This window comes from Megalops cyprinoides, chromosome 13 (genome assembly GCF_013368585.1).
Source record: "Megalops cyprinoides isolate fMegCyp1 chromosome 13, fMegCyp1.pri, whole genome shotgun sequence".
In the NCBI taxonomy this organism is placed as follows: Eukaryota; Metazoa; Chordata; class Actinopteri; order Elopiformes; family Megalopidae; genus Megalops; species Megalops cyprinoides.
The window spans coordinates 5995001-6110000 of record NC_050595.1 but is presented as its reverse complement, the minus strand read 5'-3'; the positions used below and the strand labels follow the sequence as shown (position 1 = coordinate 6110000).

At 41.7% G+C, this 115000-nt stretch overlaps 1 protein-coding gene across 2 annotated transcripts; it reads right to left on the bottom strand.

Annotated features, from left to right (window-relative positions):
• Positions 1–4577: 4577 nt before the first annotated feature.
• cdh8 (cadherin 8) lies at positions 4578–82238 on the bottom strand. Of its 2 annotated transcripts, none has more exons than XM_036543512.1 (12): positions 81852–82238; positions 78287–78765; positions 51288–51582; positions 32319–32438; positions 28962–29129; positions 28324–28511; positions 24475–24728; positions 15763–15899; positions 13254–13375; positions 12568–12685; positions 6972–7223; positions 4578–6635 (listed from the first exon to the last, which is right to left on the bottom strand). In XM_036543512.1, exons 2-12 carry the CDS (start codon positions 78536–78538, stop codon positions 6142–6144), a joined length of 2400 nt encoding a protein of 799 aa, XP_036399405.1. In that variant the 5' UTR covers positions 78539–78765; positions 81852–82238; the 3' UTR covers positions 4578–6141. The 2 variants fall into 2 exon arrangements, with proteins under 2 accessions (XP_036399405.1, XP_036399406.1); XM_036543513.1 differs by lacking the exon at positions 81852–82238 and adding an exon at positions 80872–80924.
• Between the last annotated feature and the right edge of the window lie 32762 nt (positions 82239–115000).

The window sequence follows — 115000 nt, the reverse complement described above, 5'->3', positions numbered from 1 at the left end:
AGATACAAACTGACATAAAATAAAGTCTATATCAAGTGAAACTGAGGTACAAAGTTAGAATGTTCTATTATTGATTCACAGTAGGTGATAGAATGCAGCTCAAGTCTCCGAAACACAGTACTATATGTCCAGTCCTGGCGGAAAGGCTTATTATGCATAGTGCAATATATTTTCTATTGGATGATACATTTAAGCACTCTGGCTGGTCATGCTATCTAAACTGTGCATCCAGAAGGAAATTCATGTCCTGTTGTGAAAATACAAATGTCACTCACTTTCACATCATGCGCTCAGATTCTCAACCTTGATTCATGAAAGAAGCTCCCCCAAGGTGGACAGGCGAAAGAATGGCTTGGATAAGCCCTGGAAATATACTAACCTGGAGGTGAATGAACATGGGGTGATATTGTGGATCAATCCACAATCACCATTAATATACTAATATTCAAATGAGATAACATGAGCATGAACAAAAGCAGTTTTAATATGGGAGCAACTTCTAAACCTATTAATTGTGTGCATTTATAAAAAATAATTTATAAAATCTGAAACATAATGAGATTCTGAAATATGACTATCATGGAAATGATCAACATTTTTCTGTACACATTAATAATTACAATAAGCAAAGTGTTTTAAAAGGAATTGGCACAAGGCATCATAGAATTACTCTTGCTGGTGAGTGCTAAAAATCCATACAAGGGGTTATTGTAGGAATGAAGACTTCCTTTACAATGTTGCCGAGTTTACTCTACTTTACTGTGCAACCCTCTCACAGAAGTAAGCCTATACTTATAGTATAGCAAGTGCATGGTACAAACACTGAGATACCAACAGAACAGTGTGTGTGTGTGTGAGTGTGTGTGCACGCACTCGTCTGTGTATGTGTTACAGAAGATATATAAATAAGCTCAGCAGTGTGTGTTAAATGACAAGATCAAGAGGTTTTGTTATTCATGAAAAGGCAATAATATCAGATAAGAGAGAAGTAAAATTCTTATCTCTTAGCAGGATTAACACAAAGAGTAGCTGTGGCTAAAGGAGATAAGATCACTCTTTTGAAAGATGTGAGCAAAAACGAATTTCTCTAAGCCTCCTCTTTGTTTGGTAACAAGGTGAGGGACAGATTTAAAACACCATCAGAATCTACTGCACAAAAGATCTGTGAAGAATCAAATGTTTTCTCATGAAAGACATTTCCCCTTTTGTTAATATCCACATTAAAAAAAAAACACTTTATACAGGATTATTTACCTGCATACAGTAATTAACAAGTAATAAATGTGTAACTGCGTTGTAGAAAGATCATCTTACATAGCAGATAGTTTACATATGATATTTTATATCTGGTCCTAACCGAAACCTTAAACTTAACTCAACATGGATGTATAGATCTTCTTACATGGATGAGAATCACAGCAGAACTGTCAGCATGAGCAAGGAAAACCACAGAGTGAAATTACTTTTGCTGCTCAGTTTTCCAGGTATGGCATCCAATGCATAATCAGCTAGTACAGAGACACATCATCTGTGATTGACAAACCCAGGATCTAAAGACCAGCTGTGTAGGAAGGATGAGCAACGCTTGAGGATCATATCTGAAAGAAGACAAACCTTAAATTGACAATAGAACTGAAGGCTCATGTGTGGTTACTCATCCATTTTATTCTTGAAATCAGGACTTTGTGTCTGTGTGTGTGTGTGTGTGTTACTTATTTAAAAATAGAAACCAGTGGAAAGTCATGAAATAATGTGAATCTGTCAGATAACATCAATTAGAGAAGAAAATAAATAATATATTTTATTTATGGCAGTTTGGTATTTTTTGATAATTCGACACTGCTCATTTTGAATCTTTTTGTTGTGTCCTACATGACATCTGCTTTATGAAGCTTACGAAAATGTAATTGACACATGCTTGTTGACTGGATACTTTCAAAATCTAAATTGAATCATAACAAGTACATTTTTTAACTGACAGAAAAATAATTACAATAATTTATAACAACATTCTTCGAGAGAGAGAGCTGAAATAAGAAGACAATTAAAAAAAACATTATGAAGTTTAAGTCCCGCTGTAATTTTTTAGACAGAGTTTAAAAGACTGTATTTTTTCTGTAATGAATGAGTGCCAGGGAGTAAATGCAGGGAAATGTTATGGATATTTACTCCTTACAAATTTAGACACCCAATACACTGTAGTAAAAGTAAGATTGGGCGCAGTTAACCTCCAGGTCTAAGTCAACAACCCAGTGTTTATGCTGGTCAAAATCAAACCAGAGATATACATCTCAACCTTTAAGTATCATCCGTTCATTCATTTTGCTGCCTGTATTTACTGCAATGGAATGGCGTGTCCTCGAGGTAAACTTTGTCCTATCAGATCAGATCTGCACAGAGTGAGGTGTCAGCATTGATGCGCCCCAGTTCCAGAATGCCAAACCGATAAAGCTCCGGCTTGTTTTGACAGCGTTGGGGTGGGAACAATGGCAGCATATTGTACGCCCAAAAAGTCATCCCTTTCGTCATCCCCGGCACTTGCCAGATTTATCTTAAAAGGTGGGAGAAAACCAATCAGCGTCTGACATTTCCCGCTTTTCTGCCAGGCGCTTCACATTCGGGTTAACGTCCGATAATCTTTGTGGTAAAACACTTGCATCTTAAGCACTCCGTTGTCCCCACTGTGGCTGCCTCTGATGAGGAGTGGAACGCGCTGGTGGAATTTGAGTGAGGAAATGCCATTTATCTAATGTTCTGGAATGCGGTTTGCGACGGAGTCAGCCAAGGCCCGGCCGTCCTCTGATCCCACGTCGCCTGGCGGTCTATCTCTGCAGCTGACAACAAGATGGAGGTTGGCAGGTTTCAAGGATGGGTGGGCGGTGGGTTTAGCCTGAAGGGTAACACTGATTTCCTGTCCCGAGTTCCTTCATGTTTGACCGCTGGATTCAAAAAGTCAATTACGCAGGAGAGATAAGAATAATCGTAGTGAAGGTCGCACCGGTAGTCAATGACAAAGGACATAAGAAAGGGCAAACACTTGACATATAGCTATTGTATCGTGCTGACCATTCCGGGTGTTTCCAAGCTGCAAGAAAAGAGAAAATCCGGTTTTGGCAGCCAGCGAGGCCCCCCTGGTAGCCACTCAAATAAATTTCTACATGGCATTCATGCACATGTTTTTGTCTGAAGAAATAAACCCAACATACAGTATCTCACAATCTTTACTTAAGAGGAACTCTGGTTTAGATTGATTGCTGTTGCTCCGATGATAATCTTTTTCTCTACATATTTCTGACACTGTAGGCAAATTTTATTGAATGTTAGGGAAGGAAAATGCAAATGTATGGTTTAGTCCTCCAGTAAAAAATCTCAGCAAATGTCTGTATCTATCTATTGATCTGTCATTTTCATGCCTACAATAATCCACAGCATTGACAAATCATGTACTCTATGTTTTGCAGGCCTGTAAAAAATGGTTCTAGCATATGCGAATGAACATTCATCTATACCGATCTCTAATCTATCTATCTTCGATCCATCTGCCTGACCATCTGATAACATCTGCAGTCATGAATCTTCCAAGTGTTGAAGGACAGTTGAAAATAAAGTACTTAAATGTCTTGGTATATTTATACCATGCAGGTCTGCCATGATGGAATTTGCACACCATTATGGCAAGATGTTCTTTTATGGCAAAACATTATCACGGTGACAGACAATTAAGTTTAATTGTACTACTGAGCAAAGTTCTTCTTTGGGCAGACTAAGCATGTAACCTGAAAAAAAAACAAGGGGAACAGAATAGAAAATATACAGTGTCACTGCAGTTTTCAAAGTTTTAGATGGAATTATAACAAAGTCTGAATTGTACATAAGTTCATGAACAAGATGGGAGTATTTGAGCTAACCTGGAATTCTAAGGGAGGCCTAAGCTATGTAATATAGGTGATCGACTCTGTTGGTAGAAAAGAACACTGAAAGTAATACTGCCATCGGTATGGCATATGGATAGAAAGTCAGAATGGTAATCATAAGGTTTCAGATTTGATTCACGTATTAACGCCGTTGATGAAGTAGGGGATTTATATCTACTGATTCAGTGTATATGCTTGTAAAATGTTAATTGACAGTTGCCTTGTCTGGGTGTGCCGGCAATGCAAATAAATTTTGCCATCGTTTGGATTAACTGAGAGTTTGTGTGAATTTTGCTCATTGACAGGAGTGGAAAGAAAACAGGTTATTAGCAGGTGAGGTTTGCTGTTCAATGCATTTTTCATTCAATCACATGACCACAAATCTTGGATGAAGGGATCCGGTGAGTTCATAACTAAGGGAATGTTAAAGGTTTGGGCATGTCTGGAATTTAATGGCTGAAGACACTCAAGCACATCAATATATCTACATCCTCGGGGTATACAGAGTTGATCATTCGTCATAATAACAGGCATATGGAGGTGACAGAGATCAGGTGACTGTTACCTAGGCGAACATCTTAACCCTGCCCTCATTGCCAAAGAAGACAACTCCCAGCAGTATTTATAAAAATATATTTCACAAAGTAGGAAACAATACAGGGGTATCTTTGAGTACAATACATAGAGTAAATAATGAAACATACATAAGTTTATAAGCGTCAAAAGCACGGTAGAAAATATGAATTGCGGATAAGACTATCTTATATATACCGTTGAGTCTACGGAGAACTGCCATATACGGTATCAGTACAAATTGAGTATGCACGCAGCTGAAGTGCCTGTTCAGATTCTCATGTGCAATAGCCTACGTGCATAGACAAACCTAATGCCTAAAAGAAAAGCTAAGAAAGTTAGCATTAATCCTATGTACATGTATTTTGTCTAATATTACACTGTATAGCACAATAAGCAAGGTTTGTATCTGTATTTTTTTTCATGGGTTAAGATTACCAGCTTTATAATTGTGTTTACTTGCATGTCCAGCGGTCCTGTATACACACAGATTTGAATCTTCCAGCTGTTGTGCTTCAATGATCATTCGAGAAATATATACACAGTGTATGTGTGGTTAAATACCGAACACCTCTACCCCCTCGTCACTTAAAAGAGACTTATTTTTCATAATTTAATAAAGCTTCACTTTTCTGCATGACAGTATTCATTACATCTTCAGGACATCCGATTTAGATTCAGTATATCAGCTTGTCTGGTGAAAAAAATAAATTAATTGAAAAAGAAATTTGCAAAATTAATCAAGATAATCAAATCACACCCATTTCATACCTGTTGCACAAAACCAGCCAGTGACATTATAAAAATTATACTAACTACAATGAAGAAACAGCATGATCGTATAAGAAAAGACACAGAGTACAACTGTATTCGATGCTTACTTTTGTAAAAAGGCCTCGTTATTACCTAGAATTGTCTTTTACATCTCTATAGTCTGTTATAGGCTAATTATCTTTGAGTGCGTACCACACTTAGAACAGGTGAATATAAAGAGTTGTACAAAGCAGGCCAATAGGCTCCTCCGGTTTATATAATAAATGTAGCCACCGGGTATCAAAGAGTATCGTAACTAACGCTTCTTAAAGCCAATGGTCGATGGTTTTTGTCTTTTTGTTTTCATACGTACATTCAACACTTTAATGAAAACCATATATTGCTTTTTCACGTTGGTTTAGTTGATCATTTTTGTTTAGTATTTTGTTCCTGATTGGCTGGGCGACAGGTAAACGGTTGAAAACCAAGACTACTCCTGACCGCAGCCCCCGATGCCCACGCAGCCCCAACGAGTGGTGTTGTGTTCGACGTATCCTCCATCTTGGCTCTCTTCGCGCGACTACCGAGAATCCAGGTCTTGATGCTTCTGGTGGTCACAGTGAACGACAAAATACCTCAAACACTGCTAGACACTCGACAGATTCTAATGCACACTCCACAAGTATCATAGACCTCCTAATATAGACATTGTTTAGTTTGGCTCAACATTACAATGCGTTTGATGCAGTAAGATGACGAACGCTATGCTTTCCTCTAAGAATTTTTTTTTAAAAAATAGGTTTCTTCCCTTTTTTTAAACAGCTGTCTCTAACATCTGGCAACCCTAGCGTAATACACAAGTATGCGGACGATATCGAAAGGGGTCCCTTTAAATCCGTGGTCAGGTTTCCTTGTCGCTCTCGCCCACTGAGTACAGCTCCCCCAGTCTTCTGAAACGTGGGCCCCACTCTCTGAGGTAGTCGAAGTTCTGGTCCGACTCCGAGGACGCTGTCTCCAGGGAGCTGAGCGAGCCGGCGACGGAGCCCCGCCCCTCGTAGCCGTAGATCTGGATGGAGTCGTAGGGGGGCGCCGTGGGGTCGTTGTCTGCCTCGTGGAGTCGCACATTGATGAACTCGTCCACGTCCACACCGTTGGGGCCCGAGTTCTGGCCCTGCCGCGGCATGAACTGCAGGTCGGGCTTGATGTCCTTGCGCGGCAGGAAGCCGTTGATCCCGTCGGGGTTCTGCAGCGTGGCGATGTCAAAGGCCTCCGTGTCCTCCTCGCCGCCACCCTCGTCGTCGTAGCGGATGATGTTCTCCCGCACGTCCTCGTCATCCTTGATTATCAGCGGCTCATTTTTGTGCCTCCGCAGCGTCACAAACAGCACGACGATGACTACACAGGAAGGAAACGTCACAGTCATGGTGTTAGGCTCTACCATATCGCAGAAGCACATGTCACTAGCAGTGATAAATATAGCATCAAGGTTCAAGTAAAAAAGGTTAAAATTAAAACTGTAATAATGAAATGTACAATGAGTCATAATTATATTCCTAAAAATCTGTTTTGCAAGGTTACAATTTTTGTGATTCTGCATTAGTGTGCTGTTTACGTAACTCTAATAGACCTGGTGCAAACAGTTACAAAAATAGCCCTTTAAAAGGAGTTTAAAAGGCACCACTTGACATTCATGGTTGCGATGGGAGGTGGATAAGTTGCGAGGAGGCGTACCTAAGAGTAAGATTATACAGGCCAGAATAGCAATCAGGGCACCCATGCTGAGTCCAATCGGCAGGACGTAGGCCTCCACGTTGCAGGACTGGACGACGCCCTCCTTGCTACAGCCGCACACCTGGATGGTCAGGGTGTTGGTGCTGCTCATGGGAGGGTTCCCGTTGTCCGTGACGACGATGGGCAGGAAGTACATCTCCTGCTTCTGCCTCCGGAAGGAGTCGTGCTTGGCCAGGATGCTGATGGAGTTGTCTGCGGAGAGAATGGCATAAGCGGTGAAACAGGAAGTGGTGGCAGAGACAGGAAGCGGTGGGACACTGTCACTGAAAGAGTCCAGGCTGCCCAGAGTTCTCTTTGGCATGCCACACTGAGGATGGATTTGCTATGTAATCTGTTCAGGTTGGACAACTACAGACCACAAATTTAAAAAGTACAGTTAAAAGCTGCGCCTTGTTGGTATCGATCACATACATTCACTCTATGCACTACTTTCACATCACAAACAACCAGTTGTGGGAGCACACAAGGTAGACAGTGACTCAGCGCAAGTTTAAAATGACAAATGTGTCAGTGATGGCTTCATATCTAAAGTCTCTTGTTGGCATCTTTGTAGTGCATTGCTTCCAGCACTGTTTTAAAATTGAGTTAACCTCCTGCCTTGGATGGCAGAATATTAGTTTGGAAGAGGGGCAACAACCTACATTTATTATTATATGCCGCTCACATTTCCCTGTCCAGATGTTCACAATACAGAGACCAAAAAAAATAAATAAAAAACAACTAAAGGCTACTCATCGACCACTGCCAGGTCCTTTTTGCGTCAATATTCTCTTAAAAAATAAATAAATGTGTTTAATCGTTATTCCCACTGCAACCCTTCAATACCGCCTCTGGGGATTCTATTGATCTCAATGGTTATCTTTACTTTTGAATTGTTCTCACAAAAGCCCATCAGTAATGCTATTGGCCTGTATTATCCATTTAGATAAAGCAGAATATGACTCATGCTTGTCACTATCAGCAAAATAAATCCGCTAAGTCCGCCATATGCTCTGGGCTACAACTCATAAACGAAAAGCAATTTAGATTTTAGAAATTGCACACACTGTTTTAATAGAGTAAAATGTTTGAAACAACATTGTTCTTGCCAGCAATCAAAAAGGAAAAAAGACAAAAAAAAAAGTGCTGTGCTGTGACAATGCTTTGGTATGAATCTGATTTCATATTCTACATCAGTTTGCAGAGCCACCAATTGAAATGGGAAGCCCAATTCAGTACACACTTTGAGTACATTTCAAGAAAACAAATGCATAAATAAATAAATTTATTAGTCTCTGATTCTCTGGTAACTAGTCAGGACAGACTGGGATGGCTGGGGCTCCATTGAAAATGACAGCCCATTGATTCATTGCATCCTCTGCTTGAGAGAGTGGGGCTTCGCAACTGTTGTTCATGTCCCTTAACTTGCATACACTCTTAATTTTTCCTAGGCAGACACGAGCCACAGTATAACTGTGATCACAAGCAATGTTATATGACAAGATATAAAACTCCAGAGATGCACTGTGGCATTTTTATAAATGTAACAGTAGGAATCCACCGTCTCCTGAAGAAAAAAAGAAAAAAGAAACAGGCCAGCCGGTAAAGTGCCACAGGCTTGGAAATGCCACTTATAAGACGGTCTGTGTTCATTATCCTGCTCCTTGTACCCACTTCTCGACACACTTTTAAACTTCAGAATCCCACATGGTTCGGTATGGCTGACAAATGGGAACTTAATTTGGAAATACGTTTCTAAAAACCTTGATCTTTGCCTTGGTGTACACCACCCCTCTCCGTTTGAGAACTGCGTTGGGAGGGAGGAGAGAAGGAGGAGGAGGAGAAGGCACGAGTGAAGCTATTAACCCGAAAGGAGTCAAGTCGGACGCCGGTAAAGTGGATAATTGGGTAAAGGTAATTTTAATACACAAGTGAGAGACACAGAATGTCTCATGTGCCCTCCAACCAAATGTCGTTTTTTACAGCCCATAAATGTTGATTAGAATGAGTGAACTCACTCTAATCTGGGAAAGAGCGAAGTGGAAAATGGATATTTTACAGGGGCAAGGATCAAGAAGAAATTATGGCAGGGCATTTATTTGTGTTCATACAATAAACATCCTAATGAAACATGTACACATTTCCAGGACCACAGAGCAATTATTTGCTTTACGCCTTGAGCTGATTTATTGTAATAATTAAAGTCCCATTTTTGATATTATATGCTATTAACAATTGAGGATGTGCATTGCCTATGAAAGCGTAGCAACTAAATATTAAAGAAATACCATCGCATGGGGATCCAGAGAAGCAGAGAAGAGAGCGTCCTGTGTGCCTGTTTCAACTTAACAAGCCCTTAGAACAGTTGGTTTAACTGTCAAAAGATTCAAACAAAAAATTTAACCCCCGAAGGAGCTGTATATTGGAGGGAGGCAGAGAAAGGGAGGTGGAGGAGTGAAAAAAAGGAGGGAGAGAGAGAGAGGTGTGCAGAGAATGAGAAAGCAACGGCTGGAAAAGTTTGGATCCCCTGTGCAGCTCAGAGCAATTCTTCGCAGCGCGGTGCCAGGTACCAGTGCTCCCTTTCCCCTTTGCCCGCAAAGCGAGCACAATTAGAGTCATCATCAAAAACAAACTGGCGCACGGCGGTCAGGAGGTCTGACTCGGCTCTCTGGAGTGGGTCTGCCTGCCGAGCAAACACTGAAATACTGAGAGCCGAAGTGGAGGCCTGGTTTTTTTCTGTAAAACATCACTGTGCCCTGCCCCCCTTTTAGATACAATTTTTGTAGGTTCATCTGAGGAAAGATCAGAGAGAAATTTCAGCCCCGTGATCAAAATCATTTCGGTGGATTTTTAAGATTTTAGGATTTTTAATAAGATTTTACTGCTTATTTCAGCCAAATGGGCCAAATGCTTTTCATGAAATGCAGAATATTAATATTTTTAAAGACCCAGAATAAATTATTTACATAGATGGCTAGCTCATGGAGAGAAAAAAAAAAACACAACATAGGGTGAATATCTAAACATATATAAATTAACAAGTGATTACAGCTGGAAATAAGCTATTCAGATACATTGATACTTTATTTTGCTAGTAAGGTATACATTACTTTTGCAAAACAAACTAAATGAGCCAGTGAAGATTTTGATAAACAGACATCCATTACTTATGTTTGAGCACATATGCCTGAAATAACCACAGTAAGTCTGCTACATTAGTAAGTAGCTGTAAAATATGTAACTCAAAGATTCAAAAATCTAATATTGCTCTAGTGTTAGCTACTGTAGCTTTATAACAAGCTAGCCCACTGGATACTGCATATTTGAATGTGTTGTATCATGTTTGTTCAAATATATGCTAAATAAAATATGTGTCAAGATTGTTCTGATGAAATTTTATTAGTGTTATGAACTGTGTATCTGTCAGTCCAATATGCATTGACAATGGTTTGGAAATAGCCCTGGATAAATTCCCACATGTTCAGACATGAGCAAGTTACTTTCAAACTCAGGGACAGTGCAGCTCAAAGGAAGACCATGTTCCACAATGGAACAATACAAGGCACTCCTACCCCAAACAAACTCAATTGGATTAATTGCAATAGCTGCCATATATTCAAGCTTCAGACTCCTGAATAGAGCTATGATATAACAATAGAAATCATATAATATTCAGACATTATTAGTATCTCATTGTTAATTGTTGGATGTTCTTTTTTTTCCAGAGGAATTACGGTTTTTGCACATTTTGAGTTTTCAAGCCTCTATTGTGGAAATGGGCTAAATGTGTGACAGGGGGAAAAAAAAAAAAGATTTATTTGCTGTCAGTGGAATGAATGTGCTGATCACAGAGCATTTCAAGCTGCATCTCTGTTAATTGAGATCTGTGTGTGTGTGTGTGTGTGTGTGTGTGTGTGTGTGTGCGTATGTGTACGTGAAACGTGTAATCTGAGCATGTTACACAATGGACAGGTAGTGGGGACAGAGCAGCTGAACAGAGCCATACAGAAGATTCTATCCACATGCTACTTGCCTATGCCTCAAAATCAAGGGTTTAGCAAAAGAACTGCTCCCACACTGAGCCCCCCATTAGTAATCTTATATGCAGATTCCACAGAAAAGATGCACTTTGCATTTTCTTGGCAGGTGGAGCAATTTGTGGAGCTCTCTTGCTTCATCTGAACAGCTCTGCGTTTCTAAGAATTAGCTGACAGCGTGGTCCTAATCATGTTCCCCAGTCCATCATCCTCCTCAAGAGCTGATGAGCATACCACTGCATTGCAGGAGATGGCAGGGGTGGAGGGGAGGGGAGGGTGTGGGGTGTGTGACGGGGTGGGGGTGGGGGTGGGGGATTGTCTGCCCTGCACTCCCCGGCTTACCAAAGAGCTATGTGTCTGTCGCAGCTGGAGGGGCCGCAGTCATGGACCCTTGGATTCAAAAATTGCCAAGGACAAACCAAGCCCCAAACACAGCGCTGCACAATGGAAGCCACCATGGGACACAAAGCCCATTTTCACTGGAAATAAATACATTGTTTCTGTGAGGTATGAAGTGAGGACTGCAAGAAACGCTGCTCACTGAGATCGATCTTAATTTTCCTCCTTCCCCTTACAGGATCCGTTATTTTTCCTCTGCGTATTTTTACCTGCAACTTTCTGTGAAACTTTTAAGGTTCCAAAGCCACGTCTTGATGAATCTGTGTTGTTCTTTGCCTTGGCTGGAAGAATGTGAGTGATGCGAATTATAGATTCCAGTAAAATGAGCATGATTTTTAAACCTAAGCAGCAATGCTCCTCACCCACATCTCTCATGTCGGAACAGACGGGACCAGATGATGCTTCTTCACCCCAAGCCCTTTGAAAACATTGCATAACATCAGGCTCTTCAGCAAGTGAGACTGTGGGAGGAGGAAGGGACCCCAGATAGCTCACTAAACCAATCATGGTATTTAGCAAACAAATTTAGAGCCATCTGCTTCACTGCAACAACTCAAGAAGTCGCCCTACCCTGAAGAGAGAGGTCATTTCCTGGAGAAAATAGATTTGCATCCTGTTCATTTGATTTCTTTCAAAATGCGCTTTGAAGAAAAGGGTAGTCGATGTCCAGACAGCTGCACATCTGCTTGCAGTGACCATCACAAGCTCCTCAGCCTTGTTACTTAATTTGACAAAAAAGCCTCCAGACTACATTTGACATGACACTTTGCATTTCAAGATGTCTGTTTTCTCTACAGTACAAGTCAAACATTTGGACACACCTACGCATGAAAGGGTTTTTCTTTACTTTTACTATTTTTCAAGTTTTAGAATAATAGTAAAGACATCAAAGCTATGAAAATATATCCAAAAATATTATTTAAAGAAAGAAATTCATACATAAGCACTGGGCTATTTATATTTGTCTGAGAAACAAATTTCAAGCATTTAAGTGTAAGTCTTTACATCAAAATGTCTGAATGCATTTCCCGTTATCTTAATCAGGTGAGTCCAGACTTTTGACTGGTACTGTATTAATCTGCTGACCTTGGTGGTACACCACCTCACAGTCTAAACCTTACCTCTGTTGTTTTTAATGGTGAAATTTGGATTGTTCAACATTTCTGGCACCAGGCTATAGACAAAAGTGTGTCCATTTTGTGGGTCGTCCTTGTCGACGGCACTGACGGTCTGAATCACCTTAGGAGGGAGACAGAAACAAAGACACAGTCACCAAGGGAAAGGCCTATTCATTACCTTGTTTTTGCCGTCCTACACAAGCTTGTGGTGTCGATGCTGTCTATACAATGAAACCATTCACCATTCACTTCTGAAATTAAAAATTTTTATCCTTTGGGAGAGTCCTTTTCTGTTTTGTTTCCACCATTCACTTAAATATCCACCATCAAAGTACTTAGCTCTAATTTCGAACCGACGGGGAGGTCAAAGTTCTGATCCAGTAAACGGCGTTTAGACATTCTAGTTGCGACACATTTTCTGAATCAGCTGAATAGGACCGAGGAAATGTCTAAGCACATATTGAAGATGTTATTTAGAATATCATTGTTCCATCAGGGGGAGGGGGCGAGGGAGGTCTTGGAATTATGAATTACACTGATCAATTCTGGCTTTTTTCATTTTCTCTCTTTTGTGGAAGGAGAGTGTATCAGAAAAGGAGTCTGTCGGTGAAATAAACAGGCTATAATTCTCCATGGCTGATCATTACTGAGATGTGAAGTGCCACCAGCGGTTCTGATTGATTTCTCACCTGCCCTGGTTTTCCATTTTCACACAGGAAGGCCTCGTACTCCGTTGCAAACTCCGGGGCATTGTCGTTGACATCCAGAACTTGAATGGCCACGATCGCCCGGGAGATCTGGCTGTGATTTTCTAAAGAAAATAAATAAATAAATAAATAAATAAATAAAATCATGTCGCATGATCATGAAAAATGCAGTCCACACTTAGTTTTTCTATGTGGTTTCCCTTCGCTTGGCAGTGGATCAGGTGAGAAACCACTCCTTTTGTGGTTTTTATTAGGAATGCAATAGACAGCAGGTGTGTCACTAAAACAAAGGTATCGTGTTCTCCAAAGTATATAAATAAATGCTTCTTGATGTCTACAAGAACCTGAGGGGTGATTTCATAAGATTAGCGTTTATTGCTTAGTGTACTGTCCCCTGCAAATTACTATCTTTAATCAGTGCCACAGCCACCTGTATTTAGAAGCTATTATCTATTCATTTGTGTAAGGAGGTAATATGGTTCACTGCTGTTGACATTAGCAATTTGTATGTCTTGTCACTGTGTTATGAACGAAGTCCCGCCTTTTCAGAACAACCTCCTGCGATTAAGGAATGTATGCAAATAACACTTACGGTTGTAATTATCCTGTGAACTGTATTTACCTGTGGTGTTTTTGTTTTGGTCAAGTGATATGAAATAAAAAAAAAGAAACAAAGGGTGCTTGAGCTATGTGACAGTCTTTGTATTACATTGTACCTTCTAACAGATATAGCAGTATGTTTATTCCACCAGATAAACATAATAATATCCCCTCAAGTAATCTGGATTCTAGTCCAGTATTCAATCTAACTGCAATGACCTTTATCCTTAATCGTCTCCTTGTCTTGCTTTCCTCCCTCAATATTTTTCATTAATTTCAGCGACAGCCAACCTCATAATTCAAGACACGTGGACCAAGTATCATAGGCAGATTTTTTTTTTTCCTCAGACTGAAGGACAGAGTGCATTTTTGCTAGTTTAAATCTGAGTTTTACTGTGAACCAAATCAGGGCACCATGAATCTCAGGACACAAATTTAAAAGAAATAGTTCATTTGAGAAAGAAAGAAAAAAAAAAAAAACATATCACTGAATCAGTTGCTGAGGAAAAATAATTGAAAAGAGCTCTCTTCAAAATCTCTTGTCATTTCAACGTCTGGGTGGAATGATTTCAGTGTGGAAGGGAGGGGAGGGCTTGGGCCAAGATCAGTGTGCGCGCGTGTGTGTGTGTGTGTGTGTGTGTGTGTGTGTGTGTGTGTGTGTGTGCGTGTGCTTCAGAGAGAGCAGGTCTCAGAAGCACTGCATCCCTGACTCTCCAAACCTTTTGCAGACTGTGAAAAAAAGTGACTTCCTCTCTGCGGCAGCTTGGAAGTCAATCTGATTAGCCAGATGTCATCTGGGGCAAGCAGAGGAACACGTCTGTGTTTGGGTGGCAAATCATGATGGAGCGTTACGGGGGGAATACAATTCTTCCTCTTCACGGCAGAGAGCCTTTTTTTGTTCAATCTCCAAACCGGAGAGAACGGCAAACACGGCTGTATTTATTTTAGCAAATTTCTATTAGGTGTGCTGAGTGACGCCCCGCTATCGCGAGTCGCAGACACTTTGCCAAAGGGCATCAAAACAAAGCGGAGAGCACGCACAGGAATGTGACGTGACAAATATGATGTCGAGAGAGATGTTTGGTTTCGAACTGCGAGGGGTGAGCGTCTCTCCTTATCGACCCTGCCAGCTCTTTCAGCTGTATGGTTGACGCAAAGCTGACGCGCTGAAGGCTTCGAGCGTTTTTCTCTTTTGCTTTAATTGTACGCAGCCATGACGATACTTTTCTTTGATTTACAGCAAACAAGGGTAGCGATTTTCTTTTACGCACGCATTTGCTTAAACCGGTAATATTTGGCGTTATCCTCCTATACGGTCCTCGGAAACAATGAGAATGCAAATGGTATTTTTACATATCTATAGCATGCTCCAAAGATTATGTTCAAGCCATTCAGCTCCTTGGATCTTTTTATCTACTGTGAACACTAGAATTGCTGCAATTGACTGGTGTGGGTGTTTATTAGAGGCACATTAATGTACTTCAGTTCCACAAATTAAACTACTGAGCTGTTTAACTCAATTAAAATTCACCGGATTAATGTATTTTCCACACTGCACATTCAAACACTATTTGTTTGCACCACATAAAGCCTCAACTAAATGATTACTAAAGTGTATGGGCTGCAAGTGAAAAATGTGGATTTTATGACTGATTTCTGAAATGGCATTCCAAGTGATGAAAAAGCCCGTTTGCTTTTAAGATGAATAAAACCGGATGCAAAAAGCATCTTTAAATCACATCTCTGTCACAATCTGGTGAGTACAAGCGTAAGGAATGAAATGCCAATTAGCCAAAGCAAAGACGGCTTCAAAAACTAAGAAATCAAACACAAAACATAAACAAAACAAAACGACAAAACCAAATGCTGGTTACACTCTGGTTGCACTTACTGACTTCCGTGGCTGTCACTGTGATGTTGTGCCACATGTCTGTCTCTCTGTCAAGTGGCTTGGCCAGCGTAACCCTCCCGTCCTCAACATTTATGTTGAACTGCCTCTCAAGATCTGTGTGTCGATCGATGAAGTACCTGAAACAAACAGCGGAGAAAAAAAAAAAACAACAAAAAGAAGTCAGATTCCGAGCCTTTGGTGCATTGTGTATTCCATACACATCCGGCTCTTAAAAAACAATCCCTGAGGTCCTCCCCACAACTGCCTTATTCATCAAGTGCAGCCCGTGGACGAATATACGTTTAAAACAGCGAGAACTCAATAATTATCACCTAAGGATTAATTACCAGCTACAGATTAGTGGGGAAGGGCATTAAAGTGCCATCAGGTCCAAGAGACCCAATTTTTAAAAAGTGATGTAAATGGGAAGCTTGTGGAGTCTCTAAACAGTATCTCATTAATGGCCCCAGTCTCATCAATGAGGCACTCACCAACCGAGGAAAACGAGCAAGGCAACCAAGCAGCCACCTCCCACCTCACGCCCCCCCCCAACCCCACCCCTCTGAATCTCTGCTAGCACGCACATGCCTGTTCAGTCCCATCCTGCTCTCCACGGTCCCTCCCTAGACTATTTGTCTAACTATCCATCTGGTTGTCCCAATTCACAAATTCACACGGAACCGTAGAGCTCAGGGAGACGGATAACAGGCTAAATTGAAAAGAAATAAATTACTCATTGGCCTAGATTCTGAATGAGGAGGCATATTGAGCTCTGACATTTCTGAAGGAGCGAGAGAAGAAAAAAAAAAAGATGAAGAGGGAGAAGAAGAGTTTTGCTTCCAAGATGAGCTGACAGAAGCTAGCGTCAAAGAGTACATTGCAACGAGCAGGTTAGAGTCGCCCATCTGATAACCTGACGTTGGGCTGTGAGACAAATCCTAAAACATCCCATCATGTGTATACCAAAACTTCAAAAATTAACAGAAAAAGCAGTCTGAAAGACAACCACACAAAAAAACAGTAATTAAGTATCCTTTGGATGTTGTAAATTCTCACTGGCACACATTTTGTGTGTAGATTTATTAGCTCCAAATTAATGTCAGCAGAAGACATAATAAAACCACTCTGAGACACCCACTATAATATTAAGAGTACATGGGCAGATCATTCACAAACTGTTTTAAATATTTCCGTTGATTATGTAGAAAGAAACAACCTGTTCTCTTCAATAGCCCAGTGATTTTTTTCTTTCCCTCTTTCTATAATACATTTATAATCTGCCATGCAAAATATACCTTCACTATTCCTATCTGTTTCCTCTGACGTTTTGAATGAAGCTGAGAAACTATCATAAATGGAGCATGAAACAGTCTTTCGCGAAACATATCGGGGGCCCAGATGTATTGGCTGGTGGTACTATTTTCACATAAGACTGACGGAAATGGAACAGTGCAGCTCCAAACCTCTCAGCTAGTTTGTTTATTTTCAAGGGAATACGTCATCGCTGCTGCCTGGCAACATCGCAAACTCACAGGAGAAGACTCGGAACGATGGAAAGGACAGAAAAAAAAAAGTTATAGTGCGGGTATACTATAATGTGTGGAGCCACAAGAAGATCTCTGAATGAATATATAGAACTACATGTGGAATTTAGAGGCAAGGCCTAGGTCAACATGGATACTTGTGGAAAATGCAAGTGGGAGGTGATGTTGGTGTTGTGTTTTGAAGGTGACTTTTTTGACTTTCGTAGCCAGCGTGGCTCCAGGTGTAAGGGTGTTAATCCATAGGATTTGTGTTTTCCCAGGGCAAGTGCTTAGAAGACTGAAAAGGGTAAAAAACAGGCTAAAAAGGTAAAATAAATAAATAAAAATCTGTGTTTCCTTTAAAGACTGTGATGAGAATTTGTGAATGGCATGGCACTCAAAGACCCGGAGGGCTTGTGTGCCAGACACGGTTACAGCGTGCATGATCTGAAGGCGTTTATGCCATTGCACTGTGAGGGAAACGCCTAAGGACTGTGGTGGAGGGTAAACCAAGCTCTGCATTGGAAATTAACCAGGGGGATATCGGTCTGTGATGTAACTGAAGTTTATTTAACTGATGTGATCTGACTGTGGGAAGCAAAGCAAACTCACACACAAGGTCAAAAGAAACAATGTGCTTATTTACTGCTGAATATAACTGACTGCATGGAAAACTACTATAAACCTACAGAGTAGGAACAATCAGTGCCAGTCAAAAGTTTGGACAGGGTTTTTATTTTTACTATTTACCACATTTTAGAATAATAGCAAATGCATCAAAACTATGAAATAACACAAAATTATGGAAATTATGAAATTAACACAGAATTATGCAGTCACCATTTTTTTAATTCTTTTTTAAAATACATTCATACATAGACTTCAACTTCATTATAATTTTTGACTGGTACTGTATAATAATATGCTTATTCTCTGCAGCTATTGTGCAACCATGTGCAATCTACTCACAACATGTGCACACGTGCAGTAAGCTACTGGTGGGATGGACGTTAGAAGAATAACCGTGGTCGGCCAGCGAGGTGAGGAATAACAGGCCCGGTGATGAAACGTGTTGTTGTTTTACCTCCCGCGGTCTCTGATGGGGCCCCGCGTTTTCAGACACACACCTGCCTTTGATGTTCGTCCCCGCAGAACACAGGAGGCTCTCACTTCCCCTCCCGGAGCTGTTTCATGACGCAATGCTCCCGCGGAGAGGGCCGCAGTACACAGCTTGTGTTTTTTCAAAGTGTGACAGTGTGAGGGCACGACATGGAAAGGGCAACCATACCCTCCCTCAGTCGATGTGGCTGCCGGACGGCAGGGACTACGGAGGCTGCTGAGTGCTCTGTGATTGAATGGCCGAAGGCCAGCCGACTACACATGCGATGGAAAGCTGGAAAAAAAAAATAAATCGTTTGAGCGCATTTGCATGCCTCTGTGCAGGGGGTGCTAGCGGAGCAATCATGAGACGGAGGAATTGGAGCAGATGGTTCAATCTCATCCAACAAGTGAGAAGGATCAGAAGGCGCTGGCCTGGACTTGAGGAGATGCCCACTTGGAAAATGGACTGGGAGCACAAAGACATCTTGCCAGAGGCCTGTGGAGGGAGACTGTTTGTTGTCTCTTTCAGTGTATCAGGAAAAATTATTGTTGTTGTAAAAATGTAGTTTTTATACTCACAAATAAAATTGGGTTTAATTAAGCTACTGCATTGACTGGCATCTTGTACCCTTGGACCCTAAGGAAAGGTCTGCTTCCTCAAGAATAATGCTAAAGGATCTCGACCTTTGGACGACCTTACCTCTCTCCATCCCCCTCCTCCCCCGCCCCGACCCCTGGTTCCACCTCATTACCTAAGTTGCCTCTACACCTAAACGTTAACACGGCTTCATGCAGAAATAACACAGATCCTGTAATGTGACATTCACGCTACATATACACTGCAGACACCCGCATTTACAAGACCTTGTTATGCCACTTGCTGCATGTCAGCTGTCGTGATAAATGCATGTACACCGAGGTCTTCTATCAAAGGAGGTTAACCGTCAGCACCGTCACCCAGAAGAAGGCTGAATCTAAAAGCCCTGCTTCTGCCCTCAACTGAACAAAAGCAATGAGATCCTTGTAATGCCAAAAGTCATGCATGAATTGATTGCCCAAGCAGAAAGAACAGAGGATGCTGAAAGATTGTGCTGCATTATTGCGAGACTACCTGAAATCACTCTTGGCTGAGTGCGCAAAGTACAGCTAGAGGGCAGAGAGAGAAAGAGGGGTGAGAGGGAAGGAGGGATACAGCAGGGGGGTGGGGGGGGGGCGTGCAGAGAATGCGAATTAAAAGGCTGGGGACCGTGGAATGGAACCCTGTGTAAGACCGAAAACGATTCCTGTACGCGGAGAGCCAGGTACTAGTGCCCCCTTTCCCCTTTGCCCGCAGAGCAAGCGCAATTAGAGTCATCATCAAAAACAAACTGGCGCACGGCGGTCAGGAGGTCTGACTCGGCTCTCTGGAGTGGGTCTGCCTGCCGAGCAAACACTGAAATACTGAGAGCTGAAGTGGAGGCCTGGTTTTTTCTGTAAAACATTACCACACTCTTAGATATATATTGATTACACAGACTGGGGCCAAGGCTCATTTGATGAAGACCGAGTGCATTTTTTTTTCCCCTCTGTGCAAAAAGGACCACAGCTGGTGTATATATTTTTTCTTTTCAGTTCAAGTAGCTAAACTAAGAATCTAAAAGTATTCACACTATTCCTATGGACTGGAAACGCAAAATATTTAGGTCTTTGGCAAGTACAGTATGTTTTCAAAATCCCTGGCTACAGCTATGCCACTGATGTCTCTCTTCCAGATGTTTAATTCATACTTTGCTCTCCTCACCAGGGTTTCAGTGGATTTGACCAAAATACAGTTTTCAGTTATATTTTTAAAGTTTGTTCATTTTTTTGACATGGCAGTATTTTTGTGCCTTTTCCCCTTCTGCTTGTCATTACAGTAATAAAGGACAGTCTCACCTTTTAATTTTTCATTTCAATAGAAAAGCTTAATATGTGTTACCACGTCTTTAAGAAATGAGACAAAGCTATAATGTACAGTGACCTGGTGAATTAGCAGGTTACTGAGGCCAGGGGAAAAAATGCTGCAAGCTTTTACAGCCAATAATTTTGTAGCACAGGCAAGATACTGCTCATTATAAGTGTAAAAGAAGAAGAAAAAAAGAACAGGAAACAGGACAGCACCCTGTTAAATATCCCCCAAAAGGGGGGTTATTTCTGTGATGCTCTCTAAAACCGCTTTGTCAACCACCCAATTAACTCAAACACAGAAAGATTCAACTCAAGCTCGAAATTGACAAGATTTTGCTGCTGTTGTTGTTTTGTTTCCTCTACGTCAAACGCAATTTGGATATCGCACGGCGAAAATGACATGACAGTGTGTGCTTTTAAATGTCAGATCTGGCGCAGTAATCGTATTCAAGTGGGGGTAATGGATGCCCCCTTAAGAGGGAACACCGCATTCTGTGGTGGGACAATTTATCAGCGCTGGCAAACGGCACAAAATGGCAAGGAAATGTCAGGTCGCGTCAGGGCCGTTAGCTTCAAAGTCGCCACGTCCCGTAAGTGGCACGGCTCTGTCCGCTGGACACTCATTTCACTTGGCAGATATGGGGAGTAATGTGACATTAACCACTTTACTGCACGAAATCTGTTCCGCGTCCTGCTACTTTTTTCCTTTCTTAAAATGTCATTGTGAAAAGGAAAAAAAAATAAATCTCTCCGCTGCCTCTAAGTGGCCCCGCCGAAGCTTTAGCTAATGCGGTTTGCTCGTAAGCCCCGGCTGGCCCTACCGACATTGGAGGAACATCTTTGAGCATCAATTAATTTAGAACAATAATCAACCTCTTCCAAGAAATAAGAAAAATCTGGACAGGAGGAGATGTAATACATCGAGTCATATTATAATTTCTATATCGGAGAACATTGCAATTGCTTTATTTTTCACGTGTTCAACTTATTTTATATACCACAGTAATACATTTAGATGCATCCATAAGACTGATTGTTGGATCACAATGGTGATAGAGGCTACCTCCTTACATCAACCAAAATAATCACATAGAAGGTTGACTTTCAAGGTGTGGGAAGACACAGCTTGCAATGTCTAATAAAGGACACATACAGCATACAGGTCACTCGTGCCCTGCAACATGGTCAGATATACTGGAGGAGGCAAAAGTCCTCTTGCTGCAATGATATGCAGCGAGAATTGTACCAGCAAGAAACAGAGTAACCTTGCTTGATCCAACTGGAAAAAAGATTCTGCCAGGACTGCCAGTTATCCTAATACTGTATGCATATTGGTATTTGTGATATATGTCGACATGTATGGTATGAATGACATTTTTAGCTTTTAAAACAACCACCCTTTTAGGTTTTTTTACGACCAGAAAAATCCAGACTGTACCAGTCGCAGCCAATCTATGATTTCACTTTCTCCATGGCCCCTATATAATTACAGAACCTGTTGAGTGTTGTCCCTGGAATAGAGAGAGTCACAAGAGAATTAATGAAATGCCAGCGTGTATGGAGAAAAATTGCTGGTATAACCTATACTCAAGGTGCCCTTCTGATATTTTCTGGAACTAGTCATATTACCGAGATGCAGCTGAGGAAGCCAGGACTCTTATTATGTCTATATATATATATTTTTTTTTTCCTTTATTATTATTAAATCTAAATACCATGGCGAAATCAAACAGTGGGAATGACTGTCAGCATGAATTGAATGCTATCAGCGTCAGTTCATAAACTTTAATACATCAAAGTAAAACATTACTCCATTGTGATGAAAGCATTCTCAACTTTGTCTGGAAATACCTTTAATCAAAAATGCCATTGCTGGGAATGGTATCAAGACTTGTGATCTCACAGGGATAGCAATATATTCAATGGCATTAAATAATATGGTGACAAGGCTTCTTTGAGCTCCTACTTTGTGACACAGATCTTGAGTCAAGAAGAGGTGGTGAAGTTGATCGCAAATTGAAATCACTGTTGCCAGGCACCAAATTCAGTGGTTCAGTGGGCTGATGAGACCCAGACATGATGCCTTCCTTCACATCCTGGCAGATCAGCACCCTCCCTACCTAAATCATAAAATGTTGAGAAAAGGGGAACTTTTTTGGAGCAGATATTTTGGCAATACAACCTCCCCTTACTCAGGTAACGAGACAGGTCACCAGCCAGGTGAAAAAGCAAAAGTATTTTATTTCTAAATCATTTCCCTAGAAATTAAGTCTGTCCAGTGCCTGTATGCTGTGAATAACAGCTTGAATTTCTGCACATGTTGCAATTGTGCATGGCAAGAAGTCAGATGTAAAAAGGGTATATATACACTATAAATATACACGCATCTAGTGTTGTGATAATTGGATTTTATACTTATACAGTATATATATACATATATATATATATATATACATATATATATATATATATATATATATATATATATATATATATACACTATAATACATTCAAATGAGTATAATTTGCATCTCACTGTGGGAGACTTGTAATCTGTATCATGCTTGTATGACCCTAAATCGCATACAACAGTACCACTGTGTAGATAAACAGTGACATTCTGCCTTATGACATAACTAATAGTTTCCCTTTCTAGATAAAATAGATATCTTCAAAAAATAAGAATTTATTAATAACCTATCTTCCTGTGGTAGCTGGTACCTCCGAAGCCCCTGGACTGGATATGGGTTCTGTTAGTGTGGAAATGGAGGTAAATGTGGAACTCAGCAAAGCTGAATGCAAATTCATACATATTATCTAAAAAAGTAAGCTTTCACATATAAAATAACACAAGGGGGAATGAATATCACTCTGCATGAATATCACGTAATGTTTCCACATAAGGTCCATTTTCCCTAGATATCTGTAATCAACTGGAGCTACTTCAAAATAACACACGGGAGAATATCGAGGCTGAATGAATCTGAGACATCGCCTTGAAAAATAATTTATATTGTCACGTCTATTCAAAGTTTCAGCATGTATATACTTGGCTAGTTAGACACCTTTAAAATACAATTTAACAATATCGAACATTGTTGGGAAACATCCGCATGACAAATAACTTGCTAACTAGGGCTTGAGAATATATTTGTCAGTTTAGTCATGCAGTTATTCCTAAAATACCCACTGCACAACAAACCCTGTAACAACAAACATCAGTACCTGTAACTAGCTGACACATTCGCTGTCACAAATATTTAGCATGTAGGCAATTTACTCGACTACACAGTCTAATCATTAAGCTAGCTAGCTATAGCTATATGGTTTTCTGTATAGCAATGACAGCATTGTATTTATGTCCTACACTGTGACAAAAACCAAGGACATTTTCATAAATTTATACCAATCAGATTGATGCAATTGGCTTAAAATGCAATACTGAACTTATAATGATTGAAAGAGCAATTGCTGAACCCACAGCAAAATGAAGGTTTGATCTGCTTGTGGATACTTGAGGCTAGGTTTTCAAGTTCCATCTAGCATATCATTTTGTAATGGCAACTTGGCTATTGGGTGATTTTTACATTTTTATCACAATTCCAGCCTTCTGATTATAAAGGGGCTGAACTACATGGCTTTATCCATAGAGACATCTCTGTAGACCTGCACAGCAGTATATGTCTTTGTTTGGTAAGGTATTCAGTTGAAGCGTAGCTTGATTTATTTTCACTTTACACTGTGTTTTTTTTTTCCCTCCACATTGAAATAAAACAGCGCCTGAATTCCAACCTCCATGGATCAGCCTCCTCTGGTATTGTCCCTATAGGCACATTGTTTGTGGATAGTATATGTGCTGTTGTTCTCTGTGTGTTGCATATAATAGGGTGAGATGGAGAAAACATTGTGTGCCCACAATCACACAGTAAAGTACGTTGCCAGAACAAACCCCACTTCCACTACAGATGGGTTTCCATTAAAAACAGTTATGGCAATGCATCGGGCTGCGTTAGGCTTAAAAATATGTCATAAAATGCTCTATCAGTGGTAGGTGTAAACTAGTTACACTCTTTATACTGTCAGAAGAAGATAACCTACTGTACGTGAGGGGTCATAGTCCTTCAAAGAAGAACTGTGGGTAAAAAAAAAAGTCCCGTCCTACCTAACGAGGCTCCCGGTGGCGTCTGGGTCACGGGCAACCACCTGCCCAATGACGGTGTTGACGGTGGCGTTCTCGTGCACCTGCAGCAGGTAGGTGGACTGGGAGAAGACGGGCGGCTCGTCGGAGTCCTCCACCGTGATCTTCACCGTGGCCGTGTCCTTGAAGGGGCCGGTGGTGCTGAACTGCGGGTCAAAGCGGACGTTGGTCGCCTCCACTTTCAGAGTGTAGGATTTCCTGGTCTCGAAATCCAGGGGCTGTCGGGAGCGACGGAGACAAATGCCTTTCACTAATGACTGCAGCAGCAAAAGCACAGGGATGTGATGTTGACAGATGGTGGTCTGGAGGAGGTTTTTTTTTTTAGGATTCACTCTAACAGGGCCATCGGCCATGGTCCTACATTGCGCACCGCACACCAGAAATGACGGAGAAAAATAACTGCAATAACAGCAGACAAAAATAATTTAGTTATTTATTGGCAAATATCACAGTCTCACCTAAAGCGATCAATGAGTTATTAATTTGTACACACAGGAAACACCTGTTCTAGATGCAAACATTGATGTAATGTTAATCTAATGGCATCTCAGGAAATCTGCCGTAAACCCAAAGCGCAATCACCGAGAATTCCATCTGTGCATGCGTTCATTTTTGGAAATACAATTACGAGACGCATAATTCTGTTGCAATTTCATAATAAAGCAATTCATTCTGCAAATAATATAGAGAAAAGAAAATGCCAGCAAATGAGATGTGAATATTTCCTGTATCTGGATCTATCTACCGATATATATGTGTATATATATATATATATATACACACATATATATCTTGATCTAGATAGATAGATGGATATATAGATATATATAGAAAACCATTTCATTTGCTGTATCACTACAAACCATTGTAACTATGTGTAAACACTGCGTCCGGTAAAAAAAAAAAAAAAAAAAAAAAAAAAAACATCACCACTTTACTAAACTGGACCTCTATGGCTCTCCTGTGTGGATCAAGTTAAAACAAGGATTTATAAGTAAATCTACAGAAGCAAGGGAGATGGGGCAGAGGGATGAAATCAGATGAAGTCGTTTTGAAAATAAGGGCAAAAATACATAAATAATAAAAAAAAGCTTGTAGAGACCCACAGGGTCGGCCAAGCCAGAGCTCAGACATCAGGCCCAGCTGTGTCAGGGACGCAGCTGGGCAGTGGTACCGAAGTGGCACTTTGAAGTCCATGTGTCAGGGCACAGAGGTGGGTGGATGGGGGGGGACTTCTGACCATGCCTGCTGTGGTCCGGGAAGCTGCCTTCCCTTTTATTTATTTATTTATTTATTTATTTTTAAATTGCGTTAACCTCCTTGTGCCGAGAGGCCAGCGAACAGCTGGACGCTTGCGACGGACGCAGCTGAAGAACAGAAGAAACCTGGTTTTCTCGCTCGAGTAATGTGATAAAACGGGGTTTCTGAATGTACGGCGGTGGCAGCGCGGGCAGACATGCACAAGCCCATTGGGTTCTCTGACATGATTAAGTTAAGCGCCCCCCTCCCCGCCCCCACCCTCCCTCACCACTCACCCCCCCCACCCCATCCCCTGCCCATACAGCCGCAACCAAGAATCTAGCAGCACTCTGGAAACATCTCTTTAAAGCACTCTTCGGGTAAAGTGAAGTCATGCACTTCAAACTGATGCACATAAAAATATCTGCACCACCGTGCAGCTCCTTAACCTTTTTTTTTTTTAAAGATTTTTCAAAGGATTTCAGAATGGTCATTGTTTTATTTTCGGTCTGCTTTCACCCCAAAGTGTCTTCGTGTTCTGCCTCTAAGTGTCATTCAATGGTTTTAACAGCCACTTCTCCTCTGACCTGTATTTCCGCCCCTTAGAGCCATGCATGTAGAGGTAAGACACTTATTACCTCTCAACTAATTGCCATGAACTGGCCCACCACTGCTCCTCCCCATCCACCAGCCTGGGGTAAAAATAGAAGACTGTCGGGCTGCGTTTCACTGCCGTTTGGGGCAGGCCAGCCTGAGTGGCCCTTGACCCTTTTCAGTCCAGTGAGCCGCTGTTTGGTTAACGTATCTATGACGTGCATGCTAAGCGGAGGTTTTGGATCTTTCCGCTTCGGTCTCGGCGAATACGGTCTCGCCTACTCTGCAGAGGCCACTGCCGCTTTGCCTCAAAGAGCTGTTACCAAATGGATCCCTGTGTAAACACTTGGCTTCTCATAGATGGACACTGACTGGCACAGGAAGAGCGGCACGGACTGCCTGTGACAAGAACAGGAGCGCTGTTATTAGCCTTGCTGAAAACAGAGGCACGACTAGCTACCCCACTTGAAGTTTGTGTAGCTAGCTATAGGCTTAATCTACAGCCTGAAAAAAAAAAAAAGTTTGCTCCCATGAGAAAGGAACTTGTTGATAGAAGCCTGATTGAAAACAGACATGCTGATTGGAAATTCCTCTCTCATTAACTCATACACCTGTGGTGATGTTTTACTTAGGTAAGTCTGCCAACAGAATAACACCATTTAGTGATGAAATCAGTCTCTTGAAATGTTTGAATATATAAAAAAGAAACCCTGAGAGTGGTTCTTTCATGAAAGTAGGATGAGTGGCACCCCGCTTGCAGCTAAAGTCTATTCAGCATCAACTCCGACACGTAACAGTTCCAGAGCCCTTTCCAGAGAAATGCACATAATTTTCAAAATCAGTGCCGACAGACAGTGAGAGCCCTAAAATTTGGTCCAGATCTTCTAGTTGACACTTTGTTCACACCATACAACAGTGGAAACCCAAGAGAGGCTGTGGAGCCACAGACACACTGAAATGGTGTGTGTGTGTGTGTGTGTGTGTGTGTGTGTGTGTGCGTGTGCATGCATGTGCGTGCGCTTGAGCATGTGTGTGTCTGCGTGTGTGTGTGTGTGTGTGTGTGTGTGTGTGCATATATCAGTATGTTAGCATGTTTATACACTACCTCACATGGAAACTGGATATGTTGAGGGAAAGAAACAAACAAAAAAAAAAAAATCAAAACCACCTGTATTTGGTAACGAACCCCAGGGTGTGTAGGTGGATGTATTAAGCACATAAGACACAGCCTGCAGCCTGCTTTTCTTGGATTTCACATTCTCATGCAGCGCATCACCTAGGTGCCTTCATAAGTCACATGAAGTCTGAATGTGCCAGGGTCTCACACACATTTCAGCTTGGAAACGAGTCAGAGGTGACATAGACAATCAGGAAGAGATCAGAGCTGTTGATTTCACTCCTCTTGTACAATGCCTTCCATTGTGCTCCGGGAAATCATTTGAGGCAAATTGGATGCGACGGAGGTGTAAAACAGCAGTATGTGTGCACCAGCAGGAGGCAGTGTTCAGAGGTTCAGAGCATTCAGGAAATGTCATGATGAGATGTTGCTTTGCTCGAAAGATTGCATTTTTTATTAGGACATCCCTATCACTGCATTTGGCAGCAACGCAATACAAACTGACACCCAAAGAAGGAGGGCAACCCTAAACCTGCTGCAACGCAGTTAAAGTCATCTCAGTGTCATACATCTTCAGGTAAAATACGCTATTGCAACAACAGAAATCGGGCCTGGCAGACCTGAAGATGTCAACGTGTCATATCCTCAGGTACAGCAAATGCAAAACCCATCTCATCACAGTAACCGGCAAAAAAAATAAAAATCCAGCATTACCATTTCTTTACTCTGCTATTCCCAATGAGCATGTGTGTTCCTAGACTACCTTTTCAAAGCAGCTGTGGTCGTGGCGCGTGTGAAATTCAATAAGTAGTCGCTCAGAAAATAGAGACAGTGTCCCGGCCGGGGGCAGAGAAGAGACTCACCTTCTTCAGCCGAAGGATTCCTTCCTGTGTCTGGGGATCAGTGGTTATCTCGAAAAAATCCCTCTCGTTTCCGTCGATGATGCTGTACGTCGAGCGCGCGTTCTCTCCCAGATCCCTGTCATTGGCTTTCACTCTCCCTCCAGGTTTCCCGATGGCCAGGTCTTCCGGTACTGTGAATTCATACAGACCTGACAGACACAGGGGAGAAAAATTCACAGACTAGCACCCATCTTATCTCCGTAATGGTGATATTTAACAGCGCAGTCACACTAAGAGGCACGTCCTGGTATTTTTGGCTTGAGAACAGTTACATAATATACCATTTAGACAGACTCTGGCATTTTCAGATCTGATTTCATGCTGTGAACGCAACATTTGTTCTTTTTTAGATGCTTGATCGCTGGTTGTATCACTTCACTGTTTTAGATTTCATCTTAATTTCATCGATTTGATTTGATCTAAGCCTCTGTTGTGCTCAGGAAACAAAACAAGCCTTGTTCGGAGCTGATGTGTTCTCATGTTAAACAAGTGACAGACATTTTAATACAATGCAGTACTAGCTTTGGTAAACAATTCTGGTTTCCAATCATTGTAAAAAGAAAAGAAGACATGCATGAAGAGGAAAGTTCCCCACTTACTTTTTGAAAATTTTGGTGGGTTATCGTTGACGTCTGTTAGCGTGACTGTGACGGTTGTTGTCCCCGACAACCCTCCCATGTGACCTCCCATGTCCTTGGCTTGAATGACGACCAGGTATTCTTCCCTCATTTCCCGGTCCATCTCGTGCAGGGCGACCTTGATGACCGCTAGAATGATAGAACAAAATGTTCATCTTATCGTTTCATGTGCCAAATATGTATGGAAAATGACTGACAACACCATATCAATTCAGCAATGGCCAAGACAGTCTTCACCCTCATCAGTGGCAATGACATATCTCTATCCAATTCTGAAGACTAAATTCAATCGTTTAAAATCTCTAAATTGTGACCCTAGCTCTAGGACGAGACCTAACACTAATCCCAACTTCAACTCTACCAGGTAATCATAATCCAGGTCCCAAAGACTCAGCAATAACCTTTTTATGCAATTATACACGGCACGCACTTAACTATATAATTAGATGTTGCCTTGTGACCCGTTGATTCTAATTATGATAATAAACGAGTCCATCTCAAATGCAGGATTTATTCCATATCCACATCCAGCTAATTTCAGTAAGTATCCTGTCTGGATATGCTGCTTTGATTCGCACACACTGCAGAAATGGCCTCTGCCCAAAGAGCTGGCATGGGAAAGGCTGAACTGGCCTTTGAGAAACGGCAAATTGAGCCAGTTCTCTCTGTGTCTCTGTGTTGGGCAGAATCTCTGAATTGGACTGAATGAGAATTAATTCCTCCGTCGAATGGATGTGGATCTTTGGAACAAGAGTAGAAACATCCACAATTCCATCAGCCGCAAAGGTGTATTGATAACGTATTTAAAATACTTAAGTAAATGACTTGTATAAGCACAAGAAAATTGTCTACTTTCTATACGACGGTACCACACCAATTTTAAAATCATGTGACGATTTAATTAGATATGATCTTATATGAATGAAACACGATATAATGCTTTCACCAAAAAAAAAACAAAAAAACATCAGACGCACCGTAGGAGAGGACTGTGCCAGCTGCACAGCTCCACCACGCAAAGAAGCTTGTTTGTTTGCTGGATCACTGTAGCGGCGCCCAGAGTGGCTTGTGTTCTGATTGGACGTGAAAGATTCTGCCTGCCCGGCATTATCTTAAACACTGTTTGCAGAATGGGGTTTACTGACTGGAGTGCCACAGAATGGAATGCAAAGCTTGCCACCAGATGTGGATTATCCGCTCTGAATACAAAGAAGCCCGCAGGTTCACGGAGTAAATATGCAAGCTTTCTATATCGGGGGGGGGGGGGGGGGGTCAGCTGGGCACGGGAGAGATCCTCTTTAAAAGCCCCCGATTTCATTTACAGTATGGTGATGGCGCGACTGTATGAAACAGGCGCCATTACCAGGAGCTGAGCAGAAAAAAAGGAGTATTCTTGTGCGGAAAGAGCGCCGTTTTTTTACTCATTCATTCACATTCATTGAGCCGCTTCCGTTAACACAGCGTCCTCACCTCCAGGTCAGGCGCAGTATCAATAATTCACTTTGGACTGAACCCCGCAGTCTTCCTCTTTCGGCTCCCGACCCGGGTCTCGCGCACTCCCTTCCTCTGTTCATTTTAAAAGGTCTCTGTTGCCAGAGACACGTCGCCGTTGGTTTTTTTTGCGTTGAATCTTAATGAAAGAGGGCCTATGGCTGGTGAAGAGAAAGCCGAATGCGACGCCCCACCCCCCCCTCCACCACCACACGCCGTGCCCCCCCCCCCCCCCCGCCTGCCCTCCCCCGGGCGTCGCCTCTGAGACCCGCTCCGTCGGAGACGATTCGCCGCACTGCGCGAGTGAAATACTTAGCTCTGACGGGGAAAGCGGAGGGGGGGATTATCAGAGCGCAAGAACTGAGCACCGCCACCAAAGCGTTGCCAGGCCTGCTTTTGCAAACTCGGCCCTCGCTGCCGTGAATGCGAGATGAGGATTTGGACAGAATTATCGGCGTAATAACTCATGCGTCGCCACGCCCGGGGAAAATATAATCCGTCCGGTTTTTCCAAGGCATGCCACGGGAACAACAGCGCCCCCATTTAGATTCGCCTCTTCCTATTTTTTTGTTTGTTTTGATCGTACCAAATACGGAGGCCAGACAGTTTTGTTCTATAGATGTTCTGGAAAGCGTTCGCTCTTCATTAACCATGTGTTGAATCTGAGTTTGATGTTATTAACCGAACGTGGCTCGTATCCGACATGATGTCGGGAAGCATCACAGAGTCTAATGGCTGTTTTCCCCCCACCTTTTATCATTTATTACCATTCATTAAAACATCTGGCTTTCCCAAATGAGCCATCTGGTTATATTCAATAATCATGCAAAGTATGCACTCGGTTTTCCAAATTAGAGCTTGTTTTTATTCTTTCAGTTTTGTTTTTTTTTTCGTTTTTGTTTTTTCAAGTATTTACCCAAAAAAAAAAATCATTTAGATCCCTTTTCAGCCAATTTTATTGTCTCCTGCTTGCCGAGTCGTGAGCTTTTGATTTCCATCTCATTGCTTATTAATGTAATTTCACCATTATTTAATCACCCTGCTTACAGACACGCGGTTAACAAGTCTGCTGAAAATGCAATTAGAACGAAAGAAAGCCAAGGTTAAATAAAACAGATGACTGGCTGATGGAATTTCAAGATAATTGGTTCATTCGAGCTGATTGGGCTTACAAACGTGTTGTGGGATGCTATCCACTCTGTCCAAACATATGTACAAAACGCGACTAAAAGTGGGTCATGGAGACAGTGACCCCCCTGCACCTGAAGCTGTGTGCTTTCTGCTGTCTGTCTTTACACTGTCCTGTTCTTGACTGTAAGTACAATGCAGACTGTTTTTTTTTTTTTTATGTGAAGCACAGTGCGTATGCGGGTCCACTACAGACTCTCTTAAATGCAGGATTGGCAGTTGGATATTTGCAAGCTGTTGAATGCATTGAGCTTCCTGCATTGGTTGCCTGGAAGTGATGCTGTGCGGTTGCGGTTGTTACATGCTCAGTCGGAACACAACGGTGAGTTTAGTTCTGCCGCCCGACATTAGAACATCCTTGAAAAAGAGATCACTGTGCCTTTCTTTCCTCTGGTGAACAACTCTAACAAGGTAACAAGGGGTTTGTGCGAAAGAACCAACCTCTAAATCCACGTCTCGGTTTTCTCCAGAGCAGCATTCTGCAATGATGTACGGTTCCTTTAACACAGGCTTAATTCCCTTCAAATGTTGCAGGTAACAGACATGCCATGGTTTAACACCAGCCACAGCACATGTTTAGAAGCCAGTGCCCACCGCATGCATCGCTGTTTGGCTCGTCACCCCTGCGTACCCACTCACCAGTGTCCGGGTCGATGGAGAAGTAGGGCTGTCCTTCCAATATGCTGTAGACCAGCTTGGCACTGTTCCCGTACACGGGGTCATCGGCGTCCGTCGCCGTCACCTTCGTGACCGACGTGCCTGCAGGGTGGGAGGATGCAAAGGGAAACGTCAAACGAGTGCACCTCCTGCGGGCCTGGCTGGCTGCATCAACAAGCGCGCAAACGGGGAAACACGCCACACCCACCAGGCAAACAGACATCAAGAGCTGCATGAAACATCCTTTCAAAAATTCCCTTTGACTGCTCTTACTTATTTATTTATTTTTCTGATTGCTAAAAAGAAACGGAGTGGAATCCAGGAACGAGGATCCCAAATGGCTCAGAGCCGAACTGAGCGTGCAGCAGCACTGTGGCGACATTGGCCGCCTGCAACGATGCAGCTGAGGGTCCCGTCGTTGGCGCCGCATGCGAAACCGTAAACGAGGATCTGCGTTCGCACCTGCATGTGTCCGTGCTCGAAAGGCCCTCCTCAGCTGCGGGAGTTTCACCGTCCCGCGAGCGCGTTAGGAACCTCTGCGTTCCGGTCGGCCGGCACGAAACGGTACGGGATTCCCCTGACCTCGAAAGAGCGGGTCGGAGAACATTCTGCCCATGGTCGCACACCTCGTAACCACACTCTCATATTCGCCAAGGCTTTCCAGCTGCTCTTGGCTCAACCTCGGCTTTCTGGAACATCTCTTAAATCATGCCTTTGTGTCAGAACAAGACATTTTTTTACCTCAAATTGTTAAAACCTATAAATATTCCTCTTCCTGTTCATACACATTCTGGTGAAAATCTGTTAATTAGCTCTGTTAATAACTCCCTGGCTGGCATTCTGCTATATTACTAATCTATAATCTATTTTTAATATATGCATGTATATATAATATATGCATATATAATATATGTGTTATGGTCTCTTATATTTAACAGCAGTGAGCAGTTCCTTTATGTCAGGGGGACATTTCATATATTTTATTTCACAGTCATAAATCACACAAGGGAATAAATTACCCTGCCAATGCATTGCTTTTTGTAAAACAACACTGGATTATTCATTTGTTCATGTTGTTCTTTTTTTTTCCTCCTCCTTGATTGCCCTCCGGAAATATACGAAAATTTCTTCATAAATAAAGCCTGGTTAGAGTACGTTTGTTAGCAGGCACAGAGAAACAAATCACGTTCAAGCCACACGGCATCCGCTCAGCTTGAGACACACACACACACGCACGCGCACGCGCACACGCACACGCGCGCACACACACACACACACACACACACACACACACACACACACACACACACACACACACACACACACACACACACACACACACACACACACACTCTCAAAGATCCAGTTAGTCCTCTGTAGACTAATAACATCAGCATGCCAAAAAAGCAGGCATAGATTTCTGATCTTTGTAACTCCAGCTAATCAACCTGTGAGGAAGGAAAACAGTGAGAACAAAACAAAATTTAAAAAAATAATAAAAAAAAAAAACATAAAATAACATGATGAGTTGCGGGCCGGTGCAGTAATTGTTTATAAAGGAATCTGCTGTTTCACTGCTCATCTAAGGGCTCTGCAGTTGCAGGAAGCATCGGTGCTGGCAGCAGGTATGTGGGACCATCGATTACAGATCCACAAGACCTGGCATGCCATTGGCCGTTAGCTGATTTTTCACTGGACCGTGTCTGGCTCTTTGCTGTTCCGCCATTGGTCCTCCACTGGCCCATCGATGGCTCTCAGCAGGCCTGTCAGCAGTGGGCCCGGGCTTGAGCGGTTAGGTAGCCCCACCTGCGTGGACGCCGCTGCAGAGGACACGTTCCTCTCTGCTTACGCCCGCTTTCAAGCAACACAAGGAGTCAACACAAGTCTGTAATGTTTTGATGCAATGATTCCTGGTTTGGACACCGTGAAAGGCCAGGCTGTCTTTGTGTGGAAGGTGTCAATCACTGTTTAACTTGCGGCGCAAACAGTGCTTTGAAGGCTTGGATTTCACAAGCAAGGTACTTAACCTGAACTACTTCCGTACACACCTACCTGTGTAAGTAAACAACACGCAACATACAAGCTAGGGGAAAAAAAAGTGGAAAATAATCTATCTGCGATGCATTAAAAAGAGAAAATAAAGCTCTGTGAGATGTTAATATGTCCCATCTCTCAAAAATCACAGCTTTGCATGTTCCTCATTAAGCTTCATTGGCAGTGAGGGCAGCAGGTGCATGGGGTGAGCAAACTTCCTTTCCCTTATAGTCTGCAGTGCATGAACCATCAACACCTACTCGTTTACAACAAATGCAAGTGACAGCCGTGGATGAAAACTTCAACTCGCCTCAGAAGCAGATCATAGCAGCCTATATGCTATAGAGTGGCAGAGTGGTAAGGAGCTGGGCTCATAACCAGGTTGTCGGTTCTATTCCACGCTGGGGCACTGCTGCTGTACAACTGGGCAAGGTATTTATCCCAGAATTTCCTGAGTAAATATCCAACTGTCTGAATGGATAACATGTAAAAACTGTAACATATGGCAGTTGCTCTGGATAAGATTTTCTGCTAAATGACAATAACGTAAATGTACAGAAAACTCGATGGCTTTGCCTCTTCTGGCCGTGCGACTGAGCAAGGTGTGCGGGCCCTCCTTCCTGCCGAAGTGAATCCAGCAGTCGATAGCCCCCAGCAGTCGGCCAGGGTTTTGCTCATGTCCCTTAGTTGTGGTTTGCTCCCAAAGGCATTTTTTTCCCCAACACAATCTCCTCACGGGCCAAATAATGATCAATAGTTACCGCACCGTCTTCTCTCTCTCACACAACAGAAAACTCCCGTGCTGCTCACATTCCCACCGTATAAGCTGACAAACACTAAAGTGGTCTGACCCTGATATCTAGTTTAGCGCCAAAAGCTTATTATTTCTGACTGATAGACCCTCAAGTGGCCCTCGGAGATGTTTGTTTGTGAGTAATTCGTATGCCTGCAGTGTTCACAGAGACACCGCACCGTAGCCAGGGATCAGCGATGACTTCAGAACCATTTGTTGCATGGTGCAGAACGATTCCTGCAGCTATGGCGTGAATGATGTGTGTGTGAGAGAGAGAGAGTGTGTTGGGTGTTGGTGTGGGTGGTGCTTTTGTGTCCATTCCTACCATTCCAGAAGAGTCATGCAAAGACAAACTCCGTTGAGTGCTGGAGCCCTGGGAATCCACGCAATAGTTTCTTGCACCGTAAATCGACCACCTTCTGATTCAAGTAAATGTAGCCAACGCTTTCATGCGTTGTTGCAAGGAGCCCTTTCTCCCCTCTCTGTATGAACTAAGAGAACTTTTTTTTTTTTTTTCAAGGCTAGCCCAAGAGGAACACGATTTGAGTTTTTTTTTTTTTTTTTTTAAAAAAAAGGGATGTGTTTACTTTTACAGCCCTGGCAAATTGACTCACACTCGAAGACGCCGATAGACAGTGATGCATTGGACACTGTGCCTGAAAATAGCAGCATACACAGAAGCACTTTGCAGATTTGAAATTTGTTCTACCTGATAGAAGAAGGTCTTGAAGGCAATCTCAGGAGGGGATGCCAGGGCTCCAACAATGCCAGTTAAAATATTCTGCTGCCAAGGTGTTTATTCTTAAATCAATGTTTTACACTTGTATAATAGAGGTATTTACCTGCAAAATGCGACAACAGGGAGTTCTACAAGTTGCCTTGTAGATGGAAAATATCATCATTGATTATACCATTCAAAGGCTAAAAACGAATCCCTGAGCTAATCAAACTGCTGCCTTTAAGTATCTCTGAGCTGTGTACTTAACCTGAAATCCCTCGGTAAATATCAAAGCATATAAACAGATATGGATTGCCTTTATAATATGTAAAAGCTATGCAATTCAACTTGGATAAATAGTGACAAATCACTTTTACCTGAAATGAGGTAATGTTCTACTGAGGATTAATGATACCTCAGTGAAGCTGATTTCAGGTTCTTGTAAAACAACTGTTGTGGATTCTTTGCTTTTTATATATTTATCTATTTTTTCGCATTGTTTTTTTTTTTGACATGAACTCACAGAATGAACCTAAATTTAGAGCGCAAACAACCTAACACAAATGCTCACACTGCATGATTCAATTATTTAAACTGTGCGTCAGTCTCGTTATGGGGGACCCATTACGGTTTCACAAACCATTTGCCTCAGAGGGGGTCTCGCCTCCGAAGGCCGGCCTAACCACGGGACGGCATGTAAACAAAACAGAAACTGCCGGAGCGTGAAGCAACGCTAAGCCGGAAGAGGGGCGCAAATTAAGGGGGGGGGGGGGAGGGGAAAAGAAAAACGGTCCAGATATACTGCGTTCAGCTGGACTCCAGTGCGGAAGATGGGAGGGGGGACGTGACTTCAGCACATGGTGTCATGGTGTCTGAGGATATTTACACTTGAATGGGGTTTCACAACTCGCATCTTCTGAGCTGAAGGTATTAGGCAGCAAAATAAAAACTGATCACTGAGCTGCGATGACACTGCTTTTTGCTCATCATGAGAACCATGAAAGACAGAAAAAATATTTTTAAAAATGTTATTTATGTCATGTTACTTATGTACATTGCCTTTCTTCTAAAGATGTGCTTGTTCTAAAGGGTGAAACCTGGAAGAAATGGAGACGTGAACTTTTATGTACAAAAAAACATACTTTGAAAAAGCAGAAATCCGAGCTGTAAAATGGCACTGATGGTCTCTTACTACATGGGCGAAATATTTCCTCCTGACACGAGAAAGGGGGATTTCAGATGTTCCTCCATCCGGCAGAGCTTCATATCAGTAAAGATTAGCTTGGCCTCCCCCAATATTGTCCAGAGACCTCCCACATGTCTTGGCTGCAGGGTTGACGGAGCATTAAGGACCCCTGATGCAGTAGTCTGGGAAACGGCAGTGAACGAATATTGTTTTCGGCTTGATTTGGTGCTTTGTCGCACAGGGCCCAGTGGCGGCCTCATAGCAGCCTTAAGCTTAGTGAGGTGAGTGGGAAATGCGGTTTAAATGCCAGGGCTGAGGGAGATTTTGTGTCCGCTGCAAATGCCCGAGACATCACACAGTTAATTCAGTTGACCCGCGCGGTTCGCTTTGCTGACACCCATTCCCGGGTGAGTGGCACTTATGAGCGTCGGTTTCTGAGCACATCTGGGAAATGAGCGTTTCAGCGTATTACGTTCAACCCTAATGAGACTCGTCTTACAGATTCTCCATTCGGTTCAGTTCAGCTCAGTTCAAGGGGATCTGCCTCCCTCTTGTAAAAGCAGACTTCTGCCCAATAAAAATTAGTCAATAAAAGACCGCTGCCGATGTGCATCTGTTTCATTAACAAACAGATTTTAATCTGGAGAAAACAACACTTGAAAACTACCTGGATTCAATCAAAGGGGCCAGGCCAACATACAATAAAATGTCAGCCAGTTAAAAAAAAAAACACGTCATCGCCACCTGCTGCCATTTTCCAATAAAGTGACTTCTTTACAGATGGCTTCTCGTGTGGACTCATGACAGAGGTCGCTCTTTTGTCATGCAGTGTTGGATTAATCAGAGATTTTTTATCTTTGCTTGTTTGTTTTTGGATTGAATAGCAGTTTTCCTTAAGTCAGTTTGGCAGTTAATATTGAATCCAAGGATTAAAGCTAGCACTATTGTCGAAAACAATAGGGAAGTAAGAATGTGTGGGTCACAGTGAAAGATCAAAAGATAAAAAATGAAACTCTCTGTATGAATCTTTATGGCGATGCACTTCAAACAAATGATCTAGTCTGTCTGTCGTGAATGAAAACCCTGTGTTCTCATGAGCAGTCTCCTGCACATCCTTTGTTTCTTCAGACGTTACCAGAGAAATTGAAACAACATGGTGCTCAATTCATCTAATTGCAAAGAAAGAACAATTTTATTTACTGAGTACAGTCGTGCTGCAAGGTAAAAAAAATCGATAGAGAATTTTCCGGAGAACTTGAGTGGGCATGGGTAAGCATGGATGCCACAGCAGTGGATGTACACTGGCGTTTGGAGGCTTCAGGTAGAGCCCCACACTTTTCTTTCATTGTGTCATGTCCCTGTGCAGCTGACGCCTTTCTCCACACAGAAGGATCATGGGATCTCTAAACAGCACAAGGCAGAGAGAGAGAGAGAGAGAGAGAGAGAGAGAGAGAGGGAGGGGGGGAAGAAGACCAATCGAGAAAGAAAGAAATTGCCTGTGAGAGAGACAAAGAGGCTGAGCAGGAAAAAAGACAGAGAGGTGGGGAGAGACAGACAGAGGGAGAGAAAGAGGAAGACGGATTGAGAGGAGGAAAAACACAGAGAGAGGGAGAGAGTGTGTGAGCTCTCTATTACTGCAGACAGGGAGCTAAGGCATGGGGAAGCAGGAGTAAAGCGGCTCCTGTAAGAGCAAGGCTGCAGATGCACCTCTACCACACCTGTACAGTGAAATACACACAGCAATAATGTTGGAGAGGCACAGATCTGAGGTCCAGTATACAGTATTCTACGCAGTGGCTGGCCCCTAACATTCTCTTCACGTTGCGGAAAAAGTTTGGAAGATGTTACACGTTGGCTGAGCTCATAGCATATCCAGACACTAATGAAGAGATGTCCCAGTTCACTCAGCATGAAAGGGAAGGCAAGCACAGAAATGCCATCATAGCGTAACATCTGGCTTGCATGTGACACGAAAAATATTGCCTCATGTTCCCAAAATACGAGGGAGAAATGCCCCATAGGAAAACATCTGTGTGCTGCAAACATTATCTCCTCAATTTTGAGTGAGCTCGTGCTGGTCAGCCATCTTCCTCTGATCTAGGCCAGGTGTGGTTGGCAGAATCCCTTTGTCCACACCGTCCATTCGTTTTCAGATCACAGTCAGTTTTAGCCCCGCGGTCCAATGAGCATGTATGCCTTACAGTGCCAGCAGGGCTCATGTATTGATCATAATGAGACCTCAATTGCTGTGATCATTTCTGCCAGCAGGACCGTGCCTTCAGATAAACGGACTGGAACCAGCGATCGAAGAGAAAGAAAAAGGTGTGCGTTTGTGTGTCAGGGCACATGTATAGGGATTAAATGCATCGATCGCCAAACAGCAAGAGTCATTATGATGTGTTCTTATCAGTTTATTTACTTTTGAATAAGGATCTTAGGGAAATATGAAACATTGTCGCAAGACGTTCAGACAGCATAGTTTTGTGTTGAAAGCGGTTGTGAGAATGGACACCAGAATGTCAGTAATTACAAGGAACTTCTCAGCAGCTGTCAGCTGAGTAACAGAAAACATTCAGCATTCAGTGTGCATGCATAAGTGGACATGGCAGTTAACAAAAAGGGGAAAAAAAAGAGCAAAACTGAGGGAATCAAAAAGGTTTTTTGTTTCACAATGTCTATCAGAAAACATAATTGTCAAGCAATGCTTTCAACAGACTTCGATAATAATAAAGTTGTTTATAATAGCAGTAATAATAACAGTAACAATAATAATAATAATAATAATAATAATAAGCCTCCTTCTGCATGTCACATCTTAGGCACACTTTGTTAGGGATCTCAAAGTGAGGGAGCAGCAAGCCCCCCCAAAGACGCCACAGACACACTGCAGTGGCCAGCACATGGTGAAAAAGAAGTCAAACAGCACACGTGAGATGGGTGAAAAAAGCATTCCCATGACACACTCGGCGTCGACATGTAAATTGCTTCCATGAGCTGGTGATGGAGCGGGGACTTCAGCCTCCCAGAGTGCAAGGGAGCATCACAAAAGTGTCTGCGGTGTCACTTTTGTGGTGCAATTAATGGTCTTTGATAAGACAGAGGATGCCCAAGCTTGGATGAGGAACAAGAAGGGGGGGGTGGGCGGAGGGGGGCCTGCTTTGACGCACGACAAAGCCTTACATAAGGAAGAAGCGGGAGACCGCGAGCTTGACAAGCCTTTTACGGGAAACACGAAGCGAAACAATTAAACTTGTCTTTTATTCACTCCTGATGGCTTCCCGAGAAGCCGCCATTTCAAAGTGTTGTATCATTGATTCATTTTAATTAGTTCCCTGGCAACGTGTTGCTCCAGTAGTTCACTTGAGCAACTGCAGACCACGCGAAGGCACTTGGTGATCTTAAGTGCTTCCCTAACAGTTCTAGAAGACAGTCAAAAATGAATAGTGTTGGATATTACGCACTAATGGACATCCTTATAACATATATATTGAGTGTGTCATATTGCATGTGGACATCTCATTTAAGTATATTTTCATCTGAGCACAGCGGCAGTAACAGGGTTATTAAAGTGCACATATAGATTATGTCTGCTTTAATGTCAGCTTTACTGTGACGGAAACCTACCTATGCAAAGTCTTGTCCAAAGACAAGTTCAACTAAGAAATAGATGTCTCAACCAGAGAAAACATTGTACCACAAAAGCCAAGGCCACACATAAAAGGACTCACTAACTCACTACTTAATCATTATCAAGTAGATATTCTTGATATCCCACACCCTTCGCACAAGTACACCTTCACCTCACGGCTCAATATTTGTACCCAAAACAATTATCCCGGTCTTATAATTACTAAACGGCAATTTAAAGTTCTAAACTGGCGGCATTTGTACAATTATTCCACATCTGTGATCATGCTTCTCTCCTTTAACTTTGACCCAACCTCAGGTATGAATTTTTCCCTTTGATTACTGCATTTTGTAGCTATGAGGATGAAATGACCAGCTCATGAGGAGAAAAAATGAATAATGTATACACAGCAGTGAAGCTGGCTTCCAAGCCATAATTTTTTTTTTTTTGACTGCATGGAAATTTATGTGCAATATGAGAGCAACAGTGTAGCCAAGTGGTGAAGAGTTCAGCAGTGTAACCAGAGGGTCACAGTTTTAAAGCCCAGCTGAAGCATTACTGTTGATACGCACTGAGAATGGTGCAAATGTTGAATTGCTTTCGGTGGAAACACACAGCCGTATAAATGTATTATATATGTGCATAAAATGTAAGGTTTGCTCATCCTCATGGATTAGGATATTTGGCAAGTGAAAAAGGTGATGAATATCTACCTTTTTTTTGGAAATAAACCCAAGAGAGCTAAGCCAAGACTCCTACATATGCTGGTCCAATCAGTGAATGAATCCACAGCACAAAGTCCCCTGTTTGAGTGGTGGTGCAGAAAAGGAACTGCAGTCTCTGGGTACCGGGCAACACTCCTGCTACACAGAGAGCCTGGACTGGAAAGGGTTAACATGTTTCCCAAGGGAACCTGAATGGTAAAAGCAAACACACTGTACGTGACATGGGGACTAAACGTATCAGCTGGGCATATGGAGGCCTTCTAGCGCCTGTTGTCAAGCAATCCATCACTGGGAACACACACGCATGAGCACCCACGCAAATACACATACACGGATGTGTTGAGAAAGAGGGAGAGAGGAGGAGGAAGAGGAGGAGGAGGAAGATTAGACTTATCACCTGCACGTCTCTTTACACTCTTGACATGCGGCAGCGCAGACTTGATGTCCCCAAAGAGCCGTCTCCGTCCGCGAACCGCAGGTCAAAGGTCAAACTCAACCAATTACACGAAGGCCCCTGAGTGACGGGAGACTCTGGCTCTCTCCACTGACTGCTGGTGGGGAAATCTGGGCTGTGTGAGTGTGTATGTGTGTGTGTGTGTGTTGCAGTCCAGACACAGGGCCAATATATATCGCACTGCTGGGCTGAAGCCACAGCAGTCAATATTTCATGCGCAGCGCGACATTTATGAAGTACTGAGTCGCTGAAAAGCAGCTGTCAGGGAACAGAAAAGAACGCGGCTCTCACTTGGAACACTCCTGGAACAGGTTTAGCATAAAAATAATAATGGCAACACACACACAACCCCTTAATGTTACTAATAATCACTGTCACATAATTAGCACCTTCTCATAATTATTATCATAAAAACACTGTCGGCCTTGCAGTTGCTGTCACGGTAATAATGGATCGATGCGCTAAACATATTGTCAGAAACACAGGGATAACATTTCTCTGTTGTACCTGCACAGCAACTGCACTGTACAAAAGTTTCAGTTAATGAGACAGATATACACTGGGGCCAGAGGGCGCCAGTTAGAAGATATTTATCTTTAGATCTGGACGACATATCTGTGCTTCTTTCTCAAATGACCTTGCTTAATGGATTTTTATCCTTTCTTTTTCTTTACTGTAGGTGAAAGTATGCTCTCTACAGGTCTCTGCCTCTGTGATGAATGTTCCAAAGTGTCTACATCCACAATCCACCAGTGGTTCATGCGGTGAACATATCTTCTTTTTAGACCCTCTAGGACATGTTCTCTTAAAGCTGGGAATCTCTTAGTGATGCAAGCTCACTCAGTTCATTGTCACAAAATGAGCCCTATTGTGTGTGTGTTTTCCACAAAGAGCGCATGCATATTTTACTCAGTGATTTATTTTAAAATAGTTTCCCCCTTTCCAATTACTGTTTACTTTACCCAACCTCTTGTTAGAATACAGAATTTGAAAAAGACATTAAAAATAAATAAGACGGCGTTCGCCACTAGTAGCAATCAGTGCTTTTAATTTGGGATGGAGATTTTGAGCGCCTTTGGGGAGTACACAGCTATAGTGTGTAACTATTCCCATTAATAATGCAGCAGGAAGGGGAGGTTGGGTGCACAAATCTCAAGCACGCTGCAAACACCGCGACCGAGAGGCAGGCAAACAACTGAAAATGCGCATTATGAATGCACGTGCACACACACACACACACACACACACACACACACACACACACACACACACATTCTCTCTCTCTCTCTCTCACACACACACATACACACACACACACACACAGAGCTGTCTGTCTTTCTCAATCCTTGTCTATCTCTCTTTTGTGCTGGAAAGATGTAAAAGGAGATGAATTGAAAAAAAAAAAAAAAAAGACCTGACGCTACATTAAATATATACAACACTCTCCCTGCATGATGAAGGCCAATGAGAGAGCATCCAGACATCCTATCAGGTAAAAATAAGCTTTGGCTGTGCTGAAATACGAACTGGTGCACCTCTTGTGGAAGCCCGGCCGTCCTCTACTGCCCTGTCCCGTTCTGTGGATCTCTGCTAAATCGTCCTCACAGTGTTTAAGCCACGTGCTCCCTTCTTCATCAGTTCCTGATGTTATTATAATTTTTATAAAGGCATGATTTTTCATCTGTTATATTGTGACCGGTGGTGGTTGGCGGGCTTTAAATAGAGAGGGCAGAGAAGGCACTTTTGTTTGATAATTATGCTCAGCCTGTTCTCGAGTGTTTTGCACGATTAACAAGCATGTCCATTTGAATCAGGCTCACCCATTAGGTGCTGATTCTGTTCTTTATTTGATTGCCTAAAATGGGATAGCCTTACCTTCATGCACCCTCTCAGGAAATCATGTCTGTTATAACCGATTGGCTTTCCATCATGAGTTCAATCACATCTCTGATCTCTTTGTGTTGCATTAAAAATTTTATCATACCACCCCATCTCTTTCTGATTGTTAAAACTGTGGTTGCATGGCAGGGAATCTTGCACTGCATTTTTTTATCAAAGCATGTTCACACTAGATATCTCAGCACAGTTTGAGTCTGACGAATGTTCCAATGTGGGCAGTAGTGTTGAGTCTTTCATAGCACATTATTAGATGCTCTTTGTAAGTTACACTTGACAAGTGTCCGTTAAATGGTGAAATGTAAATATAACATGTAAATAAAACCATTTCATGTGAAGAGCAAGAACATGCTGTAATTGTATCATTTCCTATTCATAGACTGTACGTATTGCAGCCATCACGTCTTGTCACACAGCGGGAGAAAGCAATCTGCCGTTCATTTAGTTACCCGTGTTGTCTCGTGTCGTTTAGTTACCCGTGTTCTAGTTGTCAGGTTTACAGGTTAATTAAGATTCAGTAAAAACAGAAGAAATTAATAAATAAATTGTGCAAATGTCAGCAACAGCCTGGAGCGCAATATGAACTGTTCTGACGTTTACCAACATGCCAACTGGTACTCATTATGTCATCGTTATAAATCATGAGTGAGACAACATCTCGCTGAAGCTCGTGAGGGTCAAAAGCTTGTGTCACTAACTTGTGGGTCAAAAAGAATCAGTTCCTGTATCATGCATGTATCAGTGTATTTAACATTGCCCTCTCTCTTTGGTGAGAGGCAGATAATCTCTGCGCCCACCTCTGCATTGATTGTCCTGTCAGTAGACATCAGTCTCAGCATTCCAACAATCACTGTCTCTGGGGTCCATTAACAGGACTGGCCTATCTACGTGCTTTGGTCATATCTGCGAGAAGAAAGGGAGAATAAAAACAGCCCTTCTTCACCTGCCTTTTCTCTCCTGTCCACCACCTCCTCCAAGTGTTGTGTCTGGCATTATGTTAAGGCCTAACAATTGTCCCCAACATGCACACCAAATTTTCCTGTTTCATTTCCTACTTCTTCGAATGCTGATAAGCCGGGGTGTTGTGGAATGCAACACCTTCTTCTCTTGACTGTACCAGTTAAAAATTCTCATTATTAGTGGGCCTGCCCTGACCCCCGGATAGCTGTGGGTTCTATTGCCATCCTGGGTCAAAACAGCTTTAACAGCAAACCAAAAATGTTTTGAGTGACAGCCAAAGCATCCTGTCCTATAGAGCTGTTTTCCTCCACAGGAATAGCATTAGACTCCAACCTCAAGTGTCATCCAGCATGGGCACGGCTTTCTCCACAAAAGCACTTGTAGGGCATGACTGCACAAAGATTACATAAAATCAATGTTTTATTTCAATCCCTGAAGATGCATGTGTCATCATTGTCATAAGAGCTTTTTACAGTAGGAGACTTTTTTTCAGCTCACAGCAGTGTGCTCCTGAGTATTGACGCCCTATGATTTGTTCCTCACCATGAATAGAACTTAATTTCAGTATAGTACACCTACAGGAACAAGCGCAACCATTAATTGTATTTCTAATAATAACGATACACAGGGACCATGCCTGGACTATTTCTTTCAAAATCATTTTTCATTTTTTTTTTCAGAGCACATTAGGTATACCATACACACATGATGTATAAAGGTTCATTGAATGCTTGGTATACATACAGGTTTGCTGAATGGGTGTGATATACAGGTACAGAGGGTATATGAGGACATGAGTTAAAACCACCAAATGATACCGACTGGACAGCTGGACTCTTTGGTGTCACTGCAGACTTAAATTATCCCTGAAATGAGCTGACACATACACACACAGAGGGAAAATGAGGTGAGATTAAATAAAAAAAAGAAATACAGGAGAGGCCGGTTATTTAAAGCGAGGCCCAGCTTTACCGGAGGCACCACTTGCCCCCTCAGGTCCCAGTCACATCTAAGGTTTGGAGGGCTGAATTTTCTGGCTGGGACAGGGAGTTAGCAGCCATGACCCCTACGCTTCAGCTGGGGACATCAGCATGGCAGACAGACTTGGCTCCGCACTCCCCCCGTCCACGCAAAAACGTTAAAAGAGGTGTGCCTTCCGAGCCCCTTGATGTTTGGAGTCCATCCTGGTAGCAGTCAGGTTCTGACTAAACTGTCACATACCGCAGCCAACTTTCAAAGCCCATCTCTCAAAGAAACATTCTATAATTTGATGTAGCCACACTGAACAGCTAAAATATTTTGTCCTTACCCTTTGGAAATTATTTATTGACATAAAGTCCCAGTTTAGTTGCAAAAAATAAAATGTCATAAATTTGTGGAATTTGTGCAAAGCATGATGGTCTGACATGACATGAATATTAAATTATATTAAATTATCTTAATTAAATTATCTGTTATAACTCATAGACACTGAATATAGTGACCTGATACCCTTTTCCTGTTTTTTTTTTCCTTACAGGAATATTCAATTTTATGAATATGAAATATACACCTCGCACCCCCGCCCCCCCAATTAATTTGGGAGAATCCTGTGACCCATTCTACACTTGGATCTCTCACCCCTGATCAACACATCTGTCATTTCTTCTCATTAAAAAAGGGTGTATTAAAAATGTGTATGCATATTCCTCGTGTATTAAAAAAAGAACATTTTCAATTTATGTGAATGGAGCAGGCCTTCTCACCTTGGTGTTGTCACCAAAGCTCACGCAACTCACAAAATGCAAATTAACTACCTGGAGTTTATGGGCGTCATTTTGATTTTATATCAGTGCTCCAATTTAACAGATACTGCCACATTCCTGGCTCTTCCAGTTTCTTTTTTTTTCACGAGCGGGGCTTGCAAAGGGAATACTGGCTTGTAGAGGGGAGGCTGGTAAAACGACAAGCCATCTGTCTCTTCGCTGGTTTATCACCTGGCTCTGTAATGAAGCAGGCACATGAAGCGGGCCCCGGGGGCCTCACACTGGGGTTGGAGGCGGCAAACAACTTTTATTTTCAATTCTTCTGTGTAGCAATTATTGTCATTCACACCCCTTTTGAGTGGGGGTAGGGGGCGGGGGCGGGGGACAGGGGACGGGGGGGTTGTAGAGGGGCCTGATAGGTAACTCGGTACCAATTATACAAATCATAATCTCAGGCAGACTTACTTATTTCAACAACTTCGCAAATCCCCTCGTTGACGTTGGGAAGGCCGAAGTTATCTTCCCAACATATGGTTCGGCAAACCTGATAGGGGAAATTCTTGCTTGTCTTGGCCTTAAAGTCAAAGACCCCATTAGCAAGAAAACAGAGACAGTAATCCTATGGGATTTGTCCAATCCATGCAAATGATCCATAATTCCCTTTGTGCTTGAACCTAAGACTGCGAGTAACAAATTTAAATCAATTTCAGTGAAATGAATGTACAGAATAATCTCATGAATATATATAGCTAACACTTCTTTCCCAGAGTCAAGATTTAAATGACAAACAGGAAAAAATTCAATAATTTAAATGTTTGGAGGTCATAGTCACATTGCAAGACTAATTATGGAAATCTATATTTACAAGCTTAATGTGGATAAAACGGGATATTGGCTCCTTCATCCAGAGACTGAATAGAGGCTAATGTGATCAGCAATGATATACGGTATGCTTTACTCTCATGTTTCCCCAGACAGAGGCATCAAGTCGGTCCCGTACATTTACAGCGTACATTTTGTTTTTGGCATAGAAAGAAGTCATTCCATTGAAAGACTGGAGGACTGGAGGAAGTTCCAAAGGCAAATGGGGTGCCAACGTGAGAAATTTTAAAAAGCATGAAACAATAACAGGATCTATATAACAGTTGTATCATTAATGTGATGGCCAACAATTATATAAATTCCATTCTCTTATTGTGTTGTTAAAAGGAAAGCAACCCCCAAAGAGCGCTGAAAAAAATCCACCTAACCAAGTGGCTTATTTCAACACACATTTGTGCTTTTGGGGACTAGCATTTACACGTAGACAGAGACAGACAGACACACAGACAGACAGATGGACAGGTAATCAGACAGCCAATGATATAAACCAGAGAGCACAAACATTTTCATCTGGGTTGACATCAGACACGTTTTCACTGTGTCATCCGCGTTAACTTTGATCGCGAGTTTACTGAACGCTTTCCCTGGACGAAGCTGGGGACCTGCAGGATGTTAGAGACGAGAGAGTGTGCACTTGCCCTCCGGGCCACGAAAGGGCACACAAACAACCCCGGGCCTAACAAACGTTCCGATGCACCAATGCTAATGCCTTCCTGGACCTTTTCGTTTGAAGTGCAGGCCTGGCCCATAGCACAGGGGAGCGCCTGGTCCTGCCAGAGGAGAGTTAAGCAGATAAGAGCCCAGCTTGCCCTAAACAAACACGAACATCCACCCTCCCCTTGCCCCTTAAGACTCCAGACAGCATCTCCAGCGTTTGATTCTTTGCATCTGACCTTCACAGCTGCCCTCGGAGTGGATTCTCACAAAACCCCGCTGGATCACGTGATCCTCTTTTCCTCTTTTAACCCCAGGACATCCTATAGAAGTTGGACGCTTGCCTGGAGTCGGCTAATAGCAGCAGTCAGAGATCTGTGTGTACGTGTGTGTGTGTGTGTATGTGTGCGTGTGTGTGTGTGTGTGTGTGTGTGGTGGTGGGGGTGGTGGGGGGGTGGCTGGAGGTTTGCTGATAGCGAGAGTCTGGCAGAGCACACGCTCCATGCTTAACACCGAGCTCCTCATCACTGTACGCCATAATTAGGCGTAGGTGGCGTTCATCGGTATCACAGCGTCTGCCCTGACCTTGTATAAATCCTGATGAGTCAAAGAGAAGTAAGGGATCAAAAAAATGGCATCACTGGAGCTCAGTAGATAACTGTGGATAGAAGAGTCCCAGAAAATAGGCTTTTATTCCATAGACGAATGAGAGTTATGCTGTGCGGTGTGCTTAGTTATATTGAAAGGATGAAAAGCAAAAATGGTAGAAAACATCTTTCATCTGTTTCATGTGCATACTTCATTAAAGTACTTCACCTGAATTTCTTCAATATGCAGTTTTAATGAATAGTGTATAACCATGTAAGCTATCTTATCTCCCTAGATTAAAGAAACTGTCAAGCAATTATTATTATTGTTATCATCAACATCATCATTATCATCATCATCATCATCATCATCATCATCATCATCATCATCATCATCATCACTATGGTATGACTTTTAGCTGCCAGACTTATAATAATTTGTGCTAGACTGCATATTATTCTAATGTTGCCTTCATTTTTTCACAATTCTCTTTACAAAGCATCAGAAAAGCTGATTCTTCTTAACAGTTGGACTCCAGATATTTTAGTACCTAATCAACTTTCAGTTCCTCTCACATTTATAACAATATATTTTGCTTTCATTATGGCAGTCATTACTAGAATTACTTCCCCTTCTTGAAAATTCTGAGGAGAAAATGCATTTTGCTCATATTTTTAGTCCCCACTTCACTCCGATATGATTTAAACTTCGATGAAAGACCGCCGTGATTTGAGCATCATAAAAAGCATGTTTGTGTTTTGGTTTATTATTTCAAAGAGCTCTTGATTTCTACCATGGCTGTCTCCCACATCACATAAATACTTAACAAGATCAAAACAAGCCTCCTAGAATGTCTCTCAAACAAACAAGAGAACATCGCTTAATGTTTAATTAATCGGCAGCGACAAAAGAAAATAACGATCACAAAACCGACCGACTTCCATGAAAGAGAATAGACAAGATGGTATTCCCAGTGGCTAATCCCTGCCTGCCCTCCACGACCACTCACTATCTCAGCCCACTGCCAGCGATTTCCTTCACTTTGCTGTCAAAACCGTCAGATAAGTATTGTGAGCATTTCAATTCAGTTCACAATGCCAGGAAAAAAAGCCAAGCTTTTCCTTCTAACCACTGGAGGATAAAGATTTCAAACCTCTGTTGTATAATGGACTAAAGTGTTTCTAAATATTATTTCATAGCCGGTGCAGACTTCTCGCTTGCAGGGGATTGATCTCATGATGGAAGGAATACAAATGTGCATGCACAGACACAAACACAAACACAAACACACACACACACACACACACACACACACACACACACACACACACACACACACACACACAAGCTCAAAGAAACACATACATGCACAAATATGCACATCCATATGCACATACATGCCCATACATATACATATATAGGCGCAGATATACAAGCATGCACACAGACACTCACACGAACAGTCACATAAACATACAAAAATATGCAAGCACACACACATGTAAACACAGTTTGCTGTAAGGGAGTGTGTAATAAAACCCTCCATATGGCAGTGACCAGTGATGTGCTTTACAGCAGTCATCCTGTTAGAGTGACTGACAGCTGTACTCCCTTCTCTTAAAGGGTTACGTTCCCCTGTGATTTGAGTTATGTGTGTATTGCCCCCCCCCCCAATAACATGTCCACAGTGGTGCTCCTCGGCTGACGCAACTCCAAAAGGTCGTAACCTTTGAAAAGTATCTGCGCAAATGAAGGACCAGATCCTGCCGTTGTGTGAGCTGCATTTCAAACAAGCGGTCATACGCCACTCATTCGCATGCACGGGCTGAGAAACTGTGTGAGTGCATTAACGGACGGAGTAATGAGAATTATCCGCAGGTCGTTTTCATGATATTCGCGGCTGATAAAAATGTGAAACCTATTACTTAAAGAGAATTTTGAACGTGCCTCAACGTGGGGACATTGGCTGCACCAGAAATATGCATGGAGGGATTTAAGCAAGGCTGATGTTGGGATATATTTTCAACAGGGCATTGCTTTTCTCTTTCTTATTACTAGAAAGCACTCCACAATAACATATGCAATTCTGGCAATATTATGGTCCAACATTGTCAGAAGAGATACCTTAGGAATTCTTTCTTTACATTACAGCTATATTTCTTCTTCACAATAAGATATGTTAAAAAACAGTTTTCATATGGATTGGTTTACATGACTCTAGTTACAAGCCCTGATTTGCACATTGACAGTAGTCAATGTTGATTTGTTGATTATTGTAGCACTATTGTTGTGTACATTTTAAATATGACACTGAGTAACACGTTGGCACTAGTTCATATGCGGTCTGATATTCATAATATTCTTGTTCATAAAGATTTTACAAAACTATAGATACATCACAAGTACCACAAGTTCAAGATAAAAGTGGAACATGGCAATAAAGCAAAACAAATACCCACACACTGATATTCATACCCAGAAATAAGTGATTTTATAAGTGAAACAGACTCACTCAAATAAAATCACAGATTCTGGGAGCTATACATCAATGATCAAGAGTTTTCTTCCTTCTGTATGGTTTGTGTGGATGTACTGTACATGCATGTATGTACTGTCCGTAATTCACCCTGGATAAGGACCTCTGCGTGTGGTCAAACAGGGAGGGAAGAGCAGCTGAGGTTGCCTTACCCACTTGGGACATCTCCGGGACAGTGGCGTGGTAGGGTCCGTTGGTGAACTCGGGCGCGTTGTCGTTGATGTCCTGGACCTTGATGGTGAACTCCGAGGGGGGCTCCAGGGGCTCGTTGGTGTCCCGATTGATGACCTGCGCTGTGAGGGTGTATTCGGCCTTCTCCTCGCGGTCCAGCCTCTTCATGGCGTGAATGTCCCCCGTCCTCTCGTTGATGGCAAAGATCGTCCCCGCGCCCTCGCCCGCCAGCACGTACTTGACGTTTTTGTTGCCCACGTCCAAATCTGTGTGGAGCTAAAAAAAAAACAAAAAAACACACACACACACAAAACACACAGAGGGAAAAAGTCAACAGGCTGTCATCTGACTGTGACCGGATGCTGTCAGGACAAGGTGGCTGACCACGCTGGGCACAACCTAATGGCACCGCAGTGAAAAAGGGGCCTCAGTACACAACGCGGAGCGGAGGGTTCAATTTGGTGCAAGTCACACAAATAAAAGCCAGGCTTTTACTGCGACGACTAAATTGCTGGAGCTCGGAGACAAAAGCAAAGGACGGCGAGAAAGAGCAGAGGCCCCAGACAGCGCTTTGATTTCATGTCTCGCTCCTCTGTTATTTCGGCCTTAATCCATCGGAGGGCGGGAACCGAGGTGAATCTCCGCTCTGTGACTGTGTACTCTTGCCATTGATGGCTCAGCCGCAGTTATTCAGACATGGCTCTTGCTCTTTAAAGAGGTCACAATACTGGTGTGGGCTCTGGACTTGAGACAAGCCAATTTGATGGTGTCAAAAAGACCCACAGCCGGGGCCAACAGACGCACAGACAACAAAGCTTGCAAAATGGATGACTGCCATGCTAAAGTGGGTCAAGTCTACCAAATTCCCGAATCATGGGTCCCCAATGCATCGGCGTGCTACCGTCTTTTGACCGGCTTTCCAAGGAGGGACAGCAAAAATGGGGGGAAGGGTGGGGTTGGGTTTTAAGCGGCTCGTGCCAAATCGCAGCACGGATGCATCTCCCAAGAGAAAGGCCGACAGAAATAACAACGTCAAAACAACCCCCCTAAAAAAAAATAAATCGAGAAAAACGTCGAGATGATGTCTTTCAACTGACACAACTTGTTATTTCGGCACGTCTCCCCGCCAGAAGTCATTACCCCACTGACAAGCACGACGAATGTGCCGAGAGAAGTGAAAGGGACTGCCGTTGACTGTCACCTGTCATTGCCTCTCACACTGTCATACTTTTACATCAGTTACCCTCTGCCGAAGGTTTTCGGAAGGAGCTCTTGTCAAGCCAGAGTAGCGCATTGGGAAAAAAAAAAAAAGAAAAAAAAATCAGGACACTGGGAAGCGGCCTTATTTATCCATGTTATCCATCTATTTTGTAAACAGAGAAACTGGCAGCAAACCACTCTGAAAGGGCACCTCGGGCCACTCAAAGAGTTATCACTGACTCAGTTACCAGTTGTCAGCAGTGTGTCATTGGAGTTGTCATGCATGTTGCATTTCTCTAATTGGAGCTTGTGTGGACCCCCAGGGAAGGTGTTTAGTCGGCCATTCCAAGCACAGACAACCTCAAGTCAATGGCCCTTAGAAGTCACATACATAAATGCTGTGTTTTAAGTTCTCATAAAACAGATTTAAGTACTTTAAAATTAGCCACTCCATCCCTCAGGAAAGGGTCAAGGGAAGTAGGGAGAAATGACTTATTTAATATTTATTTTTATTGCCCTCAAAAGAGTCAATTCTTTTCAGCACTTTTGTGCTCTGCATTGCAATCAAAGAAACTCGTGGAATCTTGCTTTGGGAATCCAAGGCAAGGTGGGTATAAGCCTCTATCAGCAAGCTCAGACTCTTGGAAACATTAGGGCTGCTGCCCGCCATAGATGCTGAGGTTTATGCATATGCTGTCTCCAAGGTGCTGTTCCCAGACACTGACAAAGCACAGTCTCGTTAAATTGTCGCACCTTGCACTTTTGTTTTCCTAATTGTGCCATCATTTCACATGAAAGATGTACCTCATTAATATCACTATTTCACAACATCTACATTCCGTGAAACCCCTTAAATGAGCCCAAATTGATGATGTCGGTTTCAGCATACGGGTGTGTGTGTGTGTACACGAGCATGTGAGTGTGAGTGTTTCTCATCACTGTGACGTAATGCCAGACTGATTCTTACATTTCTTGTATTTTTTTTTTTGTGTATCACTTGAACATTTCATTTACAACCTGGCAGAAATGATCCATCATTTTTTTTAAAGCAGACAGTCACAGAATAGCCATCACAATGGACATAATTAGTTGAAAAATTAATTGCCTTTATCATTTATACAGCGTAGTAGTTGCATATTGCTTGTTGCTAAAAAAAAAACACAGGCATATACATCACTGTAAGAAGTAGTGGTGTCAGGCAAAGAATAGGAAGAACAGGGGGAGGACTGGGGTGGTTAGGACCTTCCTGGTTACCTGCTGTCCCTGCGGTTGCTAGGGTGACAAACCCCACAGGTTATCCGGGGTTATGAGGAAGGAATGTGCATGGATGTTTTATGTTCTCCCAATACTATGGTAGAAAATACTGAATAATGGCCTGCATTTCAGAACTTCAGAAAGGCAGCAGTGAATGTCAGAATACAAACAAGACAGAAGTGTACCATGAAAAATATGTACAAATACTCTTTTCAGCTGACTCGTGTAGTCTGGGGTATGGCAAAGCAATTGAAAGAATTTATTTCACACTATCAATGAGACAAACATTTTCCACAAGTCCTAACATAGAGAATTGATTTGTTCAGTTGAATTTATGTCAATTATAAAAACCGTGGAAAGTCTTTTAACGCTTCAGGATGCAAGGACAGAGCACTGCATGGTGTATGTTGGACTCTAAACATACATTCAGCATTTCCAGTCCTTTTATATCTAGCAAAACAACCACCAGTTTAATCTATCCAAGGTTGTCCCTCTTCTAAAAAAAAAAGTCTATTAAAACAATGATAATATAATAATCAAAACAAACGTTTGAAGACCCAAACTGGTAAGTTGAAACTGAGCACATCCATGTTTGTGCTTGAACTTTAGAATGGATCCAGAGATGGGCTTTCACTCTCCCGTACACAATTCCAGGGCCTGCACATTTCTTACACCCCAAATTTCTCTTTTCACCACAGCATGACTCCCTTTTTTTCCAGCCAATGGTATCACATTTCAAAGTTGCCTGATAATAGTTGCGAAATTCTCAGGCCGTATTGCCCAAGATTAGTGTTCGCCTTGTGAAAGGAAAGGAAAGGAAAAGTGGGGGCTCTTAACATCCCTGTGCACCTTCATCGCACGGCAGACCTTCCTCTGTGGAACAATATGTCAGTCTCTGCTCAAGACTAGCTGTCTCGACAGCCACAGGAACAATCAGTGTTTTCTTAATGAGAGCCGATCACTCTCTCAGCCGGAAGGCGAGCACTGTGGATCCGAACTAAGCCCTGTGCGGCAGAAGAATGTTTTTGCTCTTTGTCAGGGCAAAGTGTCAGAGAGAGAGAGAGAGAGAGAGAGGGAGAGAGAGAGAGAAAGAGAGAGAGAGAACAATGTCCTTTGCCTCAGCCAAAAGAGCGCCTGTCCACTTTCGCACTTTGGTGTCCCTTGACTCCCTTGAGAAGGATTTGTCCATGTGAGATGTCCATGCAAAGCAGTAAAGAAATATTAAAGGGGAAAAAAAGCAGTTTCAGTTTGTCGTTGTTTTTAAACCCATATCTAAGACCACGTGACCACCTACTGCAGACTCCAGCGTGTCCTTCCGGCATCTGTGTCAGGGCAGGAGAAGAGACAGAGAGGGCAGGCTGAGGGAGGGAGAGATGAAGGCTACTGTATGCCAGGCACTGATGAGAAAGATGAGTGCGAGATTAAACGGGAAATTAAACAAAGGAGGATGCCCGGGGAGGTGTCCTTCAGAGCGCCAGCCCTTGGGAGGTGGGGATTAAAACCAATTGCCAGTTCACTCACCGACAGTGTCGCAGAGTAACATAAATGTAACGATAACGGAAGCATTAAGGCAGACACTCAACACGCCTTTCACAGCCTCGTGTCCTTCAGATCGCCGTGACACAAAAAAGATAATACGCCCATATTAGACATTATAAGCACACATTATAAGACATGCCATCTGTCCATGCATTTGCACTTTGTAGACGTGAGGGGCAAACTGAGCATAGTGTCTTTTTTTATGAAATCCGAACCTACATGTTATTTTTTTAGGAACTTTTAAACATTTCACTCTGTTGGTGTTGTCAACCGACAGAGGTGGTCACTGGGCCGGACGAGCTGCGTCTCTGCACTGTGTTGATGTAACTGCTTAACTTGCAAACATTGCTGGTAATTTAATCAAACACAAAAACAACCCGTCTTGAAAGTGCTCTTTTTTGTCAACTGTGGCTTGCAACAAATCCATTTCCAGATAAGTATTTCACTAGGTAATATAACGCCTCGTAATAGCTAATACAACACCTTGTGTTATTCTACATTATGCAATAATAGTTTGAACGCGCAGGGCAGATGGCGCTTTGCATGACACGCGATATTCTCTGCTATTCTTGGAAGCAGAATGTTCCTTCCAGATCATCCACTGAGAACACAATTTCACCGGCCGATGTATGGTTTAGGTTTCATGTCCCTGCATTTTATCTCTTCATTATAAATGCATCAGCAATCTGCAGAAAGGAGGAAAAAAAAAAGGAGGGAAGACTTTCACCGATGAGTCCCTGCTATTGAGTCAAACATTCTCCGTCTGTGCTAGGATCCTCGGGATCACAGCGGATCTGGCTGCCTTTAGCAAACGCATGATGACGGCATCAGACTTGACAAGGCATGTGAGACACAGACCTGCCTGGCCCGAATTTACTAGCCTTCCTCTTTAAAGTCACAGATGTGCATGTGTGTGTGCATATGCGTCCATCTGTTTTTTTTTTTTTTTAGAAAAAAAAGCCCATAGAGACTCAAATATACCAAATCGTGACACACTTATGTCACAATCTCTTACATATTTCTAATCCCAGTTAATAGGCTCTCCATATGATCAATTCCTCTCTTCCAAAGCACCAAAGAGAGGGCTGTAAGTTAAAGCTAAAAAATCCTCTTTTACGAGAACTGCTGAGATAAACACAAGGAAAATAATATGCTTTGTCCAAATCTGAAAAGGAGAGGGATACATTTTAACCTCACCGGTATAATGATTACCCTACCCTATCAAATTCTTTATGTAATGTATATTTAACATGCAGTGGGGGTCACAGAACTACCATAATTAAAGAACAGAATACTATTCACACAGCAGACCTAATCAAATCCAAATGAGATTGTTTTTCATGGAGCGCAGATGGAACCTGTATTACCTCTAATTTGATGCTGGATTCTGTTATGATGGAGCGTTATCTTAGACCAGATGGCACGGCCTCGATTTATGATTCATATTTTGGTTTTCTTTTTTTTTTGAACAACTGAACGACTGAACAGCAAAGGAAAATGAGATTCCTTCTCTCCTGTAAGATGGCAGCAGAATAGAGTGACAAAAGTCAGAAGAACAAACTGCACATTGAAGTACTACTGGTTTAGATGTGGAGCATTCGTGTAATGGAACCTGATAACATAAAACTAGACGTCTGTCTTCAAATCCCAGCTAGTATCCTGCATGAGGCACATAGCCTGCATTGCTCCTGTAAAAAAAGTAATAAATAAATGGATAACATGTGCAATGTAAGCTGTGTATATTGTAGGCTGCTACACTCTTATGTTGAGGTGGTCAAGGTGTTTGCTGTGCAGCTCAACAGCAGATGCAGTCCCCTTTATCAGTACACAGGGAACTGTTCCTACCATATAACGTCAACTTTCCTATTACAGCAAAATTTTATATTTATGAGTCAATCTGAGGCCAGTCCACATGCAATTGTATAAGCATTATATACACACACATAATACCTTCAGTCACACCTGCGCTACCATTGTAAGGGGTAGAGCAGGTGTGACTGAAGGTATTATGAGAAACGTGATCACAATTTAAAATGACTTGGCATCAGTTATACAAACGCAGACATTTTGCTAATATGGAAATTGGCTGTTAGTGCAGACTTGGGCATTTCACACTTCAGAATGTTCACACTTCACAATGGCTGATATCAGAGCAATTTACTGCAAACTTATTTTGAATACATGTGGTATATCACTGTTAGCTGTCATGCTAACCACAAGCAAATGCCACTCAATGAACAAAGCACTCCACCGAGGAGAACTTCATAGCAAATCCATCCACCATCTACAAATGTGCACTGCCTTGGCATAACAGCACATATCTCTGAATGTAGACAATCTTACAGTCTTCCACTGTGTTGGGATTTAATCCAAGGGTATTAGAGAGTGATCCGTCTACAGGCACGACAAACAGCACAAGCAAAGGACGGCTGCATCCGGTCATGTGCATGTTTAACGTCTGCATTTATTTCGCTCCCCTGAAGATTCTCCATTTTTTTTTTTCCCCGTGTCATTAGGCATGCAAATAAATGCTCCATCTTGCGTCCGCTCCGACAGCCGGCGAAAGCCAGGCAACGCCGGGGTTAGAAATAATTAAGCCGTGTTTTTGTGCCGCTGCTGGCAGCTCCGCTCTCGTGCTGCACTCAGCGCCAGGAGGAAAGTCAAAGGTCCGTAATGTAGCCGTGCCTCCGACGCCGGCGTCTCCTCCGATGCGGAATCACAGAGAGTGCCGTTTTTAAGCTGTCAAACTCCCACGGCCGCGGGCGGCGCCTGAATCGGAGGTGTACATTATACAAGTCACTCTCATACAAAGCAAAAAAGAGAACATTAAAAAAAGCACAACAAAGGACTCAATTATTATAATGGAATGCTTTTTTATGTCTTCATTGGTCCCTGCTAGAACTGCTGTTATGCTGAACCCCTTGTCTACCCGCTGATAGAAATCGCAGAGACTCTTGAGTCTTTAGTCTTTCGACTTTTTGCCATTTGTTATGGCATTGTCACCCGCGTAGCCCTGCCTGATCGATCATAGTGTTTGTGAATGTAATTGATGTAGCCACAAACCTGTAAATCACCCTGGATCAACTAAAGTAAGTAAAATCCATTTGACTGTGATCTCACCCACAACAACACAGAAATCTGGCACATAGAGTTCCATTATATGAGGAAGAGACACAGTTTTCATAAAGACCACATTATATGCACTGTAGATGTCCTTACTGGGGGACTTTTTTAAAGTAGTGAGTGGTACATGAACAAGGTTGCAATACTAAATGAAAAATACCAGAAAACAGTGAACTATAGTGATCTGATGAAGCAGTGTCTATTGCCACTGAGCTATATTCTATTTAATATACCCCATCTGCACCTTGACCGTAACTTTGAGTACCACAATTTAGTTGATGTTTCCTTTTTTCATTTGACACACAACAGAATGTGCTCAGCACTTGCTGAAATTAATTAATTTTGTTATGTAATAAATTAAAAAAAGGAGACGGTGCTTGCTTAAATGCCCTCAAATGTAACAACAAAGCACATTGTGGTTACAGAATCCGGGCCTTGAGAATTGCACACACTGAGAATTATACTGTGATTCTGGTCTCCTTGAGGGCTCTGTTTGCTTCCTGGCTATGGATGTACGCTATTTACTCTGCGTTCATTTAGTTACTTTAGAAATGAGTCACGGCTAGGAAAAGGCAAATCGTCGACCAAAACATACTGCATGTTCCATGCACTTGGAGTAAAATATCTACAAAAACCAAAAAAACACAATCACAAACTAACGTGCATGCAAGCCTGAAATGCACATGACCTTGTGACTTGTGGTGATTTGTGTTCTTTATATTTAGGACAACGATTCGCTGTTTGGAAATGAAACACAAAATGCCTCCTCAAATGTATTATGTATGCTGAGGGAACACTCGGGAAGAGAGTCACAGGAGCAGAGTAATCTGTATAGTCCTTTTCCCTATCAGATCTGAATAAAATCTCAGTCTGTTAAAAAGAAAACAGGTTAGGCCTTGGGGGTATTGTAAATGTGAAGACAAGCTGAGGAATTAGGATTCCTTTTTTCTCAGCAAACTAGCAAGAGAATACCAGCCATGCATCTTCATAAGAGGGGAGAAAGTCGACTCTGACTTTTCTGTGGCTGGCGTTTCGGTCACCTTTTTTTTTTTTCGTGAAATTGCCCGTCGCTAAGGCAAAGAGAGATTTCACGGCACGCTGCAACCGCATCAGCTGGGGAGTCAACAGATTTCCCCGGCCCGTGATTTTCCAAACGAGGGTTTTCATGGCAGGACCAGCGAGAAGGCTCCGGGTGCAGAGAGCTGTCTCTTTTTATGGTGCCCTGTCACAGATGACGTGACAGCCCTCGCAACGCTGGGCCCGATAATGGTGCATGACTGCGTTTACGACACGGGGTTTACCTGTCATCATCTCATATCCCTTTAATGATGCAAATATATGGCAGAATGTACCGGCCTATGAAACAAAGGGCCGGTTTTATACCTGCGATATAAACCCCGTAGGTAACCAAGCCGCTGTAAAGCGGTGTAACGAGGGCTTGATTCTCAGCGGTGCTTAACGCGAAAGCTGCATCAGGGGGCTTGTTACGGTAGCGTGCAAAGACATCCTTCAATGTCACTGTAAATTATGCCCACATATTTTCTTCCATCTTGGAGCAAAACAAAGTCACAGGCTCAGACGTATGTCAGTCTCCTCCCTTGCCTGTTTGGCCATCATTGGATCCCAGCCCCCCCCCCCCCCCCCCCCCCCAAACCACACACACACACAGAAGATGGAGGAGGATGCCATCATGTGCCTGTGTCAGTCCTGCCACCTCTGACACAGGGATGGATGCTCACTGTCACACCTGCCTTCTCTCGCTCTTGCGGGATATGGCCAGGGTCACAGGGACTGCCCCCAAAACCATCACCAATCCCAACCCTGGGCTAATGTCTACTGTGCACTAGGATAAAGGGCAGAACAGGACAACTGATGAAAACCTCTGTGAAGGGGGGTTGGGGGGGGGGGGTGAATAATCAATTTATTATATATACAAATAATTACAAAAAAATATTTTGACATCACAGGCCTCAGTAATACAATCCAAAACACAATGACACATAGCGACTTATAAGACACTATTTATTGTCCTTTTTTGGTAACAAATATTTTTTATTTATTTATTTTAATATATTACATTTACAACAGAATGCAGAGGACAAACCATTTCATACCACTATACTGGTGTACTGAATCCCATCAGAGCCATAAACCCCCAAATCCACAATCTCTTTCCCTGTCTAGTAATTTCTGGGGCTGAAACAGAGTAGTACAAACTCAAACCCTGGATCTTATTGTTTGTGGGATATCAAAGAAATCATCACAGCATGTTTTTCTCCATCAGACATATTGTGCAGGCTCTACGGAATGCAGTAGCTTTTTAGATTCCCTCAGAGCAGACATACTTTGATGTCATCAGTCACACTGCGCTGTTTCTGGGTTGACCTATCAGAGCACAGTGTGTGACAACAGCTTCAAAACTTCATGAAGGTAACTTCCGTGACCTTGTGTTCTTTGCCTTAATGGGTCAATAGCCACATCTTCAGTGGCCTCTCATTGGACATCGTTTGAAAAGAAAAAAAAAAAAAAATACAGAAACAAGTCCAATGGAAAAATGTTGCAGGAAACAAACTTGAAACCAGGGACAGGGGATAGTTTCTTACTCACTTCAGTGAAAAAGCCCTCTAAAACTCTTTTACAATCAATGATGAGTTGAACTGAATTATACAATTGTTGTTGTCTTTTTAATTGAACTCAAATATGACTGGAAAATGCACAATATGATTGAAATCCCCACACACCTGCACTCCCAAGCCAAGTGTTACGTATGTCCTGCGTGCTTCCCAGAAATTGTGCACATTCACAAACTCATTATACAACTGGAGCAGTTCTCAGTAGAAACCTCTGCTACAGCAAGCAGTTGTTGCAGCAACCCAAAAAATGAATAATTTCCTCCTTTTCCTATCAGTTCACCACGTTTCACCCAAATCCGTCCACAAATATTGTAGTTATCCTGCCATCAGCTAGACAGACATGCAGACAAACACACAAGGGTGATTGCATAACCTCAACTCAAACTACAGCTTACAAAGGTAATGAGAGAGGAGAGAAAATATAAAAAAATAAAGCTGGTGAAAATTCTGGACCATAGAAAATTCAGATAATCATGACAATGCTGACAAATCCTCACTGAAAAATAATTACTGTGTCTAGCTCCAAGGCCGATTTGTTTTCTTGCCATCCTGTCATATGCAAAATATATGCTGTATATATCTTATATGCACACATAAGAATGGTGTGCTGTGCGTAGTTGAGAGGATTTATACATTTAGAGAGCAGCGGGATTTACGTCCTGTACCAGCCATACGTAATAATGATCTACCATTCTGACCTTTAGCATAAGAATCCAATCTGCTGAAGTTAGTCACTTAGCCAGCAGGCCAGCGTATGCAGGCACTTAAAGTGACTCCTCTCCTGTCCCAGTGTAAATCACAGCAGTTATGGAGGCATGGACTAGCAGGGTGCTCTGAGGATGCCAGCAGCCTGTCGGTGGCTGTCTGCGAGGATGGCGGGGTGACTGAGGAAGGAGTCATCCGTCTGCTCTGACACTGATGCTGCAAAGTTGTCCTCGGGCAAGGACTCCCCTGCTCTCTCTCTCTCTCTCTTTCTCTCGCTCTCTGTCTCCGCACGTGAGCCGGGGGCTAGCTGTGGAGTAGATCGTGGAGTCCACAATTTGCTGCCAGTCACTTCAAACAATCGACCCCCCTGCCAGAGCACACTCCGCTTCTTTGAGCCAATCACGCGAACCGCGAGCACAATTTGCCTCCTTCAGCCAATCACGGGGAGTGCGGTCCGCCTCTGTCTGCCAACTCTGCAAAGCGGGTTTCGCTTCCTTCAAGCGGTCATGGAAAAAGGCTTGAATTACTGAACAGCCAGCAGATATAAAAAAAAAAAAAAACATTTGTAATATCTAAAACATCTTACTTTCCTTCCATTGCACAGGCACAAAGGAGTGTCCAGAGAGAGTTACTACAGGTGCAAATGTCAGTGTCAACATCATTAATCCAATCACTGCTAGTGGAGTGCAATTTTAAAATCCAGGTTTTTTTAACGCTGTTTAACACTAGGCATGCAGTATAACCACAAAGGAGCATAGTCCTAAAATCTGAGTAACAAACTCAAGAAAGGATTACATTTTTCAGTTCTATATTTTCAGATTTATTTCATAGCAATAAAAATTGCAATACTTGCTATGCTTTGTTATTCAGAAGACAAAGTCTATAGAGGCTAAATTGAATACGCCATGGAGATCCTCAATAAAACAGTGATATTTCAAACAGCGGTGTCTCTTTCAGTTTAGCTACATTCTCCAGCTCGCATCATTGGTAAAGTTGTGAACAAACAACAAACAAACTTTCTCATGCACTTATTTGCAAACGCCTTTGTGTTCTAATTGTGTATCCTATTCATAATGCGCATTATCAATAATACAGATATTATTGCTGCCAGAAAATTATGATAAGCAGACTGCTGGTGTTTGTGTTCAGTGCAAGGGCTTGGAAAAAAAAATGCAAACAGACAAACAAAATCAAAAACAAAACAAACACGACCCCCAAGACAGTTAGCAACAAACAGAATATTTAGAAGAATGGAGAGGGATAAAAATATCTTGCCTGGAGTGTTCCGAGTTTTGCCAATTTACTACATGCTCTCATACAAATCAAAGCTTGCCACCAATTTGTGCTCGCACAGATTTCTTGAGGGGCTTTGTTCATTTGCTCTTCTGCGGCTGAAAGTTAGCCGCGTCGAAATTAAGTTGATGACAACGTTTCGGAGTCTGCGTTTATGGGGGAGTGTTGGATGTCGGTTTTGTAAACAGCACTTTCGCTAGTCGATACTCACATATTACAGCCTATTTACAAATATCAAACCCTGCACCAAAATGCCACTCTGCGACAAATTGCCGGTAGTTCCTGCCGCTCCCAGAATCCAATTGGCTTCCATTTTCAAATTTTTTGAGAGAAAAGAAGACGGGGGGAAAGCCTCTCTCGACTATTACATCTATCCTACTTTATTACCAGTCTTTTGGGAGCAGAGGGGGACAGCTTTACAGCGGGCTATCCGTTTACATTTTCCCTACAAGCTTATTGGAATTATAATTGTGTTCTATGGTGCCTTCCTTTGGAGCATGGGCCCGTATAAAGGTTCCGCTATCCCGGAGAGATGAAGAAAAATGAAGCCCTCCTGGAGGGATTCGATTACTTGCGCGAAAATGCTGTCACACTGTTTTTTTGTTTGCAAGCGTGTGTGTGTGTGTGTGTGTGTGTGCGTGTGTGTGTGTGTGCGTGTGTTTGCGCGCGCGCGTGTATGTGTGTGTGTGTTTTTTTTTTTTTTTTTTTGCGAGCTAGCCACACTCCGATGCCGGGGTATATTAAAGCGAGAATAGGACCGGTGCATGCACAGAAGAGATATTTTCCAATTACGGGCAGGCACTGACACAGGGAATGGTACTGTATCCGTGATTGTGGATTATGAATGAGATAATTACAAGGGGCCAGACATTCGTGTGGCCACAGTGAAAGAATTTTATGAAGTATATTAATTGCTTATTGACTTCTCCTGCATCTTAAAGAGGGGACCCACAGTATTTTCAAGGGCAAAGGAGGTGTAAAACTAGTTTTCCCGGGGCTCCTTGCAGTGGATTGCGCCACCCGTAGTTGACCACAGTCCTCTTTTCAACATGGAAGAATAAACTTGTATTCATTTATGTTATGGTATGAACTGGGTTATCTGGTGCTGAAGTTTTTCCTTAATTGTTTATTTAACAGACGGAACTGTCATGTGCTTACTGATACTCTCAGTACGTTCACATTATAATTTATTTAAATTTATATGTTTCAGTGTGTTGTGGCATAATGTAGTATGCTATTGAACACAGCACAAGCTGCTAATGTTTTATGCTACAACTGTTTGTGTGTGTGTGTGTGTACAACATGCACGTTTTTAAACACATATATTGCAGTCAACACCTGTATATGTTTCAAGGTGTTGGAACGCTGATGAATTAATGCATCTGCACCTCCATCCGGTCTTTCTGATCAACTTTTATGGTCCCACTTCTGGTATAATTACACTAATATTTCCACTTGTAACAATTATAAACTAATTATATTAAGGTTTAATTCAATGTAGCCCTGACACCTAAAACCTGCTTTAGTTTTGTTCTAATAAGTGCAATTACCCTTTAAAATGCAACTAAATTGAAAATAAAAAATTAAAATATATATATACAACAAATTATTAGATAACATCATACTGTACAATTTAACTTTGTAAACGATGAAATCCCAAGCATTTTGACTTGGGTTAACAACTTATTATGCATATAATTATGTATATTTGTCTAATGAGAAGGCCCATTCATTTTTTCCACTATCATCCTCAAATTCATTTGTTAATGCACTATATTGTCAACTTCGTTAAAAATTTCCAAATTGACTTATTGACAGAGCGTGACTGTTAGCATTTGTTTGTTAGATCATTCCATTACAATTCTGTTTTCATAAATATTCTATATTTTCAGGTTCACCTACAAGCATCCATTAAGATGCTTAAAGTAAGACTCTGATTGGAGGGAAAGCAGTCAGCTAACAGGAGCTGGGAAGCTGAGCGGCACAACTGTTAAGGCACTGTCCTTGTGACCTGAAAGTCTTGACTTCAAAGTGGGAGGATACTTCTGATATCCCATTACTATATGTAATTTGCATATAATGTTTATTTGTACATTATGCATCCTTATTTGCATGCTGATCCTGTATATGTTACACAGTCTGAAAATGTATTTAAGCCTGCCACATCAAACTCGATTGACTGAGTGAATGATTGATTGATGTACCCTTCTGCACTTAACATGAGCTGCATCAGCAAATATCCATCCAGACTGTATTTGAGAAATATGCTAAAATGTTCAGTGAGAGTTTGCAGAGCTCTGGGCCATTGCCTCTTATCCGAACCTCACAGCACTCTGTGACTTCTCAGAGGTGAATATTTATCACAATATTTCAATGACTATTAGAACACTGGTGGCTCTCGCTTTCCACATGCATAATACCTGTCTCAGCAAGACACTAAACTGTGGATAGCCAGTTCATCCATTTTACAACATGCAAGCCTATTTGAAAAGTCCTTACAGTCTAACTTTGCACCCATTAATCGATGAAGAGAAAGTTATCCCAGCGTGCATCTCATGCGACCCCCCCCCCAATTGTTCCATCGAAATTTAATTACTTGCATCGCAATTTGCATTTGTTTACCAGAGAGCTGCCTGATACACATCAATGGCCTCTCTCAGTATGCAGATATGTCTGGAAGGCAGAGGGCAGCGGTGTCCACCGAGCAGCTACGAGGCAGTGTGGGAGATCCACAAGCAGCGGTGGGATCATGCGGCGCGTGGGTTTAATTTAAGTTAAAAGGATGTAAACCCAAACTTAACCCTCTTGTCCGATTCATTTTAAGACCCCCGGAGGGTGAAGAACGACCTCCGCGTGGTCATTTGTTGCAATTACGTTGCATCTACATTGCCGCCACGCTCGCTGAGGGAGGCACTCCCGGGGGATCATGGGAACATGATGGTTGCTTCATTGCTCTAAAGCGCATGCTTCTATCTCTCTGCCAGTTGCGAGGTGGGGGGTGGAAAAAAAAAAAAAAACGCTTCGGTTTCTGGTGTTCTGAACTGTAAAACGCTGGTCATTTCGCCAGCATTATTTATGAACCACTTGAAAGCCACCGCGTGTTCGCGGTTGTTCTGAAAGCAAGTGAGTGCCGCTGAAAAATGCCTCGTTGTGCATATTGTCAACACGGACTTCCCCCCGGGGAAAGGCGCTAAACCATGTCCAACACCGGCACCTGGTCACACCTTCATCTAGAGTCCAGATGGCTTATTTGGAATTTTCCATGGTGCATGCTTCAAGTTATACATATGTTTTGTTGTTGTTGCTGTAGCTGCTTTTGCTGTTGTTCTTTTTTTATTTCCTGAAACTAATCCGATGCTTCTCCAAGAGGATGATGGGAAAGTGAAATGGCGGCTCGGCAGATGCACGTGCGCAGTTATTCTCACGCCACCGCTGGTCATCTCCGAAACAACGATGCAATTAAAATCAAACGGAGCGACAGGGGCATTGAGTGGTCTGAGCTGGCCAGCAGCGGCAATATAATCAAAATCAGAGGGTATGAACAAGCATTGCCCTCAGTTACAGCAGCTCCCTCATTACACTGGCTCAGATTAATAACCGCAGAACCAGTGTAAACTAAAGAGCTATAATCCACCAACGGGTGTCAGTAGTCGTTAACGAGGGAAATGTCTTTATTAAGTTGGGTTATAGATAATGTTGCAATTTTGCATGGTTCCGGTAAGGGTTCGTGTGAGACGTTTAATTATATGTAATTATTCACTTGGAAGGAAAGATAGTGAGGGGGAATTAGCATCCGATGGACGTGAAAACGAGAGAGCGTTCTCAACCTCTCAGCGGTGTGGCATGCAGGAGCGTGCTAAGACAAAGGAAAAAAAAAAAAAAAACTAATAAAGAGGGCTCCTCTCGCTGTCCAGAAGTAATTACACAACCCGGGACATCAGTGCTGTATTTATGAAAACACTGTGCATTAACAAACGGAAAAGGTCATTTCGATAGACATGCCAGCAGGGCTGGCATTCAGCGGCCGAGGTCTGCGTGCGCCTTATGAATTCCAGATAAGCAAACGTGACATTCTTTTTTTGTTCTTCTGCAGCATTCGTACATGCTCCAGTATTGATGGCACGCTGTAATAGCAGTACTGGGGGAAAAAATAATAAATAAACAAATAAACAAACAAAAAACAAAACACTGGAGTGAATGTCAGATGAACGGTGAGGGGAACTGGGGGAACCATGGAGGAGAAGGGCGGAACCATCACCAACGGCGGAGTGGTACCTTCATTGAGTCATGGAGTCACCCATGCAACTGAGACATGGCGTCCGGAAATCAAGTTGGTCTGAACATGCCTGACTTAAGAAAAAAGCATTCTGACTGAGTGCCAAAATTAAGAATCAGAGAAGGATAATTGTAGGGTTTGATAAGATGCTCTGTACATGTTAAACAAACAGACAAAAAAACAAACAAAAAAGATTACTTCTTTGTGCTGGGTGTATGGATGCACATATTATTTTTCGCTTTAATCCTTTCCTTAAGAAACTATTTATTCAGTCATCAGAGGATGCCTGATAATACAGTGGACTCAGTGGAGTGAATTTATTTTCAAATTGCATTCTGTGTTTTATCCTATCACTAATTTCCTCTTAATCCTCACCCGCTGCATGATTGTATGTGTGTGTTTATTGGAATGGAAATATCAATATCCATCTATGAATATATATTCTCTCCCTTTTTTACCAGGTGCACTGTACAATAATAATACAGAATAAATACAAGACATAATTGCATATGGATATGAAATATATGGAAGGCTGACAGTGAATGAGATAGATTTCACAAAAAAGCTGCCTTCATAGACTGTTTCTGCTTTTATTCTCTGCTTCCTTACTGTCACTGTTTTGGCTTCCATATGAAGACAGTCATTTTATTGATAGTTACGGTTTTATTTTACTCGTATGAAACCTGTCACTCTCTTTATGACCATCCTATGATTGAAGAAGTGGACCTTGTTTTGTGTGATTGGCTCAAATGAGCAGACCATACCAAGTGACTGACACCAGAGCCAGACTGTGTTTTCTGAGAAAGATAAAGAACGAGGGGAGAGGGGACAAAGGTAAAGAAAATGAGATAGAAAGGTGAGGAGAGATGAAATGACAGGGATGGAGAGACAGTATTAGAGAGATGGAGAGGGAGAGAGATGGAGAGAAGGAGAGATGAAAATGGAGAGAGAGAGAGGGGGGCAGGGGGAGAGAGAGAGAAAGCGAGACAGAGAGAGGGAGAAATAGATTTTTTCAATGTTCATTAGATTTTTTTTCCCCCCACCACAGTACGTGACCACTCCAGCGGTACACCTAGACTGATGAACTTTAAGATATAGAGCAATACCTCGGGGATAATGTATTTTTATCAGTGGATGCTTTTCTCACTTTTTTTTTTTCTCCCCCTCCTTTCTCCTCAGCCCAAGGTCTGTGTTCCAGCGTACTGCTCTACAAGAGTTGGAAACACTCAGACACGGGCAAGATTCCTGTAACAACCGCTTTCTGATAACACATGAAAGGTTCTTAAGAGGCAAGCAGCAGGGCACAGCCAGAACCTCAGTACTCCAGGCACCGTTTCAATGCCAGCGTAATCTGGTCCTGATATTCGTCAAGCTTGCGTGATGCCTCTATATTTTGAATTACGAGGCGCTAAATATTTCATGCGTCTCCTAGGTGCTAAACAATGCACTGGCTTCGCAAAGGCTATTAGCGCACAAGAGCCTGGTGCCACATGCAGGACGCAGTAGCTGAACCAGTACCTCAGCCCCCCCCCCCTCCCATTGATACAGAAAATTTTACCTGTGGGGTAATGCCATTTTAAACCAAATAATATGCTGTGCCATCATGGTATTTGTTTGCCACATATCTTTCCATCTAATTAACCCCTCAACTGACTTATTAGGATGGACAGAGTCTGAAGCATTCAGGCTGTGAATAACGGACAAGCATGAGGCAGACAGAGAGGATGCGAGCTCTCCTGCGCATGAGCTCGTTCATAAAGGCAGCCAAATATGCCTTTCACTCAGATTTCTGCTGCGCCGAGATCATTAAACAGAACTAATCTTGTGATAAAGGTCAGAGTCACAGTCTGTTGGGTTCCAGACATACGCACGGGCTGGCTGACACTGACGGAGCTCGCTCGATTGATTCTCCATGGAAACTTTCCCTTTCGTTCCATTTACCGTTCAACACACCCCAAAGAGCTACACAATCCAAATCGAGCATCACCCCACCACCCCCTCCTGTTTGTCAGCTTGTGCTGAGATTTTTGTTGATCCTTCTGTTGGTTTTGACTGACGTCAGTATTCTAAAACACCTCCTCCCTAGTGAGGAACCTGAGGAATGCAGTGATGTTGGAGATATGGAAGACGCTGATATTTTCTTTGTAGTTATTTGTGAATACTGTATCTGAAAAAGATGATAAAAAGGCAACGTCATCAAGTTCCAAAAATAGGTCTTCCTCCCTCCAGCTTCCATTCCTTCATTGCCCAGCCCACATGTTCTTCTTGGATAACCGCACAGTCAAGCACACTTCAAGATATACAAAAAATAGCCACTCTTCGGCAGCCTGCTTCCTGCTCTGTGTGGTGCAAAGATACGTGAATCAGAAGTGACAGTGAGCAGCAGTTCTGTCTGTGGGATCGAGCCAATATGAACATGCAGTGGATGAATGGATCCCTTTGAAGCCCACAATAACTGTTCAGGAGGTCCATTAGCAGGACCAATGACGGAAAATGACTGCAATCTCACTTCAGTAGGAGCCATCCTGCCTGTTCCTGCATGTCTGGCTGTGAGCACCTCTATCATGCAAGGACACGTTGTGAGGTCCTTGTAGCTGTAGATTATTCAGTAAGGTCATAAAAAAAGCAGGGCTAAGACATCATTTCTGTTGTGCACAAGAAGAACGAAACAGCCTGATGAGCACATAAACAGCAGAGAGTGATCAGAGAGCAAGGAACATGCCTGAAATCTATGTTCATCATTGTGAAGAATCATTAACTATTATGTGCAATAAAATAGATTATACACGATCAATTGCCATTAGTACCATTACCCAAAGTGGAAAAAAAAATCTGTCATCTCAGAAATGAGCATTAGGATGATTTAACTAAATAAAGCAGCTGAAAATACACTGATTTACATTATATGACTCGGACAAGGAACTACTTAATTCCAATGATTTGTTTTGGCTGGGCCAATGGCGTCCCGCCAAAAGGTTTCCATTCAGCAACAAATGCACCACCTCCAGGAGCCTCTGTGGGCATTGGATGCAAAACTGCTGACCGTGAGCGAACCGCAGGGCCAAAAGTCCGTCATCAACCGCAGGGATAGCGGCCGCTACGATGCGTGGAATAATCACTGAGGCAAACCGTACCAAGATAAAAGCCTGACAGTCCATTTCAGTGATTGCATACCATGCACAATCATAAATCTGGCTCCCTCACTTTTTTATATCACCAAACCCTCAAAAATATGACCCCTAGCATTAATGGCTCCCGGTGTGAGTTGAGGCACGTTAAGATCAGCGTTGCCTCGGCGACACACACCTGAAGCAGGTTTCGGCTGTGTGCAGACTTTGCTTGTTCCCGCCGTTTCAACAGGACTACAGCCAAGCTGAATTTACACACAATAAACCCCCCCCCCCCGAGTGGCGATCCAAAAGAACCCACTAGAGTAGGAAAAAAAGAAACCTTTTGAAGCCGAGCTCTCCACTGCGCATTCTGCAGCATCCTTGCATATTTCCTTCACTCTGGAGGCCGTGTGCATCTTGACCCAAATGCATTTATTTATTTATTTATTTATTCATTTATTTTAATGCCCGGGTCACACTCTCAGGGACTGCGGCTGCCCCCTTCCCCGCCACCCCACTTCTTTTTCTGTGTCGCATGGAAACATTTACACAGCGTTCATTGTGCATTCCTGGAATGTTCCGGAAGAGAACAATGAATAGCGGTTGACACCGCGCAGATTCCCTGGTCCAGCTGCCTCGCTTTCCTGTCTGCAGAGCAGAGCCTCCGTCTGTGAAATCAGCTCTGCAGTGATGGGGGGGGGGGAGTAAAGGGGTGAGGTGGGGGGCAACGCGCTCGCAGTGTAAGGACCTGCGCCACCCTGGCATGGTGCCACTACTGGGGTGCTTCACCGCTGCCACTTTCTGCCACCAATGGCCAGTATCTGTCACTAACGCAGAGGGGAAAAGGAGAAGAGAAACAGAGACAGAGAGAGAGAGAGGTGATGAGGGATGGAGGGAGGGACAAGGAAGATGTGGAGAAGACAGACAGAGAGAAAGAAATATTAGGACCATAGTCTGAAGGATATGGACAGAACAGAAGAAGTGGAGAGAGGGACAAAGAGCGAGAGAGAACAAGAGGAAGAGTGTGAGGTGGGAGATGAAGAAAAGGACAGGGATGGAAGGAGTTGAGGAGAGAAGAAGAAGAGAGAGAAGAGTGAGGGACATGAAAGAGGTGGAGTGATTGAGCAAGAGGGATAAGGAGAAAGAAGGAGGACAGAAAATGAGAGAAGGACTCAGAGACATTTACAGAAGGCAAGGATTTGTGTAGATTGTACTGCATACAGCTGTAGTGAAAAATATTGGCATATAGAGATCTACGGAAGTGTGATAGTTTGGAATTAGACAGCCTGATTAAAGGTTATGACCGAGCAGTTCTATTTAAGTTTGAAGTCAACACAGCAAAATTACACAAGAAATTCAATAGGACTTTTTTTTCACAAAACTTTTAATTAATGAGGCCTTGGCAAGTCAGCTTGTTGCCTTTCAGTAAGATCCATAAATGAAAACATTAGGGTGCAACACTCTGTTCCAATAGTCTGCTTCACTGCAAAAGCATTTTAAAGTTAGCTACATAACAGAAACATCATGTACTACTGGGTAACACTTAAGGATACGTTGCAGTTATAAATTAGTAAATGATTAATAACTGTTCTTTACATTAAAACGCAAATGTGTAGAAATTACTACATGTAAGCACACATGCATACACACACAAAGATGTGTACACAAAAATGCTTGTATGGGGCACTTGCACACACACACACACACACACACACACACACACACACCTGATCAATAGGGAGAACAGTAGCAATACAAAGCCACAGGCAGTTCTGTCAAGGGTTCTATGAAAATGCTAACACGATCTCACAGCTCGATCTGGCTCAGTTGTGGCATCTGGGTTTTGATTAAAGCCACTGTAAGGAGAGAGGTGTCCCCGTTCCATTAATGATAGAAAGAGTGTCCTGACATGTACTGGATCAGAGAAAACTACGGAGAGTGTGAAGAGGAAGGAAAATCATCTCTGTTTAACATGAAACAAAGAATATAAGGGGAAAAAAAGAACAGGTAAGGAGAACATTTTCACTCTTTCCTTCCTTTTCACCATTACTACATCATCATCTTCCAAATATACTTCATAAAAGAAATTGATTCCCCAATTATGGCAGAACTCAGACCTACACTATGCTGTTTATGGACAGCAAACACCAGCTTTAAACCATAAATTTACATTGTTTCCATCATACTTTTACAATATATGTTTTAGTGCATGCTAGCTTGGCTTTGTGGGTCTTTAGAACACCAGTTTGAGCCTGACCAAAAATGAATCTGATTGATCCACGACAGAATGCATTTTCCTTTGCTTATTTCACCCCATTTACACATCAGGTTTTTTGAGAAAGACAGATCTATATAACCCTACCCAATGTCCAGTCATCTAACCATTAAACAGTGACAGCAACCTGATTCTCAAATAAATGAACAAATTTTCCTTTTAACATATTATAACAAAAATGTGTGATGTATTTGTATATATCATACCAGACAATCATATCTAGTCATACCCAAAGTGCCGTTTGAAACACACCGAGACACATTAAAACTGCAGGCAGTAATTGTCATTCCAGCCTCAGTGCTATCATTACCGATGAGAAGTCCCCTAATAGCCTCTCACTTCCCACCCTTCAATCACCCCGAAGATCGATACTCATTAGAACCCGCACTGACTTCACTCCAACCCGAGCAAATGCAGATTAATGCGTGAGAGCTTTCTGGATCAGAGCGTGACTCAGCCGAGCGGAACGCCGGCGGGGCCGGTGGGCGGGCCTTCCGATCCGCTAAACCGTCACTGGGGCGACCCTGAGCTGTCGGAACCCACAAAGCGAGCCTCTTGTTGCAGCTGGATCCCTTGGTTACCAAGCGGTGCGCACAGTTCTGCGCTGTGTGCAAGTGCAGAGTATCCCCTACAGCTTTTTTTTCACCCTGCTGTCCTTCAACAGCAGTAGTATTCAGCATAGTGGCGAAGCGGTAGTGTGTGCAGTGCATGCAGCATACGCGGACAGCTGTATGCCTTTTTTTCATGTAGCGCGTGCATTAAGCATTAAATCGATAACATCCTGACAAAAGAGTTGGGCGGTGTACGTACAACAGCGCTTTTGTTTTATCAGTCTGGCAAAACAAAAATGGAAAGCACGTAAGAAGAACCATCACAGTGCACCAAAGGCCCACAGGTAGAAAATCCACAGCTCCACTCTGGACGAGAATCCACACGTAACTGGGACAAGTGTTCTGCAGTACAAGAATAAATACAAATAAATACCAATTAAAAGTAGACATGTAAAAGGAAGCCCGAGAGATGCCCACAGAGGGTTCTCTTCTCAATGACAAAAGGTCTGATGGACTCTCTGGTCTCTTTTATCTCACCTACACACACTGAAGGACCTTATCAAATATCACCACCAAAGCGTGTGCTTATCAGAAAGCCGTCATTCCCCTGAGTTATTTTAGAGCACACATCTCATTCCAAGATAATATTACTTAAACGGTACAATTCTGGCTGTGGAGAGGACAGATGTTTCTATGAGAAAACGGTGCCCAGAGTGTGCGTGTTTTGGAGACACAATGATTTTTTTTTCCAAACACACCAAGCATTTTGATGTCAGCTTTATATATGGCCTTTGACTTTTTGTCTGCTGGGTAGGCCCCATTAAACACATCCTCCCAGGACTGGTATTCAAGTGCTTCATAACTTCATAAAATAAAGAAAGTGACTTAAAATTCATTCCAGGCTCTTAGGCACGCACACTGAATCATAATTATTGGGTGAATGCTGATCATTATTCATAGAACAACCCCAGGTGGCTTTTAAGACCTGAGTTTTTCATTAAAATAATCTCAACCTGGCCTAAGACTGAACACATGCCTCAGCTAGAGGGTACATGTAATTATTCCCCAAGGCCACCCCTGCAGTATCCTTACCTTGTGGGGTCAAATGATCATTTTTATTTATTGTAGTAAATAAAACAGGAATTCGGAGATGTATGTGAACTTGGCACATGGCATACAAAGTATTTAGAAAAAAAAAAAGAGAATTGCATTCCTTATTCAAAACTGACATTAATTTAAAAATGAAATGTCCACTGCCATTGAAGTTGATTACAGGGTTGCATTAAATCAGGTAGAGTCTCCGTGGGTTGCATCTGAAGCAATGTGTGCAAATGTCTGTAATACAGTCTGATTTCGACTGGATGCTGATAAGGCCTCAAGCTAATCAAGCAGCTGCAAAGACAGGGCGATAATAAAATATGTTCAGATAGTGTGTAATAGGGTAAAAATGCTGGCTTTCACATCCGCAGTCAGATTCAGACTACTGTAAAGGGTATTTCTCTGAAATCATTCCTTACATTATTCTGGCTAATGTTATCTCGCGTCATTTTCTCTGTCTCTCTCTCTCTCATTGTTACTACCTATCTCCCTTTCTTCATCCATCTCTCTTTCTCACCACCTCTCGCTCTGTTATTTTCATTGTTGCCTCCTCTTTCTCTCAACCTCTTTCTTTCCATCCCTCTCTCTCTCTCTCTCTCTCTCTGTCTCTCTCTCTCTGTCTCTCTCTCTCTCTCTCTCTCTGGTTGCAGCAATATGGCTGCTGTGGAGAAAAATCTATAAATCTATACCCAGGACTATGTCTCTCTTGGCACATAGCTTCACGGTGACAGACAGCCCATTCCGAACACAAAAGAGAACTGTTGTCCGGCAAAAGAGAGCTCTATAGACACAGCCATTTTCTTTGCTGAATTAATAATCAAAGCAATTTTCTCTCTTTCTGTTTGACAGCCTTCCCAATCTTGCAGCCCTAATATGAATCACTGAATATTAATAGCTTGTTATCAGTGCTCTTTGTGCAAAATACATAGTCGTTTTTCGGAGATAAAAGCTCTGGACAATAAGAAAGAGATCACTCAGAATCTCGTTTCATTTGTATATATCTGCTCTACAGTTGTAAGCACCAGGTTCCATCATTACGCATTGTGATAAACTATTACACAAACTATAGCAGGGAAGAGATGAAAATGAAAGTTGCGAGACGGTTGTTAGATACCATCACACTGGCACACGTTATAATCAAACCGACAGCGCTCAGAGTAAAGGGATCGTCACTTCTCTTTATTGTGTGACGCGGGCGGTGTGTTCTTTCCCCTCCTATCATTATTAATCCAAGGGTGTTTGTTCCATGCAAACGCGACAACATTTTGTAACGTTGAATTATTTAAATCCAATAGAATCAAGGATTCCAACAGAACTAAGGAGTTTGTTAGAAAATCATGTGTTGTGGTTACGCTGGGAGGGAACTGGCACCTAGGTTTAAACCTTTGTGGCCTGAAAGTCATGCCCTGAACCTAGGGTTTCGGGTTCATATCCAGTGTGGGCCATTTCTGCTGTCCCCTTGGGAAATATATGCTACCTTTGTACCTCCTGCTATATAAATGAGTGACAGAATCTATTAGGTAATCCTTGTCAGCCTGGATGAGGCCGACTGCAAAGCAAATGAATGATGTTCACCAGTGACGTACCAGGATCTGTGCAGTATACTGTTAGGAATCTGAAAAATAATACAGCAAAAATCCCTCCAAAAAAAGGTTTATAGTCAAGCAGCAAGCTTTTAAATTCATCTCGTCAGCACCACTTTCTAGGGTAGGAAGCCCTTCAAACTGGAATGACATCTTAAAGATGGCCCTGTTTCCCGAGTCAGACTCTCTCTGTCAAAATCTGATGCTACACATAACGTCAAGAGGAATGCTGTTAAGGATTGTTACCATCTCCCTCTCTCTCTCTCTCTCTCTTTAATTTTTGTCTCTCCATCCCACTCTCTCCCTGTGTATTCCCCCTTTCTCTGTCTCTCTCTCTTCCTCCCCTCTGACACACCTCCACACGCTTTTACATGTATGCTAATGGACTCCGCCAACCTGTCATTTGGAATCCTGGGGAGCTTGGTAACTGACAAAGACAGGAGGTATATGCAGAATTAAACATCACAGAGCAACACAGTAAAATCTATGCGATGGAATGAGTCTAATCTCTGCCTGAGGTTCCTCGATAATCAACCCAGAACCACAAGCCCACAAACACAGAGATCTAAAATGTATGACCCATTTTAATCACACCTCCTCCTTCCACTCGATTCATTTTTTAATTAAGCACGGGTGAGGAAATTGCTGCTCCAAAGCTTGTGGTGAGAGAAGGTGGGTGTGTGTGTGTGTGTGTGTGTGTGTGTGTGTGTGTGTGTGTGTAGAGGGGGATGAGATTCTCAATCCAAACGGGCTCTGTGGTCTCCTATCACACTGCAGCACGGAACTTATCTATGCCCTGCAAGCCATGCTCCCAAATATTTAACATCATTAAAAATGAATACAACTGTGACACAATCAATGGTGCCTTACCACGGCCGGAGCCAAATTTGGCAAAGGACCACCATACAGCACCTCAGACCTCACAATGTGCAAATGCCCAATCCATGGCGCTTAAGAATTCAGTTACAGAACAGTATCTCACTTTGCAAAAAAATGGGAAAGGAAAGCTTTGCATTAACTAGGTCTGCAAGTTTCTGTAGAAATCTCTTATTACAATAGGGGAAGAGAAATAATGACACATTAAATCTGAACTGGAATGGAAGGCAGTGGTAGTATCCAAAGCCTTATGGGTCTAGTTACTGAATGCAACACACTGAAACCACTGTCCCACACCTGATGGGTCGTTCATGTCATAACATGTCCAATCCAAAGCTATCCCACGGGAAGCCATTTGAATACAGAGACTAAACATCTCCTGCATGGACCCTTTAAATGGGAATCATGAAGGACTGTGCCAATTAACGACTTCCTTGTGCTCTAATTATGTACTGGGAACTCACAGGTGTAATAGTTGCCTCAAAGCAAATATTTCATTACAAATTCCATTTGTCAGAGTAAATGAAGCTTAATAAAATAATTTGGGGTCAGTGCTTCGGTAGCTGAAAGCCTGCCAAATGCGCAGTACACAGTTTACCTCAGTGATAGCTCTGTAACATTTCACAAACATACACGTCTACACGATATGCAGTACATTTCTTTGATGACTGCATTCAGTTTAACAAGCTCAATGCAACCTCAAAAAAAAAAAAAAAAAACACACACACATCCTGGAAAAGTGCCATTTTGTAAGCACCAGGGGAGAACCCCGCAGTAATAACCCATGATGTGTGATTTGGGGTATGATGTGTTAGCTGGCAGGTTTTGGCTCCCCAGCTGCACTGTAGTGATGACCAGGGTGCATAATGGTCCGTGCCTGATCTCGACACCCCCCACCCCGTCCCCCCAGAAGCATCGAATGTCCACATGAGGCTTCAGCTGAAACCCGCTCCTCTGATTTTCTCTCAGGCCACCACCTCAACAGCAAACAAACAAAAATACCCTCTGAAATGAATAATGAAAAGGCCACATAAAATATTGCAGCCCATTCTTTTTTTTCCACCACTGACACCGTGAGCCAGATGATGTTGTATTCATATTCCCCCGGAAATGAAAAAAAAGAAAAAAAGGGAAGAAAAATGTGAAATAGCTTTGCTATGTGAGAAAGCTGAGATGTCATTCTGCTACTTTGTGTTACTTTGGGGAAAACCCAAGCTGCTCTTCCATGCTGGTCTCAGACCACACCCCCTCTCTATCATTAAAGCCCCCTGATTGGCTGCTATATGCAGCCAAACTGAGTCTGCCTCCACCTCTATCACTGTAAGTCTTCAAAAAGAGAGAGAATGAGAGAAGGAGAGAAAGAAAGAGAGACAGAGAGAGAGCGAGATACATTCAAATTGCTAAATTGCGACATGATAACCAGACTGACTATCCAGCTGACAATCGGAACATCAGAGTACTCACCCTGCCAACTAGGATTGGGTCGGGTCCAGAGAACTCTTCCAGCACAAACATTTGATTCCAGACCCATCCCCTCTTGGCACGGCTGAGAATTCTTTGTCCTTCGCCGGGCCCACGGAGGCCCTCAGATCCGGTTTGTAAACTTTTCGACTGGATGGTGAAGGGAGCCGGGAAAACATGAGGAACACATGTAATCCACACGAGCAGCAAGGAAGTCCACAAATCCACCAGCATCTCCTCCGACCGTTTGGGCATCGTTTCCCCAAAGATCAACAGCTCCCCCTCAGACGCGTGCTTGCGACACAAAAATGCACAAAAAAAAAGAAACAACTGTTACTTCTTTCCACTTCAGGCGCCGGCCTTAACGTTCATGGTCAGAGGAAGAGGACCGCTCACACGGCACACTGAGCTTCCACGGACGGCAGAGGGGTTGTGTTCTTCTCGCCGAACGGTCCATTCGACTGCTCGTCAGCTTGCATGACCTGAGGAGAGACGTGAACAATGGACCCTTGTTGAATACCAGGAGACGGAAAGACAATGCTGCTAGGCGGGAAAGCTAACTGGACTCAGAGGAACACAAGGTCAAAAACCCTCAGAACCCACTAACCACTTCTATAGAACGCCGAGATGCATTTCACTGCTGGAGTCCGGCACATGTAAAGGCAATAGGCAACAAGGGGAAAGACAGAGGTTGAGAGGTTTCGAGACACCGAGATGGGAAGGGGGAAAAAAAAAAAAAAAACAACCTTCAGCTGTACTTTCAGGAATTTTAACGCCCCTTTTTGACAGACCAGCTATTCCAACAAAACACAGACCAACCAAATAAATAATTCTCTCTGCTTTTTCTTGACTGGAATAGAAGGTCTCCTTCATATACTACATGCTTGGCTGTCATGCAGCAAAAAGCAGACTGTTGGAACCATCGGACCGCATTGTAGCATATTTGATATATTTGATTTTTTTTTTTAGTCATGAGTTTCTCAACCCACTCCTTGCAAGTATACAGCATTAGACCATGTTGATGGAGAATTAAATATCTTTAAGCAAATCATTCTGAAATAAAATTGTGTTTATCAGCAACATTCAACATTGTTTTAAAACAATACATATTTATTTTAAAACGCACTGTATTCATCATAAAAATGCCCATGCCTCATTTGAAACCGTATATGTATACTTTTAAGCTGCATCAGTTTGGGGGGGGGGGGTTAATACTTGTGAATTACGTATATGACACTCCACATTAAACAGAAAAATGAAACGCTGTAGTTGTGAATATGATTCTACTGTATTTTTTTTTCATACAAAACTGATGAATTGTACGCAATTATTTCTGATGTAGTCTTCCGTGTATCCAAATAATTATGCAATATGCAAATCAAAAGCAATATGTTCACTAATAATCAATTATTATCAATATCAATTATAATAATACTAATAGGACAACGACAACAATTATGATATAAACACCACCATCATTATCACCACCACCGTAATCGCACTAATAATCATTGTGAGCTGATGAGAGTGATGAGAGCCGCACAGGTCATAAGGCGACGCAGCACTGCAACAAACGCAGGAGTAATTCGGTAGAGTCTGATCATCCGCGAGCATTCTGTACTCCTTAGCACTGTCTTGCATGCGTCTGAGCGTTTCTCATTTACCTTTGTGCTTTATGCATGGTATGCAAATTCAGTCTAAACACCGCGGACGCGTCAGATGTGTATCCACCACTTCCTTATACTCCTTTAGTCTAGTCCCTTTTAGTTTTCTTAAGTTGCAATTAAATACATTATCGGTAAAGAAAGCAATTGTGCAGTTAGACATAGCCTAAGAGCAAACCCCTTTCTTAAAATTCATTTAAAAAGTCGCAGTTCACCGTCGAATACGCTTGTCTACGTCGCTCATAGAACTGTTCGCACATTTCAACCTTAGCGCTGTCAGAGTAAACCTAAATCTCTGTTAAGGAAAGGGAAGAATCTGTTTAAATAACAGTATTTGATCGCTTCTCCGGGGGCTTACGATGGAACTTCTTTTTAATTTCTCTTCTTTTTCCCCATGGCATTTGATATCATGACATATATATATATATATATGTGTGTGTGTGTGTGTGTGTGCGTGCGTGTAGAGAGAGAAAGAGAGAGACAGACAGACAGTCAGAGAGTGACAGAGATATGGAACTGGTGTAAGATATATCACGAACATGAAAAAATAAAGAAAAAACACCTCATGAAACATGCATTGAATATGTGCAAGCGATAACATTTTTTCCGTGGCAAAAATGCATTAAGCAAAGTTGGATTAGCTGACGATGTAATCACTTGATGTATTGCTGCCAGTTGTCGCACTTGCGGTAGTTATTGAACACAGTGCGGCGTCAAGTCGCAATCGTATGCAGATACCTGATTGATCAGTTCGAAAGAAAAGAATGAAAAAGAGAGAGCTGAGGACTGTTTTTTTCTCCTTGGGGAAAGAAAAAAACAATCCCCTTGAAATCATCAAGGATACCCTCAACCATCGAACTGCGTTCTCTTGGGAGCAGAATAAGAGCGCGCATTTTCGCATTCCCAAAGTATTTCAACACTTACCCTTGGCATTGATTAGGCAGGGCACCGTCAGTGATCCCCCGCGCCAAGATGCAACGTTAATGCTAGTTCTGATAAAGCACACACATAAAAAACACTGCTGTACACTCAGCGATTGTTTCCTACCGTTTTCATCAACACGTCTCCGTTTTAACGTGGCACGACGTTTGTTAAAACGTGAGTCGGGGCTACTTAGACGCTAATTATTGTTTTTGTTCATGGAAAAAAAAGCAAACTGATGGTAGAATTCAACTTAATTCAGACCATTTACTAAGATCTTCGTCAATATTTTAGGAACAAGTGCGATGAACGCTACTTTCATCACTGCGAAATGCAGGACGGCAGTCATCAACTCAGCTAGACAGAAGTGATTCACCGGAGTCCCCTACATTCCTTTCAGCACCACTTGAGTGGATAGCTCCCTCAGAAATGAAGTCCGGCTTTCACAAAAGATACGTAGGAATATAACAACATTACAAGTGTTGCTAACAAACAAAGAGACGATTGCATTGTCTTGCAAAGCATTCACTAAGACATACAGCCCTTGGGTAAATGCACTGTCTTTAATACGCGTAACGCGTTTCCTTTAAAGCCAGCGCTTTGCTTGGCAATAGACAGCATATAACCACCGCTCTCATCACGCTACCTGCAGTGAACATGGTTCCTTCATCTCCGAATATGAAGTTGAACAAGGTCTTCAAATGCCTTTTTTCTTCCGCATATCACTTCGAAACCACACCGCTCAAGACCATTATTTGAAACGCATTAGAAATCTGCACTTTCTTGTCAGTTACAAAACTGACTCTGCGTCGCGCTCAAACCTCTGACGGTAGTCTGTCTGTATTTTTCCAAAAGAATTTCAGTCGCAAGAATAATTCGTTAATGAGAGCGACTGCACAGGCGAAAGCCACATGATCCTTACCGAAAGCATGCGGTTTTCCTCAGTCATCCATGCACCTGTTAATGCTTTGTTCAGTACTTACTCGCTCGTATCCAGGTGTCTGTATCATAGCAAGCTTTAGAAGTATCCCCTTCAGAAATGCTCAGCGCTCAATGCATTTTCTTTCGAGCAAATGAATGTAAAACAAATAAAATTAAAAAATTTAAAAAAGCAAGCAAGCAGTTAGGAATCCTTTACAATTGGCTGTATGGCACAGCTGATCCAAGCCCCGCTTTGCTAGTCCACTGAATGTGAGCGTGAGGAGATGTGAAGTGTTTGGCGCGGGGAGCCTCCCCTTCACGCGCTCATTGGGCTGATGAAGAGGCAGGTCCACCGCCTGGAAATTAATGCACGCGCTTCCACCAGGGGAATACACAACTTTAATGACCGCACAGCAGCGGCGGTTTCACAGACACGGCCGCATACGTGGGATCGATGTGCGCCAGTTTGTTGGCATCTTAAAAAATGCGTGCGACATTAAACACCCTTTGTTAATTATATGCGTTTGTTCTTTCTTTTATTCTTACTTTCAGTTGTCGCGACCGTTAAGTAAATTATCAACGGCTGAAGTAGTTAAGATGCAGACATTCGCGTTAGCATTCTCCGTGTATCATCCTGCATGGTCTCTGGTAATGATGAAAACTGCAGCGAAAAGAGCAGAACAAAACACACTCGGGAAAAAAAAAAAGTCGAAACACACTCAGCCCATCTGCTAAACGCTGAGTTCTGATGTTAAGAATGGCAGGTGTGTTATGCGGAAGTCTACGGAGGCTTAAGTGTACAGTTTATCTGAAAATGCTCTTATACGTTCTACAGAGCCATATTCTGCATTTTCTTCCTGTGTCCCCCTCGTGGACCAGGCTGGATCACATTTCAACGTTGTAGCGATTCTATCATAGACTCGCTTATTTTAAATTAATTCTGTCTGCGTGTGGCGGGAGGGAGGGGGCGTTTAAGTTCTAATAGTGTCATCAAAGCAATTTATTGGTTTACATGCCCATCGACACAACGATAATGCGTATGTATGCGGCGTGTGGAATCAACAAATCAAAGACCCTTTACCTAATCGAAAAGAATATCCTGATTTCACGTGAAAGTAAAACGCAGCCGTAGTTGGGACCACAAATGTGTGAAATTTTGATTTAGGCTCAATTGCCATTAGAGCAGATTACAGCCATCACCTCAGACAACTATCCATGTTATAAGTGGGCAGTGACAATATCATACTCAGGAATACTGTCAAAAAGAGTATATGGGGTGAGGGTGCCTGGTGTACAAATGTGAAAAGTCAGATGCATAGGCACATACATACATGAAAAACACACACTGTCACAACAACAGATAATTAACTGCCAGCTGAGAGAATTATACATTGCTCTGTCTAAGTCCATTAAATGTACCTGGAGAAAAAATGTTCTATATTGTTACACCTGTGTGATATATGCTACACTGTGTGCGCCACTGGTAATAATGTGTGAAGTAGGTCAGACCAAATAGTGGTTTATATCAGGGGGCTGGGAGCAGTAATCTGCCCGGTTCCTGCAGTGTTTTATTGTCAGGCTTCCCCTTTGCGGTACCGAGTGGCAGGGAGCGATGCCGAGACGTGCGCATGGCTCGGCTCAGAACCAGAGCCCTCTAGTGTACAGCCGCGTCGCTGACATCAGACATCAGACCTGACAGAGGCGCTTCCATAATAGTCAGGGAGGCCCTCGGGGAGCGGACTTTATTAGTCAGACAGGTTGTTCCGATTTAATAAAGCGCCGTGTGTGTTTGCCAATAGTGGGCTTTCCTCATATATGAAATCAATGAAATTCGTAATGACATTCATAACAAAGATCAACAACAACAATAACACAACAAAAACAATAAAGATAATAATATAATAATAATAATAATAATAATAATAATACTGAGAAGAAGAAGAAGAAGACAAAAGCAGATTTGCTTACTTGGCCATATGTTGTCAAAGCTCTTATAAAAATTCTCATAATATCAATAATTGAAATCAATGGAGGATGTCTTGTGGATTCCCTCGTTGTTTATTTGTACAGTAATTGGATTCTTACACACGTACAATCAATCAGCCAATCAATGTCTCCTGTCAGTTAATGCAGTTTGATTCACACAAGATTGACATCTTCCATCTTCAATATCCATAAAACTGCAAAATGTTCTCTGAGTTTTGTCTTTGAGCCTTCACCATGGATTTCCAATTAGTATAGATGATATATCTAAAAAATTAAAAACACGACAAATAGAATGTTCCTGCTCTTTGCTGCTAGCATCCTGTTTTTAATGGGACATTTCAATGTTCCTTTGTTTTCTGTATTAGTGTAAGACCAAACATGTAGTTAGGCTTAAACCAAGAAGCTTATGACCCGTTTCAACAAATGTGTGCGCATGCCCACACACACACACACACACACACACGCATGGAAACACACACAGTCCACACACACATACACACAGTCCACATTATGTCCAGGAAAGTCTTTCTTATAACATCTCTAGAATGTTGCACGGTGTCCTGTTTTGTAAAGTGTTCTTATAATTAATAGTAATTGCAAAAAGAAAAATAAATAAATAAAAATGGCTAAACAACAGTGCTCCCTACAGATCATCTGAGGAAAGACAGTAAGGTAGCTGTGGGAACTCAAAGAGTTCCTCAGAGCCTGTCACTGTTTCAGTGAACACTCTTAACAGGGACAGTATGCAATTAAAAACATCCATGATATGTCAAGCAATTCATTGTATAAAAGTCAGCTTTGGGACTTTCATTGGAATTCCCAGTGCAGTTAGACTGTATACACCATCACACATAAAAACACAAAATTTAAAAACAGAGCCAAGTTCATGAGCTGGGTTGTAGAATATTTTAAATATATTAAATATGTAAATTGAAACAGCTTGCCTCAATACATATCCAAATTAAAGTAATTTCTTTTAAAAGTACTCATAGAGAAATGTATAGACCAGTGAAGTCATGGTGAACGCTCTTGCACAAAGATGGCTCTGCAACGCCAGGGGCACGAATGAGCTCAAACTTTTAAATACGGCCCACGTTCACCATCATTGACAATCAAAACTTATCCTCCTGCTCCAGAGCCTGAGAGACAGCCTTTCAACACATAAAGCCGGACATGAAAGAAGGCAACAAAGCAGAGCCCGTTTCTCACTTTACAACAGCGATTACCAAACAACAAAGCAATGATTTCTGAACAGAGCCTGAACCCTTGACTGGAATCCTTCACTGAATTCCCCCACACCAGCCCTGATATCTTATTAAATTCATTCAGTTGTTATAGTTAGATGGGAATGTTTCTGTTGCTCTTTCTCCTCTTTCTCATATAATCAGAGAATGTGGTTTTACACATTTTCTCTCGCGAGCAGCGGATCTTTCTCTCTGTTTCATTTATTGTTATCTAGACAGTTTATATTGAAACAGTAATCAAAGGAGAAAAAAAAAGGAATTTTGATTTTCTTTTTTATGTCTGAGAAGTCTGGATCCATGCCATAGTTGCTGTCATTTGTTCATAGCACAAACTACTCAACATAAAAGAACAATTCAAATCGAATCAGTTGTACCAGAGTAAATTATATATTTGTCCAGTGTTCATTCAGTTTTGGGGGGAAAGAAAACAAACAAACCAACAATCATATTTTTTGAAAATAACCCTTTAGTATGCATATAACCCAAAGCATGAATCACTAACCGACCTAAGTTTGCTTCAGGTGAAGATGAAAGTTGCTACTAATTTCTCTATTAAACGTTGAACTCTAAACCCATATAATTGCAATCTTTTATAAAAAAATACTGAAATGGAAAGTACATTTAAAATATGAGGCAGATTTCACTAGGATGTTACAATATTATGCTACAGACTAAATATATATATATATATATATATATATATATATATATATATCAGATACATAAGTGAGTGAAGCTGAACTCAGTTTTTTGCATCCTAAGGCAGTGTAGACATAGCTACCCACAGTATCCTTGCACTCGAGATACATGCAGGAGACACATTCTTCCTAACATCCACACAGCACACAGCTTGTCGTTAGAGCTATAATTCATTTTCATTTTTCCCCATGTACTTTCCAGGCTGTGATAAATATTTATGAATGGGTTATTATGTTCAGGGCTTATGAAGAAATAAAACGAATTGCTAATGAGCAGTCTTTGACAATATTGTTTAAATTATTAACATGGGAGTCCCAACAGCACTTATTTTAACCCAAACAAAGCTTTAAATCATAACATATTTGATGACTGAAATGCTACCAGAAATTATTTTCAAATAATATTACATTTTCTACTATAGGGGTGGAAAGGGACACAGGCGCTAGCAATCTAATGATCTATTCCCTTTCACAAAAAATGACGTAGGAAATGCTTTTTTTCAGTGGCAATATTCATGAAGAATATACAGACACTTCAATGCCTTGCATCATACATCGGCTTACATGATTCACTCACTTTATAGACATCCTTATACAGGGCAATTACATACATATGTAGCTGTCCTTTTGACCATTTCCCATTTAAACTGCCCAGGTGTTAGAAGCAACTCAAAAGTCATGAACTCACTTAAGGTTTTCCCATCATCATTCTGGTCTCATCCAGCCTGCTGTTCTTAGTGTGGAAAACAAGCCAGTAAGTTAACAAGGTCTGGCTCCACTGTTTTTAGTTTAATAGTGGGAAAAAAAATAAATACATAAGTGTCAATCATTTCCTCAAATAGGAGTGTTAGAAAACCAGTGTTGCATAGTTTTTGGCAAGTCCTGTTTTTTCACTGTTTGGTTTTTCACTGTACAACAGTACATCTGTGATTAATTCTAACCACCATTGCGCTAACCGGCGATCAAAATGTCAGATGGCTTCGAGAAAGGCGGAGTAAGTGAAGGGGAAATGGTCTTTACAGTCTAGGCATCCTCAATCGATCATTGGTTACTGCTTTGTCAGTGGAATTAATCACCAAGCCAGTGTTGTGTGCACAGCCGGCATGACTCCTTTAGGCTTAGAATTGTCACAATGATCCAAGATGGCAGCCTTTAAAAACCTCACGGAAAATGACTCATTTACAGGCCGCCTTGATTAAGTCTGAAGCGAGAGAAATAGAATTAAACTTTGGCCCAGATTCAATCTAACCGCTAAGCACTTTGTCCTTGACTCTGAGAGATAAATTCAGTGTTCCATTTTTGTTCCATCTTTTCACATTTATCATTAATCTCATAACTCCTGAATTCTTAATGTTATTTAACAATCTAAACAGAAGTAATACTTTCTTCATTTTGTTTCTCAGAGAAAATGCACATTGTAAGCGCATGTGTTGCTGTATGGAATCAGATCAGATTTTACAGAGCTAGCTGACAGCTCCTTTTTTTTTCTGTGGGTGCCTGTGGATGTTTGAGTCTGTAGTCAACCTCTGTTTTAACTCTGTGTGACATTTCAGCAATTTACTTTCATCAGATTTCACCAAACCAGAGGCCACGGTTTGGCAAATGATGCTCTCTCTATCCTCTCTCTCTCCTTCTCTCTCTGACTGTCATATGCAGGCACACACACACACACACACACACACACACACACACACACACACACATATGCAAGCACACGAGAATGGGCTGTGCTTTATGTGAATGACCCCCCCGCCCCCAATCCCCATCCCTTGTCCATAGTTCCTTAGTCCATCCTACATTGATCCTTAACCTCCTCTGCAAACCATTCATCTACGACAAACCCACCCCCTCCAAGACCATGCTGTTTGTCTATATCCGGTTCCATTTTCGGGTAGTATTCAGCTTTCCCTCAGTGTATTATTTCCTTTGAGCAGCAAAAGTAAAAAATAATTAAATAAATAAATAAAGCAGGCGACCTGATGCCTGCCGCTGAGTCAAACACATTTTGCACAAAATGATACCCAACACTAATGACCTACAGGCCCCCTCTGCCCACATCCTCCCGTCCCCTCCAGTCACTCTACGGTACAGCAAAACGCCCATTCTAAAAGGGTTACATCCTTAGATGGTCTTGTGTGTGGCCTATGGAAAAAACTGGGAAAAGAAAAATAAGACTTTCCTATTACACATATTCATATACTTTATGCAAAGGTATATTTTAAAGTTGTTTGTTGTGCTCCCTTTGGTTACAGTGGAGGTATGTTGATGTAAACCTTCCCTTATTTGCAGTGAATAGTCACTGTTTGGGCATTTTTAGGTAGACTAATGCATGCAGTCCTCTCTTGCATGCAATGGCTGTGTTACCTTCTTTCATTTCCAGAGAGGTGCCGCAGAAATCCTTCAAATGCCATAATGTACTCATTACTTGGTGACAGGCATCCCTCTCACTTTTCTTCTCCCCTCCTCTTCCTTCCCTTCTCTCTCTACCCCCCCCCCCCCCCCCGACACACACACACACACACACACACATACACAGCTCTCCCTCTCCTCCTTACAGCTCTCCCTCTCTTGATTTTTCTCTTTCCACCCTTCTTCTGCAAAAACATTACAAACATCAAAAAAAAAAATCATACACGCAATACATACAATTTGAGCAGAAATGATAAAATGTTTAACTCAGAAAAATATAATGTATATCTTTAGTACTTTTTTTTAAAGTATACAGAACTCTACTACTGCTGATCAAAACAGAAGCATTCCTCAATCTCTCTCTTACCTCCTCTCTCTTTCTGCCCCACAAAAGTGTAGTACCAAAAGAAAAGGCTTTAAAAATCAATGTTGGAAGACCGTTGTGGGATGTCTCATCCTTTTGCAGGATTGTCACTGCTCATGCCTCTCTCATGTTCTCTCTCTGTCCAGGTCCACTGGTGTGCAAAGGACACATCCGAGCCTTCGCACTCACACTGTGAGTGATGCCACGCTGAACGTGTTCTCAGATGAACCATACCAGGACGCTGTCACTGGGGTAGAAGAAGGGTCAACATCAACAGCGTTATACCGATGGGGCTCACAGTTTCCTCCGCTTCTGTCAGGCTGAACCTGTGCTCTAACAGGCTGCCCACAGCTTCTGCAAAGTTTAAACTGTGCTCTGATAGGCTGTCCTCAGCTTCTGCCAAGCTGACGCTGTGCTCTGATTGGCTATAACAAGCTGAGCCTGCAGACTAGTGCTAAGATGATTTGATGGTATTAAAAGGCTCAGCTGCATTTTCTTCTCAGTAAACAGTAATTTGAATTACTGTTTCACATTTTAATATTTATACATTCGTATCCTAATATGTAAAAGACTTAAGAATTTGTGGAGGTACATATATTCTACCACTGCATAAAAGTAATCAATTGCATTGATGATTCATACTTTTTGGTTATTAGGAGGGTCCACATTTTGAACGAATTAATTTGGTATTTTTTAAACACCAGTAACAGTACTATTACTATCATTTGTGTATACTTTAGTCTTGAGAAGTTAAAACCAATATACAACGCTATGCAAATGTTGTATCTTAGCAATGCTGTTTTCATATACCTTATGGTGCATTGGGAAACTATAACTGTGCATATTTTATTTTATCCTTTCTAAATATCTTCTCTTACAAGCAGCACTTACATTAGGTCAAAAGTGGCCTTTGTACTGCAGATGGATGGGTAGCAACATCTTAGCTGTCAGGCAGTTCTGTTGTCAATTTAATGCTTGTCTATTTATATTCCTAAAGAATATTTCCCACAATTATTGCTCATCCTTCATATACTGCTTGCTTGGTTTTTCCAGTCCATGGTTTGTCAATTACTGGGGATATTTCTCTGTACCTACTGATTATGCTGCAGGCAACAGAACATGAAAATTGAGTGATCCGAGCTATTTCACACAATGTTTTCTGTCTTTAAGCAGTAAAACACCATTATGGTGATCTTCTTATTCATATAAGGACAGATACACATCCAAGCATATAACTCCTGTAACTACTGAATATATCTAAGAGATATGCACGTCAGCGCACAGTATCATAGTTTATTTAGAACTTGTAAAATCAATTATTGGAGTCAGAAGATCTTGGATCAAAGGCTTCCTTAGAATATAAAATGGAAGCAATGCAAGTCGGTCTGAATAAGGGCAATTGCTAAGCAAATAAATAATAGAATGCAATGCAATATACCGCTTAGTGCTAGAAGAGCTTCCATTGAGCCATTGCGCAGATTGTATTATTGCCTATATATTATTACCTTTTCAAGGTTATATGGCTTTATATTGAGAGCATTGTCACAAAGGCAGTGATGTTAGGCTCATAGCCTAAACATATGGTTCAATACTGCAAAATCCTAATAGAAAGTATTTATCGATTTCATCTCGAAGCAACACGGAGATTGCCTTCTTCTCGAGGTATTTTTTCCAACTTTGTAATAACAGTTGCAGGCGAGTGACTCCACACTCCATTAAAATGTATGTGTCTTCCGAGTAATGGTGCATCTGTCACTTAAATAACAAATAAAATCATTCTTTCTGACGTGAAAGCGAACTCACATGCCTAGTTTTTTTTTCCCTCCCTTCATGATGTTACAATGAAAAAGGAAGACGGTGACATATAGTGTGATACGCTCTTCAGTTCTCTCTTAGCTTGAATAAAGCCATCTAAACAAAACAAGGGTTGAAGCTCTAAAGTAGCACTGACAAAACACACAGACCATGTCCATGGACCATGTTGCCATACCAGCAAGCACCAACACAGATACAAGTACAGAGGCAGTCCACGTAAACTGTAATAGCATCTCACCCCTCTGTTAGGTGTACTGTTTCCCATCAAACCACGCTTATCTCGTCTGTTGACGTGAATTCCCAGGATTCATTCTTATCGCTGAGTCACAAACTGAAACATGTTTTTTCGTTGTTGTTGGGGTTTTTTTTTCCCTTTCACAGCATTTTTCATTAATTTGCTTTCTTAAATTTTGTTTAATTATGTTCTTTAAATATTGAAAAAAGCAATGGAATTCACCAATTTGTATGCAGTGTGCTGTTATACATGATTAGAATAGTATCACGTTACAATGATTAAGGTGGATATGACAAAGGTGAGAAGGGGTATCCTTCTAATCCATTTAATGCATCAGGATGTTCAAAAATATGTGACATCACACACACACACACACACACACACACACACACACACACACACACACACACACACAGACGCATAGGGAAGCAAGTGGTTCCTACGCGTAAAGAAATTCACCAAAGGTGAAGCAACATGCTTAGCATATTAATATTCTTAAAAGTCACAATTTAATTGGTAGCAAATTAAAGTTAATTGCTTTTTACATTGACGGTTTGAAAGCTCCACAGATAATTAAGTGCAGTGTTGAGAATTTTGATATGTTGACATTTTGAGAGTGAACAACCTGAATTCTAAATGAACAACATAACCAAAATCTTAATCATGTAAATTGAAAACACGGCAGATTTGATTAACAAAGTTTTGAGGTTGGTCCTCATATTAATTAACTTTCCATTATTTATTTATTTCCGCCAATATTGTATTCAATTTATTCCAATTTACGATAATCAGGGTCATACCGTACTAGCACAGGAGGCTGTAGAAAAAAAAATATATAATATATATATTCTACCACATGCTGATTGTATAATAATGAACTATTCTGCTCTACATCTGCAAACACTTCATTTGAAATGATACTTCAACCCAGGCTCAGTTGCTTGTGTGCTGCCTTAAATGCTCAGTTTTGCTTGAACTAGAGCACACTGTTTTGTCACGACTGAGCAATACGATTCAATGCAAGCTGTGCAACATCTAGTACATTAGTTGCCACTGTTGGAACAGTGTAGGTTTTAGATCCTCAGTGGCATGTATTCATAATAACTCATAATTATTATGGATACATGAACTCATAATTCATAATAGCTCCTTAACATCTATGTGAGGCTGGCAGTGTGGCTCAGTAGTTCAGGATCTAATCTTGTTTCCAAAAAAATTGCAGGCTTAATACCCAGGCGTGGCACTGCTGTTATGCCATTGGACAAGATACCTAACCTGATTTATTGTAATAAAAACCTTCACAGAGCATATTTCCTGATATGCATGGTGTTACTTCTTTATAAAGCAGTTATAACTGAATGTCCTTTCTGACAGAGTGGTATGCCACATTCTGGATCCTGGCATATGTTGGTAATAAGGCGTGTAAATTCAGTTTAAATAAAATGTGCTACTTTCTCCAGGACAGTCATTAAAATGCACCGCAGTTGTTCATGAATGATTTAAACAGTAGTAATGTCATGCTTATGAAGGAGCTATGTATACTTTAAGGTCTTACACATGATATAAAGAATTAAAAATATCCATAACAAGGGATAATATTCATAGTAAATGTCACACAAGCTGCTTCAGGTGTCTGGTATGCTAAATAAATGCTGTTAAACTCCTCATTGTGTACAGACTCAGGGCTCAGATTGGGTGCCTGTCATATTTGTGTTGATAATTATAATTGAATATTTTTGCCTTTGGCCTGCTCTAAGTCACTAGCAACTAAAAGAGAGTGGCATTTTAAATCCAAACATTCATTCCTACTCTCTTTGCCTGTCATGGTGGTACAAAGCACTGGTTAGAACATAATTTGGGTGAATGAGGATGTATTTTTAGAGTTCAGCACTGTTCTAAAAGTAGACTTTGATAGTTGCAATAAATAACAATGTGCCATGATAATACTATGAGTTACCTTTAATAGCATTCATTAAGAGGGACACTGCAATTTGTTAGGGAGGATGTGAGGAAAGGGCCATTATAATTTGTCTCTGTGCAAAATGTGTTTTCATTGTTCTACAGCACATGGCAAATGAATGAGAGGTAAAAGATGAAAGGAGAGAGGAAATGGCATATTAATCCAAAACAAAGGACTACAGCGATGATCATACCATGGAACCTTCATATTGATTCTCAATTTTTTACGGTTGAAAATAATAACTTATTTCTTAAAAATGCATAAAATATTAGTGTTAAGGGTAATCTACCAGACGAGCCCTTGATCACGGGGATCAGGGGGGTGCTTATTGAATACATCTATATACAAACGTATAAAACAAACCTTTGAAATATAATATGTAAGTACAACCTCGGTTGATTTGAAAAATAGTTAATCAATACAGAACCCTGCTATGTTCACAAGAAAACTGCTGGGCTTTGAAAAAGTTTTCCACTCAATCATGTGGCATTAAATATGGGTGAAACATCTAACACTTATTACATTCCATTAAAAAAATATACCACATGCAAGACCTTCCCACCTCTATGTCCTGACAGTCAGAATCAAATATTGTCTCCTTTCACTCTTCAGGTACAGAAGGAATATTCTAGGCAATAGGAATGTTCTAAGCAATACTACTAATGTAAATAATAAATGATACTAATAAAATCAATCTCTTCAATCTCTGACTGATATACCTGGTAAAATTAAACCTGAATAGCAATGCGTGGTGGATATAGTCCATTTTTCCCCAAAAGTATAATAAAAATACATTAATATTAGGTAATAAAGGATTTAGTAATAGAGGACAAGCCATGTTTTGCCTTACTTCCTGTTTTCATTTAAAATGTATTCTCATTACATTACTTTGGAAATAGTGTGCTGCTTTAATGTTAAGTTGGCTGAAAGACAAACACAGAATGCTGAAGAAGGAATAAGAACAAATAAGAATATAAAATAAGGAGCAAATAAGAGGTTGCATGCTCCTTGAACAGGAAGGGCGCTTCGAAAGTACTGCTTGAAGTAGTTTTCTGACTACTTGTCAGAAATGTTCTGGCAAAGAGGGTAGCTGATTTCTCCCTGAGCCACAGTCAATTCAACTGAAGGTCCAGCACTTACTGTACTCTAATAGCAAAATGTTTTATGGGATTTGTTATCTGAGGATCAAGGAAATTCACAAATTATCATAAAATGCACTATATCTCATCAGTTATCTCATCATCATAACATCCTTATATTAGGATTCTAACATGAAAAAATAGTTATCTAAATCACAAAGCATAGCAGCATGAGATGAATACATGAATAAAAACATAATAACAATAAAAACAATGTCTACATCCAGATTCATTTCCCTGGATTTGAGGAATAAAAAAAGAAAGCTTGCCTCAAGATTTGGAGAGACCGAATATTGAGTAGCTAGCTGAGCAAACTACAGTATATTTAGCTATCTGAATTGTTTATGTAGTACAGCTCATGCTATTGATGGCACTACCAACTATAGTTATTAACCTAGAACTACAACAATATATCTCCCAAATACATATCATTAACTGATCACTTCTGATGTATATGATCCAAAATTTCATTATGATTGATTTCATTCTACAAATTATATAACATGCATTGTGTTTCTTTCTGCTGATATAAAACTATTTAAATATTAAGTGATAACCGGTGTTTTTAGCCCTTGCTTGCATTCCATACTTCTCAACAAACACAGAATGCAATGGCAGGCAAAAGTCTATGCTGATTCTCTCCACAAATAGAAGGAAAAAACAGCTTTTCCAGGTCAAGTCAGGTTATGACTCACATTCATTTCACATACCACACAGCTTTCAACACAGCAGTTTTCTTCATATCTGTGGCAAAAATAAATAAATAAACCCACAAAGAGCAAACTTCACAATGTGCAAGAAGAATGTAGCAATTACCTTCAAAGGAAGGGCCGATTGCTTTTATAACAGTAAATTATTGATTAAATGCAATTTACAAGTTATTGCTATTTCAATTACACCAAGAAATTAGATTAACAGATCGATTTAGCCTGAATCTGCTTCTATTTCAGAAACACAGGTCTGATGGTGGTGCACTACCACAGGGTATTTGTAGAATCAGCAGAGGGGATACATTTGCCACGACAAAAATAAATAAAATGAAATAAAATGTGTTGTTGTTTAAAAAAAAAAGGAAATCAATTTTAATGCTGAGCAGTTTGAGTGAAGACTCTCTGTAGTATCAAAACAATAAATTTATACTATCTTACCCACCAGTTCCTGCCACCAAACTTTCTATCACCGGATCTCCTAAATACCTCAGTAACTTCACTACCGACTGGAACAGTTTTTGGATGAACCAGAAAGGAATGCATAGTCCTTGGAAATAACTGTCTTTATTATAAATTTGCAACAATGAACCACATATCGTGTAGGAAATATAAAGGCTAGATAATACTTTGTTAAATTTTGAGGTCAGAAATCTTTTTTGCATGTTAGATCTTTTCAAATTAGCTTTCATACCCCATATGAGTCCAGTTACTACCAACAGCGCTGTGTTGCATCAGTGCAATATTCAGTTATAGGGCACATATTTGGTGTGTTTTCCTTATCTCTTCTATTGAATGTATGCGAAACATATGTGAAAAATATACATTCTGAGTTTCATCGTCATATTTGGCTTTAAACTGACAGACAGTGTTAATTCCCTGGTGTGGCATCATGAACTGACAATTGGGCCTCCTGCAGTCATTAGCAGAAACTTGCACTTTTTCAGTTTGAAATGTTCAAAACACCTGCACCTGACACTGCAGCTCCGATGCTACAGGGATGCTGTGAGAATATCACGCGATAACTGGTTACGATTTGGTGTGATCTCCGTCAATCTCATGCTGAGAGCCTCATTGTGATCTTTGTTAAGACTCACTCGGATGTAGAACGTCTTGAACAGCTATTTTTAAAGACTTTGGTTTTGAAGCGAGTACACACAGAATGCATCTTTTGGAAGAAAAAAAAAATCTGAATAGCACTTTGACTTTGGCACTTGGTTTATTTTGGTATACAAACATTGAGTCAAATGTCCTATCCCTTGCTGTGCTAAAAACACAAACTTGTCAACTTGACGCAGTCAAAGACAGTTTCCTCTTTGTCATATTACATACACCTATGATTCTCTTGTCTTTCACTGCCGTTGTCTGTTAACTTTTCTTCTGACAGTCAGTAAAAATGTTCTTCTATCATAAATGCAATCTTAAAGAGTAATGAGTTTTTTCTTTGCAAAATGATCAATAATATTATAAATATGTTTACTTGGGTATCAGGTAAGCCAAGTCATGGCTTTGAGGGTTGCATACTACCATATCTATGCTAAACAAAGTCAAGCCCTTTTCAGGATTACCTACAGAGCTAACCATAATGATACTGATGACCGAGTCCTTACAAATGTTTATTATTGCTCCATTGAACCAAAATTCAGATATAGGTTTGTAAGGCCACATAAAGCCAAGACTACAAAAAGGCAAACTTTTGTGCTATACGTCTTATTTTCTTCAGCTTCTTTTTACTCTGTATCTTAGTATTCCTGCCCATGATATTGTCCCACATCATCCAGTGGCACTATCAATACTCCCTGCTATTAGTCTGTCTTGTCTGGATAGTGTAAACATCACATTAAGCCTGTAGCTGCCTGCGTTCATTGAAGTCCATTTATAACTTAACTGCCTCCTTCAATATGGAAAATGTCATGGGTAATTTTACCAGTCTGGGTACATGATGTTGTGTCAGTAATTCCTCAGCATGTTTTTTTTGAGGCATTTGCATTAATGGCTACACAGGATGTGCCTTATTTCTGCATGCATTGCTACTAAACACATACAGCTTTTGCAGATGTGGCTGAGAGCTGTGATGAAGTTGTACGGGTATCGCTTCGTTCAGACTTACGTCTTCACCGAGACTGTGGAAATGTGTTTGAGCGGTTCTTGGAGATTCCAAAAGACATGATATCAGAGAGGAAATGGAGAACTGAAACGTAGCACACGTTCCTCAGCTATGTGGAATATAGAGAGTTATATAACGCGGGTCCTGCTCTGTCTTCCCCGCCTCCAGGTTGGAAGACAGGTAATGTAAAGTGCGCATCTGGATGTTTGGAGAAAGACGTGGAAAATGCTACCTCCACAATACGCTGCCATTAACGGGCCAAGCATTTTCAGGTGCCGGCACCCTGTTGTTACCGGTCAGATTTATTTTTCTCTTCCCCGTGAATAGGCTGCGGCACAGAAAGGCATGTGCCATAATGGCCATCCAGAGATCGATACTCAGCCAAACCCTTGCGCTGACATTTCAGGCTGATACAGACAGCACGGCGTGTACTTACAGATGGGTTAAAGCAGGCTTGTCTCTGTTTGGATAGACCGGGAATGTCAGTGTCTTTCGTTTTCACAGAGGAAAGTCTCTTTGGGGGGTTCTTTAATTAATAACCGGTATGTGTGCCTGACACCCCCTGCACAATTATTAAAAAAGTCATTAGAAATCATGCCCACCCCCCAGCCTATGAATGTGTTTTTTTCTCTTCTTTTTTTTTTCCTGTGGGTTTTAACCACTCAGTAAAAAAGCGTTTTGTTCTGGTAAATTAATTGCACCATCTACAAACTTGATCTGGTGGGTATTACACTATAATGACTCTGTTCTAACATGAAATTAAAGTGAAAAAAGGCCTTTCTTCAGGCTGAGATAATCTTAATGGGACAATGTTACAGCTAAGCCATAAGTCCTATGTTACTTTAAGCTGCGTATGATCAATTTGATGATAAGAACGCATTGCTCTTGACTGCCACTCAAAGGCACCCCGAATGTGCCATAGTTTCTTGCTTATCTCTGAGTGCTCACTTTTGAAGAGAAATTTCTCCCCTGCCTCTGCTCCCATTGTCTGTTTAAATGGCTCACACCCCCCCCCCCCAATTCGCCGCCCCCCCCTCCCCGTTCAGAGAGATTTAAAACAAACATGAGCACCCCTTTAATGAGGACACAATCAAGGAGGAGCGATTCATTGAAATTTGCAGTAAAGAGTTGCTCATAAACACGGCAAATCCTCATGACACCCCGCGGCATGCACGCTCAGATCAGAAACACTCTGAAATGACTGTGAAGCAGGACTGGGTTCACTACCGTACATACAGTAATCCCATAATTAACATCCCTCATGTGGACGTCTTACATCTATTGTATAGATTTCCTTAACATGGGAATTGATAGATAAAGAATAAAGACCAGACCATTTTGTGATTTTAAATTAAGTTTGCTTTCCCTGTAATCTCCCTAATTCATGCAAGAACTTAACACCATTCCTGAATATGAAAGACCAATGGATAAGATATTACAGATACCAAAACATGGAGACAGAGAACAGAAATATTGATGGATATTGTGAGCATAAAACAATGCAGGCAGGGATTAAGCATAAGGGCTAAGATAAACAAATTGGAGTTATTGATTTATCTAGAAAAACAGTCTCTGACAGTAACAAGAATGAGCGAATGAAGGTTATACTTTACTTATGGAGGCAAGCTGTTTGCCAATATCCATCATTGGAAATCCGAAGCACTTAGAACAACCCTTGCCATTCCGAGGCATGGAGCGATTTATAATGAGGGCCAGTACGGCAGGGCGCGCACGCGGTGGCCGTATCCCTCCCAAAGCAGACAGATTTACGCCCTCGGACCGTTCGATCCGCTCAAACTAACGGGATGTTAAGAGCTGGTTTTACGGCTGGGAGAGCAGCAGTTCCTATCAATGACGGTCTCTTGCTGACATCCTGCGTTCCATCAAAGGTGAGTAAATGGCTAAAAAAAAGAAAGGCAGTGCCGTCTGGTAGACCTTGAAACTTCCAGACACTGTAATGCTTACCTTGACAGTCTGGTATCTGTTTTGTGGAAAGCACAACCTGTTAAGTGTGGAAATGGCAGGAGGACGCGTGTAAAACACGCTATCACTGGATCCTGTGTGGCTCATTCTACAATCACAGTGTATGCAGTTCTCAGCTGGTAATGACTATGAAACTAAATCTGAATTCATTACTCATACCAAATTCATTTACAATTATCTTGGTATTATATTATAACTATTATTAACTATTATTACAGTTGCAGGAGTTAAAACAAAAACATATTTGAAAAACACACCGAGCACCAGATAAAGCTGATCACATATATATATATATACATATACACACACACACACACATCATTATCATAATTTTTTGGGGATCAGTTTCATTCAATGACAGACCGTGATACACTACAATGCCTTTGATTGCTACATGCTATAAGCTGGATCACAAGTTGTTAACATGATGAATGTCAAGACTCGCAACAATCAAGAAAAGACGACACAGAAAAGACCTGATGTTCCTCTCTCAATAAGAAATCTGCGCCGTGTACCCTCAGTACGTCAAAAACAGCCATTTCTAACCCAGTAAGATGTCTGTACGTGATATGCTGTAGGAGACCATGAGTGACAACCCTCCCTAAGAGCAGGATATGCTTCTCTGATCCACTTAACGTGTACAATGATATCTATGTAGCAGAATACTATTACATCATTGCACACTAAGACAGCGATAATCCTGCTGAAATTAAAATTGGAAGAGCTTGCAAACATCTGTCTGTTGGGGGTGTTACCAAACACTACAGGTGTTAACAAAATTAATAACCCCAGTCCAATGCAGACTGCAGTCCATCTGAACACATCAAATAAACATTCTATAATGACATATAATTCTATTAAACATAATTCAGTTTTCTCCATCAGAATGATTACCACTGACAAATGGAAAGTATAATTAAGTTGTAAAAAACTTTAACAGTTTTCTTTTTACAGGAAATCCACATCTGTACACAACTCAAAAACAAAGGATGGAAAGACCTGCATTAATTAATAAACAACCTTGTCAAGTTAAAAAAAGATGTTCTGTGACTGCATTTTAACACTGTTTTTATTTTTTTACACACTGACACTGTGTTACCAGCATCTGATGAATAAGACACTGTTATCAGCTGTCTTATCTGCCTTGAAAAATTCACACATAGCCTTGTGAACACATTGCTGCATTTAATTTAGCATATATTGCAAACATATATGCATATTTTATATAATGCATTGTGCCTTTGTTATGTAACGCACTGCAAAGTAACCTGATATTCTTATGGGTGATATACTAATATTAATGTAATGCATTGATGTGTCATGTAAAAAAAACAAAAAAAAAAAAAAACAGAATTGTTATACTTAACTATAAATCTCTGTTGGATGTGTTATTTAAGTTCTGGAAAAGAAACCCCAGGGAAATGTCTTACAGTCTTATATGGACAATGACAAGCACACACGCAAGTATCTATTGAGAAAGGTGAATTTGTTAATGTTTGATAGTTGGACCGACCAAACACTTTCTCTGGGTTGTGTTTTTTTTTATTGAATACCAAGCTTGCCCTTTTAGGGTGAAAGAGGTTGTACTGTTAGTACTTTAAGGACAGCCAGGCAGTGGGTCATATGCTGAGAAGCTGCTATCGATTCAAGGTGGTATCAGTTTAGGGGAGGGGGAAGGCGGGTGGGGGGGTTGCAATGGGAAATGAATACCTCACAGCTAAAGTAGACCAGGTCCAAACTTCCCCTTTCCTCCTTGATGCTCGAATGAGAGACTCTCTCGGAGGAGCCTGCCCGTTGAAAGTCTATTAATTTTCCATGTACGTGTTGACAAAATCACCATCAGGATTACGGCTCAAATATCTCTGCTGTGGGGGAGGTAAAGGGACGCAATTAATCTCCGTGAACTAAAATATACTTCTTTTCATTAATCTTTTATTGTAAATGAGGAAAGTAATTGAAGCATCACCAAGCTGTTGGAGGGAGTGAGATGCCAGTGGGACTTGCTCCTGAGGGTTGTACTGATTGAGCATTACATATCTAACAGCAATAATTTATGCTTCATTACTTTTTTTTTTTTTTTTTTTGCCTGGAGATACAAATTTCCAGGGCGCTTGAGTTCTAAATACAGACCTGACAGCTCGAACTCCGATATAACTGGCGCATGAGAGAGAGGGAGAGCATGGCTTTCACATGGTTATATTTACTAATGCTCCGCTGGCGTTTGCGAACTTCCAGGCCAGTCTCTTCCGTTTATACGGGGATCTCATCCTGATCGTTTCTGACACGTCGCAAGGGGTCGCGGGAAAGCTCTCATCGGCGCGCGACGAGAAACCCGCGCTGGGGTTTTATTATTTTCTCATGTGGCACGAGCGGTTTTCGCCGACGCTCTGGGGACGGAGAGACAGCCACTGTCACCTCTGCGAGGATGCCCCCGTTTCGCTGTTCAGCGTCGGGTTTTTTATTCGCTGATAAAAGTCCGTGGGATGCTGTCACATTTCTTTCAGGCAGTGGATTAATCCTGCCGTCTCGTGCACGCTCGCACTGTGGAAGCAATGAAAGGAATTGCACTAAACGGCCCGGCGAGCCATGCTATTACTGTCTTCCCAATGTTTTTCTGTGGAGGTATATCAAAGAACACTGCCTCTGGGCACTGAAACAGTGTTGCAATGATTCTATTCCACGCAGTAAAGCTGACGAAGTCTATTACCCTCAAGTCCGGGCAAAATACATATATACAGCCGTGAACGTGAAAACAGTTTCTAAGATAATAAAAAAAAATACTGGTTGGAGTATGGACAGAGGTGTCCATCACTGGAGGATGGTTTGTGATTGGATTCAGCTCAGCTTTGTCGAATGGCCAAACTCCATGTTAGATTTCCCAGAGATAACAGGTGGGGCACAGACCTACTTATCACCTCAAATCAATGTTGCCACCCCAGTTTTCCTTGTCCTGTGCAATGGTTGGTGTATTGGATAGTCACATGACTGCATCATCGCAATTGCATCTGACAAGTGCAAAAGACTTGTAAATGGCCATTTGAGAGCAAATGCCAGGGTCATTATCGACTTTGAAACAAATGTGTTGCAGGCTCTGGCCACATTGATGTATATGGGATATAAGTTTCATTGTTCAGAGTCTTCTACTGCTGCCTGTCCGATTAACTGGTCTGATTAATCAACTGATTTTGTATATATATGGCATGCACCTTTGGTCCTTGCATTATATTTCTAGGTAATTTCAATGATTGCTGAATTTGTCATAGTGGAAGGCAGAAAAAAAATGTCTCCCTCATGTCCCTTAATTAATGCATAATAAACAAGGCCAAAGTGTTGTAGTGGTTAGACTGCCCATACTTTGATTTCTTAACCATGCCCTCAATGAGTTAATAGGAACAGAAAATGCATTTAAATAAGTAATAAAATGTTTTCCTCCCAAAAAGTTATGTTATGAATGTTTGCAATGGATTTTCGAACCTTTGGTACATAGGAATGTGGAATTAAGGGCATTTCACTTTATTGCCACTTATGAAGTCCCTGGTCTGAATTTAACAAGTCTCTCTGGCAAGATCATTTGCATATATTTCTTTTTTTGTTCAACTCTGTGGAAATTAATTTTAGAAACACGGTGTTTACTTTCCACATTTACATATTTCCATTCAATTTGTTCATTTATTTATTTATTTGTTTGTTTTTACTTGTTCCATGCTGCTGAGACTGTGAACGTCAGTTATGGTCTTGGTATTGAAATGATAACTTCCTTATGCACTTTCTAACGCTAATGCGCAAAAACAAAGGTGTCAACACAAATGATTAAGCTGCATTTCACTGTGTTAGACAATGCTTTACACTATCATTTGTTGTTATATCTTATACTGTTTGAAAGTTGAAGACAGTCATAATATGATACAAAATATTCCATGAGTAAGTGCATTGTTCGGCCTATATGACATCTGTCAATGTTTTTTTTTTTTTTTTGAGAAACATCCTGCAAATAATCTTGCTGCAATGAAATCGATATCTTTCTCATAGCCTTTATGGGACAGGCACTGAGGACAGACATGGAAATAGCAGCATGAATAAATTAATGATATGATTCAGTTTGACTGACTGCCTGATTAAATAATAACAATTGTAATTTGCACTGTTCTGAACTGCAGGAAGCATTCAATTGACTCCTTCTATAAAATCATGGCCTCACTTTATCTCCCTTTGAGAATGGCCCACTATAACTGTTTCAGCCACGGAGGCCATGATTTTACAAATGTGATAAGACTGAAGTGGAATGAATTTTAACAGAAAATTATTGCATGATATCATATTTGTATATACCTAAAAAAATGACACATAGAATAATTCTGCATGATATTCTTTGACAGCTACTTTTCAGAAATGTATATTTGTCAGTTTCTCTTTAGTATGATTACAAAACAGTGCATACTGAAGTTACAAGCTGAAGAAATCAAAAGGGATCTGGAGTATCTTCCTAACCTGCAGATAGTTTAGACCTGAACCTCTGATACCTAAGCACACTATCATGCATCTTATCTTAGTACCTCTCTGAAACCAATGGAATAGACATTAATGTGGTAGTAACGGAACACGATTAGAATTTCTTTGGGGTGTAGTTTATATATTACATTTTAAATGCATTTTTAACTAATGCATTTCAGTTTTATGCTGACTTTTTACCTTTTTGACTTTTTGATCTGATCCTCCTCCGATGGACCTCAAGGAACAGCTCCATCCTGGTATCTGGGTGCTTGTGAACTTAGAGAGGCAGGCAACTCCCAATATCCCACCATGCCCCAGATGAGCTGCTGATAGGATAATTTACCAGTCACTCTGGGGACTAAGAGCAGAGATTACATGCAGCAGAATCCTTCCATTGACTGCTGCTATTAGTTTAGTTTTCTACCACGTTTTTTTTATTGTGTTTTTTTATTTAACTCTAAAAATCATTGTTTACAGTGTGTAGCATTAATTGCACTTGTAATTTTTCAAAAGCATGTTTTGAAAATATGCACTGTATATGAGACATTAATGCTGCCTTCTACAGCAGAGATCTACTGTGCATTGAGAGGTATGGATTCAAAATGCATATACTGTTATGCAGACCTCTTCTTATTAATCACCACGCTCTAGGAAACAACAGTTGTACCCCATCTGGGACTTGTTATGCTGTTCAGAAATATTGATGCCAATGGCTGTGTGTGTGTGTGAGAGAGAGATCTCCACTGCATTGGGGTCATTATGTCAGCATTGTAAAGGAGTAATATAACACATTTTATGTAAGGTCACATTTTATATTTAGTGCAACTTCATAAGGCATTCATAAAGCATGCATAACAGCTTCATGACTGTGGTGTATTAAAATGGTAATGAGTAAGTGTTGTAGTGCATTACAACCTATCATGACTTATGTCCCCTGCTCCCATTTTCCTCAATCCCTCAAGCCAGGTGAAGGTGCCTAATTATTAATTATCCGTGCTGTGAACTGGTGGATTGTGAAGAGGTGTGGTGAAACATGCTAATGTAAAGTTCTGAGGGAAAAAAGCACTGAGAGCAAGATCCATCTCTACCAATCTGTGTCGAAATTGCACTCCAGTTGTGCGATCTGTCTTACTACTGTTCATGCTTTCATACTGTTTAGGCGTGCGGCTAAATTTAGTGTTTACCATTCAATTTATTCATGTTGGAACAGTTAAGTTGCATGCCTGCAGCTGCGTTTTCGTCATTTTGGACATGATTTATTCACATGCTCAAGGGCCTGCAAACAAACAACGCAAATGGCTTGCTGCAGTTTACACAGAGAGGATGAGTATTTGGAGAACAAGGAGGCGTATGAGAGCGGTGAGAGCAGACCAAAAAAACCTGCCATTCATCTAACCCTGCCCCCCAACTCCCAGCTCATCCTTTCTGTCGTCTGTAGCTGTGATTGGACATCTTCGCCCTTCTCAGACACAATCAACATCCCTCCAAATTCATGACCCCAGCCCCCCAATATTCTTCATACTTGAAATCCAATTTACCTGCACAACTTCAAAGAATATCTGAGGACACCACCGAACCATACGGTCCACATCCCTTGCATCGCTGTGGCATATTGACCTCAGGTTTGAGTAATGGACTTGGACCAAGCGTTACGACTTTTTGATGCCTGCACATCAATCCACATCATGAGTTCCACAGTGACTGATATTGAGCAAAAATATTGAGTGAGTTGCAGAAAATGCAAAAATTAAAATTTAAGGTTCAAGCACCATAGCAATTAGAATTCACCCCCCCCCCCCCCCCCCCCCCCCCACCCCTTGCACACACACACACACAGCATTTCCCTTCTTGACCTCATTTCCTGATCTGCCCTCCCGTGACCATTTGGTGTTTATAGGGGGATGACAGGAGGGCCTATAGTAACAGACTTCATCATTCATCTTTGCGTTGACCCTTGACCTCGCCCCCTCCTGGCTCCCCCACCCCCACTCCCACCTTATCTGTCCCCCCTCCCCCTCCTTTCTCGAAAGGCCTGCAGACTCATCCCCTCCCGGCATATCTTCTCTGTGAGCACCCGCTCCGTGTTAACAGGAATCATCGGCCGAGAGCGCCGGGGTGATGACGCTCTAATGAAGATGAATATTCACTCGGTTCAGAAAGGTTCCTGGAACGTTTCCCAGATAGCGCTCTGCGACCCAGTCAGTTGGCAGCGCGATAAGAGGAGGCCGAGCAACGCCGAAGAGGGAGAGAGAGAGAGGGAGAGAGAGAGAGAGAGAGAGGCACACGCTAAAAAGGCACGCCGACACGCGCGAGTGCACGTCTCACCAGCAAAACACATTGCTTTAGTTTAAAAAAAGAGAAGAAAGAGAAGAAAACAAACCAAAAAAAAGCCCTTTGAGCCAAATCTTCGCCCCTTATTTAAATGAGCTGAAAGGAGTGGGATCTCGCCGGAGTCTCTGGGTTAGGCTCGTTTTGCCGTTCAGAGAGTTGCTGGCAGCTTGCAAACGTTGCCTTGGCCAGAGCTTCAAGCCAGGTGAAAGGTGAAATCTCAGCTGACTGAGATTTCGGGTGCCTGCCAGAGAATGAAAGGTGCCATTGTCACCCTGTCTGAGGGGACAGCCTCTGTGAGTGAAGTATTGGGACAATGTGTCAGTCTTGTGTGGAATCCAGGCTCCTGTCTCTGGGTGACCAATCAAAGCCGACCCAAGAATGAAACCCATTCCTTTGCAGAGAAAAGAAGGCATGACCTCAAGACTCAATGCAAAACAGCAGTCTGTTTCAGATCAAGATGCTGCCACTGTTTTGTGAGTTTTATGACACAGATCAACAGCACGGTATTCCATGCCAAATTGAGACATAGCTGTTCTTTCTTCAGTTCTTTCTTTCCCAGAGCCACTTAGCAGAATATCAAGAAACAAGAAACACAACATCCTGCCACTGTAATTTAAGCGAGTTAAGTTTTGCAACAAGGAAAGCATATTACAATAAGTTCTTCCAGAGGGAAGCAGAGAAATGGGTACCTTTTAAGCATGATTTTAAGATGTCTCCTCCATGTATCCTTATTCTAAAAAGGCATGCTGTCATATGCATTGACATGTTTGCATAGTAGATAAAGTATTCCATGCTGGGAAAAAGTTTAATTTATGTGCAAATTGAACAGGATTTGAATGCAGTATGATGTCCTAAATGGAAAACCTCCTGTCCATTTACCTTCACCCTAGCTTTTATACATACAGATTAAACTATAAATCTGAATGCATACAAATAAACTCCTATATGGTAAAGCTAACTCTGCTTACAGTCAGTACCTGGGAATTTTGTCGCATCCCTGAACAGATTATATCCCCACCCCCCTTGTTGTCATGGCAGCTTGAGGGGATAAAAAAAAAAGGGAAGGAAAGTCAGTTTTGGATGGCTCTGCATTCTCGCAGAGGCAATTGGGCGATTATTTGGTCAAACACGATATGTTCCAGTGCAGATTACAGTGCAAAGCTCCCCTGGACTCTCACGAATGTCGCACATGGCTCCATCAAAGTGCGAGGGTTTGTCTCCTCTGAACCTCTTGTGTTGCATCAAGCATATTCAAGCCTGGCGGATCAGAGCCCACAGCTCCTTTCTTCAGTATTCACTGAAGCAATATCCATATAAAAGGAACGCTCCCTGTTTGCCTTGGACCGAAAAGAAAAAAAAAATCCTCAATATTTCCTGAGCTGACAGCAAAATTATCCGCGAAAAAAGCAGGCATGCCGCTAACTTTCAACTGTCTTTGAAAGCACCAGCGTAATGAAATGCAATTTTATCTCCAATTTACAATCGCAGAAATAACTGCAAGGAATATGCTACAGTGAGTTAAAATGCTTTAAACACACAGAGGCTTTCCCAGCTCCTGCATTCCTAATTCAAATGCCTGGTGCGTGACAATATAAAAAAAGCCTTATAGTGGAAGGGATTATTTTACTGTATAACATTAACACTGCTCACACTATAAGTCTTTCATGCATCTCTCAAGGCTTCTGGGAAAGTATAGCAAGAACGAGTTTGTCTATAGAAAATATTAAAAAAGTTGAAAAAAGGTATAAAATTTGAGAGCAATATAAGATTGTCCCCCCCAAACTCATGATATCATAATATCCTAATAAATGTCAAAGTAATTCATAGCGCAATTGCTGTATTAAGGTTGGTTATATTAACTTTTAGATTTGATCATACTTTTTGCCACTTTTTTTTTTACTTCTTGCCATCAAGCCTATAATATCCATGCAGTCTTCACCTATAAGGTCATAACTACTGCATTGCCAAAATTTTGCAGAAAGTCAGAAATGATTTGGCAATAGACAGTTATATATAGGGATGTCCCTTGAGCCTGTTGTGATAGCGGTATTTATATATTATTAATAATTTGTATTATAGATGTATAAGGGGAATACACCAGAACTGAAACAAAAGTTCGAATCAATGTCTTGCTCGTTGTTTGTGCTTGTTGATACTACAGCACAAAGTTGAATCTTGAACATTGACCAGGTTGTGATTTACTGGCAGTAAGAATATTATCTCTCTTGCTATGACATGCTAACTGATAATCTCACCTGGAGCACCAACGTAACCAGCATACAGGTGTGTGGTGGAGAGCATCCTCACTTCTTGCATCACTGTGTGGTACGGTAACTGCTCTGCAGCAGACGGACAGGCACTGCAGCGGGTAGTAAAGACTGCACAGTGGATCATTGGCAGCAGCCTACCCACCATCAGTGACATTTACAACAGCAGGTGCAGGAAAAAGGCCTCCTGCATCATGAGGGACTCTACCCACCCTGCTAACGGACTGCCCTGCCCCCTCCTTTCAGGCAGGAGGCTATGCAGCATCAAGGCCAGAACCACCAGGCTGAGGAATAGCGTCTTCCTGGACGCCGTGAGACCGACAAATTCTGTATCTCACTGAACAATTGCTGCTATTATTATTATCACCATCACTCCATATCAGGGCATTATTACCCCATACCAGGCCATTGCTGCAATTGGGACTGATAAACTTTTCACTTATTCTTAGTCTTATTCCTTTCCTCACATTCTGCTCACTTTGTGCTCATATTTATATATTTATTTACCTATGTTATCTTTAATGGTGTGTTATTGTGTGCTTTTTTCTTTGATTTTATTCTTGCCTCTTCCTGATTTTATTATTATTGCTATTACCAAACCGGGACATGAGTACCTCATTTCATTCCCTGTCAGGCACAACATGTCCATTGAATGACAATAAAACCAAAATCCTTATCCTTATCCTTATCCTATTCTACCCGGCTTCAGCAAAAAAAGCAAAAAAAAAAAAAAAACAACAATATATTTATTTACTTTTTCCGATAAGACCTGAGTACTGGAGAACCCTTTGTTTCATAACCAGTCAGCGTATAATGTCACACTGTTTTTCACTGCAGGTGAGCACATGCATGTGGTACAGCCCAGAAATGTGTAAATGCCACAGTTGCTAATTGGTCACGTATATAAAGGATGGTAAGTAACAGCCTTCAATATGAGGGCTGAAGGACTAACATGAACAGTTACAGTTCCTAACAAATCCTGAAATGGATGTATATGATAGATCTGCAGATCAAACAATACGTTCCACCAGGCCTCTCCCATAGAGGAACAGACAGACAAACAGACACACACACACACACACAGCAGGAAGCAACCATTCAGCACAGGTGCCAGGGCTGTGCTTTTACTCCTTAATGACAACCATTTGGGGTGTCTATCGATTTCCCGTGGCACTAATTAAGACTACACTCATTAAAACATTCACATTGTGTTTTCCTTTTCCTTCCACAATTTTTTTTCTGAAGATGTCTCTCTCCCTGTCTTCATTATGAAAGAGCTGTTTGACTTGATGGTCTGAGGAAAAAAAAAAAAAAAGAAAACACGACATGCTTGTTTCTCTGCCCACGTTTTACCTGGGCCTTTAAAGAAAAAGTCTCATCTATTGTTTTCAAATTACTTCAGTCCATTTATGAAAATAGAACATGCCTTTCCTTGTTGCTGACATCGTGAAGAAGGCCACCATTAAATGCATGTGCTCCATACGTTTGGACATAAATAGGGCCCATAATTGCCTGTTTCCTGTTTTCACTGGTAAGGGTCACTGTCTTCTTGCCGCACAAGGTAAGGAAACAAGTAATAATTCACCACACCAGCTACTAAATATTAAATATCATTACCATTTAGTATGTCATATTTAGTATTTGACTATATCAGAATGTGAATGTGAAACTTGCTTTTCTTTTTTATTTTTGCATAGAGAACGATTATGTATGAAACCTTCACCTGCCTGTGTTTTCTTTTGATGAAGCGACTAAACAACTCAAGAATTTCATCTTCAACGGACCCACACAAACCCATTTTGTACTAAAAGTACGATGTACCTCCGTCAGTACCAACATAATTATGCTTTTCAGTCATAATCCTCTTCAAGCAAGCCATTTCTTTTTATGTGAGTGCCACACAATGCTCAGTGAATAAAAAAAGTAATAACAAGAAATAATGATAATAACAAGAAATAAACAACGTTTGTAAATGTCAGCACAATAAAATGCATGTTTACAGCGGGATGGTGATGCTAAAGAATTCTAAAAGAAAGAGAAGGCTTTTGCCTGGAATGAAACGCCAGCATGCATCATGGATACAAGTCACGGACAAACCCTAAATTACACACCGATCGCTAATATATTACATAAACATTACTGGTGCCGTCCCGGGGGATAGGGAAGTAGATGGTGGGATTTTAGAGCAAGTGGATAATGAAAGATTGGCAGCCAGTTCTTCCGTCGGGCTGACAGCCACTGACAGCGGGGTTCACAAGTAGTTAGGAATCCAATCGATATCATGCCCGGTCCTTCTTCTTTAATCCCCCTCATGAATTCATCTTAGAGTCTGGTTCTGTCCTCTTTTGGATCCAATGGCAAACACAATGTCTGAGTGCTCTGCCTCATCCCTCAGAGATGTAACAGACTCCCACTTTGGAGCAAAAAACAGGATCTTGTTACAAGTACTTATGTACGTTTGCTTGGTATCAATAGCATTGAAGTGGCCTGATGACATCCTTATATATAATGTTACATTTAAGTTAAGCATGTGAGCGGCCCAGATGATTGCCTTATGTAACATTATTTTTATGTTCCTGGTTTCATACATGAGTGGACACAACAGTCCAGTAATAAAATGTATCATTATCATATATCGTTGCAGTATGATTACCATAGTAACATTTCCATGTTAACTCACAATTACCTGAACTTTCTCCAGAGTGTGTGGGTTGTTACTTGGAAACAAAGAGAAAAGTAACAATTACACTAAAATTGCATCAGAGTGATGAAGTTTAGTGCTACACCATTTGTTTTACTTTTTTTTGTTCTACTGTTTTCTGTTTATTTGCCGTTACTTCACATGTAATGGTATTTGTTTTATCCACAGTCTGCTGAACAATATGTTCCATTATTCCTTTGCTATGGGGACGGCCTTGCTTTCTTACAATAGCTTACGTTGCTCTTATTATCCTGCTTTATATTAACTGAAGGTAAGTGCTTTGTTTGAGTGTTCAGCCGCAGTGTCCTCAGCAAGGATTTTGAACCTTTAAACTTCTGGACCTGAACCCAGTTCTCTAACCCCTGCTCCACACTGATCACATGGATCTCCCTCTGCTGGGGGGGGTCTGAACACCAAATAAGGTCACCAATATCACCATCTGTCCCACTCAACTCTGTGTGACCACACAAACGTGAGGGTTCGAGCCTTGTCACGCTCCGTGGCCATTCCTCTACTTGCACCGGGCCTGGCACTATGTGGGTGCTCAGAGGTGCATTGCACCCACAATCAGACCTCAATGAACCCCCGGTTGCCTCCTTACATCCCAATGTGTAGTATTTATGACTTTTTGTGCCCTCCCCCCCGTAGATTGAAATTGCACCCCTCTGTATTTTCTCCTGGCGCCGAGCCTGATGGCGCGGGAGGGGACCCATCCCGCTTCCCGCGTGTCCTGCTACGGCTCCTCACTCCGACAGGGGGGCAGCATGGAAAAGGGGGGTGTGAGCAGAACCCATATCTCTCCCTCAATGACACTCTGCATTTTTGAGATATGCATTCGTAACGTCCAAAGTTCTGCCGCTCCTCACGGCTTCAACACGCCATCCGAGTGGAACAAAACACAACCAAGCACAAAGGCTTTCGACTCGCCCTTGCTGCTGATGCCATTTTGCCCTGACTGCGCCGAGCTGTCAGAGGCTGACGCAGGCATATAGAGGAGCTCAGCCCGCAGCAGTAGCAACTGTACATAGTAAACCTGACAAAAAAAAAAAACACCCCCTAATGAACGACTGGGAACAGCTTGCAAGGCGTACCGGGCGATGCGGTGACATCAAAGCCCCCCAACAGGCGAAACCGAATGCTCGAGTGCGTGTGCTGTTTCCTGAAGGCGTGGTACAGAGGAGTCTATCCATCTCTTACAAATGAGTGGAGTCAGGAAAAAAAAGAGTAATGTTACCTGAAACTAAAATGAAAGGGGAGTTGACATAACAAGGACCCTGACTACGACGCTTCCTTTTCACGCACAACATGAACAGGTCTACTGCAGTGGGTTTTCTGTTTCTTGTTGTTAGCAAAAAGAGATGCTTCCGTACGTGTTTTTTTTTTTTTTCTTAACAACACAGAATGTCATGGTGAATTTGTAAAAATAGTTATGCTGACACACTGACTACATTGACATGCGCACAATAGTGTGATTACTGTCAAGACTGATTAACAATATGGTTTGACATATTTACATGTCTCTGTAAAAGGAGTTTCCAAAATACTTCTGTTTACATGTAAAGTAATGGATAATTTGATGGAAAAGAGTACAAATAAGAGGGGCCAGAGGCATTTTCCCCAGAGTAACGTTGCAATCTGGCTTGCCACTCTTCTCTGTCCTGTCCCCCCACATTTATTCAAGATGAAGTAGTTAGCTATAGCTGTTAGCACCATGCTACATCATCATTACATGCCTCAAAATACTCATGTCCTTTAAGACATTTAGTATGAAATTTGTCTTTCACTCCAAATTTTTTTGGCTTTTGCCATCCACATTCAGAAGGTTAGTGTAACAAAAGAGTGAGAAGACCCAAGTGCAGAGCCCCAGTACTTTTAATACGCAGTCCACAAATCCAAAACAGAATCTTTTAGAATGGTCCAAACACAAGCCAGGGTCAAAGAACTTGGAGGGCAAATAGTAGTACCAAACAAACAATCCAAACCGCCAGACAATAAGCAGGGGTCAAAAGACAGGCAAACAGGTCAAAACGGGAACAGAGCAAAGCACAAACACCAAGAAACCAGTTCAGTATGCAAGTGCAATACCTCACGAAGAGGTGCCTGAATTGCAGTCCTTAAATCCCCAGTGGAGATTAACTGAATTTCCTGCAGGTGTGGTTAAAACTCAGGCAACTCAGAGCGTGGGCGTGGCTGAACAGGGAGTTGGCTGGAGGTGGGTCTGACCGTTAGTTTCAAAATTTATTCCCTTACATAGTCCTGATTATCTCCTTAAAACTATAATCAATGACTCAATGTAATGGATTACTCATTTTCAGTAATGCAATCAGATTATATTTCATTACTTTTAGATTACATTCTATCAAAAAGCCATATATTGAATTAAACAAAAAAATCAATGACAAGTCCCTTATTTTATGGTGTGCCTGCTTCCAGGAAAGAATTATGAATTAAAATAGATTCAAAGAACATAAATCAAATCAGTACTGTATGCAAATGATCTTTTGTAAGCAACAACAACAAAAGCATGTTGTTGCTAGCATTAAATAAATACATTCACAGATTATACTGTAACAGCCTGGTCCTAGACGGTATAAGACAAGACCATGTATAGAACATGTTTACCAAAACCAGCATAAAATAACACCGTATCACATACTTTTGTGAAGTGAAATATACACTCTAGCTGTATGTGAATCTGAGTCAGTTAAATGTTTCTTGCTGAAACTCATCATCTTCAGTGTATAATATCCTGCTACCTATAATACACAGCTAGATAGCCAGTAGGCTCTTATTTCCAACTGCCTATAGCGATGTAATAATTAGCTAGCTAGCTGACTATATTAACCAGCTGAGCTAACTAAGTTATAATACAGAGTTAGCTATAAAAGTAACAAGGCAGCTTGTTAGACTTATAACTCTCAGCAAGTAACTTGAAATCAACTTCAAAAATGAGTCCAGTAATGCAAAAGTAGATGTCACTGCTGTTCAGACACTTGACACACTCATCTCACTCCTTCATAAACATTAACAAGTGAGCTTTCTTGTCTGTTGTGACCCAGTGGAAGAGCCATTATGGTTAGTCACCTAGTAGTGGTCAAGGACTAAAATATGACTGGTCATAGGACCCAGTGTGACCTGTCTTTTTAAAAAAAAAAAAAATAAAAACACACACCTAACTGCTGATGTGCTTGCCTGATCGGGGATTTGCAAGATGAAATGTTGAATTTGATTTGATTTGAATCACCATTTTTTTCCCTTTTTTTCCTCAAAATACACAAAGCTATCACATGAAAAGCAAACCACAAGAGCACCATTACCTGCTACCTACAGGGGGAAAAAAGCTTTAGCGTACAGTGCCAGTGTTAGGTAGACCAACTGTTTTGCCCTCCTCCGAGCTAACAGCACACATTTTCAGGTCTGTGTATTCCTCGCCAAGCAAAGTTTCCACGCTCATTATAGGTGTGCCGTTGATTCAAAGGAGCCGGGAGAAACCGTTGTCACGGGAGAGGGCCGGTGGCGTAATTTGATCTTGCGTGGCTCCTTTCGTTTAAAATTCTGTCCCGTTACCGATGCAGGTGTTGCAGTCAGACTCTGAATGGCGCGTGAATGCTAATGCGCCTCTGTAATAAGGCCTTTGAAGTGCGGAGCACACAGTCCCTGAATCATAATGCACGGGTCCCCTCTGAATTATGCCCCAGCCCCAGCCGACACGCCCGGCATCCACAAGGTCCATTTTCTCTGCTTTTCTCTTTTCTGCCTCTGAGTAACTTTTTTTTTTCCCCCCCCTCTTTTCTTATCTCCTCTGTGTCTACGCCTTTAATTTTCACCCTGTTCTGTCAGCCCCAGATGTCATTAATACGTCTTATGAGATGAGGAGAATCTTCAAATGCAGACACGTGGAAAGCAGAGAGCTGTGGGAAAGAGCGGGAAAGGGAGTTCACGGGATGGAGAGGCGGATTAATGGCTAGGCTGTGAACGGGATACGTACGGAATTCCAAACCCCTGCTTTTCAAACGGGGGTCGACCTCGACTGCGTACCAGCGTACATACAGTAGCATCCCATCTTTTCTACCAGTTGCAAAATGGCCGTGTGGAGGCCAGATCGCTTTGGCCCTGTCCGCGGTTGACTTCTGCAGGATTTCAGTGGAATGAATTATATCTCAAACCAGAAAAAGGATGACTGAAGCAGGTATGCATACAGCTATCTGCTCGATGTCTGGCGAAATACGGGGCACTCATTTTAAGATGAATGTAAAAGAAAAACTCCTGTAATATTTAAAGAGAAGAATGGGCGTGAAGACTTATTGCATTGCAGAAACTAATCCGCCTCATTATTTTCATTTGCCTAAATGCTGAAATGGAGAGAGACCATCGAAGCCATGCGCCATTACCAATGCAAAAGGCACCAAGGGTCACCTGGCACCTGGTATCATGCAGCACTCTCCACCCCCGCATCCTTTTCCTCTTTCTCTTTCTATCCCTGTGTCTTTCTCTCTCTCTCTCTCTTTCTACAAAAAATAGCAATAACCCTTTAGAACAAATTCCGTTTAGCTACATGTGGCAGTAACAGATAAATGAAAGGACACATCCAAAAGTTCATTTCTGCTGGATTTTTGTTATTCAGGAAACCATTTGAGCCGGAGGCAGTCAAAAAAAAAACAGGTACATTTAAACTAAGTAAACATTGATTTACTTAGCTACCTGATTTTGTCTCTTCTTGTCTTCCTCACTGTACTCTGTAGTGCAGCAACTCAAAAATAATGGATTTCATTTT

Bases quoted from the DNA above. Each gene is read 5' to 3' on its own strand.
- cdh8 (XM_036543512.1), bottom strand. From the start codon at position 78,538: ATGCCCAAACGGTCGGAGGAGATGCTGGTGGATTTGTGGACTTCCTTG. The intron at 29,130-32,318 runs GTGAGTGGGTAC...CTATCATTCTAG, and splicing joins CTCCATCGACCCGGACACTG to CGGTCATCAAGGTCGCCCTG. The intron at 6,636-6,971 runs GTACGCCTCCTC...CTTCCTGTGTAG, and splicing joins CTGTATAATCTTACTCTTAG to TCATCGTCGTGCTGTTTGTG.